Below are 121896 nucleotides of genomic sequence, written 5' to 3' on the forward strand. Positions count from 1 at the left end.
TACGCTGAAATGTAAATACTTTATAATGCCTGTGAGTTAGAGGTTTTTAAAATGTGGAAGAGTCTCACCACATTTACTGACTTTGCTCAGCTATTCACCTAGTAACCTAATAATACAAACATTTACTTCTCTATATGTTTTTTCTGCCAGTTCTGGGGTTTGAACTCAGGGAACTGTCCTGGAGTCTTTCTCAAGGCTAGCGCTCTACCACTTGAGCCACAGCACAACTTCTGGCTTTTTCTGTGTATGTGGTACCAAGGAATCAAACCCAGGGCTTTCTGCATGCTAGGTAAGCACTCTACCATTAGGCCATACTCCCGGCCACAATTATATATTTTATTGTAAGAGTTTTATAATTTAGCTCTTACCCTTAGATCTTTTATTCATTTTGAAGTTCTTTGTTCATGGTAAGAGCTAGAGCTTCTAGTTTATCTTTTTGCATATGAACATCCCATTGTTCCAGTATAATTTGTTGACAATTCTTTTCCCGTTGAATGGACTTGGCAGCCATGTTTATCAGTTGATGGTAGATGTACATTGGTTCATTTCTTGACTGTGTTCCATGGATTTGTATCCTTAAGTTAGTCACTTAATAATTATAGCTCTGTAGTAAGTTTCCATACTGGGAAATGTGAGTCTGCCCAATTTATTTTGCTTTATTAGTAGTTCTGACTAATCAAGGTTTCATGCAATTACATAGACATTGGAAGATTGGCTTTGCTGTTTCTGCAAAGAAGGCTTTTGAAAATTTTCACTGAACTGCATGTCAGTTCAATATATGTATATATATATATATACACACACACTGTATATATATGATACATATATAGAGACACATATGTATGTATGTATTCGGGTCTTCTCTAAATTCCTTACAATGCTTTATACTTTTTATATCTTTTTATACTTTTCAGAGTACAAGCTCTCTATCTTTTTGTTAAGTTTATTTCTTACAACAAATAAAAGAATACCTTATTCTTTTCATGCTGTTATAAATGGAATTGTTTTGTAATTTCATCTTAATTTTTATCTTGAATAAGACACAAAAACATCACAAGATTATCTTGAAGCTTATAATCAAAAGTTGTTACTATTTTTGGTTGCTATTTTCAGGATTCAATATTTGACAATGGCCTACCTAGTAATGAAGCTTCCAAAAATTATTCCATTAGTATGTTTTGGTAATATGAAAACAATTGACTTCAATAATGAGTTTAACATTATCATAAAAATTGTAAGCCATTCTCATCCTATCAGAGGAAGGTTCATGTGAAACTACATACTTCGGTTGTCCCAGAAACTTATCGGCTAATAGTTAATGTACTTAATATGTTCCTTGAATGAGTGGACATTTCTGTAATTATACTTCTTTCACTAAAGAAGATAGAACATTCCTATATGCTGGTATTGATCTTTGTTCTGTTGTTTTGATGGTCCCTGGCATTGAAGTCAGAACCTTGTGCCTGCTCAGTGAGCTCTCTACCAGTTGTGGTACCACCAGTCCTTTTTTTTTGCTTCAGTTATTTTTCAGGGAAGGCCTCATGTTTTTGCCTAGGGCCAACCTCAGCCCAGGAGCTTCCTACACAGCAGAGATCACAGATGTCAGACACCAGCTTCAGACTATTGATTGAGGGGTGAGTCTCATTAACATTTTTCCCAGACTAGCCTTAAACAGTGATCCTCACAATCTATGCCTGAATGGTTGGGATTATAGGCATGAACCACCATAGCTGGCTCTTCAACTTTCCCTTTTCTAATGAACTGAAAATTGGATCGAATGAGATTAAGATTGTCTCAAGGGCCACGATGGGGATTCTGTTGTTAATGAGCTGAATGATTTTAGGTTTTGCATGAAACATAAATCATACCAATCTCTCACCTAGACAAGTGTCTCATGTAATTTCTTCATCTGACCTTAAAACATTACAGCTAGCATATGCCTCTCTTTAAATGTCTATTTCTCACATTCTGCTTAATTAAATATATTATTGTATATTCGTCAAAATTCAAGTATGCAGTGAATATTAATTTATTTTACTTGAAACAGTATTTTTTTTGATCCCCAAATGGTTTCTATTCTAATCTGAATTTTTGAAATGTTTATCTAGGTTTTGTGTCAACTTTTAAAAAAGAAAATCCACAGACTGGAGGCATTTGAAAAGTTGGAAGGAGCCTTGGAAAGCCGTGACTGGGGTCTATGAGCCAAGTTCAGCCTGTAGACATGTTTTATTTGGCCCCTGTGGTATTTTAAAAATATCTCAATTAGTTGCCAACATTTAAAAATCAGGCTGTCTCACATAAGAAGCATGATTTCTGACTTTTCTTGAAAAAGAGGGGGAAGCTGGCCATGTCAGGCCCACACTTAAGTGCAGTGCATGTTGGGGGTGGTAGGCTCCAATTTGTCAAAGTCCTCCTGGGCGCCACTTCCTCAGTGGCTTCAATTGCTGATCCCAGGAGGCCTTTGAGTGGGAGGCCTTTGAATCCTGAGCTGATTCATTTAGCCCCTCCTGAGCTTAGGAGACTGAGGTTTGGACAAATCGTTACTGGCCAGAGTTAGTCAACAGCTAATTAGCTATGAATTTCTCAATAATTGTTTGGACTCCAGTGCCAAGAGTGCTATTTATACACAGATAAAGCCTAGCAAGGTCTAATTATTCTACATTTTCAAAGGATTTTCTTGCATGGATAGCATGTACATTGCTGTATTTAGGCTTTTGAAAAAATAATTGGCTGATGGGAAATTTAATGGAGACACAGTAAAGCAAAGGTTGGTCACATGTATAAATACTGAATCATTATTTTAACATGGATCTCCTGGTTTCGAACTGACTTCTTTAAAACATTTCTCTTTTTCTCTTCCTTCTCCTTTTAACATCGGCAATTGATTTGTATATCCAAGTAACAAGTAAGTAAGTATTTAATCATCTACCCACCTAATAAATAGGTATTTGACAGGGCACGCAGTGTTGCTTAGTGCTATAACATTTACCCTAGTACATGCAAGGCCCTGGGGTCCATTTTCAGCACTGTAACTACAAAGAAAAAAATAGATAGATATTTAAGCACTTACTAGGTAGTAGGTGCTGCTCTAGGCACTTGAGATAACACAGAGGCTCAAAGGGTCAAGAATCCCTTGCACAGCTACGTGCCAATGGGAAAGCATCTATGTAAACAAGCAAATCTGTGCAGATAATTACAGGCACTGGGAAGATGCAGAGAGAAGTTAACGTGACTATGACCTGGGTTAAGGTGCAATTTGAATAGAGTGGTGACAAAGGACTTGAAGATGAGAGGAGCCATGTGGAGATTTAGGGGGAATATTGATATGAGAGGAAAACAAGCCCAAAGCCGTGTAATGGAAATAAGTGCATTATACTCAATGCTGAGACAGCGAGAATGGTAGGAATGGGGAGGAGAATGGCGAATTTGTAGAAGCTGAATTGGGAGAGAGAGGTTAGGGCCAGAAATGCCTTGTTGGGTGTGACCATAGGTGTTGATTTTATTCTGTTTTAGAAGCTTGTGTAGGTGTTTCTATTATATTGCTATGTCTTATACTACTACTTGAGTGCTCTCCAGTAGTAGGAAGACTAGTGAGTAACTAGTAACTTTTTTTTTTGCCAGTCCTGGACTTGAGCTCAGGGCCTGAGCACTGTCCTTGGACTTTCTCAAGGCTAGAGCTCTACCACTTGAGCCTCAGCACCACTTCCAACTTTTTTCTATATATGTGGTACCAAGGAATCGAACCTGGGTCTTCGTGCATGCTAGGCAAGCACTTTAACCACTAGGCCAAACTCCTGGCCCCAGTAAGTAGTAACTTTTAATTCATCCACTACTATTCAGGGCTCTTCAACAGTCACTAGGACCTAAGATCTGAATCAGCAAGCCTTATTTTCAAGGTACCATTAGGATAAAGCCAGGGGAATGAAGCCTATGTATGCCAGGAGTACTTTAGTTTGCACATTGCATGTGGTGTCATGAGAACTTAGCCACCTCTATGGTGACTAGAGCAAGTCTGCCTCTCCAGTGAGGTCTCCAATGTAGAGGAAAAGCTGCCGTTGGGTGGTATCCAACTCATTAGTGTTCTGTTCTCCAAGATACACTGGGAAGGAGCAAGCAGTGACTAGGGGGGATACTGAGGCTTGGTGGTGGACAAGTCCCTTGTCTGGCGCTCAGATGACTGAAAGATGGCGTGTGTGTGTGTGTGTGTGTGTGTGTGTGTGTGTGTGTGTGTGTGTGTTTGGGAGGGCTACTGTGGGTATGCGAGGATAAGTGTGGATGTACGGTATGTGGGTGGATGTGGGATAGAGAGTGTGAATGTGGGAGCATGGGTGTGGGCCAGGGAGGGACAATGTTGTTGTAAGAGGATGAGTGCGGGGGTGGAGAGAAGGGGGAGGGGGAGGAAGATTGGCAGCTTGTACATAGGCACCCAACAATATGTCTTTGTTTCTGAAATCTTCTTAGACAGTTCAGCAGTTAAGGCCGACACTATCCAATGGGATCCAGAGCAGGTCATATCTGGTGAGAACTCAATATTGGCTTCAGTAAAAAGCAAGGAGTAAGGGTGACAACTTCAAGTTTCAGTCTCTCTCAGAATTCCAGACTCTCCAACTACTGACTTACAAAAATTAGCTGGAAGAAGGGAATTTTGCTATTCTGAGATTAAAAACTGCTTCCAAATGATGATATAAGTCAATGGCAAATCCTCATCCAATATTTTAAAATATATATGCAATGAGCAGAACACATGTAAGGTCTGTCTAGTCAAGTCAGAGCGCCTGAAACATTCGTGGCCTTTGACAAGTTGCTTAACCTTTCTGATCCTTCACTTTTCTCACTACAAAATAGGATAATAAATTATCTTCTTCATGAAGTTATCACAAAACATAAAATCATATCTGCAACAGTTGAAATAATGTCAAGGCTATCAATAAAATTTAGTCATTGATAATTATTTATTTCCTACTTTGATTTTTAAAAGACCCACAGAATTGAAACTATTTACATTCGTATGACATTTGTATTTGGAAATGCTAATTGTATTAGGAGTTAACAGAGCTGAGATATTTAGGGAGGAAGGGACACAATGGAAAAAGTGATTACATTTAACTAGATGGTATTTTCAGTTACTGTTTTCTGCTTTTTCTCTCTTTCTCTCTCTCCTTCTTTCTTCCTTCCTTCCTTCCTTCCTTCCCTCCCTCCCCCCTTCCTTCCCTCCCCCCTTCGCTCCCTCCCTCCCTCCCTCCCTCCCTCCCTCCCTCCCTCCCTCCCTCTCTCTCTCTCTCTCTCTCTCTCTCTCTCTCTCTCTCTCTCTCTCTCTTTCTTTCTTTCCTGGTTCTGGGGCTTGAATTCAGGACTGAGTTGCTGTTCCTGAGCTTCTTTGGCTCAAGGCTAGCACTCTATCACTTGAGCCACAGTGGCACTTATAGCCTTTTCTGTTTATGTGGTACTGGGGTAGGAAACCCAGGGCTTCATGAATAGGCAAAGATTCTACTGCTGAGCCACATTCCAAGCCCTCTAGAACTGTTTCTGAACAAGTTTCATAGAGAAGAGAAGCACTTTTACACAATTTCCAGTGTATGTCTAATTGCCCCAAAGGGTTCTCATTCCTAATTATTCCATCTAGAAAATAAGTCATTTCTATGTGTGTTCCATGTTGATAGGCCCATTAATCAATGAGCAACACTTATCATCTAAACACTTCAGAATTCAATGGCTGTTAATATTGGGCCAGTTTTAAGTACAAATGTAAGCTAGGCTGAGAGGAGCCAAGCAGGGCTTGTTCGGACCATAAGTATAGATGATGGGAGATAGCACATGATTATGTGGACTAGGAAAATCATTCTATGAATATGATTTAACTTCCAACAGGACAAGTCTCTAAAGCTTGAAGTGGCTCTGCCAAAATAGGTCTCTTGATCTCCCTCAGCTTCTATAAATGCGGTATCAGTCTATGATATAAAAATTGCATTTTGAAAAGCCAATATTTAACACTTGTCATTGGATTTCAGTACTTAAACAATAAAATGGCTGACTATCACATTATAAGACTGGCAATATGCTTACAGCTTTTGTTTTGAATTGCTTCTTGTACAATACTATTTTGACTTCACTAGTGAGCGACTGAAAGATTAATGGAGGGAAAGGAATGTTTAATTAAGTGGTTTTGATCAGACACCATGTCTGCTGCTATATTTAGCAAGTGAACTAATAGGAAAAGCCACTGCCGAATTAGTCTGCTAAATATCAAAGAGCAGAGGAGGCGTTTGTCTCAGTATTAAAACAGAGACTTAAAAATATATCTAAAATTAGCATCTCCAGAGGAGAAGAAAAAGATGTCAAATAGTAAGTAATAAGGAAAAATGTCACACATGGCCTAAGTACATATTTGTCAGAGGAAATATTCAGGAGAGGCAGAAGCCTGGGTAAAGGTCTGCCCTGAAGCTAGACTTCATCATCACAAGTGAAGTTTTTCAAATCATTTACCATTAAAAAAACCAAAGACTTCCATCCATATAACTAAAGGTTCTATGGAACAATATACAGTACTAAAGGGTTTTTCCCCCCTCAAGAGGGATGTTTTTTTCCTCTGAGTGTCTGATCTACATTAACAGTAAGGACATTATCAGTTCAATTGAAGGGAATGATTAAGGAAAAAAGAAAACCTTTCTGTTTTCTTCACTTTTTTATTTTGGGAGTGTACACTCAGGTAAATATAGGTGGAAAGGTAAATATAGGAAGTGGGTGAGATGGACATTCCATTTAGATAGTCTCACTATTGTTAATGTATTACCAAAGTTTTATTATACTGTGAAGACAAATTATATTTTTTTCTTTGTAGTACTGGGGATTAAACTCAGGGCTCACCCATGATAGAAAAGTATGCTAATCACTTAAATCACACTCCTAGTTTGCAGCTTTTACTGCTAATTTTGCTAACTTTGCCAAGAGTGTCCTTCAATCTCAATCCTTCTGCCTAGTGCCTCCTGAGTAGCTAGTTCCCCACTAGGCGTGGTTTTGAGATAGGGTTTTTTACTTTTGCCAGGGGTGGCTTGGCTCAGGATCCTCTAATCTACCTTGTGAGTAGCTCGGATAACCTATGTATGCCACCATACATGGAAATTATTATTTCTTCTTCTTCCCATTTTCCTCTTTCTCCTCCTCTACTTCACTTTTTGTTATACTGGGGAATGAATAGAGGGCCTTGTGTTTTCTAGGCAAGTGCTCTATCACTTGAGTTATGCCCCTCTGACCCAAATTGCACATTCATAATAAAGTAAGCCTGAATAGAAAGAAACTTGTGCTTTTGATCTGCTGTGATAATATAAATAATTGTGCAGTCAGTCCTGTGTAACCATAGGTTCCACATCTGACATCAACTGAAAATTGGAAAAAAAAAACAGGAAAAAATTATGTCTCTACTGAACATGTATTGAACTTACTTCTTTTTTCTTCTTTTTGGTACTGGGGTTTGAACTCTGAGCCTTACATTTGTTTAGCTGTCCTGCTCGTGGGTGATGCTCTGTCACTTGAGCCACATACCCAGCCCCAGAGTTTTCTCTTCAATATTTCCACCACAATGCAGCCTAATAACTGTTTAAATAGTATTTACATATTACAAGTAATTGAGTAATGACTTACAATGCAGAGGAAAAGGTCTTGCCTTAGGGTATGCAAATACTATGCCACTTACTAAAGAAACTTAAGCGTCTGTGCATTTGGGTATCTGAGGGGCCTCCTGGAACCAATATCTTGCAATACAAAGAAAAAAACTGTATGGCTTCTAAAACCTCAACAATTGTGGTGTTGAGATAACAAGAGGTCTAAAGCTATAATATTGAGTCAAACTGGGGAATATATATCATTCCACAACTATATCATTCCGCAACTATTACAATAGCTGTAATAGTTGCGAAATGATATATATTCGTGGTACTACAGATGTAAAGTAAGCATGATATCATAATGGCCAGCAGTTTGGCCTAGCAGAAGATTGCTTGCCTAGCATGCATGAAGACCTGGGTTTAATTCCTCAGTACCACATACAAAGAAAAGCCAGAAGTGGTGTTGTGGCTCAAGTGGTAGAATGTTAGCCTTCATGAAAAAGCCCAAGGACAGTGCTCAGGCTCTGAGTTCAAGCCCCGGGACTGGCAAAAAAAAAGCAATATGATATCATAAACAATAGAGACTGACAGGAAAGAGAATGGATAGGACTAGAGATAGTGGCTCATCTTAAATATTTATCTGTAATGCTATATTCTTTAACTGATCAAAAGAGAGATTGGAAATGATATGAACTTCTAATCCTTCTTAATTTGGGGTGGTGGATGTATGGGTTTGCTATATTATTTGTTTTTATTGTTTTTTATTTTTATGTTTTTATTCTTTAAAAATACCTGAAAGCTTAAAAAATACATGGAACAATATCCTGATTATCAAATTTTTAAACTGAGCGTTTATTGATTTCATAACCTTTTTTTAAAAGAAGCTCTTTAGACTTAGAAAAGACAACCAGTTGTGCCCGTACAGAAAAATAATGTCAAGATGGAAAAGTAGAGAAGGAATATAACCTTTTCTGAATTCTTACTACATGTCTGATAATGCTAGGTGCTCTATATATGACAAATTATTTAATCCCATTCACCAAACAACCCAATTGCAGATGTGGAAACTGGGATATGGTAAATTATGTGTCTCATTGGGGGGGATACCTGAAGAATTGTCTGGATTCTGTGGGCCCATTCAGTTGTAAAGGCATCAAAGGCATCAGCTTCTTACAATTTCATCTTGAGACCAGTCTCCCTGGCAGGTGCATTCTCTTCACCAGCCTTTTCTTTTCCCTAACCCTCTTCTCATTTAAAAAAGAAACACAATCCTCTTTCTCAACTGCTAATCTGCTTTTGGTGCATTGCCCCAGGGGAGAGAACTTCCTGCTGACAAAAGAGTAAGCCAAAATAAAGGTATTGGTTTGGGAAAACAAATGACCCTAATCACCACATAGTAAGACCTTTTGCAACACAAGTGGGTTCCTATTCTTTGCCTTCAACAAAATTGCTGAAGGATCTAATGGAATTGGCAGCCAATAAATCATTAAAATTAATGCTTGATGATAGATCCCAGTGGGATTTTTGGTATATATCTCAGAAGAAACACAAAGATTATGATACAATACATTGAGAAATAAACTGCACATTTATGTGAAAAAACCTTTTGAGCTTTCTTAGTTTTTAAAAGTAAATGAAGAATCAAGGTACTTTTGTCTTTCTCTAATAAAAGCAATGCTTATCCACAAACACACGAATGAATAGAAAATTATTCCTCCCATCTATAAGAAGTATATTTCCAAAAATTCTTAAGTGATTACTACACTTTTCAAATATTTTCACATATTTTATAAAATAGGTGGGTTTTTTAATTAATTGTGTATAACTGTTCATAATTTTTAAACTTATAGACCTTATGGTGATAAAAGCTTTAAAAAAATTTTATGTGTGCATGTAGTTTTGTAGAGAAATAAACTGAACAAAAATAGACTTAGAAATATATTATATTAAGACAAAGTTTTGCCTTAAAAGTGAATGGAAATATGGACGTAAGGAGGAAAAAAAGAACAAGGTAAATGTCCAATTGGTAAAATATTTAATCATATATTTGAATGACTGACTGTGGATATAGGATTTTTTTTTAGTTTCATTTGGAGACACTCAGAAATGTGTCATAACCATTTTTCTTTAGAAAGTACATATTTACTATAAAACAAAAATAAAATCAAATTCTTTTTGTAAGTATTTGAACATGGGATGAAAATGTTTTGCTATCAACTTGCAATTTGTGGGGAGAGTACACAGGTTGTCAAAATTATTTTAGGGAACAAAGGGAAAAAAAGCTTAAAGACACCTAAGTATTTAACTTGCCCTGTCACGCACTTTCAACAAGAGGCCAAGCTCTGCCTTAAATCCTTGTCTGCAATAGTCCTTGGGTTATGTCTGAGGGAGACAAAGGAGACTAGTTGTGTTTATCATGATTGTTAATTCCATTCAGTTAGAAATAATGCACTTTTCCAATATGAAAAAGGCCTTATGTTTGGTGCTGATAGATGTACACTAGTAAGGCATTTACTTATCTTCAAGGAGGTGGGAATTCACAGTCTTAACTACAAGATTCCTGTCAAAAACACCAGAAACATTTATGAAAAGTGCTATAGAAAAGGAAGTTAAGTTGGGCTCGGTGGCTCATGCCTGTAATCGTACCTACTCAGAAGGCTGAGATCTGAGGATAACAGTTCAAAACCAGCCTAGGCAGTAAAATCTGGGAGACTCTTATCCTAATTAACCTCTAGAAAACCGGTAGTGGTGCTGTGGCTTCAGGGGTAGGCAGGTAGCATTGAACTGAAGAGCTCAGGAACAACATCCAGGCCCAGAGTTCAAGCCCCATCACAGACCAAAAAAAGGGAAAGATTACCACTCACAGCCTGGGCACTGTCCCATTCTACCACTTGAGCCACAGCACCACTTTTAGCTTTTTCTGTGTATGTGGTACTGAGGAAATGAACTCAGAATCTTGTGCACACTAGGCAAGCACTCTACTACTAGTCCCCATTCCCTGCCCCAAGATTATTTTTTATGTGTGCTGTTACTGGCAATTGACCTTAGGGCCTTGCTCACTTAATTGAATTTTTTCACTGTAGACTGGTGCTCTACCACTTGAACCATACTACCAGTCTAGCTTTTTGTTGGTTATTTGGGTACAAGAGTCTCATGGACTTTTCCATTCTAGTTAGCTATCAACTGTGAGTTACATAATTTTGCCCTCTGAGTAGCTAGGATTACAGGCATGAAACATCAGCATCTGGCTGGGAAGATTACTTTAAGATATTAGAGAAGATTGTGAGCAAGTTGTGGCATCTGATAAACGGGTTTGGGTAAAACTAGTAGAATTTGGATTATGGAAAAAATGAAAGAGAAGGTAGAATTCATTTGTTTACACACACATGTAAGAATTATTAGTTAAAAAAAAACAGAATAGGGGCTGGGAGTTTGGCCTAGTGGTAGAGTGCTTGCCTAGCATGCACGAAGACTCGGGTTTGATTCCTCGGTACCACATACATAGAAAAAAGCCAGAAGTGGTGCTGTGGCTCAAGTGGTAGAGCCCTAGCCTTGAGAAAAATCCAGGGACAGTGCTCAGGCCCTGAGCCCAAGCCCAGGACTGGCAAAAAAAATAGCTAAATATACATAAGGTTAAAATATCCAGAAATTGTATTATAATATTTGGTGACATCTAGGGGAAATCTGAATCCTATTTGTTTGCATTAAGAAACATTACCTAACTTCTCTTAGGTATTATGCCTATGTTACAAAAAAAAAACAACTAATATGGAAACAAGAGCTTTATCTTGTGTGATTGGTGTTCTTAATGTACTTTGAATTTTCTTCTCTCTTTTTTTGCCCTTTGGTTAATCTCATATTGTGACTCTATCTGACTTTGTTACCTGATATATTGTATATAAGTTTATTTGTTTATTTGAAATAGGAAAAGGGGAACAAGATGATTGGAAGGTGGTAAGGGGAGGGAAATGGGGAAAAAAATATGAGAAGGGGTATCAATGTGTGAGAAGTAATGCACCTACTACCTGGAGAATGTAACTGTAACCCCTCTACACATTACCCTGACAAAAATAAAAATAAAAAATAAAAAATCCAAACAACTAAAAAGCAACAGTATTAGGGTAAGCGTGATGCATATCTGTAATTCAAGCAACTGGGAATGAGGCAGTATAAGTAGGGAGGTCAGCAAAAGTGCAAGACACTATGCAAATAAAATAAAAGCAGAAAAATCAAAGCAGTGATAGGGCAACTGCCTTGCAAGTGGAAGGGCCTGGGTCCTATTCTCAGTACTGAAAAAAAAGAGAGAAAAGAAGAAAATTCTGTGTTTTAGCAACATATACTACATGATTTTTTCATACATTGACAGAATTATTTACATTTGATTTAAAATATCTGGTGCGAGGGAGTGAATTGGAGGTAAAAGGTAGGAGGACTGTAAATAAAGTGACATCTGTCATATGTTGACAACTGTTTAAGCTTAGTGTTAAATGCATGGAAGTTCATTATACTATTTTCTCCATTTTGCAGATAATCACCAGTATTTCGTTATAGAAAAATGGTGAAGAGAACTATTAATTTAATGACTACTACTTCCAAGTAACTGGAGATATGAACAGGAAAATCATATTACATTATCTGCTAGGGGGGTCTCTCACTCAATAAATCACTGGCTTAAGTTATGATTACCTGTTGTGCTAATAGCATGAATGAGGTGCCATGGGAACCATGGATTCTGTCTGAGACTTCAGTATTTCAGAAGTAGACTTTATAAAACTTGGTAACCTATTGGATGTAAAGAAGTTAAAAATAGGAGAAGTTTTTATTTTGCTATGTTGGGGTGATATACCTTTAATGCAGACAAGATAAGGTCAGAATGAGAATAGGGAGGAGTGAGTTTGGCTTTCCATCTACTGAGATTGAGATACTTGTGAAATGTAGAGGTGGCTGGGACATCATTGAAATGTTTTTCTACACAGAAGAAACTACAGTGACAATTTTGTGTGTACGAAGTGCAGTAGGCTTCAGATGATACCGACGGAATGTGAGTAGAAAGAGGAGGAAGGTAAGATTATTGTGTTGGCCTTCTCACTTGTCAGGTTATTTGGTAACCATGAAATGGGTCAAATGTTTGAAGACTCAAGGTTCCTTGTAGAAGAAGACACTTGATGGATGGGAATGACAAGGAAAATTCAGATGAAGGATTTAGAATCATTTTGGCAAGAACAAATGATTTATCCCAAAGAAACAACCATCCTGATAGATGGGATAAACCTTCATGTTTCAGAAGTACAGTAATGATTTGGAATATGGATTTTAGAGCTACATTGTTCTTTTTTTTAAAATTTTGGACCCTGCCTCTTCAAAAGTTCAATGTTGTTTTGTGAAATGGACCTGACTTAAGAATAAAATAAAATGATACATGTAAAGTTTTTCTTTTTGCATGTCTTGGAGCTTGAACTCTGGGCTTGGGTGCTGCCACTCTGTTCCTTTTTGTTCTACCACTTGAGCCATAGCGCTACTTCCAGCTTTTTCTGTGATTAATTGGAGGTAAATGTCTTAGTCTTGCCTGTGCAGGCTGGCTTCGAACCATGAGCCTCATATCTGAGTCTCCTAAGTAGCTAGGATTGTAGGCATGAGTCATTAGTGCCCAGCTCTAATGTATTTTAGGTAACATAGAATTACAGCCCTAATGGTACTTTCCTCCCCCACCCCCCACCCTGGCCAGTGCTAGGGTTGGAACTCAAAACATATGCTGGAAAATATTCTAGTACTAAGCCACCACTAAGTAATTCCAATGATACTTTTTGAAATAATAATAATAATAATACTTAATAATAATAAACCAGCTTAGTTATTTTCTGTGCTGAAAAATGTTCCATATTTCCTTCCAAGAAGGCATTAAATTCTGCTGAAATTGAAAACTGTTCTTTTCCTGATTATTTGCTTTCTGCAATCAAATAACTGGATGTGAGACTCCACCATCTGATTTTAGTCTATTTAATTTCCTTTTGCATTGTAATGCTACATCTGGGTAGTGTAGCACACAAGGTCCCATTTGGAGTGACCTTTTTTCTCTTATCAGTTGTGCTTGTTGAGCAACACCATAGACTGCTACATGTTTTAAGTGGAACAGTGTGTTTGCATGATCTCCAGATGCTGAGACTCAATCTAAGGAGACGGAGTGTTAAGAGACAGATAGGGCTGACTTGGGGTACACACTAAACTGGGGCTATGTAGATGGTGGGACAGGATGGTTTGCATATTGTGGCAACATCATGAATATCTGCAGAAGGGAAGAAGGAAGAAAGAAGGAAGCAACAAAGAAAGAGAGGTAGAGTAGAATGAAGGTGAGCAGGAAAGAAGCAAACATGGGAAACAAAGAGGAAGGAGGAAGGGCAATTAGGGGGAATGAGCCATATACTGATTCAATTTCAGAAGTTTTCCTTCAAGGTCGTCTGTTTGGTATTTTTCATCTTGGATGCCTCTTGATCCATTCTTTTCAGTTGAACACAAGAGAGGTCTTCAGAGGAATTGTCTACAGAGTAACTGTTTGATGTCTTTCCATCATGGTATGGCACTGACTTCTTCTTTTCCTAGGCAATATACAGTAGGACTTCTTTTGAGATCTAGAAAGAGCAGACTGCAATGCTTCTGAGGCTTCATAATAGGAAAAAAGGAAGCTTGTGTTTTAGAGGCGAGGAGGAGGTTTTGTAAGGCTTATGGTGCTAGCTCCCCTGTAAAGGAGACCATTACTCAGCTTACTCACCATGGGGAAGAATGCATAACACAGTTTTTGTTTGATTCAAAAACACCCCTGTCCAGCCTGCCACTAGCATTTTCTTTCAAGTTTTTCCATAAAGGAGAGAAGGCCTTTCTGTAGATTAAGGGATCATTGTCTACTTAAATCTTCCTTTATTTGGACTAAAAAGCTCTTCCCTTCTGGCTGTCTGTAAAACGAATATAAACAACTTTCAAATTAATAAGGGAAGGATGTCTTGTTCCTACTCGTCCTTCTAGTTCTTGACAGTTTTGTCTCCCATACAGTTTCAACAGTCATGAAACACTGTTTTGTCTCCAACTATTTTTTTCCGCAACTTGGTTGTATCATATTCTTCTGCTTCTCTCCAGTGGTGCTCTTATATTTGCTTTCCTTTTTTTTTCTGGAGGGCTTTACCCCCATTTTATTGATTGATTTATTGGCTGATTGACTGTCTGGCAGCTTAAACTCAGGGCTGCAGTGCTCTCACTGAGTTTTTTCACTGGTGGCTGGTGTTCTACCACCTGAGCCACGCCTTTATTTCCACTACACAAAGGTTTGTCTGCGAGGGATGACGCCAAATGGTGATCTTTAGAAGGTGTAGGGTAGCTAGAATTAAAATCTGTGTCTGGCTTCTTGGTTTTTTATATGATTGCTTCATTCATATCTTTCAGGATTCAGAATAAACGCTATTGTCTTATACACACACACACACACACACACACACACACACACACACACACACACACACTGTTTGTACCCCCTTCGTATTCGGAATACCTTTATCCTTTATCCTAATGTGATTTTTAAAATTTACTTAAAAAATTGGTTGTGCCCTCCCTAGCATATCACACGCTCATGAGGCAAGGCATAAAGTGTGTGTAGCACTGCACTGTATGTACCGCGTGTGGCAGTCTCCTTAGCACCTGGTGGTGAGGGCTCCGTTACAACTAAACGTTCCCTGAATGAATGAGTCGCTAAGCGCCACTTCGCTATTCGTGCTTTCTGAATGATGTAAAGATCTCTGGATGCTGAGGATGATGGCACCTGGCTTAGGGATAGATGGGGTTTTACGTTTTCATGTGATCTGTGCTTATTATTCGAGGAAATTGTAGTCGAAGGATATTTCAATGCTCTTCGGAACACCAGCGTTTTGCAATCGGGGACTGGAACAGGGTGCGCTCTGATCCTGACTCCCTTTGCAGGGGCTGCACAGGTTGGTGCGGTCTCCTGGCGTGGCGAGAAGCCACCTTTCCTGCCTCTTTCTTTGTTGCTCCCGTCTCCACTGCCTTGACCAGGGGGTCTCTGCAGAGACTCATGACTTCTCGCTAACATACACAGGCAGGCGGTAAGCGGGAGAGGGCATGGAGCGCCCCTGGCCCGGCCCCCTGCCCGCCTCCACTTGCTTGAGGTTCCATCGGGAAGCACCCGCATAGCTTCCCCCCGCCCCCGCAGCCACCTTCCGCGCGCAAGCGCATGAGCACGTTCCACACAGCCGGGCCTCTCCTGGGGACTCAGCATGCGGTGGTTGCCAGGTGCGCGAAGAGCCGCCCCCTCTCCCGCCAGCCTAGGCGGCTGGGAGCTGAGCGCGGGCTCTCACACCACAGCCCCCATGCCTGCGAGGCAAAGCGTAGACTGGCGCGCGGCCCGTCCCCCGCGCGGTGCCGGCTGGGTCCGCCCCCATGCGCGTGCGTTCCCTCTCTTCCTCCCCCTCCTTCCCCGCCTCTCCCGCGTGCGCCCCTCCCCTCACGCCCCTCGCGCGCTCCTCATCCACCACTTCGCACAGGGGCTCAGTCGATAATCGTTGCTGCAGCCATCGCAGCCACTGCCGTCGTGCTTCGGCCACCGGGTAGGCAGCGGCCACCGCCGCCGCCAAGACAGCTGCGTGGGCAAGCATCCCCAAGCAGTAAGCCCGCTTTCTCTCCTCGAGTGTGCGTGTGTGTAAGACTGCGTGTGTGCCATCCTATAGGCCCGCTTCACCAAGTCCCGTCTCCCGACGGAGCTGCTGCCTATCTCTCCCCGCCCCACTCCCGGCTCCACCAAAGCTGCTCCTCCGAGCACCCAAAGGCCCGGGGCTGCCCGCATTTCCAAGGCTCAGTACCTGCGATCTTACTCGCCGGCAACCTCGCTGCGGCGGAGCGGGGGTGGGGGTGGGGAGTGGTGCCCCGACTTGGGCTGCTAGGTGCGGGACCAGGGATAGGGAGGTCCTCTGGATGCATAGTTGGGCCTCCTCAGGGCTTTTATCGCCATACAGGAGTGGATGAATTGGGACAGAGGTGTGTGTGCGTGTGTGTGCGAACGGGGTGGTAAGTGTGAAATGAAGGCTCTCCATGTTTTTCCTCTTCGGGGATGGTAGGGGGTGGGAGTGAAGGAGGGGCCATTGCTTTCCCCCACCAAGGATGGTGAGCAATGGGGGTGGGGCCGAGTGCGAGCACCTTTGCTTTTTTTTTTTAATCCAAGGGTAGAGTGTGCATGTAGACTGGGGGGGGGGCGTGTGGTGATCAGATGAGGATGAATTAAAGGGCTCCCTTGATTTTCCCATCAAGGATGGCGGCCCTATGCGAGGGAGAAGGTGGGGGAACCTGCCTTGGTTCGTTCCACAGGGATGGTAGGAAAGGAAAGACATGGAGGAGAGGTGGAAGGGTCCAACCAGTTCTGGGGTCTAGAATGCTAGTTGGGAATAGAGAGGGAAAACGGGAAGAAGGACGGACGCACAGTGCAAAGAATAAGGGAGGGGAGGACCCACGGGTTTTGCTCTCCTAGCCAGTGGCAGGGGTTTAGGGAATGGGGGTGCGGAGAGTGGGGAATTTCACCTCCAGCATGAAACCTAAAGAAGCCAAAGGAAGGTCCTGTTCCTACGATTGTACCTTACAGATGCATTTTCAAAATTGCAAGGTGTGACCTTTCCATCTCAAAAAGCTTGAAAGCCACACAAGGTGGCTCCTGCTTTAGGCACTGGCAAAACCGTTTTTGCTTTCGAAGTGTCTCTTCCTTTTCCATTTCTTTCAGCCTCTTAGTCTTCCAGAACTACATAGAACTCTGAAAAATCAGCAAGGCTAAGAAACACACACTATGCGATTCGAGTGCAAAGTTAGATTATTTTCCAATCTTGCAAGTTTCTCAGTTTTGTTTGGATTGCCCTTTCCAAGTAAAAACCCTGTACTAGGGACACAGCTTGGAAAAAGGAGAAAACATGGTATATGAACAGGATTATAGCTTTGGCTTTTAGATTTCCTGAAACGCAAAACACACAGCCAGCAACATTATAGCTTGCCTTCCACAAGAGAAGAAATAGTACAATAAATGTATGTTTCCTGGAAATCCCCTGTACTGTTTATTTAAATTATTCTATTGACACTATCTAAGCCCCCTTTGCTTTGAATGTGCAATAGATTTGCTTCCTAATTGGAGTCATTTTGTAATTTGCTTGTACTACTCTGGGTTATCAAATGTATGGAAAGCTTGTCACCAAGAATCTTTTTTTTTTGTCATTATCTTGATTAAGATACTTTTAATGCAAATGTAGTTCCTTGAAAATGTGAATGCTGGTTGAAAGGCCTGAGTTTAAATTATGGTGCCCTCAGAATTTTCTGAAGTTCTACTCACTCCAGCTCATTATAAGGAACTACCACTCCCCGTTCCTTAATACAGAAAAATGGTAGCTTTGCTTTTGGAAAATCAGACTCATAGTTGCTTAAGAAGAATACATATTAAAATGGCATCAGCGTTTCATGTGGTGGGCTTATAATGCTTTTCCATTTTGGTTACATAAGGTTCCAATCTAGGCTTTACCTTCAGTCTTTAAAAAATGCTTATTTTCACATTTTTAATGGCAAATATAATCTTAACGCAACAGGAAGTTGGTCAAATAGGCCATGATTTGTGCAAACCACCACACAATAAGTACTCTTAAGACTACCATATAGATTCTGTAACCATATATGGTTTTAGAAATGCTAAACTACCATTTCCATATTTAATTTCTGAGAGTAGTTTTTCTTTCCAAGCAAGCCTAGATTTTTGAGTGAAACCTAAAAGACAAAACTGTAAAATTTAAATTAGTATAATATGTCTTCAATAATTACAGCGTGTGTATTGATGCTAATTTAAATCAATACATCTCTAAGTACTGACATTGTTTATCAAAAATGTTAAACTGGAAATAGTTTGGGTTTCTAAAATGGATGAAAATGCATTTGTTTACTGTATATACCATTTCTAATGTTTATATGATGTCTGTTGTATACACATGCCCAAATCAGACAAATCACATTATTTTTACAATATAATTTAAGCCCCATTTTTCCTTTCAAGAAACAATGATTAAAATGTTGCAAGGCCCTGAATTCAGTTCTCAACTCTGGGGGCAAGGGAGGAAGGTAAGATAAAATCTTTTACAAGGAGCAGCTGGTTGGTAGACAGTGTGTCTTAAGCCCCTTTACACAAATGAGTGGATGGATTGTTTTTCTTTAACTTGGCTTTTCAAGAACCCATTCTGTCTTTGAGATGGGAAGGAAATGAAGAATTTTTACAAATTCACAAAAATAGGTTTGGTTTTTGCCACTGTCTATATGAAAAGTGACTTATATGTAAGCCTTCGTGTGAGCATCACTCATTTTCTAAACTGTGATCATCTTAAAAAAAGACATAGTTTGTCTAAGAAATGGCCGTTAATCCCCTAGGAAATTCCTGTTCTCCTACTCTACCTCCTGGTTCCATTCTTGCCCACACCCTTCCCTTTCCCCCACTTGGTGCCAGCAACATTGGCTTTTATAACCTTGTGGGAATTGAACAAATGTTCCTGAATGCTTAAATTTTAAAGCCTTATCTGTTTGGCTGCTTTCCTCAACTTTTGCCTGCAGGATTTTTTAGGTTGTTAATTAAGCTACCAAGTTATTTGCACTTGGAGTGAATAGACTGATTGTAATTGTTTTAAAAGACCTTTCTTTGACCTCTTCTTGACTAGAACAAAGAAAGATTTTCTTTTTTTTTTGTCAACAGAGTACTTAAATACAATATGTTGCCATTACTTTATTAAACAGATATTTACTGATTTACCTTCTATGTTAGAGGCTTTTGTGTTAGGCCTAGGACTTGGGAATAGATGTGAAATGGCTCCTGCCTTTTATTCCCCCAGTCTCAGGCTTGAACTCAGGGCCTGAGCACTATTTTGGGACTTTCTCAAGGCTAGAGCTCTACCACTTGAGCCACAGCACCACTCCTGGCCTTTTCTATGTATGTGGTATGGAGGAATTGAACCTGCGTCTTTGTGTATGCTAGGCAAGCACTCTACCAGTAGGACAAACTCCCAGCCCAGCTTCTGTCTTTTTAGTCTGGTTGACGGAAAGAAAAATAGGGAATGTGTTCTCAATAATTGAGATCGACCATTTGCGTGGCCTAGTGGTAGAGTGCTTGTCTAGAATTGAAGCCCTGAATTCGATTCCTTGGTGTACCATATATACATAAAAAGCCAGAAGTGGTGCTGTGGCTCAAGTGGTAGAGCATTTGCCTTGAGGAAATGGAGGACAGTACCCAGGCCCTATGTTCAAGCTCCAGGACTGGCAAAAAATAGTTAAGATATATGTGTAGTCTTTTATGGACATTATCATATTACATGTATAGATACTAAACATGCTTTAGTTATGCAGAGTGACTGAGTTATTTCATAAATTCTATCTTACTTTCCAACTCAGATATACTTTTTTGGGGGTGGTACACTTGACTGTGTCTCCAGATTTAATCAATAAGGTTTGAAAATATTAAAAAAAATACATTTCTATTTAATGTTTACAGACATTTCTTTTTGGCGGTAGTGGGGTTGGAATTCTAGGCTATCCTTGAGCTCTTTTTGATCAAGGAGCCAAACTTCTACTTCTGGTTTTTGAGTGGTTAATTGGAGATAAGAGTCTCATAGGGTGGAGAAAGGAGTGTGATCTAGTGGTAGAGTGCTTCCTTAATATTCACGAAGCTCTGGATTCGATTACTGAGTACCACATACATTGAAAAAGCTGGAAGTGGTGCTGTGGCTCAAGTGGTAGACAGCTAGCCTTGAGAAAGCCCAAGCACAGTGCCCAGGCCCTGAGTTCAAGCCCCAGGACTGGCAAAAAAAATCATAAAAAAAGAATCTCATGGTTATTTTCCTGCACACCTTGGCTTCGAACCATGATCCTCAGCTCTCAGCCTCTAAATAGCTGGATAATCGGTGTGAGCCATCAGTGTCTGGTGGCTAGTTAACTTTTGAGATAGGATCATACAAACTCTTCTGCCTGGACTGGCTTCAAACTGTGATCTTTCTGCTCTCAGCTCAAAGTTAGCTAAAATTACAGATGTGAGCCACTGGCATCTGGCTAAAGACTTCTTTTCTTGACATTATTCCTTCTAGAATATACCCTAAACACCATTCACATAGCATTTATGCACTATTGGGTATCATAAATAATTTAGAGATTATTTAAAGGAATATAGGAATATGTGTGTTAAATACAAATAATATGCCATTTTATATTAGGGACTTGATCATCTGTAGATTTTGGTATCTGTAGATGGAGTCCAGGAACCAACTCCCAATAGGTTCTGAAAGACAGTTGTAATATGGTTTATAAATTATGGTGTGGTGATTAAAAATATCCTCTGGAAAAATTTCCCCCCAATTATTTTTCGGTGATCAACTTTGAATTACAGATAATCATGGAAAAGGAAGCCCAAATGAGTATTAAATAGCATTGAGCAGTAGTTTGATTAAGCCTTTGATTTTTTTTTTGGCAGGACTACTTCCTGAGATCATGGAGAATCTACCTTTATGAACTGTGCTAGACCTTTTGAGTTTGTCACAGGAGTCATTGGATAATGTCCAAGAGACATGTTTGTTAGATGTGTAGACAGGATATAGATGGTAGAGGTAAGGGGTGCTGCTTGGTCTAGAATGTTGTAGGCAGCAAGAAATACCCAACCTGAAGTTTCATTAACACTGATTGAATTTGCACTGTGAAATACAACTTTAGGACAGTAGAGAACACAACAGTGTCCTCATGTCTCTCAGAAGTTTGGTGAACTTACTTGATTAGTCTTAAAAATGACTATTCCCTGCTCACCAACCTGAATAATTACAGCAATAATAACTACCATTTATATCATCCTGTGTGTAGCACTCATATACATTATATATTCTATTTATTTTGTAAATGAGGAACTAGGCTCAGGGAGGTAAAACTGGAAATAGAAATAAAAATTAAGATCTTATCCCTCCCATGTTCATGGTTTTGAGCATAACTAGTCTCCCTATGGCATACATGGTGACTGTTTAAATTTGATCATACTTTGAGTGGTAAGAACTAGGGAGAAAAGGGGCAACAATACAAAATGCCCATCTACTCTAGTTCCAAGAAGTATGCTAGTTGAATTTATCTCCCTCATCTGATTTGATGGTCGTGACAATAATTCAGAAAGGTTAGGATGTATATTTTTCAGATGAGAGTGAGGGACTAGACAGTTTGGAAATGGAAGAGTTTTAGGATTTGAATTGGACTAAACCAATGCCCTGGTGTCTAGTTCTACTTGTTGATGGTAAGTAGAGGAGCCTGGTGGAAAGAGGACAGCAATTGGTCCTAGGTAAAAAGGTCATTTTACAATATGTGCTTACAGTGGATTTTGTTGTGAGAATAAGGAGGTAAATTTCTATATGTTTCTCAACTGATGAGACTTGAATTCAACATAGAATTTGTTGTAGAAATCTATACAAAATGCCATGGATTTCATTTTCTACCTTACTTGGATTTTTCAGGCAGTGCAATGATAATGACGAATGTGGACATTATGTGTGTTCTATCCTGCCAGCAGCTCACCTTCTAGTTTTCTCAAGATTTTTTCATAGAAGTCAATAATGATAACATTTGCTTGTGTCCACTTTTACACAATTTAAACATCAGCTAGTTGTGGGAGTTCTTTTTTCATGATAAACACTCATCAGATTCATACTTGTATTTACCATATGAGGGTATTTTATTTTGATGGTTAAATATTTATTTTAACTTTTGATGTGTTTTGTTTTAGAGCATAGAAAAGAGGAGAGGAGCAGACCAATAACAATCATTTTGTCTGGAAAGTTTTTTTTTGTATGTGTGGGCAGAAAAAGGCCCTTGTATTTCATTTACTTTAAATTGGAAAGGAATTTTAACTGTAATTCTCAAGGGCTAGGATGCTGGGAAAAAGAACTGTTATTTAGATAAAATGCATGGTTTGATTTCCACATAGGACTATGAGCCATAGATTCTGAATATAATAATAATGTCTTGGTTCTGACTATAGCAATCAACTACTTGGATAATCAACCACTGTGTTCAGGAATTCATGGTTTTACTGCCTGGTTTTGCTCCCTCATTCCAGTAATTTTATTTGGTGGTGCGAGGGATGGAGCCAGCTCTGCGTGTATGCTAGGCAAATGTTCTACTGACTTCCATCACCATCCCCATTCTACTAACTTTAGAATAGACCCGAGACACAGACACCTTGTAACTTGCAAAAATATATAATCCTTCAAAAAAATCTTAATTTTTACTGATGAAAATTGTGCTTGTTCATTGTAGGGAAATGTACAAGTTATAGAAGTCACAATAAAGTAAAACAAAGCAGGTATGATCCACCATCCAGAAATTAGTGACAGAATATTGTATGTCTTCTGAAAATGCAGTATTTTTTTGCCAGTCCTACGCCTGAGCTCAGGGCCTGACCACTGTCCTTGGGCATTCTCAAGGCTAGAGGTCTACCACTTGAGCCTCAGCCCCACTCCAGCTTTTTTCTGTGTATGTGGTACTGAGGAATCAAACCTGGGCCTATGTGCATGGTAGGCAAGCATTCTACCTCTAGGCCAAATTCCTGGTCCCAAAATGCAGTATTTTTAAGTAGTGGAATTAAGTCAACTTCGGTTATATATGATTGTTCAGTTATGTATGATTTTTGCATCTCTATATAAAGTCATGATCATAACATGTGAGTGAAATGAGAAAGCTGCTAGGGAGTTAAAGATGTATTCTATGGCTTCCTGGTAAGTCTACTCAAATATACTGCTAGAATGAGGTGTCAGTATTTCATCCTTCCCTTCATTTTACAGATGAGGAAACTGAGAGCTCACTGTTGTCAAGCTCTTGATTTTAAATAGAATGTAATAATATCATAGTTCCTGTTTAATTTTTCCAGTTTGAGGTCTTTATACACGGGTAAGCTTTTATTTCCTAATTAGACAGTCTTCAGTGTCAAGAACTTTTTTGGTGGCCTTGCCCTCAAAAGAACAAATTTTTATGGTAGAAATATATTACCAATAGTAAAGACTAACAAAAGTTCAAGTATTTCTTAATTTCAGATGCTCAAAACCTACTTGTGTGCAGTATAGGAGTTTTTCGTTTTATGGTGACCTGAAATTGAGCATTAGTGATGAGGAGCCCTCAGTATAAATTCCCTGCCTCCTGGGTCAAGGTCAAGTCTCATGACACACCTCACATGTTTATATGTATTAAAAACGAAAGAGGACTTCAAGTCTTTTTTTTCTGCTAGTCCTGGGGCTTGAATTCAGGGCCTGGCCTGAGTGCTGTTCTTGAGCAGTTTGGCTTAAGGCTCTCATGTGAGCCACAGCACTACACCCCCCCCCCCTGCGTCCGCGTCCGCGTCCCCGGCCCCGCCCCCTCTTCCTCTCCCTCTCCTCCCTCTCCCTCTCCTCCCTCTCCCTCTCCTCCCTCTCCCTCTCCTCCCTCTCCCTCTCCTTCTCCCTCTCCTCCCTCTCCCCCCTCTCCCTCTCCCCCCTCTCCCTCTCCCTCTCCCTCTCCCTCTCCCTCTCCCTCTCCCTCTCTCCCTCTCTCTCTCTCTCTCTCTCTCTCTCTCTCTCTCTGTGTATGTATGTGTATATATATATGTGTGTGGTACAGAGGAATCCCAGGGCTTTATGCACGCTCTAAAGTATTTTACCACTAGGCCACACTTCCAGCCCAGGACTTTAAGTCTTTAGACAGGGTAATCTGAAGACCAAAATTAGGTTTTTTTTCCTCTCTCTGTCCATGACAAGTATTTTTCTCTTTATAAAATGAGATGTTTGTTTGAAACTGTGCGAGAATCTAATGGTTGTATCTATTTCAAAACTCGAGTAGAAAGCAAATGTTGTGCACTGTGCTTAAAACATACACATCAGGGCCGGGAGTTTGGCCTAATGGTAGAGTGCTTGCGTAACATGCACCAAGACGCAGGTTTGATTCCTCTGTACCACATACATAGAAAAAGGTGGAACTGGTGCTGTGGCTCAAGTGGTAGAGCTCTAGCCTTGAGAAAGTGCAAGGACAGTGCTCAGGCCCTGAGCTCAAGGACCAGGACTGGCAGTAAAAAACAAGCACACCACACAAACACTCTTTCGCATACGTTTAAATTTGTACTAAAAATTACATATACATATATATATATATATGCATCCCCTTTCATACTTCACTTTTTTTCTGTCTCTGTGGCTCATTTCTTTGTGTGTCCTTTGTGTGTGTCCTCATTCTCAAGTTTTTTTTTTTTCTTTTTAAAAGCCCATCTCATTGTGCCCACGTTTCCCAGGCTCCCAGTGTAATCATATGCTTCCAGCACATTTATCTGTCCTTATTCCCATTTGTCATGTGTGCAGATAACCCTTACTAGGTCTCCTTTTTACCCTTGGATAAACAGAGAAGCTGATCTCTATAGCAGCTGTGAAGTGAGCAGAGCTGGTGTCAACTCTATAAAGAAATATCACTGACAGAATAGGTAAAACAAAATATGTATGGAGTTTACATAGGCTCAGAATACATGCAAATCTGTGTGTACAAACAGTTTTTCTTTATGGTCAGGGCCCCGGCAAATGTCAAAGGTAAGAGAAAAAATGATATGAGTAGTTATTGTCATGGGAATAATTTGAACAAATCAGAAAATTGTACCCTTACCTAGAGGTATTGCTACTCTTGTTCTCATCACTGTCTGGTTATGCGTATATGCATAATCAGTCAACAGCCAGCTCTTCTCAGCTTTCTCTAGAACATCATATTTTTCGTTGTTCTGGAAATGGATTTTTCTAAGATACATGTTTATACCTATTGACATAAAAGGCACAGATAGAAGATTCATGTGGACTTTTAAAGTGAAAAATAAGAGACAGAAAACAATCAAAATAGTAAGTCTTCTTTGTCACAACTTTGCTCCTTGTTAAATATGTATTTTATTTGCTTACATACAATATTAAGTGAATTTTAAGATACAATTTGTTTCATAGATGTTGTAATTGCACAGTTTTCTAAGCAATTATCTACAAAGTTTTAAACTTACCTTTTATTAGTAGAAAAATTTAAAATATCTGTGTTTCAATACTTAAGAATATAACATGTAGTAGCTTAAAGAGTCACTTGAAATCACTTGGTAGAGATTCTGTACCTCCAGACTCTAGGATAAAGGCAGGTTTTCAAACCCGTGCCTACTTCTTTCTGATTCATAAGAAACTCTTCCTTTTTAAAGGAAAGAAGTAAGAGGAATTTTCCAATGTAGTATAAACACATCTAATCACAACAAGAAAACAAGCTTCCAAGCTAATATGTAGTGCTGAAAGTTTGAATCAAATGTTTAAATACCGCAGTCAGCTTTTGTTTAGAGCTACTTTTTTTTTTTGCCAGTCCTGGGCTTGAGCTCAGGGTCTGAGCACTGTCCTTGGACTTTCTCAAGGCTAGAGCTCTACCACTTGAGCCTCAGCACCACTTCCGCCTTTTTTTCTATGTATGTGGTACCGAGGAATCGAACCCAGGTCTTCATGCATGCTAGGCAAGCACTTTAACCACTAGGCCAAACTCCCGGCCCGTTTAGAGCTACTTTTTAATCTCTACTTCCTTGTGCGTTGTTCATAAAGTTAGTGCCATAGTCAAGATAACTCTATGTGTGTATATATATATATATATGTATATATATATGTGTATATATATGTAATCTAATCTGTCTATACTGTTAACTCTCATAAAATTTCTTTTGATAATCCTAGATTTGAACTCTGGGCCTACATGCTGTCCCTGAGCTCTTAAGCTCAAGGGTGGTGCCCTACCACTTGAGCCACAGTGCCACTTCAGGTTTTCTGATGGTTAATTGAAGATAAGAGTTGCACTGACTGGTGCTTGGGCTGGCTTTGAACTGTGAACCACTGGTGCTCAGTTGTTTTCCTGTTTTTTGGTTGTAGGGCTTGAATTCAGGGTTTGGGCACTGTGGCTGAGCGTTTTTGCTCAAGAGTATTATTCTAGCCCTTTGAGCCACAGCTCCACTTCCAGTTTTCTGGTGGTCAATTGGAGATGCGAGTCTCATAGTCTCCTGAGCTAGGATTACAGGTATAATCTCCTTTTTAGTCCATTAGTCTCACTTCCCCTGTCCCCAGGCAACCACTGATCTGTTTTTGTAGGAGAGCCACTTTCCCAACTATATTTGAAAGTTTATGGATAATTCTCTACACAAAGATGCAAATTTTCTTTACATTTAATAAATAGTAATATTATAGTTGAATTCTAGGTATCAGTTTTATAGAATCTTCTAATTGACTGCAAGTAAACTATCAAATAGTCTCCTTTACAACTTGGGTCATAGGAAAATTACAGGTAAGAGAGAAATGATTTTTTGCCAGTCTTGAGCTTTCTCAAAGCTAGCATTCTACCACGTGAACCATAGCACCACTTCCAGCTTTTTCCTGTGTATATGGTGCCAAGGAATTGAACCAGGGCTTCCTGCATGCTAGGCAAATACTCTACCACTAAGCCACACTTCCAGCTCAGGAGAGAAATATTTCTAATAAATGGAAGTTCAGTATACAGTCTTCTCAAGCAGTTCCATTAAGATGTCTTATCTTTAAGAATAAGAAAAATAAAATAATTTGAAGTTAGCTTCATACTTAGTAGTAAAGCAAAAAATGAAAAAATGAGCACAAAGGTATTACAGTCATATACAGTCATTTCATAGAAGAAAAATCTGTTTTCTCTTTTGTGGCACTTATTCGTAATGGAACTGGTGTGCTTGGCTTCTTGCAGTTATGGCTAGCATTCTACAACTTTAACCACATTTCCTAGCAGGCTTTGAACTGTGATTTTCAGACCCCAGCCTCCTGAGGAGCTAGGGTTATAGGTATGAGCCATCAGCCCTATTGTTCTATTAAATTTGTATTTCACTTAGTTATCCATACTCACTCTTTTTGGGTGCCAGTGCTGGGATTTGAACTCAGGGCTTGCACTCTCTTTTGCCATTTTTGGTCAAGGCTGGTGCTCTATTACTTGAGCTACTTCTGTTTTTTTTTTTTAAATGTGTCATAGGGCTTGAACTCAGACTGGGTGGTATCCCTGAGCTCTTCAGCTCAAGGCTACTGCCCTAAATTGAGCTAATTCTCACTTTGCATTTTCTAGAGGTTAATTGGAGATAAGTCTCAGGTCCTTTTGTGCCCGGGCTGCTTTGAACCTTGATCTTAGCCTCCTGAGTACCTGGGATTGTAGGCATGAGCCACTATCTCAGCTACTTCTGGGTTTTATCAGGTTAATTGGAGATAAAAGTCTTATAGGCTGTTCTATCTTTGCTGGCTTTGAACAGCAATCCTCAGATGTCAACCTCCTGAGTAGGGAGGACTACAGCCTTGAGCCACCAGCGGCCTAGCCTGCTACTGGGGTTTGGAAGTCAGGTCTTCATACTTGGTAGACAGATACTTCATCAGTTGAGCCATGCCACCAGTCTTTGTTTTGGTTTTAGTTATTTTGGGATAGTGTTTTACATAGACTAGCCTGGACTTCAACCCTCCCATAACTTTTCCCACATAGCTAGAATGATAGCTAGATACCACCACATGCATCTATTGGTTGACATGGGTGTCCCATTTTTTGGCCTGGGCCAGTCTGAAACCATGATCCTCCTGATCTCTGCCTCTTGAGTGGATGGATTTCCAGGGGTAAGCCACAATACTTGACCTAAGAGGAATGGATTTTTTGAGAAATATGTCAGGCAGTTTCACCATCATACATAATGTACTTACACAAACATACGTGGTGTAGACTATTACATATCTACATTATATGGTATAGCCTCTTTCTCTAGGCTTCAAACTATATAGCATGTTATTATATTCAGTTGTAAGGAACTTTTGATACTATTTCTGCCTTCTCTGTCTTCCTTGATTTTTTTCTGTGTCTTTCCTGTATCCTGATGCAACGCTGCCCCCTTCTCCCCCCCTTTTGTTGGTTGTGGGACTTGAACTCTGGGCCTGGGTGCTGTCCCTGAGTTCTTCAGCTCAAAGCTACCACCCTACCCTTTAAGTCACAACACCACTTCTGGTATTCTAGTGGTTAATTAGAGATAAGAGTCTCATGGACTTTAGTGCCCAGGCTGGCTTTAAACCACGATCCTCAGATCTCAGCTTCCTAAGTAGCTAGGATTACAGGAGTGAGAAACCACGCCCAGCTGAAACTACTCTCTTATTTTCTCTGCTTTCTTAAGAAATATCTATTTTAGGAATATCTCCAGACTAAGTGGTTAGCAAACTTAAGTAATTCCAACATACAAGACAACATCTTTTAGGGTTGTGTTTTATTTTGTGATCCAGTAAAACTTTCATACTTCTTTCAAGTATTTGACTACACTAGAGGCTGCAGAGTTATGAAATACTGGTTTTCAGGAATTGTGTTGAATATATTTGGTTAGCTATGTTACCATGAATTTTGAAATCATGAATCACTGAATGCAAATATGTGATTTCTGTTATGACTCTCCTATGAAACTTCCTTTGAGAATGTTCAAAGAATTAGCTAGTCTTGGTGTATTAAGATTTGTCATTTTTTAGAATGTGTTATAAAGGCATTAAAAAATCCTGGGGCCAGGAGTTTAGCTTAGTGATAGAGTGCTTTCCTAGCATGAACGAAGCCCTGGGTTTGATTCCTCAGCACCACGTACTCAGAAAATGCTGGAAGTGGTACTGTGGCTCAAGTGGCAGAGCGTTACCCTTGAGCAAAATGTGTCCAAGGATAGCCCTGAGTGCAAGCTTCAGGACTGGGAAAAAGATCCTTTCAACATTTTTCAAAATTTGGAAGACGCATAGCATAAAGAACGAACCTTAATGGCAACTATAGACTTAGTTCATAAAAATATATCAATATCTGCCCATTAATTGTAGCAAACGTTCCACAACAAAACAATATGTTAATAATAGGGGGAAACTTGGATGGGAGTTTTGCAGAGTCATATGGAAACTGAGCATTTTGCATTCATTTTTTTTGTAAACCTAAAGGATGACATCAAAACTAAAAAAAAAAAACAAAAAACCAACCATTAACATTATGTATTGGTGTTCCAAGAATGCAAAGACTATATCTTTGTTTTTATCCTGTAGGTAGCAGACAGTATTTTTTCAGGTGAGGAAAATAAGATAAATGCTTCTTGACTAACATAGTATGTGGCACATACGTGCCTGAAAGGGAAAGTATGAGATTCCAAAAGATAGGATCAGTCAGCACTGCCCAATTCTATGCTTAGTGACTCAACAGTCAAGAATGGTCCTTGTCTTTTATCAACTGCTGTACCATGCCGCTTTTGTGACAGGGAAAGTCTGTACATGTTCACTACAGATAGAATTTTCCTTGTGAACAGTTCCCATTCAAATTGATTGAATGTGCATATGGTATAGAGAAATGGCTGTATTTATAAGGAGCAGGAGGGCAGTGGCCTTCAGGAAGGGTATGAGACAGCATTCTCTCTTTTTTATTTTTGCCATTTTGAACCACTCTTCAATCTCTCCTTTCCTTTTTTCCTCTTTACCCTTAGGGTTTTTTTTTTTGGTTTGCATTTTATCTTATTAAATAAGGAGGACCTGAGCATGAAGTAAATTAGCTAGGGTATTCAGATAATCCTAGCAATGTACTTTTATCATTTTTGAACATTCACTGTTTTACTACTCCAGTGGTTTGTTAGGAAGAAAATAGTACTTAGGTATTTTCTAAAGGTCTTCTGCAACAAAATTTGAAAGTTGGATTTGTCAACTTATAAACTTAGTTATCATTGCCACTTTTATTTGCCAGTCCTGGGGCTTGAACTCAGGGTCTAGGCACTGTCCCTGAGCTTCTTTTACTCAGTGTTAGCACTCTACCACTTGAGCCATAGCACCACTCTGGCCTTTTCGGTTTATGTGATACTGAGGAATCAAACACCGGGGTTCATGTATGCTAGGCAAACACTTACCACGAAGCCACATTCCCAGTCTTCTTGCCACTTTTAAAACTCCCATAATTTTTCTTTGTGTTTATCATGGACCCTATAGCACATAATGGCAGCACACAAGTATAAGACTAATTGCAGCAGAGCTGTCCATTTGCCACGGTGTAAGGAAATACTTTGTGTGGTGCCAAACCCAGCTTCTGACAAATATGATGTTGCATACTGAATAAAATGAAATCAGCAGGTGTTTGTTTAGTTATTACTCTAATATGAAAGGTACTTTACTGGGTTTGCTAAGTGCTATTGGGAGTATTAAAAATAATCTCTTCAAGCAAGGAATGCCTGTTCTAAGTGCAGAAGCTGTTAGAGATGCATTAAGGATGTGGTAGAAAGAGTATTGAACTGAGCAGAGCAGAGATGGGGGACCTTTGAATCCTAGTTGTAGTTCTGCCAGTATCATTTGATGTTGTGGGCAAATCAATTCCCTCTTAGGGATTCAGTTTATTAAAAAAGAATTGGACTAGATCATCTTTTAAGACATTCTATGGATTGTTTATAAACAAATGTGGAAAATATTTAAGATGATGGCACGTTTGCTTTTGCCAAGTGAGTCGTACACATTGAACTTCCCTAAAATATTTAGATTCTGAAACATTTCAGAGTTCATATGAGGACTTTTCAAATTCTAGTCTATACAAGTATTCCAAAATTGGAAAAATAGAAGGCTGAAACAGTTCTGATTTTAAGATTTTAGCTGAAGGATCTTCATCCTGTACATGTAATAATTACTGTTATCTGGTACATCTATTTATATTGTGTAATTGTATTAATTATGACTATAGATAACTATTTCTCAAATAGGATCCCTGTACAGACAGATGAGTGTCAACTAGGAGCTTACTAGAAATTCAGACTTGTAAGCTCTACCCCAGGACCACTGAAACAGAAATTCTGGAGATAGAGCCTAGTCAACTGTACTTTTAACAAGCCCTCCCTCCACTCTTCAGGAAAAATTCTGATCATCACTAAAATGTGGCAATTATGAGCTATAGGTGTTAGACAGTGGTTCTCAGTCTTGATTACATATTAGGCTAATCTGGAGAAACTTGTAGGGCTAGGGAATGGTCTTCCTGCTGCTATAACATGCCTACGACTGGGTAAATTATAAACAACAGGAATTTCTCACAGTTATAGAGACTTGAAAATCTAGAGTTAAGGCATTAAAATGTTCCATTGTCTGGTGAGGTTTCTCTACACTTCCAAAGGGTGCCTTATTATTGCATCTTCTGCAGCAGAGGAATACTGAGTGTTGTGAAAAGAGCTGTTTAAGAAGCCAACCTATACGACCTTTGTCCATGACTTAATCACCTTCTCAAGGTCTCATGTCTCATCTCTTAATATCGCTGCCTTGGTGATTAAGTTTCAGAGATAACTTTCTGGGATACAGGATCATGGACCTATTGGATATTAGGGCAAATGAAGAGCTGTTAGAGAGAAGAAAGGGGTGGAAAGGCTTTAGATGGGAGGCTCAAGACTCCTATGTAGGAGGTTGGTGGGCCTTGACATTGTTGTTTCACAGATACTGGTAGAAGTCATCTATGCTCAGCACACAAAGAGAACATTGGGAAGATGTGTTTAGCATATGATGAATGTTACCACAAAGCTGCATGCAGGTGAAGCTTCTTTTCTAAGGGCCTTAATCTCAGTAGAGGAGGAGCCTCATCTCAGAAATGACACATTTCTTTTAATACTAATCACATTAGTCATTAAGCTTCAAGACTTATATTTTGGTGGGTGACACTTTTTTTTTTGCCAGTCCTCGGGCATGAGCTCAGGGCCTGAGCACTGTCCTTATTTTTTTTCCTCAAGGATAGAGCTCTACCACTTGAGCCACAGCATCACTTCCAGCTTTTTTTTATGTATGTGGTATTAAGGAATCGCACCCAGGTCTTGGTGCATGCTAGGCAAGCATTCTACCATGAGGCAATGCTCCTGGCCCCTTGGTGACACTTTTAAAAGCTTATCGAGTGCAGAGTTGCCACTGACCACTTTAGTCCTCCAGGTGTAGCCAGTTTCGGTTTAGTGTGCATGCTATGACTTGAAACATCCATCATTGTATAGCAACAGTGAGCCTCAGACGCAGGGAGACAGCTAAACCCAGAACTGAGCTGGCAGCTATATGAAGGAACCATGTCCATAGTTAGATGAAGTAATCTTTGTGTGAAGTGATAATTGACCAAAGTAGGACTGTAGTAGTGAAATTATAGGGTAAAATGTATAAAGGAAGAAATGGGGGACAACATTTGGTTAAGATCATGGGGCCATGAGTCTTACAATGACTTTGGTACATGAGTTTCTCTGAGGCTTCTGGGAAGGAAGGGTTCTTTAGATGTATATATTAATTATTACATTGGGGTCTGTTCAGTTGCTTGTCTCTCATTCCTTTGATTTGGATTTAATTTGGGGGCCTATAGGGAGTTATATAAAAATAGAGAATTATACTCACCTAAAAAGCTATCCATTATCATTAAGTCAGAGGAAAAAAATGCTGTTTTTCTCAACCAAAGAATGCTTCCAGTGGTGGGAAAGTTGTAAACTTGGCAATGACTAATTCAAGCCTCTTAGAAAATTAAGTGGATTTTTATTTTATCATTTGTTTTGTTTGGGAGCTGTTGTAATGCTCATCTAAAGGGCATCAATCTCTCTTATTTTTAAAACAAAAATATCATTGAACATTAGGGCAAAGGACAAGAATTTCAAAGTTTTGCCTTTTGACATTTGCAAATATTTGTCACTCTATTTTTCTTGTTGGATTTCTTGTTGTGATTGTGTTACCCCAGTGCCTGATAAGTTTAGTTTCCTATACTATATTTTTCATGGCTTTTAACATTTGTATGTCTAAAATAAGCATATATATTTTTGTTTCTTTATGACCAAAAAGTTCTTTAAATTTACATCAAGAAATGGCCAATGAAAATATCTTTTTGGTATTTATTGAGGGAGCAATAGGGAGTCACCGCTCACCTCTCTACTTTTTATTACTTTGCAGATCATGCTACATTTAGAAGAAAAGGCCATTATTTACCAGTTTGGAAACCTATATTAGCAGATTTGGTGCTTTAAAAGCATACATATATTCCTGTGCAAAGTGAAAACTAGCTCATTATACTAACTTGGTAATCTGTGCTTTTTACTTTTCCAAAGGAACTGCAAAAATCTGCAGAAAAATCTGGACTGATCATGTTTTAAATGTGCAGTACATGTAGTAGTCACCTTTTTAAAAATATAGCCTTTTCAAAACTGAAAAACAATGAAAACCTCTCATTCTAAATTGTGAATAATATTGCAAGTCTATAAAACAAATGTAGAAACGTTTGGAATAAATCATCTTCCAGAGTAGGAAGTACATCAGTAGTTACGTGTGATCAAGCTTATTAAAAGAATGCAAAAGTGGACGTTTGTAGGTTTGTATGATCATTAATATCTTTCTTGTTTTCCTTCCTTTATGGAATATTTGATTGTGTTTCAGGCCTTTAATATATTGCAATTATTAAAAATAAGATATACTTCTGAGCCACATATTTTGAATACATTCTTTGTCCAAATGAATGTCAGTCTATCAGTTCTGCTAAAGAGAAGAAACCCATGATTTTTTTATTGTAATTAATAAAAAGGTTTCATGATATTTGCCAGATAAAAGGTGCATTAATTCACATACATTGATACCCTTTCACATGTCTTGGTACCCATTACCCTTCCCCCCACCCAAAACCCATGATTTTTGCTGGTGTATTTCAGAATGATTTTTATGATGTCATTGAAAATGTGTTTTTGATGACACATCTGCCATTATTTTTGACTCATAGTAACACAGTAGGATAAATGAATGTCAGTACAGTAAATGAGAAGACGGAGCTACCTGTTACCATCACAATTTACCTAATTAAGATGTTCAGGGTTTACTTCTTTGATTTCTTAGGTGGAAGAGAATATTCCAAAGGACATGATTAAGGAATCGTTGTCATGACAACCACATTCAAAGCATCCAAACGACATTGTGCATCTGTGGAGAGCTTCCATTTTGATTGATTTAGCTATTCTTAAGTTCTTTCAAACAGTGTTATCTCTGGATTTTATGTGCCACCATATCAGTTGGTGGTTTGGGGATCATTTAAGGTTGGCTTAAGTAGTTAAAGACTCATCAGTGTATAGGACCAGAATGCTTTTGTTAAACCTTAAGCAAAGTGATTGTATTGAATATTAGTAAAAACAAAAGGTTTCACTTAGTCTGCAGCAACATAAGTGATCTTTCTTCATTTGACTTATTAATTTGTTCAGGGTAGGATAAGATTAACATGGTTTATTTTGAAGTATGCTTTATTCTAAAGCATTTGAGTCTTAATTTTGGATTACTTATTTTTACCCAGTGTGTTTGACTGTTGTTCTTTGTTGTGTAATTTTGTTAACTCAGTTTGTATAATGTTTAGTTAGAGTCACAGTTATATACTATAGATTTGAATGTATACAAATTATCTCCTGAGTGTCTGTCTTCAAAATCCCAACAAATATTCATGTCAACATACTACTACTGAATAGAGTAAAATGGAAACATAATTGCAATACAAATCACACTGTACGCTTTTATCTTTTGTGCATTTGTTCTTGATGGAGAAGCCATGAACAAAAAACCGCTCTGACAAAGGCCTGATTTGGACTCCATGTAAGAGCTTTGCCTCCTCAGTCTTTGGTTCTTGCCCTCTTCTGCCCTCTGGAGGTTATCAGGGAATGTGAGATGCAAGTACTTCCTCTGAAAGAGATAGCCAGGTTACTAGATAGTAACAAAAACAAACAAACACAAAACTGAACAAGTTACATAAAAAGCAATTTTCCTGGCTTTTCTCCGCCTATATTCTCTAAACCCTTTACTTGTTCTGAACTTGTAGTAGTGGGGTACAGGTAGAAGGTTTGGCAGGACTGAATTATTATTCTAGGAAGAAAGGCAGTTTGTCTCTTCAATTAAAGAATAAGTTTCTTTCAGTAGAACCCAGTATGAAGGGTGCATATTTCTACGGAAAAATCAGTTCCCGAGAGTAAGATGAAATATGATATTAAGTCTAGGGTATAAGGGTTTCAGCTTTGAAGTTCAAATTGGAATAAAATGTAAAGGGGAGCATATTGAAGTGCCAAGATTGATAGCATCTTGATACTATGATACCCTGCTATAAGTAATAGTTTCATATCTAATATTTAGCAAGTACTTGTCTATGTAAGGTACTGCGTCCTGTCTTATACTATATACCTTTTGCTTTTGAGAGGTAGGTTACCATTATGAGACCCAAGGAGATTGGGCAACTACATATAATGTGAAGCCAATGTTTGACCTGAAAGCTCTCTCTGTCACGCTAGCTGTGAACACATGTGCCATGGTGCATTCCCTCTGTAGCTGTGAGAAAGGGTATGCCATCTTCTACAAACAGCAAGTTCTGTGTGAATGCGTGATGGTGGTGAAAGGTGAAACTAAGCAAAGTATCTTTTTAAGCCATACCACATGCTAGAAAGTAGAAATGAGGGATAGACTTTGCCACTAAGAAACTTACATCCCTGAACTACAAACAAGATACAACATGACAGATAGCATTTATATGATAAAATAGGAAAATCTTATCTCAAGGATTGGTGGGAGGGCTAGAAGGTATTCCTTTGAATTAATTTGCTTTAAATTCTTATTTGAGCTGGGTGCTGGTGTCTCATACCTATAATCTTTAGCTACTCAGAAGGCTGAGATCTGAGGATTTTGATTTGAAACCAATCTCAGGCAGGGAAGTTCAGTTAACCACCAGAAAACCCTAAGTAGAATTTTGGCTCAGAGTGGTAAAGTGCTAATCTTGAGAGAGATAAAAAAGCTTAGAGACTGTGCCTGGGCCCTGAGTTCAAGCCACACAACTGACAGAAAGAATTCTTGTTTGAATGGTAGCTCTTCACTATTGATAGCACAAAGTTGCCATCCTCCTGGCTTTTGACCTAGCCAAGAAGAACAACAGATTTATTCCCCTGGTCTTCACAATGGCTATTCTTGCTGGTGACAGTTGTCATTAAGATTCCTTAAAAGGAAAAACCCAGTATTAGCCTTCTAAATTAACTGGGCTATCTCTTTCTTGTCTAGCACATCAAAAATTTAAAAATCTATAGCCACTGCCAGTTTGATAATCAGTCTGGAAATAGAGAGATGGGGGTTTAAGCTTGGAATCCTTGGTTTATGTTTTCCCTATTTCTCTTAGCTCTTCTTTTTATTATTATTATATTTTTGCTGGGTCATGGTGCTTGAAGTCTGGGCTTGAGTGCTGTCCCTGCACTTTTCAGCTCAAGGCTACTGCCCTACCCCTTGAGCCACAGAGCCACTTAAGGTTTTCTGGTGGTTAATTGGAAAATAGAGTCACATACTTTATTCCCCAGGCTGGCTTTGAACCTTGATCCTCAGTTCTCAGCATTCTACATAGAAAGGATTACAGATGGGAGCCACTGGTACCCTGGCTTCTTAACACTTTCATGAAGGCTGAGAGTAGTGTAAAAACAGGAGCTAGGCACCGTGGGTGTATTGCAGAGTATCTGTTATCCCACCACTCAGGCTGAGGCAGGTGGGTTGAAATTTCATGCTACTTGGGCTATAGTATTATAGTGAGACCCCTATTTGAAAAAAACACTAAGCCCCTAAGCTCCCCAAATTAAAAAACAAGTAAAGCAGCTCAGACAGTTCTCAGAAAGCTATCTCTTTCTCAGTTTTTGTTTGCAGGGTAGTGTAAGGGAGAAGGTGATCATGCAAATGGGTTTGTAGGGAGGGCAGCACATTGCTGGGCTGTATTCTTGTCAGAGATGGCAACAGCACAATACACACTTGTTTCCCAGTGCTGTGGAATCAACAGTGGGATGAGTCTGCCTGCTAGCCTGCATTGTTGTTGATTGGAGATAACTTCAGTGGTCACGGCGCACCTCGTCTCCATGGCAGCACCTCTAAATATTCCTCCAGTGACTTGTATTTTACATTCTTGCTGGAACCAAGCCGTCCGGTGGCAAAATATTCTGAAGATGTTAAAAGAGGGGAAAAAGGGGGAACTCAACTAATAAATCTATTCTAAATGACTGAGTCATTTGTTTTGATTACTCGGGTGATTGCCAAATGTTAATTTAAAACTGAAATAGGCCATGAGCTCATTCCCCTAACAATGCTGAGTGTTTGAGCTAATACAGCTTGATAATGAGGGAGCCAGATCCACTGCCAGTACTAATGTTATATGATAAACAGACATTTGGAGAAATATGCAAAACATCTTGGCAGTTCTCCTTAACTCTAAGGGTTGTAAATACAAAGTAGAATGTGTTATCATGAGCCATTTCCAAGGAAGTTGTTTTTTTTTTCAACGAATTTCTGACTTTTCTTCTAAAAAGGTAACATTGCTCATTTTTCCCTAACTTAGGCAAAGGGAAGCTGTTCTCAACTGTGCCCAGCCTTTGCTGAATACACTGTGTTCACACATCCAGTGTGAGGTACGTTTCATTAATTGCTATAAGTTCTTAAGCAGATCTCCAATGTTCCAATTTGTGGTGTTAGGGGTGGCATTGTATAAAGGACTTTATTTGTACAGGAGGTTTAACAGGGTTTATTTTAATTGGCCTGACCAATGTTATTGCTTACCCTAAATATTAGCTCTCTGGGGAGTGCCTTTTCAAGGGGAAACCTCATTTGCTTTGAATTCAGGAACATAAAAAGTGAATGTGCCAGACACAACAGAACTGCTGGAAGGTTTTCTTGAAAATAGAGACTTGCTCATGTGGCAGTATGAACAGTAGAGAGCAGGAAAGCTACATGGAACAGTTAGAAGGATAAGAGGGAAGAGACTTCTGCTGGTGACTAGAAAAGGTTATGTTGACCTGATGAAGCATCAGGAAATTCCTTCCCCTCTCCCTGATAGAAGAAGTCAAGGGGCAGGACTGCCAATGCAAATTCTTGTGATAGCAAAGCACAAGAGTGCTGTCTGGCAAAATTGAACATTTGCCAGCCAGAAATTGGTTTCCTAATTTTCCCTCAAGTTCAGAGGTAGCACTGCTGCATTGGTGTGTTAATCCAGATTGCTCAGCTCAGACTCTCTTACAGTGGTTAGCTCTCCTCTGTTGTCCTCTTCCATTAGCTGAAGTGGATAATTTGTACCATAAATGATCAAAGCTTCCTCATTTCTATCCTTGAGAGAAGGGGCATTCACTTTTTCTTTTGTGTTATGCCAGTCCCGGGGGCAAGACTCAAGACTAGCACTCTACCAATTTACCCACAGCTCCACTTCTGGCTTTTTGTTGGTTAGTCTGACTTGAGTTTCACACAGACTTTCTTGCCCAAGCTGGCATCAGACCCTCAATGCTCAGATTTCAGCCTCCTGAGTATTATTTTCATTTTTGAAAATTAAAAAAATGGTTCATTCTGTCACATTGAGAGAACAAATTGTTCCTTAGTCTCCATGTATCTGCAAAAGGGGTGTGACTTTGGACAACCCAGTGCCCATCAGGATGTCTACTTTCATCCCTGAGAAGGTTGCTGTGTTTGTGTTGTTGGTACTTTTTCTATCCGAACCCATCCTACACAGATGTTTCACTAGGTGCATATACTAGGTCTACAGCTGCTGAATTCATCACAGATTTTACAATGCAGGTGGAATATCCTTTATTTGGAACCATGGCACTGGTCATATTTTTGAGTGAAATACTTATATATGCATATATATAATATGACACAAGCCTTTCTAAATAGGAAATTCATTTATGCTTTCATATACACTTTACACAGATCGTGTTCACAGTATTTCAGTGTGCCTTTGTTTTGATTTTGACGTGTCCCATTGGATTTGGTGTTTAATTTCTCATTTTTGGTAGACATGTCAGCACCCATTTTCATAATTTGGATTCTTTGAGGTTTTTAGATTTTTGGATTAGTGATGGTCAACTTATATATCTACTCAAATACCTGAATATATTAAAACTTCAGAATAAAACCAGGGGAAATGTTTAGAAGGCTTAATCTGAATTTTCTCAATTTTATTAATTTTAGTGGTCATTAGAAGTGCTACTCAGAGAAAGGGGCTTTAAACCATTTGATGATAAAAGCTTCACCTGATGAGGTAGACATATTTTCAGTCTGATCTCTGATGCAGCTCTCATTCATAGATAAGCACTACCTAGCTCATTTGTCTTCAAACTTACACACCAAAAAATAAATCACTCTGTATATCACCTTGACAATAAAAATATGATAGAAGCTTGATGCTAGTGGCTCACATCTACAATCCTAGCTAATTAAGAGACTGAGATCTGAGGATATAGTTCAAACCCAGCCCGGGCAGGAAAGGCAGTAAGATTCTTATCTCCAATTAACTATCAAAATGCTAGACAGAATAATTCTTAGATGCCACTCCCCCAAAATAAAGAAAAGAGTAATATCTTTTCCTCAAGTATGTGATTCTGACACCCTTCTCTGAGGAATCCTGTGGTTCTCACCTAAGGATTGAGGATTTTTGCTCTGTGCCCTTTCGATATCTTTTAATTTTTTTCATAGAAGCAGATGAGAAACTTTAAAGATGTTTTAAAGTATCTCATACTTTAAATTATATTTAAAAGATGTTATAAAGTCCAGTGCACTTAGCTGGAAAAAGGTAGCTAGATTGAACCTAGAAATTCATCTGCACTATTTGCCAGTAGAATTTTTTTTCCTCCTTTTTTCTTTTTTTTTGCCAGTACTGGGGCTTGAACTCAGAGCTGGGCACTGTCCTTGGACATTTTTTGCTCGAGGATAGTGCTCTACCACTTGAGCCACAGTGCCACTTCCTGCTTTTCTGTGTATGTGGTTCCTGGGAATCGAACCCAGGGCTTTGTGCATGCTAGGCGAGCACACTACCACTCAGCCATGCTCCTGGCCTAGTGATGTGCTTTATCATTATAAAAGTCATAACAAACATTTAATATAGCATTTATCCTAGCTAAACTTTATAATACAAACTTGATGTTACTCCATTTTGCTGCCTTTTAGTTGTGGAATTATTTGGAATACAAACTTGAACACAGCATATTTATACTGTCGTATTTGTACTGTAGTAATAGTAGTAATTGTTAATTAATTAGACACATTTTCCTTATTGATTTGATGGATTTTTAGTATTCAGAAACCAAAATATTTTACAAGACAGTAGTAATAGTGATTTGATGAGTGTCTTTTATATTGATGTGACTTCTCTTCTTGGAGCACTAGTAGTGCACACATGCCCGTGTGTGGGCACACACACACACACACACACACACACACACACACACACACTCAGATGAATTAGGCTCAAATACTTTGGAAATCAGCAGCAGTCTAGAGCCCAAGTCTCAAACTGGTAGGCTGAATCTGGCACACAGATGTAGTTTTTTTTAAATTAAAAATCAGTTGCCAGCATTTAACAATGGAGAGATTTCATATTTTTGAAAATGCAGCTTCTTTTGAAACATCAAACATTTGGGCAACATTGAGCCTGCATTCCTGTTTGGCTAGCCTAATCTAGAGCCAAATTTCTGCCGTTCCTTTAGATGGGGAACAAACTGAGGTGTGCCTTAGTCTCCAGTACTGTCTGCAGTCCACTTGACACTAGGATTAAGGGTCTCTTGCTATTATTGGAACGTAATATTTACCCAAGCATGTAATTTTTCAAATCTGGATCTAGATTAAATTTAAGTTACAAATTTATTTTTATCAGAGAAGATGGGCTTGCTAGCGCTGGTGATGTGCTCAAATGGTGGTCTCGAGTTCAAGCCTCAGTACAGGGAGCTGTGAAGGCAATCACTTTAGGGAGCAATGCTTACTGCTGGTACTTGATTAAGAGAGGCTACTACACGGGTATAGGTATTTTACCTTATTCTAGAAGATTTCTGTGGTTTTCTGCAGCATGTCCCAAACTGTGATGTACAGATTTTGCTGTAAAAGTCTAGAGGAAGGCCTGAGATTCAGAAGATACAACTAGCACCAGGTTGTATTGCTGCTAGTCTGAAGCCCTTCATCTCTAGTAATAAGAAGCTTGTACCCTAAAGCTTCCCAAAGTAAAAAAGAGTCATTTGAAAAGAACATTTTTGAGGGTGAGGCGGATGGGAGTTTGGCCTAGTAGTACAGTGCTTGCCTAGCATGTACGGAGACCTGGGTTCGATTCCTTTTTACCACATACATAGAAAAAAGCCGGAAGTAGTGCTGTGGCTCAAGTGGTAGAGCTCTAGCCTTGAGAAAGCGAAAGGACAGAGCTCAGGCCCCGAGTTCAAGTCCCAGGACTGTCAAGAAAAAAAAAACCCATCATTTTTAATTCGGCCTGAAAAATATAAAGAAAAGCTGGATACATTAAATCTCAATAATCATCAAGTACAGATTGGAGTTTATTATAGAATAGTATATTTATAGGGCTCTTAGGCTGACATAAAACCACCGAAAGAAATAATCAAAATGCTCAGTGTAAGCTATAAAATAATAGAAAAAATGAAAGAGGATGAAAATCATTAGATCAGATATACAGCCCTACTTGAAAAAGCATATTAACATGAAAATGAAATCTTGCAGGAAAAATTTGCTGCCTATATAAAAATATTGCTGGATGTGTACTAATTATTACAAATGAAGGAAACCATTGAGCCTATGTACCTTTGGGTCTGGTTTACTTCACTTAATATGATTTTTTTCCAAGTCCTTACAGATGGGACGATGTCATTCTTTCTGATGGTAGCAAAACCTAGGTACAGAAGGTAATATAGGATGAGACTAAATGAAAGGAACTCTAGGATATAGAAACAAGAGCTTTATCTTCTGTGATTGTTGTTGTTAATGTACTGTTATTTCTTTTTTGTTGCCCTTTGGTTAATCTCATATTGTTACTGTATCTGACTTTGTTACCTGGTATATTGTATATACATTTATTTGTTTATTTGAAATAGGAAAGGGAAGGTGGAAAACAAGATGATTGTGAGGGGGGTGGAGGGAGGGAAATGTGGAAAAAAACATGAGAAGGGGTATCTGTGTGAGAAGTAATAGAAGTAATACACCTACTACCTGGCAAATGTAACTGTAACCCCTCTATATATTACCCTGACAATAAAAAATAAATAAATGAAAAATGAAAAGATAACTAATTTTTCTATTATGTATAGAACTCATCCAAATTGTAAGAAAAGAATTACATAGGCCTGGCAGAAGGTAAATGTTCTGTAACTATTGCCTGAATTAATTCTTCAGTAGGCAATTAGGTAGAAGACTTCCACATTATATTACAAAGTAAATAAATCCACGGAAAAAGTTTAATCTTATTGGTGTATAATAGTAGCCATAATTAAGCATATTACGTTGGGTGCTGGTGACTCACTTGTAATCCTAGTTACTCAGGAGGCTGAGATCTAAGGATCTCTATTTGGAGGCATCCAGGAAAGAAAAGCTGTGAGAATCTAATTGATCTTTAATTAATCACAGAAAAAGCCAAAACTGGCGATGTGGCTCAAATGGTAGAGTGCTAGCCTTTAGAGCTCAGGCCGAGTTTGAGCCCCAGGACCAGCCAGAAAGAAAAGCAACTTGCAAGTACCTTTTTAAACTACCACTTTCGTAAAAATAAAACTGTGCGTTAACATGGCTTGAAACAAATCTATACTTATTCATCTAGCTCATAGTGTAAGTTGGTACAAAACCTTTTGTAACATTACTTGGCAATATATGGCAAAAGTCATAGATTCGTACCCTTGCATCCAGTAATTCTATTTTGAGAAGTAGGAGACCTAGATAGTGTTCTAAGAAAGAAACTGTCTCAAGAAAAGTTACTGAAGATGATCCACATTACAGATTTCATCATGTTATCTGTAAGGAAAAATTAGAACACATTTAGTTTAAATGCACATTAGAAAATTTGTTTGTTTAATCAACAGATATTTTTGGTTAAATAAATTGTGATAGCCTTTGCAATGGAATTCCATGAGTGTTAAAAATCATAGTTTTGATGCTTATATAGAAATATAAAAGCATTTGTGTAACACATGCTTAATAAAGAACAAATTACCAACTTGTACATGTGTTATCATTATAAACTTGTAAAGCAATTTGTACATATATGGACAAGAACTAGAAGGCACATGGGAAAATTTAAGTATGTTTTACCATAAATGTGAGCTCACTTAAAGACAGAGAATATTCTGCATTTACCTACTTAAATTAACTTCATATCACAAGTAAGATATTCCTATTGATGCCACATGGTAGGTAAATAACCATGACAAATAAAGAGGACTCCTGCCTAGGCCAAAACATAGATTTCCAATAGTACAGTTCCTTCTGCTTTTGTGGTTGGTAGTGAGACAACTTGGTTTCCCACAAGACAAAATATGGATAATTGTTTCAGACCTTTTAATTGATGTGTAGTAGTGCTAGGTAGAGATGAATCTTCTTATCTAGATGGTCAGTGTATATTAAGTAGAAACTTAATGATTCTCTAAATTCAAGGGCATCTTCTCATTTCCTTTTGATAATTCCCAGAATTCACTTTAAGGCAATGAGCTTTCTCACAGCAGCCCCCTCCCTTTCAGTTTCAATCCTTTTTTCAGATGTGCTTGTTTCCCTGCTGTAAGTGTACTTTTCTTTAATTAGGTCAGTTACTTCATGTCTGTTTTTCTTTTTTGACATAGTTTCCTCTGGCTTTGGCACCACATATTTTCCCCATATGTCATTGCCTCTAGAGCTTCATGTTGCAATCATTTTTCAAGGGTAACAGAGAGCACATTGCTAAAGGGGCGGGAGTGTAACTCTTGAATCTTTTCCTTGCCCTTTGCTTGAATGGGAATTCATATTTCTTTTGGGCCTAGTTCTGTTTGGTTTTGTAGTCTTCAGAGTCAAAGTTATGTTTGGACTGAAAGAATCTTAAGTAAAAATAATGGTAAGTCAGAGATACGTTTGGCAAAGGTGCAACACATTTGTTAAGGTTACTGGTTTGTTTATCTCCCTTGTTTCTATGGCTACTAAATCTGGGTCTGGGATTTAATTCATTTAATTTTGACCTCTTATACCATCTCCTAACCTTTCCCAGCTTATGATATAGAAGGAATTCATTTTTATTTCAATAGAGAAATGCCTCACTTACAAAAGGATTCCTAACCAGACTTCTTAAGAAGTAGATAACCAAAAGTCTTTGTTTTTTTTTTTTTTTTGCCAGTCCTGGGGCTTGAACTCTGTCTCTGAGCCTCTTTTGCCCAAGGCTAGCATTCTACCACTTGAACCCGAATGACACTTCTGGCTTTTTCTGTTTATGTGGTTCTGAGGAATTGAACCCAGGACTTCTGCATGCTAGGCAAGCACTCTACCACTAAGCTGCATTCCCAGCCCCGAGTCTTTGATTCTTACATAGTCTTTTATCAGAGTACAGAAAAGAAGGCTAAGAGCTCACGTATGTGCAGCACCTCTGATGTCCTAAGGGGAATAATTCTTTTCAGTGAAATAAAGGATTGTTTAATTAGTGTGAATGAACTGTTTGAAAACTTCCTATAAGAGAAACTTCACTGGGACTTGGAGTTTGGCCTAGTGGTAGAGTGCATGCCTAGCATGCATGAAGACCCGGGTTCATTTCCTCGGTACCACATATATAGAGAAGTAGCTGGAAGTAGTGCTGTGGCTGAAGTGGCAGAGTGCTAGCCTTGAGAACGCCCAAGGACGGTACTCAAGCCCTGAGTACAAGCCCCAGGACTGGCAAAAAAAGAGAAAAATTTTGCTAAGGCTATTAAATTAGTGGAACATTGGATATAATACTTGTTATTTTAAAATACCACCTTTTATCACTCACAGGATTTATAAGTATATTTATAACATGAATAGTTTTCAGTTTTTAAAAACTTTTATTTATTACGGGATTATAAATATGCATGCATATTTCAGAGTTAAAAATCCATTTACACTGTGTTATGGAAGCCCACAGGAGAGGTTGTATCTGACCAGGATTTCATGGAACTCTCATTTGAACATTGAAATTAAAATCTGGTCTTTTATCTATACTCAACTTGAATAAAGCAAAGACACAGGTATCTGGATTCTATGTTAGCTAGAGTGGAACTATTTTGGACTTCAGTTGGTTTAAATGAACATACAACAAACACTGTTTAGTCTTTCCCATATAGTCCTTTGAGTCTTACAAAGATTCTAGTTTTAGAAAGTTTAATAATTTCCTGAAATAAAGTTAGAATGCTTTACATGATTAAGCTTAGTGTATAGCATATTAGTTTACTCATAGATAATTCATCTTATCTGCAGGTCATTTCATCTGTAGGAAAGTACTCACATATATAATTTTTTTCTTAACTGAGAACAAGGAATCAGATTATGGTTAATGTTTGCACAAAGGCAAGAGAAGCCCCCTGTTTCCTTTAGTCCTTATTCTCTAAACAGTGTATTAAGAGGTTAGCTCTGTTATGGAGGTCAGTTCAGCTTTTGTAGGAGCTTGTGGAGCTGACCATCTTACTAATGTGCTTGAACTCTATGGAAGCTCAATGGATGTATAAATTGTTTTAAGATAATATCCATGAAAAAAAAGATAATATCCATGATATACTCCTTTCTTGATATGACAAAGATTTGAGGAGACAGCAAAAGTTGATCACTTGTGAAAGAGATCTGTACTTTGGAGATGAATGTTGGATGATCTTTAATTTCTGGGTTTGAAATTTTGAGGTCACATGTAACTATGAACTTTGAAAATTTATTGAAGGCATAGATGAATCATTTAGATATTTTTTATGGTCAGTATAAGAAACGTAGCTCAGCTCCAGCCTTTAACAGGAGTCACAAAAGGAAGATCTGAAGCCATCAATAATGCTGATAGCATTTTTGCCATCATAATTGCACATCAACCTGTGTCACGCACTGAAAGTCCAGTGTAGAGAAATGTGCTGACAACTGGTATAAATTATATATTTCATTTTTTCTTTCAGTGTTGATATTTCAATTTGGCTTAAACAGCACTAATTATTAGAACAATTTAAGTAAGTGAATAGTGTTTTCAACTTTATATTCCATAGAATTTTAGAATTCATACAAATGTTTCAGAGGTTTCACCAATATTCAAATTGAATTTTTGAAAATGTGTTGAGCTCATAAATATGACACACTCAATTCAACATTTTATAGTAAATGTTTGCATCCCAAAGGATACCTACCATTTGACTTTAAAATAACTAAAGGTTATTAATGTCAGTCTAAAATAAAAGTTTGAATAGCACTTATCAGTCATCCATCAAAGTCAGGGTAATATTTCTGTTGGAAGACTGAAGACAAAAGGTCTACATCAGGGCCATTACACTAAAGCCATGGGTGTTAAGGCAGTGGCCTGTAAAGTTTGAAGTTACATTTGGGTTTCCAGTTACCATGAGCACTTATCCATCTGTTATATTTAGATTTTTTCTACTACCTTTAGGAATCTGGAAACAGATGAGTATATGCTTTAAACTTGAAACGACCATAAAAGGAAAGAGATGATTAAGACGCTGGAGGCTGGCTGTGGTGTCATCCCTCAGATAGAGCTATGCGAATGGATTAGGGAACTTGATTGAACCAGACTGTTCAAGCAAGTAAAAAAAACCACAAACTCATATATGCAATATTGTTCATTTTGAGAATTTTATGATTATGCTTGAAAAACCTTCAAATAGGTATGGCAGATTTCAATTTGGGGGCTTTGCTTCACTCATTTCAGAATGTACTAGATTCTATGCCTGTGATTTTCAATGCTTTCAGGACCCCAGTGCCTGCTTGCATGTAGTTGCAGTTGATTTTTTTTCAGACTTTTGCTTATTCATATTTTCCTTCCACTCTAGCTATTATTTTTTTAAGCCTGGAAAGATTTTTCAGTGAATGTATACCATCATTTGCATTTAACAGTATTTTCTGTTATTTTTTTGAATCACAGACCTATCCATCCCTCTGTGCATCCACCAGTCCATCTTATTTTGGAATACATTTCAAAGTGAATGTAGTACATTTATTTATCAACTAACTTCATATATTTTAGGTACTCAATGTGTATCCTTTGAATAGGACACTAATGTGCCTTGGTTGGCAGAGGATGCTGTGAAAGATTGTAAGTGTCTCAGTTTTGCTGGGAAATATTTAGTAAGTTTTTTTTTGAATTTTCATATAGAGTTGGAAAACATACTGACAAACGTGTGTGTGTGTGTGTGTGTGTGTGTGTGTGTGTGTGTGTGTGTGTGTGACTGTGACTCAAACATTGTTCTCTTACTAGAGAAATGTACAGGGTATACCTGTACATTTTATTTTCATTATACTTTAAAAACCAAATAAATTTTGGTTTTTATAGAGTGGAAAGATCATCTTTAAGAGTTACGAACATCAAATGTTGGTTCTTCACACCAAATCTATTGCCTTTGGAGGGGAATACAGCAGTTAACTAATGACTAAATTAATGTGTGCTGGATCTAGTCCCAACCTTGGTGTCAAGGTGTTAAGCACAAATGACTAAAACAACTCCAGTTACAAATCAAGTAGAGAACATGGGGATGGCCATGAAAGCCTTCTGCGTGTGACTTTTCCTCTATTTATGTGGAAAGTGTTTCCCCTATGTTCTTACAAAGCTTTGTTGTTTGCTTTAGTATGTCACCAGAATTGTGTCCAAACACTTTCCCTTGGTCCAGGGGGTTGGCTGGGTATATTGCCTTCTGAAACTATTTACTAGCACTCTTTAGTTAGCTGGCAAGAGATCCCTTAAAAACATTTCCAAATGGTTTTTCTTACTTGCTATAGGGTTAATCCTCTACTTTTCCCTTAAGTTCCAGCTGCTGTTGCTGTCCAAAAAAAATGTACAAGGCTAAAAAGGACAGAGATCTTTGGAACAAGTATTAGTTGGGATACATAGGTAGAAAACTTGAATTAAAATGTATGTACATATAGAGTTATAAAATCCTTACCAAACCCTTTAGACACATGAGCCTTTAAAACCCATAAAACTCCCTGGCATGGTTGAGTAACATGCACTTTGGTCTTGGAAGAGACTATTAGGTTGCAAAGTTTTTGATTCCCCTACTACTGACTGACTCTTTGATCTTAGAATGTGACTTATTTGTCCAGTGAATGTTTCGTAATAGTCCGTTATAAAACAGATTTACTGTATGTAGTGCTGTATATAGTAGAGTCTAAAACAACTTGTTAGAGGTCCAGCTTATGAATTATTTAATTAAAATTTGCATATGAACATTAAACTTACAAGTTAGACTTAATTTTATTAATAAAGTTTTTGGTATATAAATACTTTATTTTGTAATTCATATGTATAGTACCACCATTAATTAAATGGTATTTCTACAAATCAGTTCTTGAGAAGATTAGTTTTCTCAACAGTTAAAACCTATGTTGAAAATATAAAATCGAGTACTTACTTATGGCTGGCAGAAAGAGGGAACATTTTCTCGATTTATGCTTAGGAGAGGTGATAATACTTGAGCTTCTATTCTTAGTTTGACTTCACCACCTTTTCTTAAGGTAAGGCACTTAGTCTTTTAATGTTCCAGTTTATCTACCCATAACACCTATAGAGTTATTTCATGAAGACAGTACGTGGTTTACTTTTGGCAGCATTTGAGAACTTAGTGTAAAAGGTAGACTGGAAGTTCAAATTGCTAGGTAGAGAGTATTTGTATGCTGAATGATAATCTTGACAAATTACTAATTACTACTTTTAGAAAGTTACAGCTCTGGAGGGAATTGATATTTGATATTGTTGTCTTCTGTGTTCTAAGTTACCATCATAACAGTAGGAAAATAAATCCCATCCTGGCTGTGTTACAAAGGGATTAACTCACTTCTTCAAGTGGTTACTAAAGCTCCAGGCTTATAACAACAGAAGGCAAATGTGTTCTTTTTATTCTTCACTTCTTTTCCAAATAAAAGCCTTACAACTAACCTTGGCTTAATTTTTCTTTTGTTGAGGGCTTTTCAAGTTAATTTCTTTGTAAAGAATAAAGGATAAACCATGTCAGTTACTTAAAGCAGCCCCAAATACCCTATACAAATATATACATGGGTATGCTTTTGATTTTTAGATCAAAGCCAAAGGACCAAGATTATGTGAGCTTGCTTATTATACATTTGTTCCCAGATACTTATCCATTTGCAAAGAATTAAGCATAAACTAAATAGAGGATTAAATACTTTTACTCCAAGAAGATGAAAATAGCCATATTACCATTTTGTAAATTTTACATTTGCAAACTCTGGGCTAACGTGAAAGAGAATTTCAGTCACAAAGATTGCTAGTTTTTTCACAATGATTTGGCTCTTGATTTTATCCCATATGATAAATGTGTGTGTGCTTGTTGTCATGTGGAGAATTAAGTCGAATCCCCAAATTAGGGGACTGCCTATTTAAGTATAAAACATACTTTATGTATATATTTCTTAGATATGATATATTAGATATATACTATTCAGTTTTATTCCTAAAATAATTCAATGGGTAAACAGAACAGGTATCAATATCTCCATTTCATAAATGAAGAAAATGAATTTGCTTACTAACTCAGTAGATAGGAATTACATTTAGACTTTTTATTCCTGGTCTGTTGCTCTTTGCTTGAGTAGTGTCATACACAGTAAAGTCAACAATCAATTCACTCTTCTTTTCGTTAGTGAAAATATTAAATTTAATTTAAAGTTTAATAATTTATCAAAATTAATACTGATTAACAATTTGTTAATAAAATTAATTTAAATTTTATACTGTTTATATACAATATAAATTTTATAATGTTTATATTATTTATCTCATTTTAATTGAATTTTCAATTGTTTTTAACCTTGCTATATACACTTGGCTTGCCACGTTGCATTGCCCCAACACTATAACTAGAGATCTCTGTTTTTTCATCTGTTAAAAATAGCCATCGTATATATTTTAACAATATTTGTGTATATTAAACATTTTTTGTTTTGGGTTTGTTTTTTTTTTGCCCATCTTGGAACTTGAACTCAGGGCCTGAGCACTGTCCTTCGGCTTTCTCAAGCTTGAGCTCTACCACTTTGAGCCACAGCTCCACTTCCAGCTTTTTCTATGTATGTGGTAATGAGAAATCAAACCTGGGTCTCCGTGCATGCTAGGCAAGCACTCTACTGCTAGGCCAAAGTCCCAGCTCCTAAACACGGTTTAATATTAGTATTTTTTCTGAAATTCACTGTTAATTTATATTTTTTAATTATTGAGAGTAGCTGTACAGTGAGGTTTCAATTCAACTTGTCAGTTTGTGAGTATAGTACATTATGATCAGTGTCCCTCCTTCAAAGTTAGTTTTTTGAATGTCCACTATGAGATTAGAATGATACTTCTGGTTATATTTCCTTTCCTTTCCTTGTTTGTAGAAACAGAGAGGCACAAACTAAGTAAATCAGTGACAGATACTCACAGACCATGGGTCACCTGGCTTCAGTTAGCTATGTGACCTTTCAAAGCCAAGTGCCTGTTTCAGAAAGGGTTGATTTTTGAACTTGTAGACACCAGGCTAGTCTTCTGCTTTATAAAGTTGCCTCTTGGATGGAAATTTCAGAGTGAATTGAAAATTGATGCAGATATGTTTGAAAAGCCCCTGGTACACTTACATAAGGACCGAGGATATTGTTTTCCCAGCATGCAGTTTTAAGGTCAGACCTATGACTCATAGCTATGTACTTCCTTGGTGGTATGCATCAATGACAGGCTGCCAGAGTAATCATCCAGAAGGGCTTGTGCCCAGCTCAGGTTGCTCCATTATAATCCCCAGTGGTGTGGCCACCTTTCCTTTTTTAAAATAGATGAAGACAACGTGAACATTTGAAAATCAAGTACATTTGAAAATCAAGTACCATATGTACATTAGTCTGAAGACTAGCCTTCAGTCTGAAGACTTGATCAACATTAAGACAGCTCCTAAATTTTGAGCTGTATACTTTCCTTTATCACTAAACCTATCATGGTGTAACACGGTGTGAGCATTTGTGTACATTGCAGATATACACTTTCTTCTGAGTTTGTAAGCTCATTGGTAAGGCATTATGATTTCGAACAAAGAGCAGTAGACCTTGAAAAAAACGCACTTTGTCATTGGACAGTTAATAGCTAAAGGAATTTTAAACATAGTTGGCACAGAATTTCCAGATGACAACGAAGAAGAAAAACAATCTGCCATTTTAATAAGCTTTGTTGGTTTCTGCCTGATCCACTTCTAATTTTTGTCATCCTTTTCATTTCCACTATGTTCTTTGTGAATCAAAACTCACATTTAACTAAACATGTAGGATAATTAATAGATTTCTTGCTTTCACTTAAATATTTCCATTCCAAAATATTTTGCATATTGTCACTGGTAATGCCAGAAGCTTTCATGCCCTTTGCTTGTCTTTACTAGTGGTTATGGTCAAGAGATCTTAAGTTTTATAGAGAAATACTGTTAACACCAACAATTCCCTGATTGATGGAAGTTGAGCTAAAGTCACTAAAGAATTTAAGATTATTCAGGGAACATTGAAAACCATTGAGGCATGATGGATGCAGGTGTTATCCTAGCCCTTCCTTAAGAAGAGCTTGCAAAGATTTTCAGGGAAAGTCCCATAGACCAGTCTACCTTTCTTACCAGCAGATCCCACAATTATTGCCTGTCCCTACCTCCTGTTCTACCTGGTACTGCTTCCCAGAGGCTGATCTGATGCTTTTGTTTCTGTCCTTATGTTCTCCAGTAATGGATACAGTTGAGCCACATGGTTCAGCATGCTCTTCTTTGTTAAGAAAGTATAAATTTTGGGGACCTATGGTGATATGTAGGGCCTGACAATATTGTACCTCCCATTGGCACCAATTTTTCATAGGTGCTAGATCAGTGTGGATTACTCTCCAGCAGGACAAATGACATCACAGAATCTGGTCTGTGCAAAGATTGGCTAGGTAACATCCCTCCTAGTCTTCCTAACTTCAGAGTGCTTTATGCTGGATTCGACTTGATGTGGTCATGGTGTGCTGACTACAGTGTATCTTCGGTCGAGAATGGGGTGGATAGAGCCTAGCCAGGAAAGTCTGTGAAACCCTTATCTCCAAGTAACTGCCAAAATGCTGGAAGTAGAGCTATGGCTCAAGCCATAGAGCGTTAACCTTGAACAGAAAAGCTCTGGGGAAATGCCCAGGCCTCCTGAGTTCAGGCCCCAGGACTGGCACACATAAAAAAGAAGAAAATAATGGGCAGATGAGGCTTATTTCTGACATCTGAGACCTTTGGCCTTGCTGTTGCCATGTTTCAACATAAGCAACCTTGAATTTTCATATGAACTGTTGAGTTTATCCTGTAAGTGGCCAAACAAGATAGATCCATGATTTGGCATTCATTTATAACTACATGCCATAATATAAATGTAACCTGCATTCTGACTGGAGCTGCATAATAGATACAGGTAGCCCCTTTTTATTGTTCGTAGTTAGAGACCAACTGAATCTATGAGATGTAAAGCTAAGGTGGACTGCTTATTCATTCATTAGTACTCATAAGGACAAACATTATTTGTTTTGTTAGCAAGTCCATTAACTCTGGCCAAAAAATGGTTCATAACCTCCTGGACCATTCCTGTAGGGAGGATGTATGGAAGACACCTACCCCAGAATTGGGCAGGTGTCCTAGACCTATTGAATTTCCCCCTAAGGGATCAAAAGAACTATGTTGTCCCTGTCTTCATCCTTTCTTCATTCCTCCCTCCTCTTTTTTTCAGTCAGGGTCTCATTTTGTAAATGTAGTCCATGATTTTCCTGCCTCAGTTTGAGTTACAATCTCATAAATCTTTTTTTGCTCATATTTGGATATTCATCTTTCATATTTGGCTTTCCTATTATACAAGAGGACATTCCTCAAGTATTTGAGAATTTCTCTCTGGTACTCTAGTCCTTCTTAGGCCCATGGTCTTTATTGCTATGCTATTTATTATTTATATTTTACAGTTGAACAAGTTAAGTTGCAGAGAAGTAGGCCGAACTTTGCCTATGTCATCCAAGCAGGAAGCAGTGAAGACAATTCCAATCTAGATATCATGGCTGTAGAATACATGCTATTACCTACTACACTATATTCTTCTGAAAATTTATAAAATTATATAATCACATTAAACTCAAGGAACTAGCAATATTAATTGTTCAGCTAGTTTCATATGAAATTACACCTTGAATTTTTTAAAATGAAGCATTTGAAAAGTTATTGTGTCATTTATGCCACTTTATCTGAAGTTTGTAAATGCAGTACAACGAGAACATTGCATATACTAGGCATTTGCTCTGCCATGGAGTTACACTCATATTCATAAGACCAACCTTTCTCCCACCCCCAGACCCATTGCTAGACTTTGTGACATACTTGCTACCAGGCATAGTAAACATATTGTAATGAACATATATTTGTTGGTCACTATTTTGGAGGCTTGGAAGTTCAGTCATTAAGGTGCAGGCATCTGTAAGGGCTTTCTCGCTATGCTACAACATGGTGTAAATGAGAAAGGAGGAAAACAAGGAAAAAGTGAGCAAGGGAGGGAGAGAGTGAGGGAGGGATGAAGGGGCAGAAAGAGAAGAGAAGAGAATCCATTCCTGAGATGTTGAGCCCGTTCCCTCAGTTAATGGCATTAGTTGATCCCTGGGGACAGAGTCTTCATAACCTGAATATCTGTTACTCTTGTTCCTTCAGCTGTTTTGGGTAAACTTTCTGTTCCTAATTCAACATATCCCATAGCTCTTTCAATGCTATGCCAACTACTATTCCTAACTTATCTCTGTCAACATTTTATGTTCTCTTTGAATAGATTGTTGCAAGAGTATGAGAGAATCTAGTGTTTCATCTCAACTCATGTAACTGTCTCTGTGTTTCTGGGTTTGTGACCTGGATGAGCCTTTAAAGGCTATGGAAGCTCAACGAACCATGGCCCTAATCCACCAAAAACCTTATTTCAAGGTTTTGCATTTTCACGAGTAAAGACTTTTCTGAAGCAGCTTGATAATGTGATGACCAGCACATTCTAGACCTGGAGTTGTGTGGTGTGTGTGTGGGGGGGGGGGGTTGAACTCTGGGCCTGGGCATTGTCCCTGAGCTCTTCAGCTCAAGGCTACTGCCCTGCCACTTGAGCCACAGCACCACTTACAGTTTTCTGTTGGTTAATTGGATATGAGTCTCATGGACTTTAGTGACTGGCTGGCTTTGAACTGTGGTCCTCAGATCTCAGCCTCCTCAGTAGCTAGGATTACAGGCGTGAGCCACTGCACTTTGCCCTGGAGCTACTTTTAGCTCAGGTTAGCAAGTTATCTTCCAATCACCGAGCCATAGCCTTCCCATATATAAAATGAGACAACAGAGTTAGACCACTTAACCTACAAGTACTCCCAGCACTCCTAACTTTCTTTCTATCACTATATGTCAAGTGACTCACAGGGAAGACAAGCTACTCCTTGTGGCAGTAATCTATTGCTAAACCAACAAGATCACTCTGGTCCTGCTGCTTGAGGTTTTACAAAATAGTGCCTGTACTGACACAACAACTAGCTCTGTCGACAGCAAGTCCATTTTATTCTTTATCACAAGTCACGGTATGCTACCATCCTGAGTCTGCCTATAAGCCCTCCTTATTTAGATGGAGACATTTCAGGAGCAGACAAAGGAGAGTTCTGGAAGAGGGCAGTCAAGGAAGCTTTCACTTTAGATACTTTTTCAGTTAGTCAATTGTAGTGTCTGATAAAATGTGGGCTTCCTGAGTAACATCCAAGTCATTTCTATTGAGCACATTCTATTGAGCACACCCCATATAACCACAGCCCCTTGAGATTGTTTTCAAACTTACCTTTGAATTCTAGGGTCTAGTCTCTTTGTGGGGTTTGAAAATATCAATTCACAATAAGGTGGTATGTTCATTATAGTCCTCTTGTAAATAAATACATGTGGTACTAACCTTAGTATTTCACACAAGGAAGCAGAGTTCATGAAATATGGTCTCTAATCAAGGAAGTTAATCATAGCTATCAGTATTATTGAAAGTATAGATAGAAGCTTGTTTGACTTAACTCTTCTTTCCTATTAGGGATATTAATCAGCTTGGTAAATTATAGGATGAGACCATGGAATGTTTAGCCTCTAAGCATCTATCAGAGGCTTGAAATGTTCATAACAGGTGGCCTTGGTGAATGCCAGGAGTTAGCATGATTGAAAGGGTGTTTTGAATCATGGCACATGGCAACATGAAAATAAAACATTTATATCACAAGTGGGTGGTAGAAATAGACTGGAAGAGAATTTTAACACCTAAAATATGACAAAGATTTATCCCTACCAATAGCTTCTCAGTTTCATGAAGTATTCATATACCCTTTGATCTGAGACTCTATATTTGTGTTACATATTTCCTTCTAAGATTCTGGTTTCTATTCATGTTTCATTTTTTTAAATCCAAGTCAATCAGATTTGAAAGTCATTTGTCCAGTGTTGTCCTGGTAATGATTTCTATTTAGAGGCCCATAAAAATATCTATAGGATGTATTTGGGATAGTTGTGTCTTCGTGAGGGTCATACTGTGGGGACAGGAGACATTTAGTGCTGTTACTAATCGTGGAATGACATTTCCAAAAATCAAATGACAGAGGCCATGGCACATGCTCTAGTTCTTAATCCCTGAGTGCATATTGTAAGGAAACCTTCTTCGCCCTCTATGGTTGTGAAAGGATTAGGTCTTCAGTGGAGTTGCTTAGCATTTTCAAGGTGTCATGATGTTAAAAGGGGCTTTGATTTCATATGTCTGATCTCATTTGTAACTGATCTTCCTCTTTTTATAGTCAGCTTTGCTTTTGCACTGAGATTTGGAGATCCTTTGAGGAGGCAGAATCCTGGGATTCTAAAATCATCCTTCATATGGTTCTGAGGTGTTCTTTCATTTTGTTCTTTGATGGGTATGTTGGGAATTGTGACATTTAACCAGTGACTTTGCAAATTTGTACTTGTTAATGGGGAAAAGTATTCTTCCCACCTTAAAGATTGACAGGAACATGAGATGGCCAAAGCTGCTCTGGGCTTTATCTGGCAAGAGTACATAGAACAAGAAATACTCTGGAGAGTTTAACATTGAATCACATCATATCATAGTGCATGACTAGATGCCTTAATCTTGCAACTGGACTCTCTCAGGAGAAATTGTTGACAGAAGGCCTAGTAGCCAGGCAAAATTATATTGAGGAAAACACTTGTATTAATTTGTAAGAAGTAGGTGAGGGAAAAATAGTAATATTAAAAATTAGCATGAAATAACTAGTAAATACTCAAAAACTACATTGCAGGTTATTATCAACCTCTTGTTTCTAGTTGATAACGAATGGCTAGTAACTATCTGCAAAAATGTTCAACTCTTTGTCAATTTCTTCAGTATAATGAAAATATAGTGAAGGAGAATCCTAACCACAAGTCAGGCTGTAAAGAACTCATGAGATGTGCATAGGCCAAGTGGGTCACCGAATTTGCTGTCTGACCCTTGGGTTGCACCACTTGGAACCTGAAGTGTGATCCTCCCAGTGGAGTTTCAGAGGTAGAGAGTCTAGGATTAAGTTGCAGTGTGAGAATCTCCACAAATGGTATTCCATCATAAACTTATTCTCTCTATCTTCTTGACAACTGAGTCCCACTAGAGAAGGTTTACTAGTGATATCTCTGAAGAACCTCATTTGTAATATCCAAAAATAAACTTCTATTATTCTTCACATTCCCTATGATTTTTTCTGTTTTCTCAGAATCTCAACCTGAGGGTTGTTGACTACCCTTCCTTCCTTTGTATTCACTCAGTTTTCTCAGTCCTGTTCCATAGTGTCCCTTCAATGTCGTGTTTCATTTCCATGATCATTGTCATTGCCTTTCATTCAGCAGTCATTTCTTATGACCCATTTGAACAAATGCCACACCCTCATAGGTTATACTTCTGAGATATACCTCTCTTATCACTTTGTGTTGCTCAGATCCCACCCTTCTCTTGAACAGAGTGCAAGTAGGCCCTCTATTCTTGTTTTCCTCTCTACCTTTGCCTCACCATTTTCTTGTTACTATCTTTCTGTCAGTCTTGTCACTCCCAGGCTGCATCCTGCTTCTTCAGATGGCCCTCTTTTCTTCTCATGCTGTTGTTAATGTGCCATATTTGTTTTTTGCCAGTCCTGGGCTTTGAACTCAGGGCCTGAGCACTGTCCATGGACTTTCTCAAGTCTAGAGCTCTACCACTTGAGCCACAGCGCCATTTCTGGCATTTTTTTCTATGTATGTGGTACCAAGGAATCAAACCCGGGTCTTCATAGATGCTAGGCAAGCACTCTACCACTAGGCTAAACTCCCCGCCCTGTGACAAGTTTTTTAGAATGGGTCCTCTCCATTCTTTATATACTCCATTCTTCAGGGCCCATCCTCATGTCATGCATCCATAAATCTCTTCTCTGATCTCCAAACTTGATATTATATCTGACAATGATAAATCGTGGAACATTTTCTATTTCTCCTGTAACACCATGCGTTCTTCTTTGCATTACAGTTATTGGTGAATTTATTTTGGTACATACGATGATAAAGATGGGATTTTATTTTTCATATTCAGAAAACCCCCTTGCACCACACTGTAGGACATCTCTTCAAAAAGTGTTATATATGATAATGAGCATCTATACAACCCCTTTCATTGGAGTTGTATAGATAAACTGTGATACTAGTGGTTTCCTGAGGATCATGTATTTGATGGAGACAATGGCTTTTAGCACCTACTAAGCCTCAGTGAAAAGCTTGATTTTGCTAGTACAGTATAGATATTAAGCATACTTGTTGATTAAATACCAGCTAGCTCCATAAAGGTATTGTATAAACAGTACCACGATTATAGAAAAGATTATTAAACATCATGCTGTAAATGTGTAACAAGATCAACTGGTACCAACAAAACCAGTGACTGATTACTTGTCTGCCAAATAACCATTAAGGTATCTGAAGCGTTGACCCAAGACTGGATAAATTATTCTTATTGAGAAATTATTTTTCATAAGGCTAAGGGCCTTCATAGTTTGGTTTTGTGAAAGATCTAGTTTTGTGAGTTGTGCAGTGGGGACAAATGTTTGACCAGGGAGTGGTTGTGCCTTATGAAGTTTACAGGAAGGAAGTGTTGCCTGGTTGGTGTGAGTTACAGATAGATTAAATGTAGTCATGGGGCTCAGCTCTCAGCTCACACTTGTTTGTTACTATTGACTAATTCATTAGTGATCAGAAAACAATTCTCTTGTCTTTATATATTTTCTCAAGAAAACTCGATTTAAGTTATTTGTCAACTTTTTAAGGCTATGTATCTGTCTGTATTATGTGATTTATTTTCAAAATGATCTGCCACCTAAAGGAATGGCTTTGCTTGGTATAAAGCTCCACATCCAGATGTCTAGGTTGAAACTAGAATGGATTCCCTAAAGAAAAGCATTTGGGTCAGGTGTCAGGGACTCAAGCCTATAACACTAGCTACTCAGAAGACAGATTCAGAGTCAATCCAGGCATCCAAATCTTAAGAATCTTACCTCTAATTAACCATTATAAAGCTAAGAATATAGGTGTGGCTCAAGTGAGCACTAGGGGTCCCAAGTTCTACCTCCAGTACTGACACTAGGAAAAAAACTGAGAAGAACATTTGGTACTTCAAGAATATGTTCTGGGCAGCCGGGATTTTGGCCTAGTGGTAGAGTGCTTGCCTAGCATGCACAAGACCCGGGTTCAATTCCTTGGTGCCACAAACATAGAAAAAGCCAGAAGTGGTGCTGAGCCTCAAGTGGTAGAGCTCTAGCCTTGAGAAAAATCCAAGGACAGTGCTCAGGCCCTGAGCTCAAGCCCAGGACTGGCAAAAAAATAATATGTTCTTACTACTACAAGAAAGCCATTTTAAAAGTATGTTTAAAAATGTGCCTCACTGAGATCTGAAATTTAGGGCTTGTGAAGGTTAATCATACAATAAGAGTACTTCCTCTAGGTGATAAGTGTAGATTTATTTTAGGGGTGTGGTATTCTTACACCTTGCCAATCCTTCTGCCATAATTTAATCAGCTTGGACAAAGATAATCAAGAAAGATCTGGGTGGGAAGAGCCCAGTCCTCTGCCCTTCCCCATGCTTAGTTTTTTTTTTAATCCTAGCAGGTTATATATTTACTTGAAATATCCTTGCTTTTATCTTATGCTGTTCACCAGCTAATCAGTCACTTTTTCTTGAAGGTTTGGAGCATAAGTAACAGGAAACTCAGCCAGGTGCAGTGGCTCATGCCTATAATTCTAGCTACTCAGGAGGTTGAGATCTGAAGATCAAGGTTCAAAGCCAGCCTGTGCACGAAAAGTCCTGTGAGACTCTTATCTCCAATTAACCTCTAGAAAACGGGAAGTGGGGCTTAGCTCAAGGGTAGGGTGGTAGCCTTGAGCTGAAGACCTCGGCCAGCGCCCAGGCTGAATTCAAACCCCATGACAGCCCCCCACCAAAAATCAGGAAACTCATTTACTTATTAATAATGAAACACTTACTATATTGATTTAGGAACATGCAGACAATTAAAGCACTCTTCAGTCAGGTAATGGAGATGCGTGATTAGGGACACTAACAGTGACATGGACAACCAGACAAGATAACGGCTATAAATGTTACTGGGCCCATGTCTTGTACAAGAGTGAAAAGCCAGCTGCCTTCCTTGACATTCAGTAGCCACAGGAAGCCACTTTTAGGATTCTGGGTAGGACTCTATTTTTAAGGCTTGATTTGAAGTTAGGGCTTCTTTGAAGTTCTTTTTCTGACCCATCATTTTTGAGCATCTGCCGGGAACTGGGCTGTGTTCTAGGTACCGAAGGCATAGCATGAGCTCTACCACCATGTGACAAAGGGGAGAATCAGACAAGTGAGAAAAGGCATTGTCCTGCCTAGCGTGTTAGAAGGGCTTTTGAACTGTGGGAACAGCATATTGGCAGGGAGAGTGTAATGAAGAATATGATGGCAATTTGAATTGTCAAAGGATGGCCAATTTCTTTGCCATTAATTGAAACAGTCTGGACAAGGAAAAGGCTAGAAATACATGGGTAGGAGTACAGTGACAGTGGTCAATGGATACTTCACTGACACAGCAATTTGGAGCAAAGTCTTGAAGGGATTAGAGGAGCAACTGGAAGGGGGGCCTGTGCCAAAGAGGGTGCAGAGAACATGGAAGAAACCAATGAGGCCGAGCCAGGGTGAGGTACAGATGGGTCCTAGGGGGACTTGTAGTACTGTAGACTTTTCCTAGAACCTGTCATGATCACCACTGTTTAGCCAACTGATCCTGTGGGCTACCATAATGTATGAGGTTGATGTCTTAATTCATGTTTTGACTTTTATTGTTGCTGGCAAAAAAAGAAAAAAAAAACAAGAGATTGAGTTGGTAGGACAAAAGTGTCTTCATCCTGTACAAAACAGGGATATGTATATGTGTGTCCCCATTCCATTCTGTTCTATCTCATGCTGGGAAGATAAGTGTAACTAGAATTTCTCCATATTTAAGCAGTCTGATGATCTCTGCTAGATACCAGTGAAGATAAGGAGTGACCATCGATGCCATTCATTTCTACAGTCGTAGTGGCTAATCCCCTTAAATGACTCCAGTAACAAAAGTCTATCTATTACAGTTACTTTTATCATTAACGACACAAAAATGCATTATTTATAGTACCAAAGACAAGCACTTGAAGCATATAAAGAGGATTAATAAGGTTGGCACAGCATTAAGCTATGTCGGAGCTGAGTCCAAATTTTATTCTGGTAGAGATGACTTTCTATGTGGCCTCTCTGGCTCTGGAGCTAATTTGGATGCTGAGTAGCTCCACAGGTATTTATATGTAGCGGTTGGTATTTTTACTGGGTCCTATTCTTCTCCCTTGGATCACCTAAAATGGTTAAGAATTTTCTAGTGGGATTAAGGTTGTGATCTCAGGGGAGGGGTGAGACATCTGCTCTTGGTTATTTTTGTGTGAGCCGCTTCCCCTTAAATGTATGTTCACAAATGAGCCACAGCCTTATCAGCTGGGGTTGAGGGAAGACTGGTCTTGGTGCTGCTTCTGAACTTGGTCTCTCAGCCATGGCTACTCAACGACAGTCAGGTAAGATCTTGTTCTTGCTCTTGGACACAGTTTTGTTAGGGTAGTGAATCTATCGTTTGGCTAAAATAATAACTCTAATAAATAGTTTTACTCCTATCTAAATAGTAAATAAATCACAGCTTGTCTCTATCTTGTCCTTGCTTTTTCCTATTTCAAAGACAAATGACTAGTAGTAGTGGAGTGACTTTTTAACTGCATATAAATCTACAACTGTATTTTACATCATTCAGAAGATGTAGTGAAATAGAAGGTTGTATGAAGAATGTTGGGACCTTAGGAATTTTTGTCACTTCTAAGTATCTAACTCTCTCTTTCTTGTTCTCTTTCTCCCTTCTCTCTCACATGTACACATCCTCACAATGCCTGAAATATAATTTTATTTTTTTTGAAAAAGTTAAATTGAATACAGAGCAGGAAGGAGGAATTTTGATATTGAGAAGTCCATAATAACTGCATCTTCCCTTTTTTGAATGAACTTATTAATCTTTAATAAATAGCTATGGATCTTTTGGATATGACAGCTATATGGTATTAGTTATTTTGGGGGACAAGGGCTATAATTTCTGTTCTAGACCATCGTGACTACGTGTAAGGGTCTTTCTTATAGTTTTTCCCTCCTAACCTAACACAGAGGAAGCCATTGGCTATAGAAAGAATCCTGTGGAATAGGGGCTGTAGAATTGGACCGAAGCTCAATTCTCTGAAGTCAGCTGGATGCTTCTATCTCTTCTTGAAGCCAAGAATGTGGCAGTTGCTGTGTTGCCCTCTGCCCAAGTAATGATTCCTTTCCTTGGAGCTGGTAAAGTAAGGCAGTTAGGCAGAAAACAAGTACTTTGCCCTGTCTCCCAAATTTTTAGGTTAAGGGACAAAATAATAACGGGTAGTAGTTTGGGGAAAATTTATTTTTGAAACTTGTAATTGCCTGTTTATATTTCAACAGTGAATACTTTTGGAAAGTTCTTTTTTCATATATATATATTTTTTTGCCAGTCCTGGGCTTGAGCTCAGGGCCTGAGCACTGTCCTTAGACTTTCTCAAGGCTAGAGCTCTACCACTTGAGCCTCAGCACCATTTCTGGCTTTTTTTCTATGTATGTGGTACTGAGGAATTGAACCTGGGTCTTCATGCATACTAGGTAAACACTCTACCACTAGGCCAAACTCCCGGCCCTCCTATATATTTTTATTGTAATTAATAGAAGGGTTGCATTATATTCACCAGATAGAGAGTGTATTATTTCACATACATTAATACACTTTCTCATGTCTTGGTCCCCATTTCCCTCACCCACCCCATCCCTCATTTTGTTTTCCCCCTTTCCCTATTCGATTTCAAATAAACAAAATGAGCATATATCCAATATATTAGATAACAAGGTGAAATACTGTAACAATATGAGATAACCAAGGGATAGCAAAAGAGATGAAAGATAACATAGTACATTAAGGACAACAATCACTCATGGCTTTTGTTTCTATATATTGGAGGTCCTTTCATTTAGCGTCATTCTATATGGCCTTATGTATCTAGGTTTTGTTCCATTGTAAATCTCTTCTAGGAGAGCCCAAGGTTTCTACTGATTATGACAAATGAGAGAAAGCATTGAGCCTATGTTCCTTTGAGTCTGGCTCACTTCACTTAATATGATTTTTTCTAAGTCTCGGAAAGTTGTTTTTTTTAATATTGTAAGGTATATATGTTGAAGTGGAGTTCCATACTTTAATTAGCTTGTCTTCTTTGTTTGTAAGTGTTCAAAACCAGCTGATTATTTCCCTCAGGTCTTTGGAGCTGTTTTAAATAGAGTATCATGTGCCTGAGATTATGATTATGGACTGACATACACATTATCTAGATGAAGACACACTGGTCTGTGGTACCAGTTGTCCTAATGGTCCTTGAATACACATTTATCCAGAAAATGGCTGCCCATTTATTTACTAATTAAATGACAGAAAAATACTAATATTAAGTGGCAGATGTATGGCATACCCAACTGTAAGTTTTATTGTAATTATATAGATCTAGGGCTTATAACTGTCATTAGATTAGACTAATAATTATCATGTAATTTTTGTGTGCCAGTCCTAGAGCTTGAACTCATCCTGAATGCTGTCTCTGAGCATTTTTTGCCCAAAGCTAGCACTTTATCACTCGAACCTCAGCTCCAACTTCTGGCTTTTTGATAGTTCCTTAGTATGGCTTTGAATCACGATCCTCAGATCTCAGCTTCCTAAGTAGCTAGGATTATAGGCATGAGTCACTGGTGCCTGCCTGTTTCCATGATCCTTAAGATAAGAAAATAACATTTTTAGTTGTCTTAGGTTCATTAGACACAGTGAAGAAAACCTAAAAGCATGGCTCCAGAGGTTAGGACTCCTGCCAGTGAGTAAAAGCAGCAGTTCCCGAATTCAAGCCCTGGTCTCGAACAAAATAATATTAATGTTTATGAAAGAGAAATGTTTTCACAGAAGTACAGTCCATGTTGTCCTGAAAAAAGGGCTTCAGATGGACAAAGGAGAGCCTCAGACTATTGGATCAGAATCCACAGACTGAGAGAACATTTCAAGCACGCAAAAATTGTGTACTTTAGACATTGAATACTTTGAAAAATTATTATTTCTTTCATTCTTTGGCTTTTCAAGTCAAGGATTTGGAAGGGATAGGGAGGGAAATAAGATTGTTTGCCATGCCATAGTCTCCAATCATCACACCCCATCCCTAACTGCTGTTCAGGAGGCAAAATAATAAGGTGGATAGGAAGGAAATAAAAATGGTAATCAAAATATTTGGTTGATGGTGAAACTGATCATTTTGTACCATCAAATAACTGTCTCCTACTTCACTATAATTGGAGAATCTAAAAACACATGTTTGATTGCAGTCAGTTTCAAGTGCTTTTTTTCCCATATGAAAGATGGAATGGGCTACATATAGTATGTATAACCTTAAATATTTTTCATTTTTGGACAGAATGATAGTACCATAGTAGAATTTGTCCTGAAAGAAGTTTGTTGCAGGTAATTTTTTTTATTTGATAGTCTCTGATAATCTCCTGATACCAGATATAGTCTTAGAGGGTATTAGCTATATATACACAGTGACTCAAAAGGATCTTACGCTTTTTTTCTAAATGCACAATTGTAGTGTTGTTCTAATAACATTGAATCAGGGCTGGGAGTTTGACCTAGTGGTTAAAGTGCTTGCCTAGCATGCTTGAAGACCCGGGTTCAATTCCTTGGTACCACATACATAGAAAAAAAGCCGGAAGTGGTGCTGAACCTCAAGTGGTAGAGCTCTATCCTTGAGAAAGTCCAAGGATGGTGCTCAGGGCCCTGAGCTCAAGCCCAGGACTGGCAAAAAAAATAACATTGAATCATTGTATGCATGTTTTGTTTCAAAGGGAAAAAGCACTTGCTGATTTTTCTGTGTGTGTGTGTGTGTGTGTGTGTGTGTGTGTGTGTGTGTGTGTGTGTGTGTGTGTGTGTGTGTGAATCATGGGGCTTGAACTCTAGGCCTGGGCGCTGTCCTGAGCTCTTCAGCTCAAGGCTACCCCCCTACCCTTGAGCCACAGCACCACTTCCCATTTTCTAGTGATTAACTGGATAGAAGAGTCTCATTGACTTTAGTGCATGGGCTGGTTTTAAACCTTGATCTTCAGATCACAGCCTCCTAAGTAGCTAGGATTACAGGTGTGAGCCACCACACCTGACACTTGCTAATTTTTCTATGAAATTCTATGGGACACTGCTTTTCAGCTGACTCACTCTATTGCATAGCAGCTATGGAGATGTGCATTTCTCAGATATTTATATGAGGATACCCTCAGGTGCATTACTATAAGAATGACACAAATATTTTATTTACTGACTGATGCTTCTTTCCATTTGCTGACATTCTCAGCAAAGCAACATATTTTTCTTTGGAAGAAAAGTATGTGGAGTCACTATTGATCCAGTATGTGAGAATTAAGAAAGAGCAAAGTAAGTTGTTTTTCTCTCCATTTGAGTTGCAGTTCGTTGCTTACACTGTAATTTATAGCATTTAGAGAAAGCATAGCTTTAGTCATACTATTCACATTCACTTTAAATATGCTTATTTTGAAGTACTTGAGTCCAAGGAGAAAAATGAACATTAGCTAGAAAGAAGTACATGAAAAATACACACACAAAATACAAACAAGGCTTTTTAAAATACAAACTGCATCTTCTCTGATACATTTAAATATGAGTAAAAAATAAGTGTTGAAATTATATATTACTCCTATATGTACATGTAAATGTAAATCTAAACCTTTTTGACACACTGAGGCACTTATTAGCATGTTGGGTATATAGCAGGAATTTTCTGAGAGAGGAAGATTGTTAAGACAAAAATGATGGTTTTTCAAGCTTGGCATAGAAGGAAAGTCAGGCTATTATTTCAAAAACAGACACCTAACATTTGATCATCTAGTGGTAGTCTGCTTGTCTAGCATTCACTTAAGCCCTAGCATGTAGAAAGACCTGGGTTTGATTCCTTGGTACCACATACACAGAAAAATCCAGAAGTGGTTCTGTGGTTCAAGTGGTAGAGATCTAGCCTGGAGAAAGCTCAAGGACAGTGCCCAGGCCCTGAGTTCAAGCCCCAGGACTGACCAAAATGTAAATAAATAAAAATGAAAAATATTCTTTTACTGGGCGCAGTGGCTCACGCCTGTAATCCTAGCTACTCAGGAGGCTGATATCTGGGAATTAAGGTTCAAAGCCAGCCCAGGCACTAAAGTCCGAGGGACCCTTATTTTTATCTCAAAATAATCACCAAGAAAATGGGAAGTGGGGCTTGGCTCAAGGGGTAAGGCCAGTAGCCTTGAGCTGAAGAGCTCAGGGACAATGCCCAGGCCCAGGGGTAGGGTGGTAGCCTTGAGCTGAAGAGCTCAGGGACAGTGCCCACGTCCAGAGTTCAAGCCCCATGACCCCCCTCCCCAAATAAATTCTTTGTTTTGCCAGTCCTGGGGCTTGAACTCAGGGCCTGAGCACAATCCTTGAGCTTTCTTAAGGCTAGAGCTCTACCACTTGACCTTGTGGCTTTTTCCATATATGTGGTACCAAGGAATTGAACCCTGGTCTTCATGCATGCTAGGCAAGCACTCTTAACACTAGGCCTATGCCAAACTCCTGGCCCCCCAAATGAGAAACATTCTTAAAAAATAAAATTAAGTCATAATATTTTTATTGTAATATGTTACTTGGACCATGAAAGATAGTTATGTCCTTGTAGAAGGAAAGATAGTGTTGCCCTGAAATGGGCTGGAATAAGTGAAATAGAACTTTGATCATTTGTATCTGCATTGAGTGACCACCCACCTATGTCAACATTGGTTATTTATGTGCTGTGTTTTAAGAGCTATTAATCCCTTTGAAGACATGTACTAGCAAAATTTTTGACTTATATACATGTCATCTACACTTTATGCAGTGTTTGGAATAGTAAAGTATCATGCCAATTTGTATATATTACTCTGACTTCATTCTAAAGTCAAAGTACACAGAATGTAGATTTGAAATAGACATTTGTGAAATAATCAAAAGGTAAGAAAAACATGCAGTGAGCTAATTCAGATTGCACAAAGCTCTACTCAATTAGATTTCTTGCAAATAGTAGTATTAAAGTTCATCCTGTTTATTAGGCAATATTAGGCAGTATTTCCAGCCTGCTTGTTTATTAGACAATAAAGCTTACATTCCTAGAAGTTCCTATTTTATCTTGATTAATAAGTGTTTCTACACATAAAAATAACAAGTCATCTGTCAAAATCTATCCTAAAATAAGCCTTTTGGTATTTCTTTCTCCTTCTGGATGCCGTCTGGTTTTCAATATAAATCAATGGAGACTATAAGATGACATATGTATGTGTATGTATATTATACATGCACACCCTCATATTTCTTTTTCTATTTTCTTAAATTTTATTTTTAGGGTGATATACACAGGGGTTACAGTTACATTCATCAGGTAGTGGGTACATCTTGAACATTGTTACCCCTTCCCATGTTTTCTCCCTCTTTCCCTCCTTTTAACTCCTCCCAATCATCTTGTTTTTTCCTTACCTTCACTTTTTCAAATACACAAATAAACATATATACAATATACCAGGTACCAAAGTCAGATACAATAGCAACATGAGATAAACCATAAGGGTAAAAAAGAGAAAAGAAATAACTTTACATAGTACATTAAAAACAACAATCACAAAGATAAACCTCTTGTTTCCAAATGCTGGAGTTCATTTTGCTTAGTCTTATCCTATATTATGATTTGTACATAGCTTTGAAGCTATTGTGATCCTCTTCTAGGAGAATCCTAGACGTGTACTAATTGTTACAAATGAGGGAAACCATGGAGCCTATGTTTCTTTGGATCTGTATTATATCACTTAATATGATTTTTTCCAAGTCTTTTCCTGTTCTTTACAAATGAGGCTATGTCATTCTTTCTGATGGCAGCATAGAATTCCATACACCTTATATTTCTTATCCTTGCAGAACAGAAAAGACATTGTCTAAGCTAGGACACAAAAGCACCAAAGCACAAGATACTATTAGCTTAGTGTTGATTGATTTAATGTTCTTTTTGTTTACCATTTATATGTTTTTTTTTGTATCAGTAATGCAGTGATGTGGCAGTGTCATGTGTCTAACTGACCTTTTCACTTTCAACATGGCAACTACATGTTCACTGGTGACCCAGGATTATGTCATCATGTGATTTGTGGAGAAAGAATGAGTCATATGCTAGAACTGTGAAAGTGAGCTTGGTAATAAAAGAAATTGACATTGGTATGTGTTCCGAAAAAATCAGAATCTTCTTTTAGATGTGACTGGTAAGATCTCCTTGGCACCATGAACCATAAATCAGTTTTCCTGTCTTCAAAACCTTTAGATATCTCCATATTGAATTTGTTGTGATTTCTAGCATTTTTCTTTTGTGTGATACTAATAGCTATATTTTAATCATATACCTGGGCCTCAAAAATATCAAAGAGAGCCAGGCATGATGGCTACCCAAGGCATCCTAGCTACTCAAGAGGCTGAGATCTGAGGATTGTGGTTCAAAGCCATCCTGGGCACAGAAGTCTGTGAGACTCTGGAAGTGGTTCTGTGGCTCAAGGGATAGGGTGGTAATTTTGAGTTGAAGAGTTCAGGGACAACACTCAGGCCCAGAGTTCAAGCCCCACCACCAACAAAAAAAAATCAAGAGAGAGGATTCCACTTAGTTTATTTTAATATATAACTATTTGGAATCTATTGGTGTTTTGATCAGCATGAAAAGTGAGTGACAGTAAAATGCTTACGTTCAAATTTTTATTCTAAATAAAATAATAAAGCTATAAGAGCGAATTTTCAAAGGAAGAATTTTTTTTTCTTTTCTGAGATGATGTCTCCAAAGTGCTAACCCAGCCATGATTACTAGCACTGCAGGAAGTCCAGGCTGGCTAATCTTACAAATGCTGTTTTTCTGCCAAATGGTATTTAAGAGCCCACTGATAATTTGATTTCCTGGCATTTTTTACTGAAGGGAGATTCATGTGATTTCTCCACTCAGCTTATTTCTTTTTCTTAATTCATTCAGCTCTTAATAAGAAAACAAAACTTGGAGGGCATAATTTCAGTATAGCAAAGAGAAGACAAATGGCTCTTGTGAGATTAGTGAAAACAAGTGCCGGAGTGATTTTCCACATGCTGTCATGGCCACACGTCCTGTTCCTGTAGGCCTGAAGGCCACAGGCTGTAGAACAGCTGCTTGATGTAAACACTGTGTAATTGAGGACACGAGTGTGGATTCATTGTGTGTCCATTTACTTTCTAACTAGGTAATGTAAGGAAACATCCTGATGATGATCCGGATGATGTTCCGAAGCTTGCTCTGGTCTTCTTTAGTCTCTTGACAGTGATGCACCTGTGCCAAACAACTATCTTGCACAGGAATGTCACTTATTTGCTTCCTGTGTCAGCTCTCTGAGATGAGGGGTCTGTCTGGGTGGTGTCAGTGTGAGGCAGAAAGTAGTGTGTGTGTGTGTGTGTGTGTGTGTGTGTGTGTGTGTGTGTGTGTGTGTGTGTGTGTGTTCGTTCTGTGCCCCAGTTTCCCTTGTTTGAGGCTGGAGACTGACACAGGTCTGAGTGAGAGTTCACTAGCCTCAGCCCAGGCGGGTTCCCAGACACAGGGTGTGGTTTCCTTAGCTCATTCTCTGCTATTTGGTTGCCTATGGCAATAGGATCCAAACAACTTGGACATGTGGTTATATAAAAAAAAACAACTAGGAATGGAACCCAAAGCAGGGGTTTGGGGCCTTTCAGTTGGTGGAAGAGCTGCGGTGAGTCTCGGGCAACTGCTCAATTCTTTTCCTTCATTCTTTCACCCTAAATTATACTGCAAATGTTTGCTAGCCTGATAATCACGTGTATGGAGAGTTGGAGTTAAAATTGCCTCCCTTCTTGTGTTTCCTACACAAATTAAATAATTGCTATCTATTTACTTATGTAAATTTATTTTGGGGGAAGAAAAATTAGCATATGTGAAGCCTTGAGGGCTAATAGAAAACTCAGATTTTTTTGTACCTTAATAGCAGGATTCTTTAGAAAATGACTTTGCAAGGGGGTAGAAGTGCTCTGGATGTCACAGGCTATTGTCTGGGGGGGAGAGGTGGGCACAGCCAGGGAGATGGTAGGGAGGGAATAGAGATTAGGGAACAGTCAGTTTAACCCTTTGTAAAATTTATTTCTTCCTAATTATACTTTAAACTGGAGATGAATGAAATAATGAAGTCCTAAATGTTAGAACTTCATTCAATATATCTTTACTTGGTTGACCTGAGATTGATCCTAGTGTGTCACAAATCAGGGAACATTGTGACAAATAATTCATACTTGCAAAGCTACTCAGTGTCAGCTGAGAATGCTATTCTGTCTGATAAATTTCTTTGTGGCCCTATGGTTCACGTCTCAGAAATCACTGAACTATATGGGACAAAAGTCCCGGGATCTATTTGGGGGCCAAAACTAGTACTCCCTACTTCCAAAACATTTTAAGCATGGATTTATTGTGGGCCAAGTGTGGTATGATTGCCTCCCTGCCCCCCCCCCCCGTGTGTGTGTGTGTGTGTGTGTGTGTGTGTGTGTGTGTGTGTGTGTGTGTGTGTGTGCGCGCGCGCGCGTGGCTCTTATGCTTGCTAGGCAGATGCTTTATTACTTGAACCGTGCTTCCAGTCTTTTGTGCTTTAAAAAAATAGGGTCTTGCTTTTTGCCTTGGCTGGCCTGGACCAACAGTTTTTAAATTTATCTTTGTTTCTGTTTCTAAGATGATCAGTGCACATAACTACCCCAAGTTCTATTTGGTTGAGATAAAGTTTCACATACTTTTTGCCTAGGCTGGCACTGAACGGGTGATACTCCTCCTAATTTCAGCTTGCTCAGTAGCTAGGATTGCAAGCATGAGCCAGCCACCTGTTAAGTTTATGTTCCAATGCATTGAATTAAACAATAGGAGACAATGAAGCCTCTAGGGAATACATTCCCCTGAAAATTGACAATGGAGAGGTAAAGCTTGCTGGATGTGCTGTGACATTTAAAAGCAGCCCTTAGAGCAGAGGTCTCAGCTCATGCTTTTAACACTAGCCAGTGGGTTACCTCATAGGCCAATGCTGTGTGTGCATAGGGTACCAGCTGCTTCATGCTCTGTCTTCGTGTAAAACAATTTCCTCTTGCTCATTCCATCCACCCTTCACTCTTTGAATTACTCTTCTCAGTGACTGAATCTTACCAGCTGTGATCCACTTGTCCCCTACAGTGTCCTTTGTGAGTCAGTGCAGTTGTCCATCCAGGCAAGAATTTCTGCCATCTCCCCAAGGAGACACTGGCCCTGGGCCTCTGGCACTTGGACAGCTGGACTCAAGAGTACTTTCTTCCTGGGAGCTCTAGTGAAATATCAGTTGCTTTGGTATCCAGCAGCTAGCCAGGCTCCAGGGGATATCTGGACTGTGAGCCACAGATCTCAGACATTCAGAAGAGTTTTCCTGGCCAAGTGCAGCAGGACCAGGTTCCTCCCAGATCCTCAGCAACAGAGAATCCTTGCATTTCCAGTGGTCATTTGGTCAACTCGCTTGTCTCTGCAGGTCCCTCCAGGTATAAGGTGGGCACCATGGCTGAGAAGTTTGACTGCCACTACTGCAGGGATCCCTTGCAGGGAAAGAAGTATGTGGAGAAGGATGGCCATCACTGCTGCCTGAAGTGCTTTGACAAGTTTTGTGCCAACACCTGTGTGGAATGCCGCAAGCCTATCAGTGCAGACTCCAAGGTAAGTAACTTACCGTACCATCTTGTCTATGTGGTCACTGGTCCGGCTGGGCTTCAGTTGATGCCCAGAGACAGGCCCTCTGCATCCTAAGGAGGGTGCTTCTTGTATTCCTAGCACTTAAATATGGGTCTTGGACTAGTTGGGCACCTTACTGGCTCTTGATTATAAGGGTGGAATATCTCTTATTTGGCATGTTTAGCAGCAGAAGTGTTGAAGACTCTGAATTTGGACTTTATGGAGAAAGTAAACCCAGGGTGAATGAAACCCAGGGTGTTTCACATGCAAGGCAAGCATCTAACACTTGAACCCCACCCTACCATTTTATTTTTTATTCACATTTATTCATTTATTTATTTTGGTTTTTGAGATGTGAGGTTTTACCAGCATTGCCCAGGCCAGCCTCAAACTCATAATTCTCTTACCTCTATCTCCCAAGTAGCAGGAATTAAAAACAAGCACCACCACACTTACCTCGGTCATGGGAACCTAAGTTTTGCCTATCCTTAAATACATATGCTAGGGTGATTTTTCTACAATATTTTAAAGGATTGTGCGCATGAAACAAAGTTTGTTATTCACAGCTGGAAGAGTCTTTGTTTTCCTTGAGGAAATTCAATAAGCTTAACTATTATTATTCTGGATTTGACTGACCTAGCATGGAAGACAGGTGTGGAATTTTCCACATGTGACTTAATTTTGGCCCTCAAGAAAGTTTCAGATTTTGGATCATTTTGGATTGCAGATTTGGAGATTAAGGTTGCTCAACCTGTACTCTTAAATATTTGAGGAATTGGGCTTTTCATCTACCTTCAGTATCCTTCTTATGAGTCCTAAGAACCCTTACCTGAGGACACCCTCACACATAGAAGGCTGTTTGTGTGGAAAGTCATTGACTCTGAGGCTTTCATGGGAGAGCTCCAGCACCTATCTTGGAGTCCCTCACAGCAATTGTCCCTGCTCTGCTTGTTTTCCAGGAAGTGCACTACAAGAATCGCTTCTGGCATGACACTTGCTTCCGCTGTGCCAAGTGCTTTCACCCCTTGGCCAGTGAGACCTTTGTGGCCAAGGACAACAAGATTCTGTGCAACAAGTGTGCCACTCGTGGGGAGGAAAATCCAAGGTGCAAAGGATGCTTTAAGGCCCTTGTGGCAGGTAATTTCCCCCCTTCTGCCCTGAGCTGTCAGGGAAGAGGCCCCAAGGGCAGACGTGATGTGGGCTTGATTGTTGTGATGGGGTTAATGTTGCTGTGAGATGCTTTGAGGTTTTAGCATATATATGTACACATATACATACATGTATATATGCGTACACATATATGCTCGCACACACGCACACACTTGGAGACTAAGGAACGCTGGGCAAGAACAGCCTGTGCAAGAGAATGAACTGAAAAGTATGTAGCACTCTCTCATTGGGGTGTAGTAAGTGATCGAAGCATGCTTCCTCTTCAGGGTGTATATATATATATGTATATATATATATATATTCCTTTTGAATTTCTTGAAGTCTACACAGGGGATAAAGGTGGGGGAATGGGGATCAGGCATCTCATCCTAAAATAATACTTCTGGGGTCCCTACCTACACTAGAACCCTGGGTTCGCATGAGCTCGAGTAGTGCACGAAGAGTTGAGTTGGGGGGCATGATGCCAGTAACTGCAGGGCCTGCACCCCTCACTTCTGTTCTTGAGTGGATGCAGCCCCCTGCAGGGCCTGTCAGTGGGGCTACACACTCACTTCCCTCTGCAGGAGACCAGAACGTGGAGTACAAGGGCCTCGTCTGGCACAAAGACTGCTTCACCTGCAGCAACTGCAAGCAAGTCATCGGGACTGGAAGCTTCTTCCCAAAAGGGGAGGACTTCTACTGCGTGACTTGCCATGAGACCAAGTTTGCCAAGCACTGCGTGAAGTGCAACAAGGTATGTGCTCAAGGCAGTTGTGCATTCACTGTTATCTCTAGGAGTGTTTCACAGTTTGCAGAGCACTTGCACACACACTATCCCATTCCATCCTCACGACAGCCCTGTGACGTAGGAATTATTGTGCCTGTTTTACAGATGTGGAGACTGAGATTAGAAAGCTGTGCCCAGACTAATTCACACCGTCAGTGTGTCTGTGTAGTCTGGTGTCACAGATGGCTGGCACTATGCTCTGAGCTGGGTAGCCCAGTTCTGGAGGTCTGCCTTCGCCATTTAATTGCTGTATAACCTTCCAAAGGGCTTGCTTTCTCCAACCCTTGGTTTCCTTCATCTGTAAATGGGGGATAATAATAGCACCTGCCTCCCATGGTTGTTGTGGAGATCAAATGAGATCTTTTATACCAGAGCGCCCAGCACAGTGCCTGGCACATGGTAGGCACTCAAAAAGAATGGTTGTTGAATCTGAATCCAGTGCTACACTCCCTGGTCTAGGCCATCACATCTGGAGGAATCACTTACCAGGATCAGCCCTGGCATGCCGATTGCTTTGTGTGTGTTACCTGCTCTAAGAAGCTGGCTGGGCAGCGTTTCACCGCTGTGGAGGACCAGTATTACTGCGTGGATTGCTACAAGAACTTTGTGGCCAAGAAGTGTGCTGGATGCAAGAACCCCATCACTGGTAGGCTAAAGAGTCCTTGCTAAGTCTGCCAGGCTAGGTTTTGCGCATGGTAACCATCTCATTTTCCTAAGTCGTCGGTTTCATCCACAAAGATCCCTAAGGATTGTCCTCAGGCCCTTGCCATTGTAGTTGCAAAGGCCGCTTCCCAATAGTCTTGGATTCTCCCCCAGGTCAGGTTAGCCTTTGCAATGCAGAACACTTCCTGACTACTGCTGACCAACTAACAATTGCAATTCACAAGCCTGAGACCCACTGCCTTGGGCCATAGGCAGGCACTGCGCCAGGGGGATTCTGGGGCAGAGGGAGGGGCTGGGGCACAGTCAATGGGGGGAGAGGGGTGGGGGGAGAGTATGCATTGAGGGACAAGGGAGGGCCAAATGGGAGGGGGTGGGCTTGGGACACTGTGAAGGCATAACCTGGCTTTACAATACCCCATAGCTGAGGTTAGTTCAGAGGTGCCTGCTTTTAGGGCTTTTTTTTTCGTTTGTTTATTTTTAATTTTTTTTGCGATCAGAAGCAAAGCTAAACACTTCATTCCTCATCTTGCGGCCGCGATCCACGTGCCCTGGGCCCTTTCCCCTTCCTGCAATTTTCCCATCTCCCCGGAGAGCCTTGAAATGTACATTTGAGAAGACTTTTGCCATCCTCAGGGAAAAGGACTGTGTCAAGAGTGAGCCACCCAGTCTCTAAAGCTAGGAAGCCCCCAGTGTGCCACGGGAAACGCTTGCCTCTCACCCTGTTTCCCAGCGCCAACCTCCGGGGCAGGCATCCGGGTGGAGAGAGGACTTGTCCCTCATGGGTGGTGGTTCTTTATAGAAAAAATCGAAGCTTAGCCGCTCCTCGAGGCCCGGTAAGTGCACACCCCACAAATGGCCCAAGTTTGCCTCCTGGTGGCCACTTTGATGCCATGGCCTTGACCTAAATCAAAGAAACTGGTTATGCTGGGAGGTCCGTGCGCGTCACAGGGCAATAGATAGCAATGGTGGTGTGGGAGTATGGGAAAGCCCATGGCTGAGTTCTGGCATCTTCTCACGTCCTTGAGGGTCATAACAGGGTTGCATTGGCATGGGGGACAGTGGCGACGTTGGGGACAGATGCACGATGGAATGGAGGGGGGGGAGGTTGGGATGCAGGGCAAATCCTTGCTCTATGTGCTTGTTGCCTTTGTGAATTCACAAGTCGTCATTTTACTTCTGAATCATGGCTTCCTGATCTGTATTCATTCAGCTGTCTTTCTTGTTTTCTTTTGTGTGTGTTTTTTTTTAACTACAGGGTTTGGTAAAGGCTCCAGTGTGGTGGCCTATGAAGGACAATCCTGGCACGACTACTGCTTCCACTGCAAAAAATGCTCCGTGAATCTGGCCAACAAGCGCTTTGTTTTTCATGGGGAGCAGGTGTATTGCCCCGACTGTGCCAAAAAGCTGTAAAGTAATGGGGGCTTCTGTCTTGTGAAACGGAATTTCACTCATTTTTTTTTGTGCCCTTGTTCTTTTCTCCGCCCCTCGCCACTGATGGGGGAAGAGTGGTTTTGCATCCTTTAAAGTTGTTCCTTCTGTCGTTCCTTTCTATTGTTTTGCAGTGTTGCTCAAATAAGGACATACAGTGATTGTATTAGGATTAGGATTTAGTAACAAGCATCCTTGCAGCAAAGTTATTTTCTCTATCGCTGCAATGAGAAAACAAAAACTTAGACTGACTCTTCTGCATGTTTCTCATAGAGCAGAAAAGTGTTAACCATTTAGCCACTTTGTGATGTAAGCAAGAAGCATAAGCGATACAGCTTCCACTGAGCTGCCTTTCCAGGCTCAGCTGGGACCTGCCATGGAGTCAGTTACATGGCATGCAGGAGTTGCAGTGGCTGCTGCAGCTCACCACTCATGCTCGTTGGTGAGCAGAAAAAGAACTTGCTGGAATGCATGGTTTTACTTCTTCCTCAAAACTGACCCTCCTCCTGTTCTTTTGTGATTTCACCTAACATTTGAACTTAGATGTAAGTTTTTTCCCCTACTAACGTTGGATTCCCCCCTGTGGCATGTTTGCTGAGTGTTCCCATTTTAAAGTATGGAACATCTAGGTGACTGGGAAAGTGTATGCCTATCTGAGGAAAATGAACCTGTTTCACAGCAACATTGTCATGGTGGAAGCTTGACAAAACTAACTCTTCAGTCCTTTCTATTTTTTTAATGGCATTTTAATGGTAAAATAGTTTATGGGTTTGGAAACTTGCATGACCTTGAGCCCCCTCCAATGTTGCTGCAGTTTGGAGATTCATCCTATAGAAGTGAGTAACCTTAAAACTCTCGAGGGGTAGCTAAGCAGGTGCCAGGCTGTCTCAACGTGAATATGACATTTTAAATCCGTGTCAAGTGAAATCTTTTGTAAAGTAAAAGTTGTCTGCTCTTTGTCCATGTGTTCAAGAGGACTACAAAATCCCTTGTCTTGTGATTCCTAGGACTTTTCCTCAAGAGTTTAGCTATCTCTGGGGAAATGGGGCAGCCACTGGCCTCACAGACAGACCCAGCTTTTCACATTTTGCTTCCCTAAAATGCAAGATCACCTACTCACTGTATTCTCCATTATATTACATATATAGTGAGTCAATATCAAAAGTAAACATGTGATGACAATACATATTTGCATTCTTGTAGAAGTGATTGTAGACAACGATGCCTCATTTCTGCATTTTGTCATTAGCTGTTATCATCTGATGTTTCAATGTATCCTTACAGAAATAAAGCAGCATAGAAAGAACTTGTCTCCTGTCTTTTCATTCTGCTCCGAGGAAGCATCCCAAGATGCTACAAGTATAGAACCTGTAGGAACATTTTCCAAGTTCCAGAGATACTCAGTTCAGTGCAATCATTTAGAACATATGAATTATTAGACCTGTAAATACCACTCTGACCCTGGAGAGTTTTGTTCAGATTTGCATATCACTTAAAAATGATAGATTGGTGCCGGTGGCTTATGTCTGTAATTGTAGCAATTCAGGAGGCTGAGAACTGAGGACTGTGGTCAAAACCATCCTGGGTAGGAAACTCCATAAGACTCTTATCTCCAATAAACTACTCAAAAAAGTTGGACGTGGATTAAGTGGAAAAGTGCTCTCCTAGAGCAGAAAGAAGCTAAGGGACAGCACCCATGCCCAGAGTTCAAGCTGGAGCACATGAACCTAAGAAAGTAGTTAAAAATTTGAAACAATATATAGTGACTCCAGAGCCTTGGTTCTAATCCACCACACAGGGAAGCTGGCCTGGCATGCAGGCCTTCAGTGAATGACACCTCAAGATCAGCAATTCCTTCATGGAAGGCTCATGTGTTCAGGTCACTCACCCACACAATTATATCAAGATGGCAGAGGCACTCCAGGAAGCAGGGAAACAGTGCCTTCACTTTCTCCCCTGGAAGGTCCAACAGACCCTCAAGGCACCTCATCTAAGTACATTGCAGTTAAAGGTGGCATTGGAGGGAGGTGGTAAGCTCTGATTAGGGCAGTACCCAACAGGAGAACACTAAGCACTTGGGTGCTAGCATTTGCCATCTGCGAGGGAAACTGAACCTGTCAGATCATAAGCTGTGTGTGTGTGTGTGTGTGTGTGTGTGTGTGTGTGTGTGTGCGCACGCGCACGCGCACATGCATGCTAGGGATCAAGTCCAAAGTCTCACATGGCCCTGAACATTTCTAAGAAATGTGGAATACCTTGTGTGTTTTTCTCTAGAGGTTTTAGCTGTTAATATAATGTACTTAAATTTACATTTTATTGTGAGTGATATAGAGAAGTTACATACATAAGGTAGTGAGTACATTTCTTGTCAAACATTGTTACCCTTGCCACATTTTTCTCCCACTTTCCCTTTCTACCAATCCCCTCCCCCGATTTGTAAAGTTCATTTTCAACATGTTTTGTGAATATCACTGCTGCATTGGTTCAGTCTTTGTCCTTTGTCTCACAATTCTGTTGTTCCCTATCCCTTCCCTAGTTCAAATAAACATATAGAATACACCAGAAATCAAAATCAGATACAGTGACAATAGGAGATTAACCATAGGGGGGGAAAATCTAAAGAAAAGAAAAATAACTTTATGTAGTACATTAAAAACAAGCACAAAGAAAAATCTTAAAATTTTTATTGACAAGGTGATGTACAAAGTTACAGATACATATAAAACGTGATGTACATTTTTGTCCAACATTGTTATCCCCCTCATGTTTTTCTCCCATTTACTCTCCCCCTTAATACCCTCTCTCAAGCTGTAAAGTTCATTTCCAACATATTGTGAGTATTATTGTATATATATAATGTATATATATATTCATGAGTATATGATCATATATATGAGTATAATAACATATATATATGAGTATAGCGATAATCACACTTTGTCCTTTGTCTCATCATTTTGTTTTCTTTCCCTTCCCTAGTTCAAATAAAGATATATACAATGCACCAGCTACCAAAATCAGATACAGTGACAACAGGGGATAAACCATAGGGGGGAAAAAACTAAAGAAAAAAATAATTACATATAGTACACTAAAAACAAACATCAAGGCTGGGAGTTTGGCCCAGTGGTAAAGTGCTTGCCTAGCAAGCGCAAAGGCCCAGGTTTGATTCCTCAGTACCACATACATAGAAAAAAGCTGGAAGTGGTGCTGTGGCTCAAGTGGTAAAGCTGTAGCCTTGAGAAAAGTCCAAGGACAATGCTCAGGCCCTGAGTTCAAGCCCAAGGAATGGCAAAAAAAGAAAAAAGAAAAAAAACAAGCACCAAGAAACACTTTTTAAAAAATATTATGGTTGGGCCCTGGGTTTGGCCTAGTGGTAGAGTACTTGTCTAGCATGTAGAAAGACCTGGGTTTGATTCCTTGGTAACACATACATAGAAAAATCCAGAAGTGATGCTATGGCTCAAGTGGTAGAGCTCTAGCCTTGAGGAAAGTGCTCAGGCCCTGAGTTAAAGTCCCAGGATTGGCAAAAAAAATTTATTGTCAGGGTTATGTACAGAGGGGTTACAGTTACATATATAATATAGTGAGTACATTTCTTGTGGAACAGTTACCACTTCTCATGTTTTTCTCCCACTTTCCTTCCCCTTCAATACCCTCCAAAGCTGTAAAGTTCATTTTCATATTTTCTTGTATCATCTGTCATCTATCTATCTATCTATCTATCTATCTATCTATCTATCTATCTAATCTATCTACTCATCTACTTGTATATGAGTATAATGATACTCTTTGTCCTTTGTCTCACCATTTTCTTGTGCCCCTTCCCTTGCCTACTTCAAATAAACATATATATATATATATATATATATATATATATATATATATATATATACAGGTACCAAAGTCAGATAGAAATACAAAAGGTATGAAAGAAATAATTTCACATAATACTTTAGAAACAACCGCCATAAATAAAAATCTCATTTCCATATCTTGGAGTTCATTTCACTTAGCACCATCTTATATATGTACATACTTATTGAACTATTGTGATCGTCTGCTAGCAAAATCCTAGACATATACTAATATACATAAGGGAAACCATGGAGTCTATATTTCTTTGGCTTTGGCTTACTTCAGTTAATATGATTTTTTCCATGTCTTTCCATTTCCTTACGGATGGGGCAATGGCCATCCTTTTTTGATGGAGGCATAGAATTCCATTGTAGTATGTGGTATATATACCATATATATTTACTATAGGGGCATCTAGGTTAGTTCCATGTCTTAGCTATGATAAATAGTGCTGCAATAAACATGGTTGTGGTGGTAGTTTTAGTATAGCTTTGTTTGTGGACATTTGGGTAAATAGCTAAAGGTGGGGTAACAGCTAAAATATTTAAGTTAATGCAGAGCATATACCCAGGTTTCGAGGGACCCATCATGCTAGCCTCAATACAATATAACTTGGCCAGAACCTAAGGGACCTAAGCCTTTTCAGTGGCCATCCTTGTAATTCTGCCAAATACTCCTTCTGTTGTGTGAATTCTGCCTTATATCATTTCACTAGCTCTTTCCCCTAGACTCATCACTTTAGCCATATGTTTCCTACTTCAGGCCTGTTACCCTTCGGTGCTTCTGTTGTAGTAGGCCTAAAATATGGTTTTAAAAAAAAGCCACACTGCCCCCAAATTCCCGAGTAACTCTACCACGTGCTCTACATTTCCAACAAACAGACTGCCTACTACTACCTTGCTTATGCTGAAAACAGGCCCATCAGGCATCAACCTTGCCTATAAATTTCTATACAATGCCTGCTCTGAACATTTAAGTATCTTCATGAGCAAAGACTCACAGTTTGAGTCTTATCTGCCCAGGCACACTGTGTCTATTGAAGTTCAGAGATGTTAAGGGACCCTAAGTTCACACAGTAAATGACAATTCAAACCCATAGTGTGGCAGTTATGACACTAAATTGTCATAGGAGTGGACACAATACACAAGGAAATTAATGCATGCATGGTGCTCCTTGTAATCATTTGTGTATGTTGAATGAGATTAGGCTCGGGGAATGTGGGTAAATTTCTAATTCCCATATTGTCAGTAGAAGTCAAAAACAGCAATTTGTGGCTATGAGGATTCTGTCAGGAGTCAGGATGGGAAAATTACTTAATCTCACTGCTTTTGTGTCTTCTGGCTAGAAAATCACATGTCACTGAGTGGCTAGTGGTGTGAATGGTATCTAATAAAAGTTCTAAATCAGTGTTTTCATTCTGCCTAGGAAAGTCCCTGTACCAGTCCTGGTGCCAGTTGGCATGTAGAATGCTTCTCCCCATTTACCATGCAAAAAGTCTCTGCCCAGCACCTACATACCTAAGTGAGTTCAGTTACCTCCCTCTTCTCTAAGGTCACATCCTGGACTGCCCTTCCTCCGACCATGGAGGTTCTCAGATTCTGACGTCCCATTCCCATTGGGTACGGCCACACCTCCCTACCTGGCCACGTTTCCATACTCCTTCCCTAGATAAATCCAGGCCAGGGAGCTGCTCTACTCTTCTCCATGTACATCTCTATCATGTGCTGGGGCCAGCTGTTTGGGAATTAAAGTTCTCTCTCCGGCTTGAATTCCAGGTGGTGGTTTCTCAGTTACCTAATTAAAATCTAATAAGTGTTAGTAACAACTTTGTTCTCAGCACCAATGTCACTGCTCTGGAATCTGATCTACCCTGTAAGCCACAAGACACCATTTTACTCTCAGTGTAAAAAGTAGTTCAGAGAACACTTATCTTGAACAGTTCTCAACAAATGAATCAATAAGACTTGGTTCTACACTTGTTAGTCTATGGAAGTGGTTCATTTGCCCAGGACTGAGGTGCGTCCAGTTTTGTTCATAAAATGTTCTAGAATGCTCAGTGGGACTCGCTGCCACAAAATTTGTAAGTTCTAGACCTCAAAGATTGTGAAAAAACAAGGACTTAGTTTTATCAAAAACAAAACTTAGTGTATACTACAGTTTTCAGGTATGCGTGTACTTTTTTTTTGAAGATAAACGCCTTCCTGTGGAGCCCAGGCTGGCCATTAACTCATAATCTTCTTGCTTCAGCTTCCTGAGAGCTGAGGTAACAGGTATGCACCACCCACATCTGACATAAAGTTTAAGACCGAAAACTAAACAATTTACACAGGCAACCAGAACATTTGTTTTGCTGTCTGCAGTAACAAAAATGTCATCGAAGAAAGTATGCTTACCAGTGCATAGAGTGCACACACTTTAAATAGCAAGTGAACAAACTATGTGTAAAGAGTAGGTTTTCCTCATCAGAGGAAAATACCAAATCCAAAGTTCCAAAGGGCAAAATGTTCTCTGCATGTCCTCAAACTAAATAAGCAAGATAGTTTCACAAGCTTGTGAAGGTACTTTGGGTAAAATGGGAATTTTTAGGAGATGTAGTGGCACACACCTGTAACCTCAGCTATTTGAGAGACCGAGGCAGGATTGCTTGACACAAGAAATCACCCCGAACCAAAACACCTCACTCAAAGAAAATAAAAAACAACCCCAAAGAAAAAAAGTAAGGACTATTATGCCTTAGTACTCTGAATAGCAAAGAACTAGGAATTAAAAAATAATTATTTTTCTTTTACTATTTACTATTTGCTTTTACTAATATACCACAGACAGTAGTTCCTGTACTGTCTGTCAGCTAGTGCCTAGAGAAAGGCAAACACATTTTTATTACCTGTCCCTATCCCAAATGTATACTGAAGGACAGATTTGGGAGAATACAAATGGAAAAAGATGATAAATATTTGATACTTTGAGCAACTGAATATATACCATGGCAACAGCCAAGTACAACAGAAAAGTATCCATATTTTGTATGTAAATCATTGTGTACTTCAAAAAGAAATATAGAAAGGATTGTAAAAGATTCTGACTATTCTGAAGTTACATTTTATAGGGCTTCTATCTTTTGAATGAATCAATGCTAGATGTTAACTATAGAAAAAATATATAGCATGGTAGATTTTTAATATGCTATGCAACTTTCAGTATGTACAAGCAGCCTGACACAGGTCCTGGTAGCAAGCTGAGATTGGTACAAGCTGTTATGTTTTGTATACGATCAAACTGAATTTCTAGTTGTTAGAATTTGTTATTCTTAAACAGAATAAGCAATATTTTAGGATTTCAAATACAACAGTATGAATTTCTCAGTAGGATTCTTTAAGCAACACTATTATAATTTTATAAAAATGCTATCAGTGCAGTAGCACATACACAAAAATAATGGAGACAACGGTGAATGAATGCAAAACATCCTTTACTTATTATTCCCTAGCTGGAATAATACTATGACTATGTTGGAAGTGGTCATGAAGATGGTCTTCGAGAGCTGGTTATTTTTCCTATTTTTCCTGATGGTAATTGAAGTATGGGCTAAGAGTCATTGGTTCATGGCTGGTGGATTAGGACTAATGATGTCTATTTGTCTAGTCAGGGGGGGGAAAAGAAATGCACGATTAGTAGAGAAGGTACTATTGGCGTCTGGTGACTACTTCTGGAGTTGCTGACACCCTGGCACCCTTATAAAAGCCTTCAACTTCCTCAACCCCAAAAAGGAGCTCACATTATCTCAAAAATAAAGGGAGCTTCTCAAGAAAAGATCATGGACCCTCAGTTTTGGAAACAAAATGAAGGGCTAATTCCAAAGGTTTCTTTAGCCCTCTACAAGAACATCTGGGCTTGCCAAGGAGCTCAGAGGCATCTGCATTTGGAGAGAAGTATTTTTTTTTACGTCTAACAGAACACGTGGCATATAAACATTAGAACCAAGTCATTTGCACCATTGAAATTACCAACAGAAAACTCTTCTAGGTCTCTCTAGTACTTACCACTATCTTCTTCCTCTTCAAAGACTGCCCCAGTGATGTTGGAAGATGGGCGATCTTTCTTTTCCATTAGATGAGCATATGCCTTACGCAAGTTAGGATGGGGCAGAATACCTTTTTTCTGATAGAATATGGGTATTTGAAAACTTAGTTGAGGTGATGTATACTCCTTCAACTTGTATTTGTAGCTGTTAATCACGGAGTTTATAGCAGGTGATTCGGTGGGATAACTGATGTCAAATAAATGCCTGCTCTTCCATCTACTCAGGATGCCACTCAAAGATGTTTGGGCGATGTTATTCATTTCTGTGGCTTTTCCAGTTCTGGGTACAAAAGTTGATGCTCGTTGAGTAGATAGTCTAGTAAGAGATATGGTGGTTAAAGTCTTGAAAGATTCTGCCCTGAAAGAAGCTTTGTCCTTTAATTTCTAGGAAATATTTTGAATGTAAATGAGCTTTGCAAATCCTAGAATGGGAAAGCTGAAAAGGACCCTGAAAATCATAGATATTTCAAATGATATTTTAGAAAGTTCTATAGAAGCACCAGGATCTAAGAACAGCTAATACCATAGGTCTACACCTTCAAGGTGGCCAAGGACATAACTAGAAAGGTACAGGAATCCAATTCAATATTCTTTCCCCAAAGTTACTGACACTGAGCCTGCTAGCAGACTTATGCTTCTAGAAGCAGATTTTTTTCCAAAAGGTAGTCATCTACTCACTTTTGTTGTCATGGTTGATTGTTGGGCTTGATCTAAGGGCCTGGGCACTATTCTTGAACTTTTGGTCAAGGCTAATGCTCTACCACTTTGGGACACAGCACCAGTTCTGGTTTTATGATAGTTAGTTGGAGATAAGAATCTCACAGACTTTCTTTCTTGGACTGGCTTTGAACCTACTCAGATCTCAACCTCCTGAAGCTAGGATTACAAATCTGAGTAATCTTTCTTGATCTCCTGAGCTAATTTCTAATTCTGTTTCCCTATCAGTGAGAAAGATCACGACGTAGCAGTGAGCATGAAAATGGGTAGTGTAAAATGTCTGATTACATTAATCACCTACTAAATTAAACATTATCCAGTGAACAGGAGTAATTTGAGGGTGTATGCATCTGGCTCGACCTTGGGCTCTGCTCATAAGTAGTAAGATGTTGGGGAGAAAAAAAGAAGATGTTGGGCAAATAAGGGCTTTTAGTTTCGCTGTACCTCACTTTTCTTGTCTATAAAATATAGATAATGGAAGATAATTGAAAAAATAACCTGTAGCTCCAACCCTGGAAAAGTCAAAGTTATCATCAATAAGTAAGCGAGGTAAACCTGGTGACAATAGTTTGGGAATCTCAGCTATAAGAGAAACTCAGAGTTCTCACAGGCATCAAATCTAGTGTGGATATTGGATATAGCATTGCTTCTCCTGAATGAATAGGCTAGCATTAGACAAGAAACATATTTTGGCAATTGCCATAGCACAGAGAATAATAGCCATGTGCTATCTTGAGAGAGGGCCTACTCTTCAAGATTGAGTTGCTATACAGCACTTAAAAATAAGAAACGGCAACTTTGGCAGCTTCAGGACACCAAGCCACAGCATCTGGCCAGGACAGGTGGTTATAGAAAGAAGAATGATCACATGTAAGTGGTAGAACTGATGAGAATAATAAGTGGCATGGAATAAGGGCATTGGTGATTGGTGACCCTATTCTCTGTGGAGAGGAGTCAACACTATCACTTTAGGATAATCATAGGGAAAAAAGCTGGTTAATTACTTGGCCTCCAGGAGCTACTTTGCATCGGTGTGAGGCTTGATGTCAGGCAGGAATGAGAGCACTGAACACAGGTCCCAGAGTATTACTTGATTTCACCAGTTGGCTGCCACCCAAAGGATGGTTGAATGCATGAAATTTCTGGATTCCCTCTTTTATCCTCTTTCAGTAAAGGTCTTTATGTTTGTCCCATTCACCAAATCATGTGGAGAGAACTTTAGGTTTGCATGTTTGCTGCCTCTGGGAGCATAAACTGGAGTGGCATGTGGAACAAGTGGAAATCTGCCAGACTCACAGGCTTCGTATGGCCATCAGTGAATCCTAGTAGCGGAAAGGGAAGCTTCTAAAAGTGAATGCAGTCTTGAAGTCAAGAAATGACAATGGGTTAATTATCTTGATGAATATAAATGCAAAACTCTTCATTAAGGTATTTGTAGACTAACTGGGTACTAGTGGCTCAGATTTATAAACTTTTTATTGTAATTAATAGAAAGGCTACAGTTATATTTGCTAGATAGAAGGTATATTACTTAACACACATTGATATTTCTCATATTTCTGTCCCCATTTCCCGCCCCCGATCCCCTTCCTTCAGAGCTGTAATCTTAAACTACTTATGATGCTGAGATCCAGAGTATGGACAGGAAGAAAAATCTGTGAGACTATCTTCAAATAATCAACAAAAATCTAGGCTCAAGTGATAAAATGCCAGCTGACCAAGAGAGCTAAGGGAGCACAAAGCCCCAAATTCAAATTAAAGTATTATAGACATAAAAATTAACTCAAAATGGATTAAAAACTCAAAAGACTGGAAGCATTGACACTACTGTGGGAAAATAAAAGGAATATACTTGAAAATATAGACATGGATAAAGGCTTTCTAAATAGGACTCCAACAGATCAGGAAGGAAGAACAGAACCTAACGAATGGGATTTTTATAAAATTTCAAAACCTTCCGCACAATAAAGGAAATGATAGAGTGATGAGAATTCATATTTTGTCAGATATTCATCTGATAAGGGATTAATATTCAGACTATCCAAAGAGTTCAAAAAATAAATTCATTGACATAATTCACTTGATAAATGGGCAGATGAACTGAATGACATTTTTCAAATGAATTACAATGGTCATTTACACAATGGAATTCTGTGCTGCCATCAGAAAGAATGGCAGTGCCCCATTTGTTTGTTTTCATATGCTTTTAGTTGTAATTAAAAAATGTTTTTCAACATTTGTGGAAGCTGGAGAGACTTGAAACATAAGAAAACAAAGTCCTGAATGTAAAAGAACTATAACTAAAGATATAGAAAGAGGAAAATGGAAAAAGATAAGAGTAATAGATGAATATCACCAAAATTCATTATATGCAGGTATAAAAATGTAATGAAACCCTTATTCCAATTTAATATCTGCAAATAAGAACTCAAAAATAAGTATAAAGAAAATAAAGATCTGGAATGTGGCCTACTAGTAGAGCGCTTGCGTAGCATACACAAAGCCCTGGGTTTGAGTCCTCAGTACCACATACACAGAAAAAGCCAGAAGTGGTGCTGTGGCATAAGTGGTAGAGTGCAAGCCTTGCTAAAGGATAATGCCCAGGACCTTAGCTCAAGCAACAGGACAGGCCAAAAAAATGATAAAAAGAAAGTGTTGGAGACTGAGGTCATGAAATGGAGCAGTTCAACATCCTGTAGCCTTGAGCAATAACTCAGTCCTGAGTAAACAGCACCTGGCAGAAACCATTACTCAAAGGATTTCCTGGAAGGACCACAAGATTCGCTTTCGAGATTAGCACAATGGCCAAAAGGGCAGTGTGACCCAACCCTGGACCCTTCCACCCTGCCCCTTCCTCCTATTTCAGGGTATATAAACCCTGCTCTGCTTTCAATAAATGAGACCTTGATGCGACTCAGATTGTCTCTGTCTTTCTTTATGCGCCTGGTCTCCTTCCTCTCTTTCCCCCATTGGTTTTCTTCTCTTAGGAGGTGTCTCCTCGAGCCTGACGAATAACTGAACCCGCGGGATGGGGGAAGTGGCGCCCAAACGTGGGGCTCGAGGCACGGTGACCTACCGGACGGCGTGGAGAGCAGGTGACCCCGGGGGATTATATTAAGGTAGAGACGCCCACACCGCATCGCTCGTGCACCGTGGGAGAGTCTTGAGGTAAGTTCTGCCGTCCCATCAACCATGGGCAAAGCGTTATCAAAAGAGGTTTTATTTATAAAAGAAATGAAAGGATCACTTAGGGAGAGAGGAATAAGAGTTAAAAAGAAAGATTTGGTAAAATTCTTTTGTTTTGTTGGAGAAAAGTGTCCGTGGTTGGTCTTGCACGGACCAGACATCCATCCCCTTACCTGGAATAAGGTAGGAAAAAATATCAATGATTTACTCCGTCAGGGAGAGGAAGTCCCCGAGGCCTTCTTTAGCTTCTATGGGGTTATTAGAGATATTTTAAAGGAAGCAGAGGAGGGAGGTGACAGTGCTCGCTTACTAGCTTTAACAGAGGATTACCTAACGGAGTCACGTTGCCCGTCTCGCAAAAGCGAAAGTGACAATGAAAAACCTATGGTCACTGGCTTTCGGCCTGGCTCGCGCACCCCCTCCTTGATTGATGAGCCTGTGCCCTCAGGACGCTGCTTGGCGCCACCTTTAATCCCTGAAAAAGAGGAACAAGTCCAACCCCCTTTAGAAGACAGCATCAAGAACAATACTAAAAAGAAAAATATGTCACTAAAACCTTATAAAAATATTTATCCTATTATTCCTAAGACTTCTCCTGATAATGGCAGGCTCAACCCCCCCTCTGAGGTGGAGTAGAGGAGGAGGCAGCGCATTATGAGGAAGAAAGATATGGCCCTTTTCCTCTTCCCCAAGTTTCTGCAGCTTCACAGACTCCAGAGATAAGGGCTCAGTACCACATACACAGAAAAAGCCAGAAGTGGTGCTGTGGCATAAGTGGTAGAGTGCAAGCCTTGCTAAAGGATAATGCCCAGGACCTTAGCTCAAGCAACAGGACAGGCCAAAAAAATGATAAAAAGAAAGGATGATTGTAGATCTTAGTTAGTTACGGCAAATACTCAACATGGTGTCTGTTAATGTACAAATTAAGAATTCAATTTAAAAAAAACCTTTAGCAATCCAAAATTTCATATGGAATAATAAAAGACCTCATATAGCAAAAACAATTCCCAGCAGAAAGAACAGCACAGGAGTAATTTCAATATCAAATTTTAGACTCGATTACAGAGCTATAGTAACCAAAACAGCTTGGTACTGGCACAAGAACAGGCCTAAAGACCAATGGAATAGTACTGAGGACCTAGATATTTACCCACAGACCTATGGTCACCTAATCTTTGATGAGGGAGCCAGAAAGTAGAATGGAAGAAAGACAGCCTCTTCAACAAGTGGTGCTGGCAGAACTGGTTAAGCACCTGCAGATAACTAAAGTTGGATCTTTCTTTGTCATCCTGCACCAGGATTAACTCCAAATGGATCAGAGACCTGGAGGTAAAAGCAGATACACTGAAAACATTACAAGAAGGAATAGGAGATACACTAGGTCTCCTTGGCACAGGTCAAAATTTTCTTAATAAGAGCCCAGAAACACAACAAATCAAAGAAAGGATGGATAAGTGGGAGTGCATTAAACTGCAGAGCTTCTGTATGGCAAAGGACATAGCTTGCAAACTAACTAGAAAGCCTATGGAGTGGGAGAAGATCTTCACTAACCATCCAACAGACAAAAGCCTCATATCTAAAATATATCAACAGCTAAAAAATTGAATCTCTCCAAAACTAATCTCCAAAGAAACAACCATCCCATTAAAAGATGGGCCAAAGACTTAAAGAGAGTCTTCTCTGAAGAAGAAACAAAAATGGCCCATGGACACATGAAGAAATGCTCAACATCTCTGGCCATAAAAGAAATGCAAATAAAAAAAGAATTGCAAATCAAAACAACTCTAAGATCCCACCTCACTCCAGTTAGAATGGCCATTATCAAGAAATCTAATAACAACAGATGCTGGCAGGGATGCGGCCAGGAGGGATCACTACTACACTGTTGGTGGGAGTGCAAACTCGTTCAACCACTATGGAAAGCAGTATGGCAGTTCCTCAAAAGACTAAACATAGAACTCCCCTATGACCCAGCAATTCCACTACTTGGCATTTACCCAACCATCCAGAAACTAGGGCATACTAAATCCACGAGCACAACAATGTTCGTTGCAGCACTATTTACCATAGCAAAGATGTGGAACCAACCCAGATGTCCCTCAGTAGATGACTGGATCAAGAAGATATAGTATTTTCACACAGTTAAATACTATGCTGATGTCAGAAAGAATGACATCGCCCCATTCGTAAGGAAATGGAAAGACTTAGAAAAAATCATATTAAGTGAAGTAAGCCAGACTCAAAGGAACATAGGGTCAATGGTTTCCCTCATTTGTCATAATCAGTAGAAACCTTGGTCTCTCCTAGCAGAGATTTACAATAGAACAAAACCTAGATACATAAGGCCATATAGTATGACACTAAATGAAAGAGCCTCCAGGATATAGAAACCAAAGCCATATAATGAGTGATTGTTGTCCTTAATGTACTGTTATGTCTCATCTCTTTTGCTGTCCTTTGGTTATCTCATATTGTTACAGTATTTTACCTTGTTATCTGATTTATTGTATATATGTTCATTTGGTTATTTGAAATAGGATAGGGAACGGGGAAAAACAAGATGAGGGGCAGGGACAGAGGGGAGGGAACTGGGGACCAAGACGTGAGAAAGGGTATCAATGTTTGTGAAGTAATGCACCTTCTGTCTGGTGAATATAATGTAAGCTTCTATTAATTACAATAAAATATATGAAAAAAGTTTAGCATTCTAAGAATGTTGGTCATAATCTTTCAAGAAATGTGCTCTTGAACGTCTCACCTTGAAGTCGATGGTTGAGCAAGAGCCTCCATTTTTGTTCCTTTTTCTCCGAAAGTTGTTACATATTTGTGAAAATACACTTTCCTTCCCTCCTGAAGGTCACCAGTTTCAGCTTGCAGGAAGAGCAGCTTGTGAGGTTTCCTGATATTTCTATAATACCTGTCAAGTTTTTCTATGGGAGACAAACAAAAGTTATGTTTCAGCAACAAAACAGAAGCTATGATTTTGTTGTGACCAAACAGAAGTGTGCCTGTCTAGACAGGAAATGCTGCTTCACAAGTCTGAGTTTTGGCTTCAGTACTGCCCAATAAATACCCACTCACAGCATCTCACTGCTACCATTAAGGAACTTCCCCCTCTCCTTTGCTAGGAAAGACTAATTGAGCTAGAGTACTGGGGCTGCCACTTGCTTCCTATCCCTGTGTGATTGCCCATCTAGTCACTTGGACTCTGTCCTTAGTAATATTTCCAGTATATATATATATACATACGTATGAATTTTTTTTATTGTTTTCAGCTTTCCACTACCTGCTAAGACAGACCCAAGGGCTTTTGTCACTATGTTCTCATTGCATTTTGGCTAAACTTCTTTTAACTCAATCACCTTATATGAGTGTTTGTCTTTGAAGCTGAGAGCTGTGACTTTATGTCTCTATATCCCCAGAGCAGTGTAGAACACCTGACTTACCTGTTTTGACATTGACTTTCAAGATAAATATGAGTGAAGTACTTTCTCAAATGCCAATTAACTACTACTACTATGAAGAATTTTTTACTTGTAGGGAGTGAACAGCACATTTTAGAGAGGACTCACATCATGATACAGCTATAATTTATGAGTGAGATGCAAAGCGTTACTCTAGCTGGGTGTTGGTGGTACACAACTGTAATCCTAACTACCGAGGAGGCCGAGATCTGAGGATCATGGTTCAATGATAGTCATGGCAAGAAAGTCTGTGTCATCTTATCTCCAATAAATTATCAGAAAACCAGAAATAATGATATGGATTAAAGTGGTAGAGCACTAGCGCTGGCACCCGGGCCCTGAGTTCAAGTCCCATGACTGACAGAACAAAAGTGTTATTCTAATTATAAGAAATCATGTAGACCCTTCTGAGGCCTTGAGCTATGGCATACCAACGATACCCATATTCAACTGAGAGTGGCCACCAGCATTCCATTAGCAGGATCTATAAAATAATAGTGTCATGTAGAGCTTTCTACGTTTCAGACACTAAGATTAGATTAATCTCACTGAAATCTCATAGCTATCCTAGGAGTAAGGCAACATTAGCTTCTTCTTTAGCACACTGAAAGCTAAACACAGAGAACTTAAGTGACCTGCCCTACATCACAAAGCTCAGTAGTAGAGGAGCCCTGGGTAGAAACTAAAGAAGTCCAGCTTTTGTTTTCTTAGTAACTAATGCCTCACACGTATGAACTGTTAATACTGGATTTATTGTATATTTCTAAAATAAATATTATAAATAAATAGAATAGAAATAGAAAAAAAAGAAGTCCAGCTTTTAAACAGTGACTGACAGAAGAATGAACAGGAAACAGACCTGAAAGACTCAGATGACCCTTTTCTTGTTCATATTTATCATCAGCATTGTTGTCATCAGATGAATTGCTGCTAGATGTTTCTCCTGTAGACTGTGATTAAAAGAGAAAGCCATATCATACATAATATTTGATCACCCTGGCTTAGAATTTCAAAGAAGTCAGATTTTGAAGCTGGAGTGATGGCTAACTTTTGGCATTTCATATAAAAGGTAAAAAAAAAATCTCTTTTGCCCCAACAGTTGACAGGGGATAAAGGCAGGTGGCCTTTGTTCTATCTTACTATTAAAATAAAGAATTTAAGAATATATATGAATATATGAAATATTTCCCTGAGCAAAAATCAATAACTACAACTACAGTTTTGAGCTCTGTTTGTCATCTGCTTACTTAATAATGTAACCCCAGGTGGAATCAGTCAGTAAAGAGCTAGAATGTTCTTGGCTGCTGCTGAAGGCCAAATTTTCCGAATTCAATGAACTTTCAGATGGTGACTGCCAGTACTTTTTTTTGCCAGTCTTGGGCTTGGGCTCAGGGCTTGAGCACTGTCCTTGGATTTTCTCAAGGCTAGAGCTCTACCACTTGAGCCTCAGCACCACTTCTGGCTTTTTTTTTCTATGTTTGTGGTACCGAGGAATCAAACTCGGGTATTCGTGCATGCTAGGCAAGCACTCTACCACTAGACCAAACTCCTGGCCCGACTGCTAGCACTTTTAACAAATGACATTTCTCATCTATATTCTCATGCTACTTAATCATAGGAATGACCGCAACTGTGAAAGTACAAATAGTATATCAATATAGTAAAAAAAATGTCAAGAGCTTAAAATCTTGAGAAAACAAAACTTGAATGTATGTACTTCATCAAAAGATATTAAGGGGGATAATTTACTGAAAAGACCTTCCCCCACAAAATAACATTCATTGTTATATGAACAAAAAGGGTAAATGTGTGTTCATTAAAATTCAGAAAATCTGTTTCACTCAAATATATTGAAATTGGGGCAAATTATAGCATGGGAAAGATCCCTGTAATACATATAACTGAAGGACTCCTAACTGTAAGTAAAAACAACCTACAAATTTGTAAGAAACAGGTAGGTGACAAATCAGGCAAATGGACAAATCCCTTGAAAAGACACATCAGCAAAGTGTCTTTCCAAATGGCCAGAAAGCATATGACAAGGAATTTGACTTTGATAGCCATGAGAAGATGTTGATAAATTCAAGAATATTGACATCAGGAGCTTTTATCCTGCAGAAAATTACAAGAGGATAATCCATAAACTGGAAGAAGGTATCTATACAACCAAAAAAAAAAAAAGAAGCAATATCCAAAGAACTCTATATAGAAAAGAATGAAAAGGCCAAAAGCCCTAAGCAAGCATTTCATAGGGAAGAAAACATGAAGGCAAACTGGAGAGATAAAAACATGTTCTAGGAGTTTAGCCTAGCGGTAGACTGCTTGCCTAGCATGCACAAAGACCCATGTGAGATTTCTCGGTACCACATAGAAAAAAAAAAAACAAACCAGAAGTGGCTGTGGCTCAAGTGGTAGAGATCTAGCCTTGAGAAAGCCCAAGGACAGCACTGGCCCTGAGCGCAAACCCCTAGGAAAAAAAAATCATGTTCCAGTTTTTTTTAATGATCAGAGGAATGCAAATGGATACTTTATTTCATTACCACCAGATGGATATAAATGAGCAAAGCTGTCATGAGTAGGAAATAAGAATATTTGAACACTGCTGGTAGATACTTTAGAGGCTTTCACATCCTTTATTCTCTCCCCATTCCACTATTTGCTCAATTCTCTATTTAAAGCGAATTAAAAACTCAAGCCTGAAAAGATATTAAAATCCAGTGGTCCTGAAGTAGTTGATATCTCGCTTTCACAGAGATGGATAATATCAGTGATTTCTCCCAAAACACAATTTTAACTAAATTCCTCCTTTCCAATCCAAGTCAGCTATAAAATGTCATGAATGAAAATAATTGTTCTTGCTGTCATAACATAAGCACCCAATTTACAACTGCACACTCCTATTTTAAAACTCATGGAGATTCATTACTTAGGCCAAGCTTATCTCTGCAGACCAATTTGAGATTTCAGTTGGATTTTAGTCACAACATTCCTAATGCTGATGTTAAGAAAATTAATGTCATACTGTCAAGAGCTTTTTGTTACTAAAAAGAGAAGACAAGAGACAGAAGAGGGATGTCTTCTAGGGCAGAAGAAAAGTCTCTACTGCACAAGCTGAAGGAGGTTGTAGCTGTCTAGTCTCCTCAATGACAGGTATCTACTGAAATAGGAATAGGACCCAAATTTCTTATACGTTTCCAGTGCTTTAGAGGATTCACACAGATTACTTTCTAAATTATGGAACTTCTAGATGAGCAGATTTAATGAATGATATGCTAACACTGAGAATATAAAGTAATAGTAATAATTCAAAATGAGTAAAGTGTGAGCTCTGATGATTAGATTTGGCAAGATGAGACATTCAGAATGTCTCACTTTCTTGCCTATTAGGGAATGGGAGGTGTAGGGTGGCACTCAAAAGACAAGATGGGTAAACCTTGTCTGTCAAAATTGATGCAAGCAATAGGAATTTTAAACTAAAAGACTGGTTATCTAGAACCTGCTTTTGTGAAATGCCCTTAGGAAGTATTGTGAAACATTTTCCAAGGTGGCCGAAGGTAACCTGCAGTGATATTGTGTAAAAGTGTAGCTTAGAGATACAATATGCTCCTTTGGGTTTCAATTGCTTCTTATCCATGACTAAAGTGTCACACTAAACAAACCTTGGATACTTTACGTCCTGCTTTCTGAGATGAATTTCCTTTCTTCATTTTCATTTTATATTTGTGTGGCTCTCCCCATTTTGCTAACTCCACCTGCTCTGCGGATCTCTCTCCCATGGATGAAACTTTCCTAATAACACCAAGAATATATAAAATGACCCTTAGAATTTACACTAGTCACTATTATAGACAATTTATAGAATGTGAGTGTTCATGGTGAAATTGCTTGTGAATCGTACATTGGTGCCAGATTTATGACATTTTCTGTGTAACTAGACAGGGCTTGTTCCTAGGAAATACTGGACTATATTTTACCTTAAGGAAACACACCACACACACACACACACACACACACACACACACACACACACACACACACGAGAAAAAAGTCATTGGTTCGAATAGTTTTGAAGATGGAGATCTCTAAAAAAGGCTTCAGTTACGTGTGCTCACAGTTAAATCTCATCTGGGGATAAACCATAATTTAGACAAGGGCTTAAATAGTGCTCCAGTATTCAATGCTTTCAAATGCTCAATTAGTTGCATTTACAGGGGGCCATAAATACTATTTTTCTCGTTATAAATTTCTTGCTATTCAAAATGACCCCTCTCCTTTTTTTCTCTAAGTCTATATCAAGTTGATGGAAAGTATGGGACTATATTTCTTAAAATATGTAACAGTTGAAAGTAAGGGCAGTAGTGTCAAAAACTCATGGTAGAAAGTAGACCAAGGGGGAAGTGGGGCTTGGCTCAAGATTAGGGCACTAGCCTCAAGCTGAAGAGTTCAGGGACAGCACCCAGGCTGAGTTCAAGCCCTATAACCCACAAAAAAAATGGTGCCAGGAGTTTGGCCTAGTAGTAGAGTGCTTCCTTAGCATGCATGCACTTTGCAAATTCTAAAGTTACAAGTTTTTCTTTCTTTCATAAAATAAAAAAGGACTGGTGTGTGGCCGGGAGTTTGGCCTAGTGGTAGAGCGCTTGCCTAGCATGCACAAAGACCCGGTTCCATTCCTTGGTACCACATACACAGAAAAAAGCCAGAAGTGGTGCTGAGGTTCAAGACTCTAGCCTTGAGAAAGTCCAAGGACAGTGCTCAGGCCCTGAGCTCAAGCCCAGGACTAGCAAAAAAAAAAAAATCAAAAGGAACAGGCCTCTGTAAATGGAAACAGAAATGTCAGGTGCTTCTGCAGAAGTCCCTAGATTTTTATTTCAGTGTCTGAACTCTTTTAAAATTCTTAATGATATATGACATACAGAAATTTAAAAAGATGTATGGAGACATTAGGTCTCTGTCTGCTCAGCCAGGTACAAAGTCTTTAAATGCTTCCTATAATTTCATTGATGGTTTAGAAAGCAATGAGAGACTTCTGATCCTTACTGAAGAAGTTACTTGCTCTTTCACAACTTATAACTTGGGGGAAATGTCTTCAAGATTCAGACCTTGGGGCCGGGAGTTTAGCATAGTGATAGAGTGCTTGACTAGTATGCACGAAGTCTCGGGTTCGATTCCTCGGTACCACATACATAGAGAAAAGCTGCCAATGGTGCTGAAGCTCAAGCGGTAGATCTCTAGCCTTGAGAAAGACCAGTGACAGTGCTTGGGCCCTGAGAACAAGCACAGGACTGGCAAAAAAAAGACTCAGGCCTTATCTCAAATTTAAGTGTCTAAAATGGATGGTGTTTTCGCTGACCTTGGTACCTCCTCATCTTGGAGATGTCGTTTTTCTCGGTATTTTTTTGCCAAAGTTGTTGTTCCATCCATACTTGAGGTTCTAGATGATTTTCCATTGTGAGAGCCTAGTTAAATTAAACACATGAAACAGTCAGTTTAGGGAACTTATTGCCTGCAGTCCAACAACAAAGTACAACACAACCTAAAACATTTAAAGCATCCAAAAATATATTCATAGGCTAAAATTTATCAATTGCAATCGGACAATAGGTGTTTATTTGAAACCTCAACTTAACCTTCATTTAGCATTTTGTTTTTTTCAAACAAGAGCTTATACCCCATTTTGAGCTAGCTCCATCAAATCACCCTATGGAAAAAGATTAATATATATTAAATACAGTGGAAGCCAAGCTTTCAAATGAAGAGTAAGAATCTTAAATATTGACCAAAAATTCAACAGACATATGTTTGTGAACTTATGCATCGTTCTCAGTACTGTTCATCTGACAGCTGGTTATCATATAGTGGCTAACTATGAATAGCATAAAAATGAAGACTATCAGTAAAAGTAAATTAATCCGTAGGGACATATTATAACATTATAGTCTATGTAACTAATGCCTTTATTTCTTTGCCAGTCCTGGGGCTTGAATTCAGGGCTTGAACACCATCCTTGGGCTTGTCTCAAGGCTAGAGCTCTACCACTTGAGCCATGGCACTACTTCCAGCTTCAAACTTAGATCCTCTGATCTCATTCTTTTGAGTAGCAAGGATTACAGGAGTGAGTTACCAGTACCAGCCCCATTTTTTTGACAGTCCTGGGGATTGAACTCAGGGCCTGAGCACTGTCCTTGGGCTTTTCTCAAGGATAGAACTCTACCACTTGAGCCACAGCACCACTTCTGTGTATATAGTACCGAGGAATCAAGCCCAGAGTTTTGTGCATGCTAGGCAAGCACTCTACCAGTAGGCCACACTCCAGCCCTGTATTTCCTTTATCTTCTATGAATGTGGTACTGAGAAATCAAACCTGGGTCTTCATGCATATGAGGTAAGCACTCTACCACTAGTCATGCCCCCAGATTGAATGCCTTTTATGACAGTACTGGGGCTTGAACTCAGAGCCTCACACTCTTACTTGGCATTTTCACTAGTGTTCTACCTTATGAGGCATACGTCTACTTCACTAACGTCTATTTTAAATAAATCATATATGAAAATGAAAATCTTTAGACCTCCACAATCAATAATTTGTAATGAAGCATCTCCATATTATTTGTGCTAATTTCAGTTTACAATTCATAATAAAAATTCTGCAAGTCCTTAAAACAATAAAATGTCCTGGTGTGTCTGAAATTAAGTAATATCTGAAGATATAAGAATGCATGTGATAGGAAAAATACTAACAACAAGCGAAAAATCCTATGTGGCATTTGCAGGAATGTATATATAATATAAACCAAGGCACCACCTTATGCTATGGCATTTACATGGAAACAGACTTACATGTCTTAATGAAAACCTGCTTATATGGCAATGGCTAGATATGCTGCTTATTAACCTATCCAATATCAGAAGTGGAAGAGCCCATAGACCAAATTCTTATCCAAACTAGTCCTTGAAATATGGTTTTCCAAATATGGATATTCCAAAACAAAAGGGGAGGGTGGACTAGGACAAACAAGCAGAAAGAAAATAGTCCCAAAGACCAGTAAATACATAGTTAGCTTTATCTAAAAGACTACTTCCTAGTGTTCTCTCAATTGGAAAACAAAATGAAATTAACCATTCCCAAAGTACCTGCAGATTTTCTGCATTGCTGAAATAAACTTACTTTCACTGCTCATGAGTTGTTGGTTTGCAAACTCAGACTTGTTTGTGGCTCTTTGAAAGATGTCTCTTCTCTTTTTCAGAGCATTTAAGGCTGCTGATGGAATGATACTATGTCGAAAAGATGCCACTTTATATGGTGGGGTTACCTGTGCAAATGTCTCTGAGTTTGGTTGAATTGGGAGACGGTAGTTCCTTTGAAAAGGCCTACCGAGAAAAAGTAACATATATTTTTTAGTGTACAATTTCACAAACCTATTGTGTGTGTGTATGTGTGTGTGTGTGTGTGTGTGTGTGTGTGTGTGTGTGTGTGTGTGTGTGTGTGTGTGTGTGTGTGATGGGGCTTGAACTCAGCATGGGCGCTGTCCCTGAGCTCTTCAGCTCAAGGCTACCACCCCACCCTTGAGCCACAGCACCACTTCTTGTTTTCTAGAGGTTAATTGGAGATAAGAATCTCAGGTCCTTTTGTACCCAGGCTGGCTTTGAACCTTCATCCTCAGATCTCAGCCTCCTGATTAGCTAGGATTAGAGGTGTGAACCATCACACCCAGCTTGTATCTTAATACCGAAAGGTAATGTTATAATATGGGAATTTTTGTATTATGCAAAAGTAAGCCTACTTTCGTTTTTTCTTTTAATTTATTCTTATTTCCCTTATGATATAATGACATGAAATTTGCCCTGGTGAGACACCTATGAGGAATAGTTAAAAATAGGTTACTTACAGACCATTTCTTGGGGAAGATGAGTGCCAACTAGTTAGAGATGAAGGCCATATGTAACCAGAAATATTTGAACTTGGACGTTTCTTGATAACAGGAATTAAGAGCTGACGGTTCATTTCTGGTTTCTGAACAGATCAATACAGTAAGCACAATTATTTTGCTATAGCTTGCTTCTTATTAAGAGAAAAATATTTGGCACAAAATACAATTATAATTCCTTAAACTCCCAATTTTCCTTTAGTGTTTGAAAACCAGGCAAAAGGGTAATTACTTATAGACTAATAAATGCTATCGCATAATTCTGTTCCTAAGACTTGGAACATCTGTCAAAAGCATTTTTGTTGTTGTTGGTGGTTGTGGGGTTTAAACTCTAGGCCTGGGTGCCGCTCCTGAGCAATTCAGCTCAAGGCTAGTAGCACAAGCGCTACTTTCTGGTTTTTGGTGGTTAATTGGAAATGAGTATCATGGGGTGGGGTGGGGAAGGTGGCAGGAGTTTAGCCTAGTGGTTGAGTATTTGGTCAGCATACACAAAGACCTGGGTTTGGTTCCATTCCTAGGGTCCACATATGTAGAAAAAGCCACAAATGGTGCTATGGCTCAAGTAGTAGAGCTCTAGCCTTGAGAAAGCCCAAGGACAGTGTTCAGGCTCTGAGTTCAAGCACTAGGACTGGCAAAAAAGAGTCTCACAGTCTTTTATGTCTGGGCTGGTTTTGAACTGTGATCCTCAGATCTCAGCTGCCTGAGTAGCTAGGAGTACAGGTGGGAGCCACCAGCGCCTGGCTCAAAAAAATTCTTTAATAAGAGTTTAGAAGTAGCTCATATAAACAGTTGTTTTCTATCTTTTACTATTTGCTAATATTCCATTTTTGAAGGAACATGGTGGTACAACATATATTGGAATGCTGGAAATTAGATGCCTTTTTTTGGTGCTGCTACTGGAACTTGAATTCAGAGTCATGCTCTCGTTTGGATTTTTGGTAAATCAAGGTTGGAGCTTTGCCACTTGAGTCATGCCTCTACTTCTAGCTTTTTGCTGGTTTAATTAGAAAGAAATGTCTCATAGATTTTTCTACCTGGGCTGGCTTTGAACTGAGACCTTCAGATTTCAACCTCCTGAGTAGCTAGGACCACAGATAGGAGCTATCAGTGCTTAGTCTAGAAATTAGGTCAACTTCTGTTATTAATTTTATTGTAGAATTTCATAAATAATGTTACTTATATTTTGAAATCCACCCTACCAAGATCTATATAAAGAACTACATTCACTTTAATAGGAAATATATCAGTAGAAAATACTGATATGGAGAAAGCACCATGCCAAGTGGCTCCATGCACATGTCCTGTGTCCTGTCTCCTGGCTGTTCTCTGATTGCCATGGCATCCCAACTCAGTTCTCCATTGGAGCTGAATTGGCTTGCTGGTATTGCATTTGTTGTTTCTGTCATTTCTGGCCTGTTTCCTAACTGTATTTCATGTGTTTTCTGGCTGCTGGACTTTGAGATGAGAGTCTGCCATGCAGCATTGGCCTTGTTTAATTTAAATTTTGTTTTCACCAGTCCTGGGGCTTGAACCCAGAGGGCCTGATGACTGACCTTTGGCTTTCTCATGTATGGATAATGAGGAATTGAACCCAGGTCTTCACACATGCTAGGCAAGTACTCTACCACTAGGTCAAACTCCCGGCCTTCTTTTTGTATTTATTTTGTTCGTCATCATGGGGTTTGAACTCTGGGCCTGGGCACTGTCCCTGAGCTCTTCAGCTCAAGGCTAGTGGTCTACCACTTGAGTCACAGTGCTACTTCTGGTTTTCTGGCAGTCTTTTGTTCTCTGGCTGGCTTTGAACCATGATCCTCAGATCTCACCCTCCTGAATAGCTAGGATTACAGGCATGAGACACTGGCACCCATCTTCCACTGGACGTTTAATAAATACTCCAAGATTTGAACTCACAAAAAGAAAGAAAGAAAGAAAGAAAGAAAGAAAGAAAGAAAGAAAGAAAGAAAGAAAGAAAGACAGAAAGCAAGACAGAAAGCAAGCAGAAGAAAGAAAGAAAGAAAGAGAGAAAGGAAAGAAAGAAATACTTGGAGATGCTTTCACGCTGCCTTTGGGGGTTCATTTTTGCACTTGGTTGGGATAGTATGTCTCTTCTTCCCTTCACCATATCATTACATGATGTTCTAACTTCTAGTGATGCTTCTACAACATCCTCAGCTGTGTTTGCCTCTGACAATGTTTCTATTCTCCCTGAGTACAGGCTTTCCATTGGCCATGTGTCTCTGCTTACCACTGGTCCACAGACACACTCACCAAGGATGAAGACTGTGTGTGTGTCATCAATGATGAGTGTGAATTTGTCGGTGGGGATTACAAACTTGTCACAGAATCATTGTCCCCATTGTCCCATTGGCCATGGAAGAGGTATCCTTGCTCACTATGGGGTGTACTGCCATGTTCACTCTACTGGACATTTCTACAGCTACCATGGTGAGTGTTTTCGTCTTTTTTCCAAGTGAGACTTGCACAGCCACCTTGGAAGGCACACTGGTGTTTTCCATACTTGCCATTAGAGATGTGCTCATGGTGAGCATGGGGTGTGATTCTGTGCTGACACTGGGCACATCCATATTCACCTCTGGGGATACTGCTGCTTGCATATTTGGTGACACTTCAATGGGGGTTTGAAGAGGAGCTTCAACTTTACCCTGCTGAAGTACTTCTGCCCTCGACTGCTGTTGGATTGCTGACTTACTGACAATCATCGATGTTTTCAATTCTTCATTTTTAAAGTTAACCAATGGGACATAGCGTAACACATACTTGCTCGTAGCTTCAATTAAAAGACAGGTAAAGTTAGAAATTTGGTAAGACAAAAAGAAATACCATGTATATTTTTGTAAAAGTAGGAACAGAACGTGGGCAACGGTGGCTCACGCCTGTATTCCTAGCTACTCAAGAGGCTGAGATCTAGGGATTGCAGTTCAGAGTCAGCCCAAGCACACAGTCTGTGAGACTCATCTCCAATTAACCACTCGGAAACCGGAAGTGGTGCCATGGCTCAATGCGATAGGGTGGTAGCGTTAAGCTGAAGAGCTCAGGGACAATGCCCAGGCCCAGAGTTCAAGCCTCATGATCCACCAAAAAAAAAAAAAAGAATAGGAGCAGAGAAAATAAAATGACAGCATTAGATACAGCTTAGGAAGTGCATCCCAGACCCATGATAAGACCATCATAAATTTAGTACTTGAGAAGCAACCCTAAAATCACTTGCTGTGACTGCGACAACAATACATGAAAATAAAATGTTTCTCCAAATAGTTACCAGGAGCCATTTCAAATTGAACAGATTGCATTGCAACATAATTTGCAGGAAATTTCAAGGTTTTCAACACTTCTAAAATGTAATCTGAACATATCAGCTAGGGCTAAAACTCTCACCACTCTGGCTGATTACATAAAATGCTCCATATTTGACTTTTTAGGATATGTATTTCCTTTTCTCATGTATAGTAAAAATCACGTTATTCAGAGTGAGTTAAATAAAATGAAACAAAATGCTAGTATTCTATCTCATCTAAGAAGGGACAAAATAGGCAATGCCAAAATGTACAACCAGGTAACTTCATACACTGTTGCCGAATGATGGATCTGTATAAACCCCTAGGGATGATTTTGGCAATGTATGTCAAAAGCCATTCAAAACCAGTTGGAAATATAATCCAAACACATCCAACATAAAATGTGAACTACTCTGAGGCATTTGAGTCCTAAACACATATGTTTTAGGCATATGTGCAACCGGTACTGAATCTAGTGCAACCGGTACTACATAATAAGTCCTTGCCTCAAAAAAGCAAGCAACCAACCAAGGAAGAAAGGAAAGGAGAGAAGGAAGAAGAAATGCAAGTAGGCTGGTTATGATTTATCAATACTATGACTGCTACCAACAGAAGAAGACAAAGAAGTGGTATATAATCTGGAAAGGAAAAAAATGAAAGGAGAAAAGTAATAGGAACATAGTTTTAGAGCTTGTCACTACTAGAGGCATGTCACTGCCCATACACACACACATGTGTAGCCCTATGCATAAACTAAAAATTAAAAAGTCCACATAACCCTGAATATTTGTTTTAATTTGAGATGAGTATTTTTATGCTATAAGTTAAAAACTGAAAGGCAGTCTAATATTAGTCTTTCAAATTTGAAGGAACCAAAGAAAACATGGAATAGGACTTCCTCACATGAAGTAACCTTCTTCTATAATTTCAAAATTCTGGAGCTTTAAAACTTGACGCCCACCACCAATGTAAGCTGTTGCATCCTATTCCTCATGACTCAGATTAGTCTACCATAGTAACTATGATAACTATTGATTCAAATTGTTTTGATGCCTACCGGCAATCAATTAAGTGACAGAGCTTCTCCCCTTTTCTTTGCCTGTCCTGGGGCACCCAGGCACTGTCACTGAGTTTCTTTTGCTCCAGACTAGTGCTCTACCAGTTAAACCACAGTTCCACTTCCATTTTTGTTTTTGTTTTCTGTTTTTTTTTTTTTGCCAGTCCTTGTGCATGAACTCGGGGCCTGAGCTCTGTCCTTGGGATTTCTCAAGGCTAGAGCTCTACCACTTGAGCCTCAGCACCACTTCTGGCTTTGGTTATGGTACCAAGGAATTGAACCTGGGTCTTCATGCATGCTAGGCAAACACTCTACCACTAGGCCAAACTCCCAGTCCCTGTTTTTTTTTTTTTTGTAAATTTACTGAAGAGTCTCATGGATTTTCTTTCCCAGGCTGGCTTCTAACAGTGATCCTCAGATCTCAGCCTCCTGAGTAACAAGGATTATAGGCCTGAGCCACTGGCTCCCTGTTCTTTTTTGAGTATAAACAAGAATACTTTCAAAGGTTTTCTATCACAAATTTGTGCCTGATGCTACTGATGTTCTCATTGAGAACAGTTGACTAAATTATTCCCTAGAGGTTTAGTATGAAATAGATGAAGTAAATGACAGAAGAAATAAAAAGCACTCAATCTGTGGTTTCACATATAAATAAATGTAAAAAAGAAGTAAGGTGAACTGCTGTGAAAATGGAAACATTCATAGCAATACACAGTAGAGCAGGAATGAACTCTATCAACTGACCAGACTATCTTATCAGGGAAGAGATTGCTAGAATAAAGATGCACAGGACACAATATGGCACAATGATCTCAGGGAAAGAAATAAAACTAGGATCACAGTAAACGGAACCATGTTATGAAGGCACTCACATCAAGAGAAAAACTGGTCACAATACAAAAATTTTTACAAGAATAAACTTCCAACAGTCATAATGGTCAATTCTACCACCAAAAGTTGTTCATTGCCAAAACTTCCCAGAGATTGGCTAAATTCTTTGATTAAAAGTAAACGTTTCTAGCCGGGCATCAGTGGCTCATGCCTGTAATACTAGCAATTCAGAAGGCTGAGATTTGAGGATGAAGGTTTAAAGCCAGGCCAAGCAGGAAAATCTGTGAGACATTTATCTTCACTTTATCACCCAAAAGCCAGAAGTGGGGCTGTGGCTCAAGAAATAGAGTAGTAGCAAGTAGTAGCTTTGAGTAAAAGACAAAAACAAAACAAAAAAACAACAAAAAAAACAAAGACCAGGACTAGCACAGAGGCTCTGAGTCAAGCCTCAGGACAAGCAAAAAAAAAAAAAAAAGAAAAAAAGAAAAAGAAAAGAAAAAAGTAAATTTTGCTGTAAAGATCTTGCTCTTACAAATCCATCAGTGGAACAATGGTATTTGTTCCAGTGGGAGTTAAGCTGAATGAATGAAGCAAATTGTCAACTAGTATGAAACAAAAAGGAAACATGTGAAAAGGTAATACTAGGGGCAAAGCGTTAAAGAGAAATTAAATAAATAAATTTAGTAATAATTATAAATTCTATGAGCAAAAATCAGCAGTGAAGATATATAGACTCTGGAACAAAGCTTTGCCTAAAATGTGGCCAGTAATTTGTAAATTCTACATGCACATTGGTGAAATGCTTGAGATCAATCCAGTACATTAGTACAAACTTACCTATACAACTATTCTGTAATTTGTTTCTAAGACTTTATTATTGACCTCTTGTCAAATGATAACAGGAATTACAAAGTTCATTAAAAGATAAAATTTTCTGGATTCTACCAAATAAACATGGGAACAAAGATTTTTTTCTTTTCTGCTTTGTTCAAGGGTATTTTGGCTCCCAGTTTCTAGAATGACTTTTTAGGCAACTTAATGTTGATATAAATATACTTCTTGGAAATGCCAGAATTTGTATTTAGCAACAACTAGTTACCTTGATTGTTATCTGATCCTTCTTTGTCCAGGCAAGAATGTGGCTTATTCTCCTTTCCACTTATTGACAAACTTTTTCTATGTTCTGTTTTTTTCCAAAAGAGTAAGGGAAAAGGAATGTTACTTTTCAAAAAGTACTTAAGTATACAATTTGAAGAATAAGTTCCTTGCTTTATTCAACATTTTTTCTCTTCCTTTGGTTGTAAAGATTTATTTAATTTCAAATATTATGGAAAGATTCTACATTTTCAAGCTTAAAACTAGTTTACTTTTTTCCATATATTTTTATTTTATTTTTTATTGTAATTAATAGAAGGGTTACATTGTATTCACCAGATAGAAGGTGTATTACTTCACAAACATTGATACCCTTTCTCATGACATGGTCCCCATTTCCCTCATCCCTCCCCTCACTCCTTTTGATTTCCCCCCTTCCCTATCTAATTTCAAATAACCAATTAAGCACATATAAAATATATGTTGTTAGAAATGAGAATAAAGAAAAAAAGAAATGAGAATAAAGTCACAAATAGTAAGATACTGTCTGATAACCCAATAAGTTCTCAGTTAAAATTTTATGTAAATTTAAAATTTAAATTTTATGTAAATATAAATTTTTACTTAAAATTTTATGTAAATTTAGATAAAATCTGTGTTTAATACGACAAGTATTTTAATTTAAGTATAACTGCCTTTTTTGCCAGACGTGGGGCCTGAACTCTTGGCCTGAGCACTGTCCTTGGGCTTTCCTCAAGGCTAGTACTCTACCACTTGAGCCATAGCACCATTTCCAGCTTTTTCTGTGTAGTTGGAACCAAGGAATTGAACTCCGGGCTTCATGAATGCTAGGCAAGCACTCTACCAATAGGCCACAGACTCAGCCCTATGACTATCTTTAAATAAGGTGATTATTGATATATAGATGTCCTAACTTAAACAAGCCAACTACTCATAGCTATTGATAAGCAAAACTTATTTCACAGAGACTTTTAGGTTACTTTAAATATTCTTGCTCTAAATATTGAGGAATTTCAAAAAAGTCTCTTTTAAGTCTTGAAAGGGAAGTACATATTGACAATACAGCCTCATTTGAAAATTCCTGATATTGATAACGTGATTGTAAGAAATAACAGAACAGTACAAAGTTAATGAGTCACAAATGAGTGGAAGAAAAACTGACTCAAGATTTAAAACAGAATCATAAAAAGCAGAAGCATTTAAAAATTTTATATGCACAATAAAAATAGGAAACAGACAAAAATCAATAGAACACCAATTCAGTAAGCACAGGAAGAGGAAAGAAGAAAACTATAGGAAATTAAGAAAATGGGAGGAAACATGACACATCTCTCTATAATAACCTTAAACATAGACAATACTTCAATAAAAAGAAAAAGAACAGCAGATTGGATCAAAAAACAAGATTCATCCATTTGTTGTCTTCAAGAGATCCACATCGCAGCCAAAGATGAAAATAAACTCCAAATGAAGGGATAGAAAAAGAACTTCCATGCAAATGCATCCTACAAGAAGGCAGAACAAGCCATACTGATGTCTGATAAAATAAACTTTTCATTAAAAGTAGTAAGATGAGACAAGGAAGGTCACTATGTATTTATAATCAGAATAATCCATGAGGAGGAAATAACAAAGGTCAATATCTGTGCACCAAACAATGAAGCACCAAAATATGTTAAATAAATACTTTTGAACTTACAGAACAAGATAGACCTAGATTTAAAAACCCTGTTCTCACCAAAGGACTGGTCAAGCAAACAAATGATAAGTGAAGAAACTTATGAACTAAATGATACTATAACCAAAATGGACTTGAAAAACATCTACTGAGGATTCCATCCAACAATGACCCAATTCACATTCTTCTCAGCAGCCCATGGAACATTCTATAAAATAGACTATATCATAGTACATACAAAGAACCTAAGCAAATACAAGAGGATTAGCATAATTCCATGCATCCTATCTAACCACAGTAGAATCAAACTAGCTATCAGCAAAAAAACATACTGCAGAAATCACTCAAGTACAGGGAGGCTGAATAATATACTACTGAATAACACTTGGGTCACAGAAGAAATTAAGTAAGAAATTAAAAAGTTCTTAATTCAATGAAAATGAAAATTAATACAATGGCCATAAAGGAAATGCAAATGAAAATAACCCTGAATTACCATGTTACTCCAGTTAGATTGGCCAACATTTTGAATTCAGGCAACAACAAATATTGGTGAGGATATGGGGAGAAAAAGAACCCTGCTGCACTGATGGTGGAAATGTAAACTTGTACATGCACTATGGAAAACAGTCTGTAGGTTCCTCAGAAAGCTGAACATAGACCTTCCCTACTACCTAACCATAGTGCTCCTTGGCATCTGCCCTGAACATCATGAGCCAGGATATGATAAGGACACCTGCACACCCATGTTCATTGCTGCACTATTCACAATAGCAAAGACATGGAAACAACCTAGATGCCCTGCAATGGATGAGTTGATCAAAAAATGTGGTACCTATACACAATGGAATTTTATATAGCCATTAGAAAGAATAAAATAATTTCATTTACAGGGAAATGACTGGAACTAGAACACACCATGTTAGGTGAGGTAAGCCAAGATCAGACAGACAAATGGCATATGTTCTCTCTGATATGCAGAAGTTAGAACCAAAAGATACTGGGATATGATACGTTACACAGAATTCTAGCTACTCACACACGGTAAGAGCAAAGAGGATAGTTTTAGGTATAATACCAAAGTACTTGGTCATATGGATCTAAAAAATTCTCAAGACTTTCCTGCCTAGGCTCGCTTTGAACTGTGATTCTCAAATCTCATCCTCTTGAGTAGCTAGGATTACAGGTATGGGCCACAAGTAGCCAGCTTGTGCTAGAATTTTACTCATTAGCATTACTCAAAAAATGTGAAGGTACAAAACAAAAGAGAAGCATTTTGGGGCTGGGAGTTTGGTCTAGTGGTAGAGTGCTTGCCTAGCATGCATGAAAAGCCAGGTTCGATTTCTACATACACAGAAAAATCTAGAAGTGGTGCTGTGCCTCAGAGCTCTATCCTTGAGAAAGCCCAAGGACAGTGCTCAGACCCTGAGCTCAAGCCGGGGACTGGCAAAAAAAAAAAGAAATATTTTTTTTCCAAATTCAAACTGTTAATCATACCTTTTTCGATTCATGAGGCATAAAAGTGAAATTTAATTCTTTTTTTTTGAGCTGGGGATTTCACTGTTTTCAAGTCAGGCCCTGAATTACTAGGCTCAAGCTATCAGTCATTCCATACTGCATATATTAAACTTACGCTTTATAAAATTGTAAAATTATGTCCACGTATTGGAAAAGTTGTACGGAGACAGTAATAAACAATGTTAATTTTTAAAATAAATATGTATTAGAAAGTAGAATGTGGTAGCATGCACTTATAATCCCAGTTACTTGGGAGGTAGAGGCAAGAGAATCCTGAGTTTAAGTTCCATACTAGAGAAAGAGAAAAACTCAGCTCAAAAACAAAACAAGCCAAGTACCAGTGGCTTATGCCTATAATCCTAGCTACTCAGGAGGGTGAGACATAAGGACTGTGGTTCAAAGCTACCCAAGACAGAAAAGTTTGTCAGACTCTTATCTTCAATTAACCACCTAAAAGCATCAAATACAGCTGTAAGTCAAGTGGGAGAGCACTAGCCACGATCACAAAAACTTGGGGACAGTGCCCAGACTCTTGAGCTCATGTCTTAGGACTGGCATATGCCATGGTGGCATGGCTTAAAAAAGCTTCCCTAGAGGGAGGAAAACAAGATGAGGGGAGGGGATAGGAGGAGGGAAACGGGGACCAAGACATGAGAAAGGGTATCAATGTTTGTAAAATAATGTACCTTCTACTGGTGAATATAATGTAACCCTTCTATTAATTACAATAAAAATATATGAAAAATAAATAAATTAATTAATTAAAAAAAGCTTCCCTAGCAATGTAAGGCCTTCAGTTCAGTTCCCAGTCCCTTAAAATTCAGAATTAAAATATGCTTTCTGTAAGTTGTATACTTATGCATGTTAGGCTAATTATAAATTTAAAATTTGTATATAGTGAATTAAAATCCACTATAAAATCTTAAGTGTTTCTTCTGTGCTGGCATATAACATAAACTTAGTATATTAAACATTTTATTTTATTTTATTTTTATTTTTTTTTGCCAGTCATGGGCTTGAGCTCAGGGCCTGAGCACTGTCCTTGGACTTTCTCAAGGCTAGAGCTCTACCACTTGAGCCTCAGCACCACTTCCGGCTTTTTTCTATGTATGTGGTACCGAGGAATCCAACCCTGGTCTTCATGCATGCTAGGCAAGCACTTTAACCACTAGGCCAAACTCCTGGCCCCTAAACATTTTATTTTATACACAAAAATTTAGACAGTCCTGAAAATACAAGCTAATGTTAAAGATTAAAGAACTTAAAATTTAACAATTGCATTACTTGCCAGATCTAAAATCTGTGTTTAACATGGACGAATCCCATGACCATTTCTTTCCCTGTTGATCAAGGCGGTTGGTTCTTTCCATAGTACGATTAACAGCAGCCTTATAACGTTCCTATTTAAAATAAAGAAGAAAATTTTCAAATATATCAGTTATATTGTTTAATATAGTTTTTCAGTTTAGAAAAGATCCCATCATCCAATTTCTTTATCAAGTAGAAGATAGAGTCATGTTTTAGGTATCAAATAACCAGTATTACTCTTGAATAAAATTTTATCTTCTGAACACTGAAATAAAAAAGCTACTATGCTTTCCTCTTTGATTACAGATATAGGTAATTTATAGTCAAATTTTTGTATAAAGACTATTTGGTATCCTTCATTGCATGCTAATATTTTATGCCTTATTATTATCAGTTGACTTAATTTTCACTTTTACTTGAGTCCCTTAACCATTTATTTTGTCATCTAATATGGTATTTATCCTTAATTATCTAATTCTTGTGAAATGAAGCAGCAAAAAAAATTAATACATACATAAGCAAAATCTATTCCAGAGTCCTAATTTTTTGTACCAGTGTTGGGGCTTGATCTTAGGGACTAAAGCTCTTACTTGACATTTTTGCTCAGGCTGGCACTCTACCACTTGAGCTACAGTTCCACTTCTGATTTTTTTTGTGCTTAATTGGAGATAAGAGTCTTATAGACTTTCCTGCCCTGCTGGCTTGGAATGGAGATTCTCACATCTCAGCCTGCTGAGTGGCTGGGATTATAGATGTGAGCCACCATTGCATGGCTTACCAGAATCACATACTGTATCTTAATTCTATTGTTAACAAAAAGTTTCAAAAAACAGCATTGCTTTGTCTTGACCTAGTATCAGGTATTTTCTTCCTTGATCTATAACACAGTATGCTCATACCTCACAGCCTGAGCTTTTCTGTTCTTCCCTAACAATGAGCAACTCATAGGAACATCATTCTTACAGTGCCCCCATATTTCTCGGTGGTAGAGTTAAAAACATACTAGGAAAATTTAAAAAATGGAACTAGTGGTAATATTTAAAGTTACATTTTCTATTAGAAAGGACATTGTTATAAATTCCTTAGAAACTCTGAAACTGTAACTAGAAGGAAACCTTGCCTTATTAAACATTTCTGCTTTACACTGATTCTATAGCATGGTTTTCAAATGGACAGATGTTCTGTGCTTTCTTTCAGGTTCACATGTGAATGCTATCTTGTTCACATATATCTTCAATTCTAACCTTGTTTTTCCGTTTCTGTTCTCTAGAATTACTCTTTTTCCATTGCTTCATCTAGTTCATGTCCATGTCCCCTACTGTCTGGTGCTCACCCATAATAGCTATCTGACACTGATTCTCTTTTGCCTTTTCTCTTTGGCTTTCTGAGCCTCCTTCTGCCATGTATCTGGTTCCCTTCTGGTCTGCTGTAACATTTACTACGATGCTTTTCCCCCTTAGATCTTGGAATTATCTCCTTTAGGTATCTTCCCTTCAATCTGCATGTGATTTTCTATTTTCAGCAAAAAAGACGGCTCTTGAATTGTCTTTACTTCACTATCTGGCCTTTAAATCTGTCCCATGAATCAGGAAAATACTATGTTTCAGAGGGTATGGAAAGTAGCAAAGATTATGAATGAAATTCTAATAAATACTGGAATAAAAAATACAGATCACAAACAATTGCAGGAAAAACGTTCAGAAAGACAGAAGAGGTAGTTGACAATGGATTGGGGAGGAATGGCAGAAGGACACTATAGATAGGATAGATTCTACCGACAGTGATTATAGATAGATACTATTGAGGGACACTAAGAGCTGTAGATGGGAAAGGAGGCATGTGTGGAGCATCTGCATGCACCAGGAAGGAGAAAATGTGAGCCTAATAAAAAAAGACAGAAAAGAAACTTTAGTGAGAAAAATGGAATCAGAGAGAAAAGAGAAGACAGGCAAGGTGGCTCACACCTGTAATCCTAGCTTCTCAGGAGGTTGAGATCTGAGGATCAAAGTTCAAAGCCAGCCTGGGCACAAAAGGATCTGAGACTCTTATCTCCAATTAACTGGTAGAAAAGGAGAAGTGGGGCTGGGCTCAAGGGCAGGGCGGTAGCCTTGAGATGGAGAGTTCAGGAACAATGCACAGGCCTAGTTCAAACTCAATGACCCACAAAAACAAAACAAAACAGAACAAAAACAACAAAGAGAATAGGAGAGAAAAGGAACCATAAAAACATAGAATAATAAATAAAAGAAGTTAAAAATACATGTATCCTGAGGGAATAATAAGCAGGGTCCAAAGGTGAAAAAAAGAGATACAGACAAAAAGAAAAAGAAACCCAAACAGAAAAGTTGCCTCAGGCACAAAAAAGTCAGCCATAGAGTCTAAGGATTTTTAGGGACACTTAAGAGTCGTTAGAAGTTGGCACCAGTGGCTCATACTTGTAATCGTAGCCACTCAAGAGGCTGAGATCTGAGGATTATATTTCAAAGCCAGTCCAGACAAGAAAGTCTATCAGACTGCTATTTTCAACAAACTACTCAGAAGTGGTGCTGTTACTCAAAGTGGTAGAACACTAGCCTTGAACAAAAATGATCAGAGACCATGCCCAGGCCCTGAGTTCAAGCTCCACAATGGTCAAGAAAAAGTCAGTAGAATACACAGAGAAAGACATCCAGAAGAGTAGGACAGATTACATGGAATCAACTATTTTCAAAATACAGTCGTAGAATGACTTATGAGAAAAATAGTGTCCAAGAGAAAGTCATCCCAAATGAGACAAGTAGACACATGCCAACTCTAAATAACAAAAGACAAACTGAAGCAGCATAAGGAAAAAAAAGAAGACACAATGAAGTCACTCATAACAACAGCGTGTCTGACAGAGTTCAAGAAGGAAAAGACAGCACAGATGTCTCAAACAATAGTGAGAATGCGAACTATGAATCACAGATCCAGGAAAGCCCTGTCAGGAAAGTGAATGGGAAGAACAAAAGGAAAAGGGGCAAGCAGGGGAAAGACTAGGAGTGCACCAAACTAAAGAAAGCAGGAAGGGAGGAGGGGGAGGAGATTGGGGCGGGGAGGCTGGCAGAAAGCAGTCAGATGGGACATTGTCTAAGGGGGTAAAGTATTGAGATCTAGCCTTAGTGTGTAGGCTATAAGATAACAATGAATGCTTTCCTTGAGAGTAGAAAGAACATCTTAGCACAAACCCCAGATCATAGGTACTCTAAAAGCTATCCTCAAGTCAAATGGGGTTGTGTTTCTGAGTCTGTGTTTCTTCTTGAGGTTAGTGGACTTCACCAGGGTAGGGTAAGGTCTCTAATGCTGAGGGGTAGAAGAAGAGTAAAAGGAGAAACAACTTCGTTTCCTTTCCATAGAGTCAGAAAAGACAGAGAAGGGTTAAGAAAAAAAAAGTCAAGGCTGGCTCTGGTGACTCATGCCTCTAATCCTAGCTACTCAGAAGGCTGAGATCTGAGGATTGCAGTTCAAAGCCAGCCTGGCCATGAAAGTCTGTGAAATTCTTATCTCCAAATAATCATCAGAAAACCAGAAGGAGTAGGGTGTAGCCTTGAGCTCTTGAAGAGCTCAGGGACAGTGGCCAGACTCAGAGTTCAAGTCCCATGACTGACAAAAAAAAGTCTTTCAGACCTAAACAACACATGCATACATATATCTGATGACTAAGCTAGAAAATCATGTACCGTTTCTTGCTCTAGTTTCAATTTTCTGTTTGATTCTACCGACATTCTGCGTTGCTCATCTTTTTCTTTTTGTTCTTTCATTTTTTGTTGCTTATTTTCCATCCATTTTTCAAATTGGAGCTTAGCCTTTCGTTCTTTTTCGAGGAAATTTTTCTCAGTGTTGACTGAAAGATTCCAAATATATTTTCAAGGTATAAAAACCAAAAGAGTAAATATTTCATTTTATACATGTAGAAGGAAATCATGAATCTATCTTACTCTTAAAAATGGCTTCTAGACAGAAGTATTGCAGTTACAATTAAATATTGCATTTCAATTATGCTCAATTTAAAATGAGACATATACTAAGCAATTTCTAAGCTCATTAGTAGGTATGATATACTATTAAATATTAGCAATAATGTTTCTAATAAATGCATGTATCCCGATGGTACAACCAGAAACATGTATCAGTGGCTCTAATCAAAGTGTAAATCTGAGCACACCTGTACACATCTCTCCCTGCATGCTCCCTCTTCCACTCCTCTGCTGCCAGCCTCTGGATAAACTCTAACCTCATTACCCAGAGATGCTACAATCCATACAAGATGGATCTGCTGATTGTAACAGATATTTACAAGTTACCTAGTTTGCCAGTTCTATGTGTTACCATACACTGTTACCTAATATTCTGAAATAAAGAACTTTATGTACAAATACAAGTACTTTACAAAAAATGCACATCTTCTAGATGTGTAGATACTAACAGAGCCCTTTCCTCACCTTCCTCTTCTCTCTCTCCATCACTCCACATACTATGAGATAAGGACTTATGTTTATTTCCAGAAAACAGTTTTTCTTAGAAACTAACAAAAAATCATTTATAGAAGGATTATTTTCTACTTCTGACTTTTGGCATTAAGACTTAGCAATATTAACTAAAAAACCTGTATAAAACAACATCTAGGCAACCTGAACCAACAGAATAGGCACAAGATAGCCTGCTTTTGCATACGTCCTCCCCCAACCTCACCCCAACCACCACCCAGTAAACAGCATAGTCTCTAAAACATTACAATTGCTTCCCAAATTCAACCACAAAAATACTTCAAGGGCATTATGTTAGCCCTCCAGTTCAACCCCCACAACCCCTACCACCACCACCAACAAAATAAGATTCTTAAGTCCTAAATTATCCAACATCAAAATTTAGAACAGAGCAATCCTAAAAATACATCTTTAAAATTTTTAGTATCATTTTTACTGAAATGCCATTCAGTTTGTTTCTACAAATACTGAAGACATGTTCATACTTTAGTTTTAAATTTATTTAGTCATGTGATTTATTATGGATTGAATGAAATATAGTTCTCAAAAAATTATAATCTATCACATAGATTAGAAAAGCAAGTAAAACCAATTAAAATATAACCTCATATAAAATTTATCATTTTGGCATAAAGAAAAACATTTACACTTTTACCTTCATGCTGTTTGTTCATTTCTTCTCTCCGCTGTTTAGCCAACTTTTGTTTCAGATCATTTTTGTGAAAAGACCCAATAACTACTACAAAAAAAGAAAAAACATCAGTGTGATATAATTTAGACACAACTCTTTGAGATTGTATTACTGAAGTTATATAAGTTCGATGAAAGAACTGAGAAAGAATAGATGAAAGTCTGGCAATGGCGTTCTTCTATTACTTGAGCCACATCACCTGAAGTACAGAGAGATAAAGGGGAAAATATTAGCTATTAAGAATACAAACCACGGAGCCGGGAGTTTGGCCTAGTGGTTAAAGTGCTTGCCTAGCATGCATGAAGACCCGGGTTCGATTCCTCGGTACCACATACATAGAAAAATGCCGGAAGTTGTGCTGAGGCTCAAGTGGTAGAGCTCTAGCCTTGAGAAAGTCCAAGGACAGTGCTCAGGCCCTGAGCCAAAGCCCAGGACTGGCAAAAAAAAAAAGAATACAAACCACTAATTCAAGGGTCTGAAAAGCCACAGTTAAACAGATATTCAATGGATCAGATCACTTGTATAAGGTAACATTATGACTGCTTACTCTATGAATAAAAAAATGACATATTGAGATGCTATGATGTTCATAAATATGGTAATAAAGAATTAAGAAGCTATGCCACAAATGGTAGAGTGTCTGCTTGAGAAGTGTGAGTCCTTCAGTTCAAACCCCAGTACCATCAAAAAAATTGAAACGTGATTCCTGTGGATGTGTGAAAGTATCTGTGGACATAAAGGCAACTAGAATTGCTAGTGATAGTGCCAGCATAAGCTTGTGGATAAGTAGTGTTGGGGGTAATAAATAGAATTTCATCAAGAATTTGGGCTGGGAGTTTGCCCTAGTGCTAGAGTGCTTGCCTAGCATGCACGAATATCTGGGTTCGATTCCTTGGTACCACAAACATAGAAAAAAAATCCGGAAGTGTTGCTAAGGCTAAAGTGGTAGAGTTCTATCCTTGAGAAAGTCCAAGGACAGTGCTCAGGCACTGAGCTCAAGCCCAGGACTGGCAAAAAAAAGTGTTAGAAAAGTCAGCTAGTTGACACACTGAAAACTTTACAAGAAGGAATAGGAGATACACTAGGTCTCCTTGGCACAGGTCGAAACTTCCTTAATAAGGACCGAGAATCACAACAAATCAGAGAAAGGCTGGATAAGTGGGACTGCATTAAACTGCAGAGCTTTTGTATGGCAAAGGACATAGCTAGTAAATTAATTAGGAAGCCTACAGAGTGGGAGAAGCTCTTCATCAACCAAACAACAGACAAAGGCCTCATATCTAAAATATATCAACAACTCAAAAAATTGAATCAATCCAAAACTAATCTCCAAAGTAACAATCATCCCATTAAAAGATGGGCCAAAGACTTAGAGTCTTCTCTGAACAAGAAACAAAAATGGCCTCTAGACACATGAAGAAATGCTCCACATCTCTGGTCATAAAAGAAATGCAAATCAAAACAACTCTAAGATCCCACCTCACTCCAGTTAGAATCCATGATCAGGAAAACGAATAATAACAGATGCTGGAGGGGATGTGGCCAGGAGGGATCACTACTACACTGTTGGTGGGAGTGCAAACTCATTCAACCACTATGGAAAGCAGTATGGCAGTTCCTCAAAAGGCTAAACATACAACTTCCCTATGACCCAGCAATTCCACTACTTGGCATTTACCCAACCATCCAGAATCTAGGGTATACTAAATCCACTAGCACAACAATGTTCATGGCAGCATTATTCACCATAGCAAAGATATGGAACCAACCTAGATGTCCCTCAGTTGATGAGTGGATCAACAAGTTGTGGTATTTGTACACAATGGAATTCTATGCTGCTGTCAGAAAGAATGACATCGACCCATTTGTTAGGAAATGGAAAGACTTAGAAAAAATCATATTAAGTGAAGTAATCCAGACTCAGAGGAACTTAGGCTCAATGGTTTCCCTCATTTGTCCTAATCAGTAGAAACCTTGGGCTCTCCTAGCAGAGATCTGCAATAGAGCAAAACCTTGATACATAAGGCCTTATAGTATGAAGCTAATTGAAAGCCATATAATGAATGATTGTTGTCCTTAATGTACTATGTTATCCCTCATCTCCTTTGCTGTCCCTTGGTTATCTCATATTGTTACAGTATCTCACTTTGTTATCTGATATATTGAATTTATCTGTATTTGGTTATCTGAAACTTGATAGGGAAGGGGGGAAAACCAATATGGGGAGTGGGTGGTGGGTGGGGGGAGGGTAATGGTTACCAAGACATGTGAAAGGGTATCAATGTATGTGAATTAAGGCCACTTCTATCTGGCAAATATCATGTAACCCTTTTATTAATTACAATAAAAACATATTAAAAAATAAAGTTCTAACCCCTATCTATGAACTTGACCCTATTTGAAAGTAAGGTTTTCGTACATGTAATCAAGTTAAGATAAAGATATAAATGTCCTAAAAAAAAAAAAAAAGAAAAGTCAGCTAGTGAGGAATCAGGGAAAAAAATTTGTTATGATTTAGGAATTTAGAAATATTAAGAATTAAGAATGTATGCATCTGATAGTAATGCACCTTCTATCTGGTGAATATAATGTAACCCTTCTATTAATTGCAATAAAAATATATGAAAAAAAGAATGTATGCATCTGAATTGACATGAGTGATATTAGGCCCAATATTAAAGACCATAATAAAGTACTTAGATCAGGAGCTCTCTATGCTGATTACAAACCACTTACCTAAGGTTTTTTTTTGGGGGGGCACTCTGGGAACTCAGGATCTGGGCACTGTTTCTGAGCTTCTTTTGCTCAAGGATATCACGCTACAATTTGAGCCACAACACCACTTCTGGCTTTTTCTGTTTAGGTGGTACTGTGGAATTGAACCCAGGGCTTCATGCGTGCACTCTAGCACTAAAGCACATTCCCAGCCTTCCAAGTTGTTTTAAAATCATTTTCTACTCTTCCTTTTTTGTTTTTGTTTTTTTGGAGGGTCATGGCACTTGAACTTGGCCTGGGCAATGTCGTTGAGCTCTTCAGGTCAAGGCTACCGTCCTACCCTTGAGCCAAGCCCCACTTCCCTTTTCTAGAGGTTAATTGGAGATAAAGGTCTCAGGTCCTTTAGTGCCCAGGCTGGCTATGAACCTTGATCCTCAGATCTCAGCCTCCTGAGTAGCTGTGGATAACAGGCAGGAGCCACCACGCCCAGTTTCTTTTCTTTGTTCTTTTTGTCTTGGAATTGAACTCTGGGGTCCCAGTAGCATATGTTCATTATGTACATATCCTACTGAATTCCATGTCCATATTGCATGACAAAAAAAGTCAAGCAAACAAGTATGAATGATACAAAATGCTAATGCATGTTTGTGCACCAGGCAAAAAGTAAAACAGTATTCAGGGTAATGTGTAAGATTAGTAAGCCACAGTTTGAAGGAAGGTAAGAAAAAATACAGGCTGATACACAGGAGAGTAATTGTATGGAATGTTTGAACCATTTTTTGTTGTTGGTCATGGGGCTTGACCTCTGGGCATGGGTGCTGTCCTTGAGCTGCTAGTTGAAGGCTAGTGCTTGAACCACAGAACCACTTCATCTTTGAACTTTTAAATTCCATGTATAGCCACAGCTAATATCCCCCCACATGAGGAGAGAAAATGGAAAAGAATATTAAAAATGGTTTTACCTTTGTATATACAGGAAATCTGCCAGTATTATACTGCATTCAAGTATATGTGTGTGTGTGTGTGTGTGTGTGTGTGTGTGTGTATGATGGTAGTTAAGATGGACAATGAAGATAATTTGGGGATATAGCCTTGTAGTTGGGGAATGAATTACCTCTGAGATGATGCTAGTTGCCATCTACTAAAGCTATGTGAGATCTTACAACATAACTCTTAAAGTGACATCACAATTGTTGCCATAGCAATCCTCAGTTTAAAAGAGGAAATGGTATTTTTTTCTAGTTTTAGGGTCCTAATAACTCAGATAAGCTATGTCCTGGCTGAATTTGAAGATTAGATTCTTTTTACTTCCCCTTACAATATCACTATTGGTAGTTTTGTGGACTATAATTAAAAATCTGAACAATTATTAACAAAACGATTGACAACTATAATCTACAAATAGGCCAATTTGTTTTAACAAAATTAACAAAATTTGTAGTACAATTTTTAACAAACCATTCAACAATTGTGTATTAACAAAAATATTAACATTATAAGCTATAAGTTAGAACAATTTGTATCAACAAAATTGTATTAACAAAATTTTAGTAACAATTTTAAAGAATTGAACAATTTAACATTATTAACAAAATATTAACAAATATAAAATACATATTAGACCCTTCTACAGCCTACAGCTTCTCCCAGTGTCCAGGTAACATGAAAGAAAAGTTTTCTGGTGCTATGTTGGAAGCTCCCTAGGGCTCAGAGGCCCTAGAAACCCCACCTCCCACCCGTCCTCCTCCAGGGTCCAAGTTTACTCTCCCTAGGGTAGAATAGGGAAGAAAGTTCTGCTAGGAACTACTGGCTTACTCACATTGAGATTCTCGAAGTTCTTTAAAGGATGTGCTGCCGCTGTCACTGGTGGTGGCTATGGCTAGGTCAGCTGTGGTTGGATACGAGCTAGGACCTGCCAATGGTGATATCGATGTTCCCAGGGGTGTTGCAGGATGCAGGCGAGGTATCTGTGGCTTCCACTGGGGCTGTGTTGGTGAGTTCCCCAGTGGGTTAGGTGGAACAGGGGCTGAAGAGCTAGCGCTCTGCCTCCTGGCTTTATACTTAGGCATAGCTCTGGTGGGAGAGCTACCTCCTGCTCACCCGCTGGCCAGCGACTAACTAAGGAAATTCTTTTGCAACCACGCCTTTACCCTTGTTACGCTCTAGGCATTAGCCAATCAGCAGCGTGCTTGACTATCCTACGTATTTCCGCCTTTACATCACCTAGCAACACAGTAACAAAATGTCTTCTGGCCTAGGTTAAGATAGTTATCTAGTATCTTCTAATACTCTTGTAGTATACATTTACTGTGTTTGAAATACTACATAAATAAAAGCCTACATTTAAGGGCCTTGGGTGTCAACCTGAGTGGAGACTTGCTCATGTACTTTCATTAAGTAGTTGTACAGAGGGATTTCAATTCAACATGCCAATTTATAAATACAGTATCTTGATCAGTGTCACACCTTCCATCATTCTCCATCTGTCTCCATGCCCTCAGGTTACCTGGTTCCATATTCTCATATGTACTTGGACTATTTTAGTTGTATGAGAGTGTTTCTTGGCCTTTAAAGTGAAGGACAGGCTAGTAACCTCTCTAGATTTGAAAGGAAGCCATAGAAAATTTGAGCAGCACCATAGATCAGAGAAGGCTAAACATAATCTGCAACCTGGATTTAAATATAGTTTTCTTAGGTATTCACTACAAACATTTGGGAACATTGGCTACAAATATCATACTAAGGCCAAAGCCTTAGACAAGAGAATGATATTTTAGTCATGTACAAAAATGTCTTTGTTCTAAAATAAAAGTCTTTCTTAAGAAATAAATGCTGAATAATTTAGGAGTGAAAGCTCATAATATCTAAAATGCTCTATCAAGTAGTCTGAGAAGTTGGGAGAAAAGACAAATAGCACATAAAATTTTAAATCTACACTTTTATATGTAGTTCATTTGACTATTCCTTCAACTATCCAGTAGGTATAGGTTTACCTTTTTTTTTGTCAGTCATGGAATTGGCCACTGTCCTTGAACACTTTTGAACAAGCATAGCATTCTACCACTTTGAGCCACAGCTCCACTTCCACTATTCTGATGGTTCATTGGAGATTGGAGTCTCATGGCCTTTCTTGCCTGGGCTGGCTTTGAACCGTGATCCTCACATACCAATCTCCTGAGTAGGTAGGATTACATGTGTGTGCCACTAGCACACAGAGGGGTTACAGTTACATACATATGACAGTGAGTACATTCCTTCTCAAACATTGTTACCCCTCCCACACATTACTGCAACTTTCCCTCCCTCCAACCTCCACCTTCCTACCAAGTTTTAAAGTTAATTTCCAATATATTATCTTGTATCATTCTTATATTGGTTGACCCATTGTCCTACGTCTCACCATTTTTTGTGGGTCATGGGGCTTGAACTCAGCCTGGGAACTGTCCCTGAGCTCTTCAGCTGAAGGCTACTGCCCTACCCCTGGGCCTGGGTGCTGTCCTTGAGCTCTTCAGCCCAACTCTTGAGCCAAGCCCCACTTCCCGTTTTCTAACAGGTTAATTGGAGATAAGAGTCTCAGGTGCTTTTGTGCCCTGGCTGGCTTTGAACCTTGATCCTAAGATCCCATCCTCCTGAGTAGCTAGGATTAAGGCATGAGCCACCTCGCCCAGCTTGTCTCTCCATTTTCGTGTACCCCTTCCCTTCCTTATGGCCATTGTTATTTCATCTTCTGATAAGTCTCGAATTCTTTAGCCCAGTTTTCAATAGGGTGATTGTTTCTTTATGAGTTTGTTTTTAGG

At 38.9% G+C, this 121896-nt stretch overlaps 2 protein-coding genes across 8 annotated transcripts; one reads left to right on the forward strand and one right to left on the reverse strand.

Moving 5' to 3' along the window:
• The first annotated feature begins 16082 nt into the window (after positions 1-16082).
• On the forward strand, positions 16083-77459 carry Fhl1 (four and a half LIM domains 1). Of its 7 annotated transcripts, none has more exons than XM_090326833.1 (7): positions 16177-16264; positions 38034-38103; positions 71930-72111; positions 73086-73263; positions 73860-74029; positions 74522-74708; positions 75359-75796. In XM_090326833.1, exons 3-7 carry the CDS (start codon positions 71956-71958, stop codon positions 75628-75630), a joined length of 963 nt encoding a protein of 320 aa, XP_090182959.1. In that variant the 5' UTR covers positions 16177-16264; positions 38034-38103; positions 71930-71955; the 3' UTR covers positions 75631-75796. The 7 variants fall into 7 exon arrangements, with proteins under 7 accessions (XP_090182963.1, XP_090182959.1, XP_090182960.1 ...); XM_090326834.1 differs by lacking the exon at positions 16177-16264 and adding an exon at positions 16912-16966; XM_090326839.1 differs by lacking the exons at positions 16177-16264; positions 38034-38103 and adding exons at positions 61677-61782; positions 75981-77459 and having other exon boundaries at positions 75359-75558.
• A 4713-nt stretch (positions 77460-82172) lies between these two features.
• On the reverse strand, positions 82173-120202 carry Map7d3 (MAP7 domain containing 3). The gene is made up of 14 exons (XM_090327177.1): positions 119919-120202; positions 115349-115432; positions 113887-114050; positions 110169-110280; positions 105668-105751; positions 101932-102172; positions 99346-99471; positions 98625-98827; positions 96810-96915; positions 95133-95248; positions 92319-92402; positions 90754-90925; positions 84053-84408; positions 82173-82324 (listed from the first exon to the last, which is right to left on the reverse strand). The coding sequence occupies exons 1-14, from the start codon at positions 120166-120168 to the stop codon at positions 82173-82175; spliced, it is 2250 nt and encodes a 749-aa protein (XP_090183303.1). The 5' UTR covers positions 120169-120202.
• Between the last annotated feature and the right edge of the window lie 1694 nt (positions 120203-121896).

Source organism: Megascapheus bottae, chromosome X (assembly GCF_031878675.1).
Source record: "Megascapheus bottae isolate mThoBot1 chromosome X, mThoBot2.hap1, whole genome shotgun sequence".
Taxonomy (NCBI): domain Eukaryota; kingdom Metazoa; phylum Chordata; class Mammalia; order Rodentia; family Geomyidae; genus Megascapheus; species Megascapheus bottae.

What these genes read in the sequence shown, in the direction of transcription:
- Fhl1 (XM_090326839.1), top strand. Translation starts at nt 61,761, where the DNA reads ATGGCTACTCAACGACAGTCAG. An exon ending in CTTTAAGGCCCTTGTGGCAG is followed by an intron (nt 73,264 to 73,859) that starts GTAATTTCCCCC and finishes TTCCCTCTGCAG; the next exon opens with GAGACCAGAACGTGGAGTAC. An exon ending in ATGCAAGAACCCCATCACTG is followed by an intron (nt 74,709 to 75,358) that starts GTAGGCTAAAGA and finishes TGCCATCCTCAG; the next exon opens with GGAAAAGGACTGTGTCAAGA.
- Map7d3 (XM_090327177.1), bottom strand. Translation starts at nt 120,168, where the DNA reads ATGCCTAAGTATAAAGCCAGGAGGCAGAGCGCTAGCTCTTCAGCCCCT. An exon ending in AATGAACAAACAGCATGAAG is followed by an intron (nt 114,051 to 115,348) that starts GTAAAAGTGTAA and finishes GGAATCTTTCAG; the next exon opens with TCAACACTGAGAAAAATTTC. An exon ending in GGGTCATCTGAGTCTTTCAG is followed by an intron (nt 90,926 to 92,318) that starts GTCTGTTTCCTG and finishes TGTCTCCCATAG; the next exon opens with AAAAACTTGACAGGTATTAT.